Consider the following 144179-nt stretch of genomic DNA (forward strand, 5'->3'; position numbering starts at 1 on the left):
CCATATTTTTTTCCACATGTTCTAGTTTCCTTGTTATTATAATATAATTTCAATTTTTATATAGAAAATTATATTATAATAATTTAAGTTTCCTTTTATTAGGGCACTCACATTGGTGCATTAATGAATGATTATTAACACCCATTAATATTCATGCACCAATGTGGGTGCATGAATTATTAATCTTGGCTGCCATGTCAGCCAAGAAATTCATCAGAATGAACGGCATTATTTCGCAAATAGCGACGGTTTTTCGTAAACCGTCGCAAATTGAAAAACGTCGCTACTTGCGACTGTTTCTCAAATCCCGTCGCTATGTGCGACGCTTTCTCACAAACCGTTGCTAATTACGGCATGTTCTGAAGAAATTCTCCTCAACGGCTCTTTTCATAAATGAGAACATTGAATCTGACGGCTATTTACATTAGTGTTTACATAAATGAAACTCGTAAAATAATCAATAAAACTATTAAAATTTTGTTTTTTTTATTTTTTAAATAATATTTTAAATAAAAGAGTCCAACATTTTTTCATTTTTTAATAATATTTTAATGAATATTGAAATTAAGTTATTTTTAAAATAATAATACTATTTATTTTTAATAATATTTGTTGTAAAATTTTAACAAAATTAGAAAGATATTGAATTAATTAAAATTAAAAAAAATGAGTAAGTGGACAGTGAGACCCATAAATAATGAAAGTTAATATTAATGAATGTGAGTGTGTGTTAATAATGGAAAAATGTTAATGTAATGAATATGTGGCTCGTGGACCACATAATTTTTGAGGAGATTGAAAGTTAATAACATAGATTAATGTGGATGGATGCGGATACCCTTAGAATTATATGTATGCACTCACACTCTAAAGTACATATTTGGAATTCCCTATCGAACATGTCGTGCCATGATATTGGTTATTACTTGGAGCAATTTGTTAAAATTTATAGCTAAACTATTAAAGTATAAAAGGGATAATACCCATTTTCGTCCTTATTGTTTGCCGCTTTCTCATTTCAGTCCCTCTTCATTTTTGAATACTTAAATAATCCTTCAAGTTTTCAAAATCTTCCCGAATTGATCCATGTCGTTATCTTGACGTAAATATTAACGTTGACCCACATCATGTGCCTCTCACATGTTCATTTCTTTGTGAAGGCAGTCGATTAACCCTTTTCTTTTTTTCTCCTCACTTTTACAACAACCCTAATCCCCAAATCAAACGATGGAAGGAAAGGGAAGGGCGAATGGTTGGAGAAACAATTGATTGCTTGAAGAAGTATATTGTTTTCAAAGAAGTAAGCAAGCTGTCCTTGATTAATTTGTTGCAGTTGTTAAAGCAAATTTTTGTTTCAAATATTTTTTTTTTTGAAATTATAGATTGGTAGAATTGCTAAAGTGAAAGTCGGTAATGACTAAAAGAAGTAAATATTCTCTTGAATTCACCCCGAATTATGATAATGTTTCCCTTTTTAATGTGATGACTTTGTGGAAAAATTTATTGAGATTTATCACATTTACTTATGTTAATATTCTGTTTGTTAAGCTGGATGCGAGAATCCACTCTTGTTACAATTAAATTGTACTACAATGGTTCAATGGAAACCAATCGCAAGAGGAAAATGTACAAAGGTGGGAGTACTAAATACTTTGACTTTGTGGATATGGATAAGATAAGCTTGATTGAACTCTGGGGTTATGCTGATGAAGTAGGATGCCTGGAGTAAGATAGGTTCAGATTTTGGCACAAAATCAGTAAATCTTTGAACAATGGTAGATATTTGGAAAGTGATGCTGCTGTGGCTGAAATTAGGAACCATGTCCCCAAAAACTTTGAAGTGGAAATTTATATTGAACATGATGAATTTGTTTCAATAAATCAAATAGATGCATCTGGTGTTTTAGAGAAACCAAAAGAAGTCGAACCGAAAACAAGATGATGAAGATGATGCAGAATTTTGCGATAGTAATTTTGATTTTGATGAAGATGCAAATTTTAAGGGAAAGGGGGAAAATATAGTCATTGATGGTGATATTTCCAATGATTTGTTTGAGAGAATGCAAGGTGATGAAGGAGATGATGATTGTGCAGAAAGTGATGAGTTACAGAGTGCATTTGATTCTGAAGAGGAAGATCCACAAAAATTCCAAATGTATGACTATTCATAAATCCTTATTTGAAGGTTGGTATGATATTTAATTCAAAAAAAGAGGCAAAGTTTGCTATAGAAAGTCATTATATCAGATGAGGGATGATAGTGAACTTTGTCAAGAATGCCAAAAGTAGGCTTCGAGGTGTGTGCAAAAATCAAGGATGTAAATGGGTTATTCATGTGTCACCAATGAATAAGGATAGTTGTTGGCAGATAAAGACATTTGACTCTCAGCACAAAAACTGCTATTGGAATGTTAAGAACAAAAACATCAAGTCAAGCTGGTTAGGTGAAACTTTTGTGAATAAATTGAAATCAATTCCTAAGTTAGGTACAAGAGAGTTCAGAGAAGAGGTTAAATCTACTTTGAATGTAGCCCTCACATATAAACAAGCTTATTTGGGTCGGAAGAAAAGCATTGAAGCTAGTTGATGGTAGCATAGCGGAACAATTTAGCCAAATAAGAAATTATTGTGCTGAACTGAGAAGGTCCAATGAAGGTGCTTTTTTGTGATTCTGAAACTGACTGATGAAGATGATGGGCCAAGATTTCAGAGGCTGTATGCGTGCTTTTCGGACCGTAAACAAGGTTTTAAAAAGTCTTGTAGACCTGTGGTTGGAGTTGATGGATGTTTTTTTGAAAACCAATAGTGGTGGGCAGTTGTTTACAGCAGTTGACCTAGATCCAAATAACAACATTTTTCTTATTGCTTACGCATTGGTGGAAGGAGAGACGAATGATAGTTAGATGTGGTTTCTGCGGTTGTTGGATAATGATATTGGCTTTGAGAATCAAGATGGTTGGACCTTCATGTCTTATAAGCAAAAAAGCTTGATTCCTGCATTTGAGAATTTGTTTCCAAATGCCGAAAATAGATTTTGTGTTAGGCATCTATACACCAACATGAAATATGATGGTTTCAGAGATGTGGCGATAAAAAATGCTCTTTGGGCTGCGGCTAGGGCAACAAGAGTTGAAGAGTTCAAAAAGCGGATGGAAGACTTGAAGAAAATTAACCATGATGCCTATATCAGGTTGACAAAAAAACCTGAACAACACTGGTCCAAGGCATACTTTAGCACAATTCCAAAATGTGATATACTTCTTAACAACATGTGTGAGTGTTTCAACAGCATGATTTTAGATACAAGTGAAAAACCAATCATTTCAATGTTCGAAACATTAAGAAATTTGTTGATGTCCAGGTTTCAAACGAACAGGGAAAAGGCCGAGAAATGAGATGGTGTGATGTGTCCAAAAATTAAAGTTGTGTTGGCAAAGAATAGCAGGGAAGCCGTTGTTTTTAGTCTTTTGATGGCTGATGAGACACATTTTCAGATCACATGATTACACCAGCATCACTCTGTTGCCTTTACCATAGCAAATGTTATAGTAGATTGAATCTGGATTTGCGAAATTAATCTTCCAGTTCGCCGTGGATTTCAAATTAGGGTAGTAAAAAGGTAGGGAGTAAGGGTTGAAAAGGAGAGTAAACAATAAGGACGTGTTAATCGACTGCCTTCACAAAGAAATGAACATGTGAAAGGTACATGATGTGGGTCAATGTTAATATCAACGTCAAAATAACGACAGGGACCAATTCGAGAAGATTTTGAAAACTTGAAGGATTATTTAAGTAGTCAAAAATGAAGATGGACTAAAATGAGAAAATCGGCAAACAATAAGGACGAAAATGGATATTATCCAAGTATAAAATTATAAAGTATCTAATTTTTTCATGAATTAGATCAAAAATAGGCAAAACTTCTGTGATATAAAAAACCCATATATCTCTTAAAATTGGTTTGGATGATTTGTTGAAGCTGATGCAGACTGATAATTTTTTTCCACGATATTTGATCAAATTATGCGAGTATATAAACATTTCGACTCCGGTTTATATATACCAAAATATAAAATTATTAATTATGGTATTATGTACTCGTATGATTGAATATTTATCATTTTATTAAAAAAATTGTTGATACTATCAGTATAACTTCATCTTTTAGCACTACAACGAATCAAACGTCATATACGGACTACTCTCATAACAAAGATAATTATTACTCTGGAGTCTCCGTCTATACTTGTGCTTATATTATTGAATATTTATTTCAAACGTCATGTACCAAATACACTTTTTTCTCTTTTAATACAAACCCTTGAATTAGTTAAAAAATAATAATAAATTTTTTTTAAAATGTATTTCCGAATTTCCAATATATGTTGCGGATCTAGACCAGTTAATTGTACAAGATCGATCAATCATTCATGGGTGGCAAAGTCTAAATTTATATTTGACCAATCAGTCCAGACGGTGCCGTACTAATCATATTTTTTCAAATTTTATAGTTATAATATTTAATTGTCCAATAAAAAAATAATAACTTAATTGATTGTTACAATTTTTTTAATGGCACGAACGGGAAGAAAAAGGTACTTTCGGAAACATGATTTAAAAATTGACAAATGGAAGTTTTATCATTTAGATAGAGCAATAATTTTATAGAAATGGTAAATTTGTTTTATTTTTTGGAAAGAAAAAACAACTAATTTGGGTCAATACAGGGCAATTATCTTTACATCCCATTTGTGACATGCCTGGCAAAGAAAGCTATAAAAACAATACAATTATTAATATCATGTGTAATTGTTGGAAAACCGTAATTATCTATGAAAGATTAATTGAAATGTGATGTTTATGTTACTTTGAATTTTGTAAAATTTGAAATATGTGTTGTTATCGGTTGCACACTAAAATTATTTATTTGAGTGGGTGTTTGTGTTTGCTCCTATGGCTTCCGGGATAGAATGCATGTATATGCTCTGAAAAGAGCAAACATTGAAAAAGTGGAAAACCTCCAAGTATTTTCCTTGGGCACTCTCTCGAGTGGACATTTCTTCGCTCTAGAGCCAAGCAACAACTTGTTATTATCAATCTAACTTTTTTTTCTTATTATAATATATGTCTTAAAATTTCAATAAATATTGACAAAATATAAAATAAAAGACTCCTATTTTTTTTAAATACATTATTGTTTGTCAGAAATACCAATCAATCCGTTATGCATAAGTAAGTAGGTTATGTGACGAGTTCTGTGTGTAAGAAAAAGTTGAAATTTATGGTCACGCTTTGCTTGCTTAATCATTTCGAATCAACCCCACTTGTTTTATCCCCTTCATCATTGTGTGTGTAATAATTTGTCATAAATAAATTATAAAAAGTGGGAGACAATAATTATATATACTAGTGTACCGATGCACGCGTTGCGTGCTTGTATAATATATTTTATAATTCATTTGATTTATATTTAAATGATGATCAAAATATAATTATAAGAAATAGTGAGAGACTACACTGTAATTTTGATATATATATTAAAAAATAAAAGAATAAAAAATAACCTCAATGAGAAATGAACATATAACCTAAACCCTAAGAAACAACGACTCTATCCGATGAACTACATATAACTTTTATTAAAATTTTAACATTTTATTAATATATATAATTATTAAAACAGTCCATGACATCAAAGTTAGTTACTTTAAGTGTTTCAAACTTAATAAAATAACTAGTGAACTGACGCACGCGTTACGTGTTTGTACGATATTTTTTATAATTCATTTGGTTTTTGAAATGAGGATCAAAATGTAATTATAAGAAATAGTGAGTAGCTACACTGTAATTTTGAGATATGAATTGAAAAAAAGAAAGAAAAAGAATTGAATAAAAAAACTCAAGTAGGAATTAAACCTAAAACTTCATGTCTAAGAAACAAAGACTTTATTCGCTAGACTACATGAGACTTGCATTAAATTTTTTAACACTTTATTAATATATATAATTAGTAAAACAGACCATGATACCAAAAGTTAGTTACTCTAAAGGTCTCAAACTTAATAGTTAATAATATAGTATAGATAATATAGATATACTCGTCGGTTGTGTGTGTATAACTTATTATGAATTTTATCTATGTTTAAATATTTATTATAATAAGATATGAATGACGTTTTTTTTTTAAAAAAAATGAACGATCTTTTTAATAAAAAAAGTATGATTTTTTTTTTTTTGTTTTATGGAGAAAGAAAAGAAGGAGAGCGGGGGAAGAGATGAGTGTAACCAAATTTTTTTTAATCAAGTGCAGATGAGAGTTGTGGAAGTTGTTTTGATATTTATAAAATTTTTTAAAAAAACTCCACCTACTTACCAAATAGTTACTTTATAAGGTCTAATGCAACATGTTTCTCGAGACTTAAAAAAATGTTTAAGATGATGATTAATATGACATTTCACAATATGTTCATGTGAACTGAACATCTTGGGACGGTGCCGACGAGAGGCACCCAAATTCTCAAAATTATATATATAAAGTTTTTAATTTAATATGCTTATTTCAACCTTAGCGTAAGCTGTAAATATCATCATGTTAGTAACGCTATCCGCTCTTTGTATACACTTATTATTTAGTTCCAATATCATGGAATGTATTACAGAAAACAATTGGCTATTAAAATTCCTCCTTCTATTTTTATTCTTTGACCAAAAGCAAATATGCAATAATATCCACTCCAAATCAATCCTCTTCCAAATGCGAAATATTCCACGCCGATCAAATGTCGCTTATACCGGCTCATTGATAAATAGTTTTTCTTCTGATGGAGAGTGTCGGCACATTGATATAAAAATATAATTATCTTTTTCATATTTTAATTTCATGCCCGTTTATGTTATATACTCAAAAAGTGCGAAAATGTTTAGAAAATTTAGGGTTCTGGGCACGACCACGAGCTTCTGAATATTTACTTAAATGAAAAATATGCATGATGTTGTTTATAATTTTGTCGAAAAAACTAGTATTTGTCCCATTGACCTCCGTTTGCTTTGTAGTGTTACGAGTATAGATTTTGTATTGTGACTTGAATGGTATTTTATTGACAGAGATTTTTAAATCCAAAATATATAGTATGTGTTTGTGTATATTCCTTGGAGGCAATACAAGTGAAAAGGTTTAAAACGTGTTCCCAAATTCACTTCTGGATACTTGTACAAGTTTCTAGAGAAAGTCATCAAATAAATTTAACCATATATCTTAGAAATTTCAAATTTCATTTTAAATATGTTTTAGAAATTCCAAAATTTCATATGTAAAATTTAGTTTGCATTTTATTATTATGTATATAAAGATTTAGTATATAAATGCTCATAAAGTAACAAGAGTAAATCTCATATATCTAAATTTGGAGTGAAAATCAAATTTTTGACATAAAAAATAAATTTTTTTATAGTCGGGTATGAAATATGTTTCACAAAATCGACGTGTTAGATGATTTCATAGAAGTTTTTGTGATGTGACGAATATTTGACCAGAGATCTCATATCAAATTTAGGACATTGATGTCAGATAAACTGTAAGTAATCGGCGTAACATATATTGGGTTGAGAAATACACGCGATCTTAATTTTGATGATAAAAAAATTTATTATTGTATTTCTAATATAAATCTCAAGTGTTTAGTTACTAACTCAAGATGAAAGCTAAAACCCAAATTTAGCCAAACTGAAAATCAGGCGAGTTTCATTATTTTGATGATATCTCATAGATTAAAAAATGCCAAATGACGAACCGTCAAAACAATTTAACATAAAATTCAATTTGGGACAAGTTGTATTTCACGTCAGTTGGACTAAACCGAAAGTTATTTAGGTAAACTGATCGTTGCAATACCAAACTGATTACACGAAAATAATAATCAGTTGGACATGAGCAGTTGCGATATTTTGGTCCGCCTGATTAACTCGATTATCCAAATGAAACGATTTAGTACGCGTTACGCAGCTAAGATGATGACCTACAAATCCTATTCACTCATAATCTTGATAGTCAAGTAATACATATACAAATCACATACAACAGTGAAAATACTTGTACTTAAAATATCATTTTCATGAAGATGCATAAACTTTAAACATAAACATTTTCATGATGCATAAACCTTAAATAAAAATATTTTCATAATGATGCATCAACTTTAAACATAAACATTTTCATAAAATTTTTCATATCACCCTCAACATATTCATATACATATTATCATCAACGTATACGTATTCCTTTTTCCTTGCGTTGAATTCAGATCGTTAATTGTGACTTTCATGTTCGTTTACGTCAACGTGTTGGACGATGGATCCATCTACATGTAACCACAGTACTGGACGGCGGTGACATCAGCAACACTCTCACCGGTCAAATGAGCATTGGCCTTACGTATTAACATTTCATCGTATACATATTCTTATCCAAGAAAACACGATCGTCGGGCTCCCACTGATACCATAACCCTCACGATATTTTCAACATATCATCGTATTAGTCACAATTACTTCACTTCCTTCAACGTTTCATATTCTCATAACTTTATAAAATTTAAACATGCATATAACGTTTTTCTTTTAAACCAAGCATGCGACATATCTTTTAAATGTTCATATTAAATCATAAAATCCATAAACATTTTAAAAATCACATTTTAACAAATAAATATCCATGAACATTTAAAATCATCATATTAACATATAAAACAGCAATCAGAGCACATCCATGACGTTTTTTAATTTTCGAGTGTAAAATTACTGTTTTACCCTTAGATGTAAAATTTCTCGTTTTTTGACTTTTCCTTACTTTTCTTGACTCTAATATGTCCCAAATAATTATTTAAGCTTACAAGAATTTTCTCATATTTTTATTTAGCTTAATCGAGGACTTTTAATTTATTCTTTAAATATAACATATTAATGCGTTTTAATCCCGAATTAAACCAAAACTTAATATAAAATTCCCAAATTAAAAACTTACACTTATAATAATTATTTGAGCTTAAATATAATTTTCTATAATTTTATTCCGCTTAAACTAGGCGTTTCAATTAATTCTTTAATAAACGTTTCGTGCGGCGATTAAATCTCGGATAAATGAAAAACTTATTATTTTGATCTCAAATTTTAAACATAATATTTTTTTATTATTTATTCTACCCTTGTGAGCCATGAACCACACCTGTGGACCCATGGTTCCAATTTTAGACTTTTAAATTTCGTTTTTGACACAAAGTGGAACATACCGAGCCAACTCCTAAATTACTCGAGCCAAACCCTAGCCAACCCATCTAGAAACCTTCTTGACCAGCCCAAGCCCCTGACCAGCCCCTTAGACCCTCGAAAAAACCCATTGCCCTTGACCCATTTTGTGTGTGTGTGAGGTTATTCATTTGTAGTTGTGAGCAATCTCATGGCACCGACGATCATTGTCTGTGTAATTTCATGGCACCGACGATCACCTCCCGCCCTCTTCGACCCTGGGCCTTACATGAAGTTTGAATCAGAGTGTAAAATACTGATAAATGACGATAAAGATACAAGTTTTGTTGAGTAAAACTGAATTACCAGTTGAGCAGGTTCAGTTGAGTAAGATGATCAAAACTGAACAAAAACGTCAAAATCAGTAAGGCTCGGGAAAAATAGTCCAGCAAGGCAGAAATAACTATTTCAATATCAGAAACAGTACAAAAACTTTCCAAACAATCATATTCTTGTATCAAATGTATATATAATTCTTGGAGCCTAATACAACATCTTGAAGATCAAATGCAAGCTTTGGTAGTGGATTCAAAGCATGGGCATCCAACATGAAGATATGGGCTAGAATGAGAGCAAACCCAATGTATGAGAATACATTTGAGAGATATATATACTGGTAAATTATTAAATCCTCACACACAATCACTCACACATATACATGAGAGTTGAGATTCAAAGTTTAGTTGAGTGAGTCTTCACATAAAGACATTAAAGATTATATTTGTAGTCATGTCATAAGAGACGTTAAACATTATACAGATTATGAGGTTGCGGCCTACAATCAAGAGTGTGTTAGAAGTTCTAATTAGGCAAGAAATAGATCATAAGTTGAAATGAGTATGTACAATGAATTGTGTAAATTAAAGTCTTCTAGTGATTTTTCTCAAGAGGAAGAAGGAGTAGCGTAGGAGTTGTTAATATCCGAACATCCATGAACAAATTTGTGTCTATTTATTTATTACATTTAATTATCGTTATTATTTTTGATATATATTGTTGAAGCATTTTATGTGTTATTCAAATATCTAAAATATTGCATACATTTGACAAAATGTTTCAACCAAAATATTTTTATTCATTCAACTTGCATATCTTTTAAATACTTTACAAAATATTTAATCGGTTTCTATGAAACATTATTTTGAGTGTCTTTTACCTGATTTAATTCATAGATTTTCAATATTTCAAGAATCGAGATATTGGGTCAACGATTATTCTTCAATCGATCCTATCAACATGTTTTTATTAAACATATAGGCACCCATATTTTATATTGCATCCATTTATATCAGACAAATATAATAATAACTATTATTTAAATTAATCTTTTTACCGTATAATATAAGAATATATAATAATTAATAGATTTTTTTGAGATGGAAGACCGTAGAAATATACAATAATACACGAAAACATGGAAATCTTAATTTCAAGATTACAATGTGACATTTTAGACAAACGATTACCCAAATTTGGCATATACTGGCGCATTCCAGTCCACAAGTTGTACATTTCAATTGCTCGTCCATTAGTTTGATGCCACGTGTATCGCATCATAATGATTTAAAAAAACTTCGGAATTAAATTTATCAAAATAACTACAACACAATGGTTTCTATTAAATCTCCCTCACCTGCATATAATAAGCTGATTGCTTAATTGGTGCATAAATTGAGACAAACGTCCGATGAAAAAAGATGCTGAGTCATCTATAGCCCAATCTTTATCCCTCGCATCAAGCCATCTACTTGTCCCAAACCCGCGCCCGTCGGCCGGATAGAGCCCTTTTATCCGTTTCGTCGAAAGATCACCTAATGCAAGCCGTGCGAAAATGAAATAATTAAAATATTTAAATGTTTGGTTACCATATATAAATAATATACATGTATTGGTGTGTCATAATTGGAATTAGACTATTCTTTTGGACCATTATGTGAAACCATTTTCATGCAACTAATATGGATTTGGGGCCCACAGTCTATTAGACATGCACATGAATTTATAGTGTTATTCTACATTCTTCCTGATTAAAGAAAAACAATAAGCCTTCAAACCGCCAAAGCATCTCAGACCCTTAGATCAAACCTCGCGTGACATAACACTGTCTGAGTGGTTCCGATGCAAGCCACGTGTCATATCTAGACCATTTATTTCTTATACCTAATGTTTTTTTTATATTTTATTAATATTACGAATTTTAAATATGGAAGATACTGTTATTTTCTGTCGCTGTTTGGAGAAAGACCGATACTTCTTTGTCTGTACAATAATCTATAATTTTTTATAAAACGATAAATGTTTATCTTATCTAGAACGATTGATTTGCGTCTCTTGATCTGTTATAATTTATATAAATAATGCCAAATACACGTATATTATTTTTAAACTCGTAAATTCAGTAACATTATTTAAGTTAACCTTTATTGTATGAATCCTAATAATATTTATTTTATATAACAATAAATCCAAATAATTATTATTTTATATGAAACAAAATAGTTGGGCGGAGGCTGATGGACCACTCTCCGTATCCGGTCGGTGAAAGCGAGAGCTATGGGCGGCCCAATTTCTTTTTCGAATTACATAACTAATCATATTTTAAATAACTAATCATATTTAGACAACGATCTCACGGATCGTATTTTATAAGATATATATCTTATTTGAGTTATCCATAAAAAAATATTACTTTTTATGCTGAGAGTATTACTTTTTATTGTGAATATCGGTAGAATTGACATGTTTCACAGATAAAGATTCGTGAGACCATCTCACAAGAGATCTACTCTAATATTTGCTTCAAATTTAAAAAAAAAAATTGATCTCAATTTTTTTTAAAAAAAATAATAAAAGATTAATATTTATAAAATTTAAACAAAAAATCAAAGATCTAAAAATTTTATCTACAAATCTCATCTTTCGATGCTTTCATGCAAAAGTGTCCATACGTTCAACATCGATCTATCGTCTTTTTTTCTAAATCATTCTTACTTATTTCACATAATAATTATTAAATGACACTTAATTTAATTATTTGGTAAAAAATACATTTTGGTTAAAAATAAAAAATAAAATTATTTTTTGAAAGATAGTTTTATGGGATTATTATTATACATAGAAATAAATGTATTCCTATTCGATAAATTTTGAACTTAAATGTTTATACGTAACTTGTTAAAAATGTCAAAAAAATTATATATTTTAAAAATCATTTTAACATAAGCTCGATTTCGAATTAGCCTAACCTTTTTATTATAATTGATTTGTTTAGTTTGGGGCAGATTTCTTTAAAAAAGTAATACCTTTTTTTAAAAAAAATAATAATTTCTTCTTTGTATTTCAATATAGGTGGAAATGAAAGCCAATGAGCTTATAGTGAAATGATATTATGAGCTAGAGTGGAAAAAATTGAATTTGATTAATTTAACTTATAATATTTTGGAACGATTAGAAAACTACAAAAATGAAACAATTTAGTTTGAACAGCAAAGAGCGATTATTCAAGTCCAACAACGGCTTTTTCCAGCTGTTCAATGCTCATTCATGCAGTTCTTCTGAATTTCAAATAGTATTTAGGATCTTCTCTTTTCGATTATCTAATAAATCACTTAATGAAAATAGATTATAATTCCGTTTAAATTTTCACGAAGTGAGAGGAAACTTATAATTTGTACGAATCTTTTCATTTTTTTGAGAAAACTATAACACATAAGAAGTTCATTGGCCATAATTTTATCTTATTTATATACACAGATGAAGAAAATATTTAATTTTTGAATAAATAAATAAATACTCGGCATGAAATATATATTCGAATGAGTTTTCCACATTATGCATATATTTATTTTTATATAAAATCTTGTGAAATCAATATATTTTTAATAATAAAATCCTAAAAATCCAAATTTATAATAATAAAATATTTCCACTCCCACCAAATTTCCACAATAAATACCCCATCCTACTTTCTCTTCTTCTATCACTACTGCTCACTTTCCACCTAAGAAATACACACACTTCCTTATCTACGTAAGGCCAAATGACCAAGGACGTGGCCGAGCAGGGCTCCTTTGCGGCGAAGGACTACAACGACCCGCCACCAGCGCCGCTGATCGACGCGGCGGAGCTGATGAAATGGTCTTTTTACCGGGCCTTGATAGCCGAATTCATAGCTACTCTACTCTTCCTTTACGTTACCGTGCTGACAGTGATCGGATACAAGCGTCAATCGGAAGCTGATTTCTGCGACGGTGTGGGGATTCTGGGGATCGCGTGGGCTTTCGGGGGGATGATTTTCGTGCTTGTCTACTGTACTGCTGGGATATCTGGTCAGTTGCGTTGCTTTATTTGTTTTCCCTTCATTCTTCTTTTATTAGACTTGTTATGTGTGGATTTTGTATGGACTTGAGCTGTTTTTCTTCTTTGATTTCCACGAGAGTTTAATCTGTACAAAGATTTTGCACACGTGATTTTTATCAGGGACAATATTCGAAAAATTCATAGTGTAAGTTGGCATGTTTTGAATTTCAAGAATTCATTCAAATTTTGGTATCAGTTCCATAAGTTGGTAGTTTCTTCTTTTTAGCCCTGGCCTGCAGAGTACGTATGGCACCTGATATTGGAATGTAGTAAAACAATTCATACAACTGTTTGAATTAAGTAAGTGGTCACTTACATATGTATGTATTATAGGGGGTCACATTAACCCGGCGGTAACATGGGGGCTACTCCTGGCTCGGAAAGTGTCGCTGGTGAGGGCGCTGATGTATATGGTAGCTCAATGTTTGGGTGCCATCTGCGGAGTTGGGCTGGTCAAGGGATTCCAGAAATCTTTCTACAAAAGGTACGGTGGCGGCGCCAACGAGCTGCAACCAGGCATCAGCATCGGAGTCGGCTTGGGGGCCGAGATCATCGGCACGTTTGTCCTCGTTTACACAGTCTTCTCGGCCACCGATCCCAAGAGAAGCGCAAGAGATTCTCATGTCCCTGTAAGAATTACTTTCACCTTGTGATTCTTTTTTGGATCACCTTGAAGTTCTATGTGATTCTTGAAAATATTCAAGTTTTTGGCCCACAAACTTTATTGAATCACCAATTCTCCTAGATTGCTAGCTAATCTGCCCTACTTTCCAAGATCATATATCTACTACTTAAAAGTCACATAGATTTGAGTAAATGAAAGCCTTCTCTTTCAAACATGGATTTAATATTGTGTTTTCAATGGTTTGACTTGATGCCACCCCAAATTTTGTGAATATAATTATTCTTATTTTTCGACGAGGTGGTGTGTGAGTAATAAAAAGTGGATTGCAAATAACATTAGTCCTATAATATCTAACATGGTCCCGAAATGTAATGTTTGAGTGATTTTGAATCGACTTGCGACCTTTGATTTAAGAACAATGAGATTTTAATCTCAACTAAAACATAATATAAAAGAGATGTCTTGATCAAAATTATGTGTCAAAATTAGGAAATTTGACAAGAAACTTGTGGCTATTAGAGCATTGAGCCACCAAACCTCAAAAAGTGGCTTTAGAGCCTTAGGGCCAAGGCATCAATCCCACAACCCTTGTACCAAAATGTCGAATTAGTAAAATGTAACATGACATTTTGTTCATTTTCTCACACTTCTATTATAGGATTCTTCCATTTTATGATTTTTCCGCGTCATATATTGATCATCGACTGAATTACGAAACTAGGTGTTGGCACCTCTTCCAATCGGATTCGCGGTGTTCATGGTCCACCTAGCTACCATTCCCGTCACCGGAACCGGCATCAACCCCGCAAGGAAGTTTTGGAGCTGCAGTAATCTACAACCAAGAGAAGGCTTGGGATGATCAGGTAAACTATATGGACACCTCCAAAAACGATTTTGAAAAAAAACCCAGAATTTTTTTTATAGTTTAATTTAATTTATTTTAATTTATTTTTCAGTGGATCTTTTGGGTGGGACCCTTCATTGGTGCAGCCATCGCAGCATTCTACCACCAGTTCATATTAAGGGCAGGAGCAATCAAGGCCCTTGGATCATTCAGGAGCATTTCCCGAGTTTGATCTAAGGGTGAAGAAGTGAGGATCTTCAATTTGTGTCAATTATTAATATATAAATAAATATGTATTTTAATTTTAGAAAAATGTTGTATGGTAAATTTGTGTGGATTTTCGTCAGCTTTCACCATCGAATTTATTCTCCAAGCTTTTGCTATTTTATGAGGCCTTATCGACAACCATTTAAATGTCGATTTTCAACCATTTGTCCTTGGTGTTTGGCTTTGCATTGCATTGTTTTATGAGTAAATCTATTGTGAGACGATCTCACAAATCTTTATCTGTGAGACATGTCAATCCTATCGATATTCACAATAATAAGTAATACTCTTAGCATAAAAAGTAATATTTTTTCATGAATGACTCAAATAAGAGATAAGTCTGACAAAATACGACCTGTGAGAGCGTTTCACACAGGTTTTTGTCATGTTTTAGCTGGAATTTTGATTAGACTTTGCATCGTCGTTATTTTATCTAGCATTTGATTAAAAATAAATATGTTATTATGAGATTCATCCTATTCATATTAAATCAAATCTTTTAAAATCAACCTCCAATTCAGTAGTAAAAGAGTTATTTTTTACTTTTAAATTAACAACTACTGAAAAAATAAAAAAAATAAATAGAGACCATTTCAGGGTGTTACATTCACCAATTCCCCTGATTGCACGTATAATCAGAAGATAGGGATCGGAATTCACAACTTCTACTGGTGAAATCATAAATAAGGTAGGAGTGAGGCTATATATGCAATCTGAATTTTCCATGTCTCTATGTCTATAATTGATTTTTATTCGAAAATATATTATATAATTATCATGAGAACGCCCGATCTTTAGGCTGATGACTTATATCTCATATGACATCATACTTCTGGATTTGATATGAGATACAATGTTCGACATTTAATTATAACAAATTTGTCCGAAACTAAGAAAAAGAAAAATTAGACGAAGGCAAAAAATGTTTGAATTTTGAGAGACTGGATAGGATTCTCACTAAAGATATGGAACATAAGGGAGCTCTATATACACATCACTCAGATAACCCTATTGAAGGGGCATCGGAATTATTAAGGTAAAATTCTACGAGTAAGTTTCTTGCGAGACGGTTTCACGAATATTTATCTGTGAGATGAGTCAACCCTACAGATATTCACAATAAAAAAGTAATACTATTAGCATAAAAAGTAATACTTTTCATGGATGACCCAAATAAGAGATCCGTCTTACAAAATACGACTCGTGAGACCGTCTCACACAAGTTTTTGTCAAATTCCACTTCATTTTTTTTCTCAAAATAATAGAATTTTAAACTGTAAGTCTATTACTTTTTAAGTAAATTTTTACCTTCAATTAATGTTTCATAACATTAAAATTTAATATTCACCCTAAACGACATATGTCTATTTCACAAATAAAATATTCACGTCATCACGTCCTTAATTTCATCTTAAATAAACACGATCATTGAGATTAGACGTAGATATAATCTTCTAATGATAGATAGATCCTCTCGGCCCAGAGTCGACTAATCCAGTTGCATCGCTATTCGGTTCAGTGTTTTTGAATTTTCAAGTTGCTATTGAAATACATTGAGGATATATAATAGTTAGGATTCGAGGACTGGATTGTCAAACCAAATTAGGTATAATTGAAGACTTTTAGTAGGAAATAGGCACTAGAAGAAATTTCAGAATCAACAACACACATACGACAACGGTTTTAACTAAAACCGTTGTTAAAAAACTTTTAACAACGGTTTTAGTTAAAACCGTTTTTTAACAACGGTTTTAGTTAAAACCGTTGTCGTATATCATTTTTTAAGTATAAAACCGTTGTCTTTTGAGGGTCAAAGACAACGGTTTTTTGGGTCAATGACAACGATTCTGTAAAATCGTTGTTTTTGAACGTTTATGACAACGGTTTCATGAACCGTTGTCTATTAGCGTGTTTAGCGACGGTTTAATTTTAACCGTCGCTAATGTTAGCAACAGAATCAAGTAAAACCGTCGCTAATTTAGCTATAACTGTCGCTAACATTAGCGACGGTTGTAAGAAAACTGTCGCTAATTTCAAAAATTCGATCCCGCCTAAAATTTCCTCCATTTTCTTCCACCACTCTCTATAAATACCTGCAAATTCGCTCCATTTTCTTCCACTTCACTTCACAACACTTAAAATTTTTCTCACTTACACGATTTTATAACTTCACAACACTTAAAATTTTTATCTCTTACACGATTTTACCACTTCACAACACTTAAAATTTTTATCTCTTACACGATTTTATCACTTCACGATTTTGCACGTGAATGTGGTCGCTACATTTATCGACAGTTATTAATTAACCGTCGCTAAACTAGTTAGCGACGGTATAACAAACAGTCGCTAATTAGCGACGGTTAACCGTCGCAAATTGTAGCTACGACAACAGTGAAAAACCGTTGTCTTTGAGCGAACCATTTAACAACAGTTGCTTTAACAACAGTTTTAAAAGGGCTGGCATTTTTCTTGTAGTGAGCGCTGAATTGTCCATGTCTACCTTCCACTTGCTACACTTCAAGTGTGCGATGATATTGCTTGTATTCATAGTCTTGATGAGTATAATGACGGGTGAATTAGTAGAATTTGAAGAAAGTACAATTGTTTGTGTGAAAATTGTTTTATGAAATTAATTGTTCTAAATTCTAAAAAAAAACAAGTTTACTATGTTCAAGTAAAATTGTATTTAAAGTAATTTATTTGATACTTCGAATGATTATTTGAGTGATCTTTTTTTTTTTTTTGGGGAAAATTCTGAATTATTTAAAGCAATATTGAAGAACAAATAGAATGGGTAATTTTGAGTTGAGAAATCTCATGTACTCTTGAAACCGCAAATATGGAATTTGGAAGAAGTCATATAAATAATTTTAAGTTTTGAGCACGTGTATTTTTTTATTAGAAAATTTTGTTTCGTGATGTCTCAAAAGAGAGATAATAGTTTTAAAAAAATGCAAGATAAAATAAACTTAAAAAAGGATAAAAATAGCCGTTTCTAATTATACCAAAATAAAGTTAGATATATGCTCCGAAAAAAAAAAAATTAGACATCTCCAAAAAAAAAAAAAAACAAAGATTGGATATTCTTTCAACAAAAATAAATAAAAAAGGTTAGTCATGACTATACGAGATGAGATTCAAAAAACAAAATAATAATGTTAATAATAAATTTAGATAAAAAAATATTAGCCACTCTATATAATGCTACATATTAAATAAATGTCATTCAAATTTATGATTTTTCTCTACATATTAAAAAATAAACTTCTTACACAAAAGTTAAAAAAAAAAAAAAAAAACCAGAAACACATTATGCAGCCCATAATACAATGTTATTTTAACAACAGTAAGTCATTTTAAAAAAAAATCAAATTTATCTAAGTTATTGACCCAATTATTCCGATTTTCAATTCACTCTCATTTAATTTTAAATATAATTTAACGTGTCTTGGTTCGTCACACATGGTTTTGTGCAAAGTTTGTCTTGTGAGTTTATAACTTCTGGGACAGCCTCTATACAATAGTTTTTAAGGTGAGTTCCAATGATTGTAACAGTAACATTAGAGCATTTATTCATTGGGGATGACCCTCGTTCTGGTGGGTAAGAGGACTGCTACCCGCATACGTTTGGGGTCTGCAAAGTCACCCGGGTAGGGCTGCTACCCGCATGTGTGTGAGGCCAGCGAAGTCACCATACTCGTGGACGTCGGTTCTGAACAGAGGATTCATTGTAACGTGTTATTATTCATCCCGCATCACTTGTAAAAAGTTTATTTTTTGGGTCTATAAGCTATAGGACACCTTCCTTAAAAAATAAACTTCTTACCCAAAAATCAAAAGAAAAAAAAAAAAAAACCAAAAACACATAATGCATGCCATGATACATTCTTATTTTAACAAGAAGTCAGTTTATTAAAAAAAATCAAATTTATGCAAGTTATTGACCCAATTCTTCCGATTTTAAATTCACTCTCATTTAATTTTAAGTGTAATTTATCCACAGTTGTGACATGTTTTGACATTAATCGAAAAATAAGTATCATCTTAAATCTATAATTAATTAGAATTTCTTCGTTCGAATCCATCAATCCAATAGCCTAAATTTTTTCTGGTATTTTTGGTGCGTCAACGAAGAAGCTTGATCTCGTTAAAATGTTTATCAATCAACACACCAAGATATTTTTGATAATTCAAATAAAAATAATACTTGAACTTAAATTATTTCTAATTTTTAATCATACTAAAACTATATACATTTATTCGTTAAAAAAAGAGTACATACATTTCAATATAAAAACTTCGACTTTAATCTATTCCATCGAATTAAAAACATAAAACTATGATGATTAAAATCAAGCAAGTAATTTACAGCCAAAGAAAATTTTGAATTTCCCCGTACAAAAAAATGCCTCGGCTTAATGTGAACCATTGAGCCAAAAATCACATTACAACTCCACAACTGCAGTACAATTTCTACCCCAGGGGAGGGGCTGGATAAAGTTATCAGAGGCTAATTCTGATCTTCAAAAGAAACAGAAATGAACCCAATGTGAAGGAGCAAACATATTTTATCCGATGAAAAGCTTTCTGAATGCCCCATCTTTTCTATCTTTGGTGGTTGATTCAGTTAAAGCTAAGAATCTGCGGATTCCTGTTGTGGCAGCACCTCGCCCAAGCGCAGCTGCTCTAGCCACGATTTCTTCCTTCAGTGGGATGATCCCAGGTGCGATTGGATTAGCTATCACGGGTGCTGCCACCATGGTGCTGGGTGCAGATGGGATGACAGTCTTTAAAGATGTTTGATATGTCCCTGCCCCACGTTTGTTGTAGTCGTCGAGTATGGTTTGTTGATCAGTCCTTTTGAGGCCCTAGAGAAGAAGGTAATAAAATGAGATGACGTGAGAAAGTTAATGAAAATGCCTGATTCGAAAGTCTGGAAAGAAATCCAAATTTTCAATGCATACAAGCAAACAAACAAATAGCAATAGATGATACTTAATGGCAAAATTGCGCATTCTTATGAAATTGAAGGGGATAATTTCAATGCTGTTAATTTAATTTTTAACAATGTAAGAACGCCTAGTCAACATATTCAATCCTTTTGACCAGTTTCTGAAGAAAGAAAATTTTGAATAATAAACAGAACAGCTGATTAATTTTTTTTTTAAAAAAAAAAACTAATGGACACTTTAGTACTTTCTAGCCGGAAGAATAAATGTGTTGACCTGACGAAACCAACATATTAACAAATAAAAGAAGGATAAGACACCCTCCATAAGTTGACAAACAACAATGCAAACTTATAAAATTCTTGATTCTGAGACAGAATAATAGATCCCAATTATTCGAAATCAATAGAGAACTACCTTCAGGTCCAGAATCCGTTGGAACTCTGAAGGTGTACCCTCAGGCAACAAAGCACAATATGTATCTGCCACAGAGTCAGTTGAGGACAATATAACCTGCATAGCATGTAAATGATCATGTTCTCCGACAAGGTCAAAGAAAAGAACATGTTAAGTCGCAAAGCCAATCATAAATCTAAATCACACCTTTAGCAGAGCTTCAGCTTTGCTCATTTCACGACTCACAAATTTTGAGTAACCAGCAGCTACAGATGTCTGTTTAGAGAAAATAAAGGTTAGTTGTTAAAGATTTATCTAATGGGAGGAGAGGAAGTCAAAAATATAATTTTCTAAAAGATTTTATTCTCTCTAGATCTACTGGGCTACTAAACTACTTTACTTAAAAGTACAGTCCTAATTTTTTTGTAGAAACCGAACCGTTCTAGGATGGCCAATGGAGACAATGAGAGGCAAACATAACTATCCTCTGGGTACATAGATAAATTTGAAATCCATTAATAAATTTGAAATCCATTGATTTCAATTATATTTTATTTTTTATAATGAAGCAATAAATCAAATCTTAAATCCACACTTTTACTATTTATACATTAGTAATACAAAATATAATGAATTTCAAATAACACCATTATTGGGTGAACTTGAAATCCATTCTAATTACCATGAAATACTATGTAAGAAGGGAATTTAAAGTTTATGGTTTTCCTTCTCTAAACAACAAAAAATACATTGAAAATCCATGAATTTGAAATTCATCAATCCAAACGTAGCCTTAATTTATTAAGATGCAAAAATAGTGTTGGACAATTAATAGATGTTTGGGTTCCTTTTCATGGGTTTAGAAGGGAAGAGTTACTGACAAAATAAAGGTGAAAGTAGAGTAAAAAGCGAGAAAGAAATGTTCGCATATCTATGCATTAAAATAAGTAGCAAATAACGGGTCTACTTAGAATCTCCATACCCGTCATGTATATTTTTGAGGTAATACGGACAAACTTTATCTCAACAAATTGATAAGTTGACTATTCAAAAACAAAATGTATACGGGGAACCTTAAGTTCATGGTCTATTGTCTAAGAGCCAGCTCAAGGTCCACAACAAGGCAAAGCAATTTTGTAGAAGGTTCACCAATAAGTCATTCAACTCATGCCAGTGTTTATCCAAGAAAAACTAAAGGCGGTTATCTTTGTGTAAACATAAAAAAAATATGCAACAGAACATTAAAAAATTGCCATAATAAACGTAGACAATTGGATTCACATGAGTTAAAAACTCAGGAAAACTCCAGGAATACTTGATCTCGAGGTGACAAGGATTCGCTTCCAATATTTGGAGGCCAGAGCCCATGAAGGTTTGTACCAGGGAGCGGGGAATTGGAAGAATTAGTTTCAACTGAGGGCCAGGGACAATCAGTCATAGTAGATTAGTGACACAATCTACTGGAATCAAAATATAAAAGAGATGTCAAATTAAATAACCTACTATTTCACCAGCTAATATGACTAACTAAAAGACTTTAAATGATGCATTATCCAATAATTTATGGGGCACAAAACGTATGTGGAGTTGCAAACATTATTAGATCACAAGTCGACAGGAACAAAAGCTGGATAATCCAATCAAAGCATAGAGGAACAAGCAGCTAAATTCCTAGTGGATATCGTCTATACGGGCACATAAAGCATGGGAATAAGATTAAAAGACACTGCCCAAAAAAAAACTTGAGGAATACAGACAGTAGCCATTCTTACAAGGGACATGTGTCAGATATATGTTGAACCTCACAATTCATACTGCAAAAAGGACAGGAAATAGATGGTACCCAAAATCACAGAGAAAAAACTGATTTCTACTTAGGAAAGCAAAAAAACTTCACCTTTGTTCAAGTTAACCCCGAAAAAATCGGAAGCTAAGTGTTAGTTAACCAATACATGGATGAACAAGCAGGAAACTTTAGGATGTTAAAGGAACAAATGCAAATCAAGCATAGATTTAGCTTTCATAAGCTTAAAAACAAAAAAACATATGAATTTTGATCCTCGGTATATTAAATATGCAATTATGAGTGGCTACCTGTAGCCAAGTTACAATCGTACCTTTTTCCCAAGGGAAGGAACATCTAAAAGAATTGTTTTTACAGCTTGTGTATCTAACAACATCTGCAGGTTGCACAATACAAGCACCTTAAATTAGAAAATGCTACATGAATGCAATATGCTTTTTCGGTTTATTACATGTCAGACAGAATATAACCCACTGGACCAATTCCTTTTTTTTTTGGGTGGGATGGTGGAGGGGAGAGGGAGAATTTACTTGTTGGGCTCCTGTTTCTGATATTTGTTTGCATTTGAATATGTTGAGGTAAAAGCGTGGACCAAGAGATGACGCAAGCTGCAAAATCCTAAATGTATGAGCACTTAATTAACGGAAAAACAGTAGTAATATAACCTGACACAAAATGAATTAACTCTGATAGATCAATCTTTGCAGATGATACGTTCACAATTGAAAGTATATGCATAAGCCTACAGAGTCTCTAGCCCCAGCAATCCACTTTCCTAATTGATTTATTAGCATCAACCAGGGAAAACAGTGGGAGGGATCATATACTTCTCCGCCACACCCTCACTTTAAGTGTCCCACTACAAGAATTTGTATATATGAGTCAATGAGATCTGACATACAAGTATTCAATTGACTTCACACGTTAGGAAGGCCACACACTAGTGAGACAGAATATTCCAAGATGATTAAAAACCAAGTTATACACGAATATCATGCTAGGCCATTTTTTATAAACCCATTGTGCTCGAAACAGAGCTATGTGTTGTCTGAAAGTAACCCAATTAACTTCTTGACCACTTTTGTTTTTTAATCAAAACCAATCCGGGTCAAGTTAACGGTTCATCATAAAACTCAAGGTCGCTGATGTTATTTTAAAATAAAGCCATGCATTTAGAAGAAATAAACAGTGAGAATCTTTCAAACGTCTTGATCAGATAATTTGCTTCTCGTACAGTCGAGTGGTAACAATTTTTTGGTGAAATTCCAGAAATCTATAAATTCAAATTGAAGAGCAAGATATAATGTGGATTAACATGAGATTATACCAGCACATTTACCTTATCAAGAAAGAATTGGAAATATATAGGAGAAAGAAGGTTTCCAAGTACAGGAATGCTAGCAGTCAGGATTGTATTTATATTATTTACATACCTGCAGGAATATCATCAAGGTTAACATTAAAAAAGAAAAAACATAAACAGATTAGGATTTTGAACAGCAAGCATATCCATAAAGCCATCTTACTCCGATTGGTCACCAACACTTTCAAGCGTGCCCCAAGGAACACGTGTCATTGCAGCCATTTCAACATCAAATTTAGTTTCTATACCATTCACGAGAGTTATCAATGCTTTTGTTATAACTGCTGAAAACTCGTCCTGCACAATGTAGTGATAGGTAGGTGAGAGAGGTCGGTATGAAGGGAGCAACTGTATAATGAGGAATATGGTATTTTTCCTACCTGCACTTCAGACATATCAATCCTGTCCACAAAGACAGGATCAACTATTTTGGACACATTTTCGGCCAATTCCCCAGACTGGAAAAAATTCAAATATTAGTAGCACAGACAACAAAAGGAAATTGATACAAAGTAGAAGAAATAATGCACTGATAATATAGTCAGAAAATTCAAAGGGGGGGCAGCCACAGATAAATAGATAAAATGGAAAAAAAGAAATAGAAAACGAAATAAAAGATGCATATGTATTAATGACAGAGTAGTTATCATTACATTCTCTCAAGTTTACACGAGCGCAGATACAGCAGAATAGGTTAAATCTCCAATCAACCACTATCATACTACAGGTCAATCTGAAAATGCTAGCTAAAACCTTAGATGCCTTCTCATATGAAATAACTATCACACAGTCAGGTGCCAGATCTAACAAGTAACAAGTTCACTTGATATTGGATACAGTCGTGTGATTGACTTCATGGAGAACACCAAACATTTCTACAAAGCCCACTTGATTTGGTTGTCTGAAATACAATATTTTGATGATAGTCTATATAGAAGGATTACAAATTAATATGATTATTGAAAACTAACCGTTTTGTGGCAATATTCAGCTGTATTAACTATATAACAGATCACACGTTCATCCCTGTCGGATGTCTGCAGAAAAAAAACCATCAGCGAAAAATACAGAAAAAAAGCCAACATTTGAACGAGAACGATAAAAAAACTAGAGAAGAAAAAAAACAGTTGCTTGATTTGACCAATAACTAACACAAAACACATAAAAAATTAAAAAATAAGTACCTTTATTTGACCATCCATTCCTGTAGCAGCAGCTACAATTCCTGTACCACCCTTGGGGAGTTTGGCAAAAAGTTTTGTTGCATATGCTTTAAGAATTCTTTCAAATACCTGTTTACAGATTTAAGGATTCTTGAAAACATATATAATGGAAGCAAAGACACACCTTTAATATGATAATGTGTAAGGCCCTAAGGTCCATTTTAAAGTATTTTAAACCCTTTTTGCGCTGCTGTTTTAAATAAAATAATTATTGTTTGATAATTAATTGTTTGATAATTGATTGTCATTAGAGTAAATGGACCTCACATAATGTGTACTCCTTAAATGAAAATCATAATAAACTCTACCTACTTCAGGCCAAAGCACAAGCCTGGAGACAAAGACGCACCTTTATCAGATTAAAGAGTGTCTGTTTTTTTGTCAAAGCACTGCATCGCTTTAAAGTCCTCCTTATAATCAAAAAAACCTTCACATAACAATCAAGGATTTAGAACAAGCATTACTCTAATCGAGAATAACGATGCAAGAAATAAAAACAGAGCTGGAAATCCTAAAAAATTAGGTACTAGGAAACTGTGCGATGTTTTGTGTGGCATTTTAGAAGGTATGAAAATCATACTCAAGGCGAGAGATTAAATTACGGAAGAACAGAACATGCCGACGATAAATTTCTACACTAAGTCCTTCGACAAAAAAATGCAGCACAATTTTGAAATCATGTTGTTGCATTTAACATGGACTACATCATTAGACATGTATTATACTTTTCTTCCACTTCAAGAATTTACTATTTGTAATTTATTCCGTGTTTCGTTTTGCAGGGAAGGACAGAGACCAAGCAAAAAGTAATTAATCCTGTGTATGTAAAAGGACAATTTTATTGAATGACGTTAAAAAACATGAACATAATTTGTAAATGATTTACTAACATATGACCTACGTCATAATAGTGTGGATTAATGATTCGCTTAATGTCATGTTAAATAACAGGATATCATAGTAGTAGATTGGGATAGTTTAGAAGTTGAAAACAAAAAGTCCCGAGTTTTTGAATAAACTGGAATAAGTGAAAGATACACAGGGAAAACTAAAGAATTTTCTGAAGAAAATCTCTTCACAACTGTAAGAACAAAGATTTATTTCATCTAATTGAAGTTGAGCAAAGGTGTGATAGTTGAGAGCATGAGCGAATCACAAACTTATTTTATTTTACTGCTAGGTAAGACTCAGAAATCAAAGTGGCATGAGTTCAATTCAGGACACATGAACCTTCTGATAAAAAATAGGTGGAGCAGGTACAAGTAGAAAAAACATAATGAAAGATGAAGGGAGACAAAAAGGAAATATTTCATTTCCGCGTGATAAGTGAAAATATTGAATGTCCGAAACCTAATATTTTGCAAAATGATCACTTGCACAATGCAGCCTACGGCAGATTAACTTTATCAATGTAAGGCTTGACACCACCAAGTGAATTCAGATTCCAACAACTTATTAAGAGAGAAGAAACAGACTTGGCATATTGAAAAAAGGAAATCAAGTCCAAGAATCAGCTTATGTTTTTCATCAACCTATTTGACTGTATTTACTTTCTTGGGAATAATAAGCAAATGCAACAACATAATTGAATGGTAAAAAAAAGGGTTATCATCTACTAGCTTTACAAAACAGATATTTCATTAGTATTCCCATTTGTTTACCTGCATGCTGCTAGATAAAATGTTAGTTTGGCTTCCCTCCTCAGTTTCCCAAGTTTCTTCCTGTAGCATATAAGATATAGAAATGCCCATTAGTGCAGAGAGATAAAACAGGCCCACCACTTGCACATTGTCAGGAAGTAGGAAACCTAACCTGGATAAGTTTCTCCAAATGTTCCAAAAGGGTCTTCTCTTCCAGTTCCACATATACTGTCAAGTAAGGTTCAAAGCATGATGAAATGATCCCTTGAAAATTGAACTGCAACATAAAACAGTGCAATCAATATCACAAAAAATTAAGCAGTATTTTTCAGGTTAAAATCTGAACGAGGATCGAGCTACAGACTATAAATTCAGTGCACTAGAACCAGAACCATATTCAACACCTTTTTTGCAATAGATTGTCGTCGCCCTGATGCAATACAAGTTTGGAGGCTGTACTCAAAGCTCAAAATTATTTTTTCAGAAAATATTTCACATAAATTTGCCTATGATTCAGCTGAAAAATCAACCCAGTTGAAAGAAAAAAAATTACATGATTTTTTAAGCTTACTCTATCAAATGCACAATAAACAAACTAAACAATACAATCATAGCAAACAAGTAAAAGACAAATTCTAGTTATGAGATAAAATTTGGTTTCTTGGTGCACCATGCACAAGTGCCGAGCAAGGGAACTTACCCCAGCACCAGGAATGGATAAATCTTTGTGGCCATCTTGATCCTGGCTTGAGAAGAATTAAGTGCGTCAACAAGTAGCATGAATGCATGATGTAGCCAATTATAACTTGACTAGTAGTATCTATCAACTTAATCAATCAATAATGAAGCCACCTCATTCTCACTTCCAAGATGTGCAGCAAGCTTTTTCTCATATTTCTTTCGAATGTCTGAAACAATCTGATTGTTACTTTCCACTTTATCTTCCACATTGTCACTTTCTGATTCTCTGCTCCGACTTCCACCTCCAAATTTTTCTGCTAATTCTTCCTCAAATTCAAGAGTACGTTGCAATGCCTGTTGGACGTCAAACTTTAGAAGCATAAAAGGTAAAACTACCACAAGTTAGCTATTATTAGGTTCATTGAGCATAAATGTTAGCATTTTGATATGTGTCGATTTTGCGTGTTATTTCACGTCGTTTTGAGTCCGTTATTGCATGATTGTCTATGTTGTGTCCATATCTTATTCATTTATTTTATATTTTGTGTATTTGAGTCAATCCTCGATTGAATTGTTTGTTTTGTAGGCAAAAGTGGCAAAAAGATGACATATAGGTGATGAAGTCCAAAACCTGGCAGAACACCTTGCGCTAGTTCGGTAAAAAATAACTGCTCCTGCGCACAACTGAAGAAAAACAAAAGCGAGAGCAGAATATGACCGCCCTACCGCAGCTTGAAGACAGAAAAAGTTACGCAGATCTCACGCAACAAGACTTTAGAAAAGAAACAAGGCAAGAAATCACAAGAAAGCATGGCAAATGTATACTAGCTTTGTGTGGGACCCCTCCATTGACAATTAGAAGCAAATCAAAGAATGTGGAAGCACTTGTCCTTATCTTGGTGTATCTCAATTTTTAGGAAACAACTGGACCAACTTAGTTTCTTGAGAAGAGGGCCACGTTTTCCTGGATGCGGTGGTACAAGAGAAGGGAGAAAAAGATGGTTGCATCAAGGAGCCGGAGGAGGCAGAAACTGAAGGAGAACACACAGCCGAGCAAGAGAGCAGCTGAGGAACAAGAACTCCAACCAGTGTTTTATTTCTTTTCTTTTAGTTACGATTGAAGACTTAATTTTATTCTTAAACATACTTGATTATGTTATTGTATTTTTATTGCATCTTTGGAGTATAATCAACTTCGGAGTGATTTTATATATTATAATTGAGACAGAAATGAGTTTTTATAACATGATAGAATAACAAAATACATGATCTACAACTTGCATGGACATATGAAGTTGGATACATGTTGATAGACATAGACTGAAAATAAAAAACTAGAGGATTCCATTGTTCGTTGAAGCGATTGCAAATGTTAAATAACATAGACATTTGGTTATTGCATTTTGTTAATTAGATTAATATAACTTAACATAGTATATTGATAGATTAGGGAATTCCATAAAAGACATATTTTAAGAATTGAAATTCAATCATTAGAGAAGATTAAGTTGTAGGTGAACCGAGATCCAAACAATTATTTGATTATTATTTTATTTTCAATTATTTTGTTTGTTTCATCTTTTTATTTTATTTTAATTTAGTTTATAAATTAATTTAATTTTCGTTGTAATTAGCTAACGAATTTTCTGCGGGAACGATTCTTGTACTTCGTACACTTTATTATGACTTGACTTGTGCACTTGCGATTTATTCGAACTTAAAAGATTAATTTTATTGAGGAATTTATTGTGTAAGAAATGTTCGATCACATGTGATGGGGTCCACAGACAGTGTGTCCCCCATGAAAAAGCCACATAGAGAGGCTGGCTCACAATCTCAGACTATAGATCCACCGCAACCTGACCTACAAGGTGGACTTTGCAGAAATAGGAATTCCACAAGGGAGTGGAGCATGTCAAATAATAATGATCAAACTTTATTAACCTTTGTCCCTGGGATGAGCAAGAGACAAAAGGCTCAACCAGGAGTGCCAGCAAACACCATACCCAGTAAACATATTTCAGATGGCCAATGTTTAATTGGTGAAAGAGACCACCAATATTTTGGTAAAAATGCCTAGGAAATGAGAAATCGATAGCTAATCAAAATTGGATAAGACTGGTGACCACCAATATTTTGGTAAAAAGCCTAGGAAATGAGAAATCGATAGCTAATCAAAATTGGATAAGACTGATGACATGAACACACACAAACAAAAAGAAAAAGAAAACCTGAAAGATTATTAAAGATAAACCAGTATAAATTAAATTTCAGATGTATAGCAAACAGGAAGCAAAGCTTAATAAAATTACAGACAATGATGCATGCACGTGATTCTCAATTGTTGAGAATTTAGATTATGCATCTCTGGTAATTCAAGGTACAAGGACATCGCTTCTGACAATTTGGTTACTGGCCACTTAAACACATTGATGGTAAACTTAAAACAATTTGAGAACTTTACAACAAGATATTAAAAGGATCTCACCACTAATATTGTTCCTACATCTGGCTTTTCTTTAAGATTATTGAGAATCTCCACCATTTGTGTCCTGGAGTCACAGAGAAACCAATGCAAGGTCAGAGTTTTGTGAAAATCTCATGAAAAGTTTTACAGCATTTCTAGGCAATGGAAATGTTATTAGATTTATTTTCAAAGTCTCTACAACAGCAAGCTTGGAAACATCACACAGACCATCTCATAACAAGCTTTCAAGTAAATATCCCACGTAAGCAGCTTATATAAATATGAAAAAATCATCTTTATAAACACCATACTAGAAACATATCTGGAAGTAATCATAAATCATCACCAAGCACAGAAAAAAGATTTTTCTAGGTTTTGATGTAAAAATTAAGTGTCCGAGATTGCTGCTACAGCCATTCAATAGCCAACAAATTGAACACACCAAAAGCTAAATACTTGCTCACTCGCAGTTCTTTGGCCAGATACCAACACATTAATCAGAAAATCATGTGAGCAAGGAGAAAATTTTAAACAGGAAGCTTCCTAGAGAATTATACCAGAAAACGCAAATGAAGGTAAATCACCAACCTTGTCAATTTGCAGAACTGGATGCAGAGCAGATAGGGAACATGCCATGAAGATGGAAAAAGTTTCCAAATCTCTTCATTAGTTCTCAGTCGACGCTTGATCCAGGCATACCGTCTTTCTGTTTTATCCAGCTTTGCTAATTCTGTCAAATATAAGACATATCAAATGAACGTAAAAAATCAAAAGAATGCCAGGACAAAAAATTTATTTTGCACACCAGCTCCCTCAAAAATTTGTTGATATGAAGTAAGTTCCCTGCTGCAAAAATTCTTTACTAACTCTTCCCTGACCGATGGTTCTAAAGCATCGACAACTAGACAAGCATCTGATAGCTGCTGCAGTAGATGAGTTTCTTCTGTCTCTTTTCCTGTACCTAAGCTGTGGAGAATTGATATCGTGAAATTTTAACAGAACAGAGAAAAAGGGGAAGAAAGCATAGGAGGAAAAATGGCAAAAAGAAATACGGTGGAAGATGCACGTTCTACAAAAAATGAAACTTAACCCAAAATAAGTTTGGTTAACAAAGCAAACAAACACCGCCATCAATTCATTTTACAAAGAAAAGTTTACACAGTACTCACCACAACTATCTAAAAAAAGTTACAAAAAACGTGTCATAACGAGATAGCAATTACGCCGGAAATAAGGAAAAAACAGAAAGCAATTTCAGAACCATGTTTTAAAATGGTAACTTTTTTTATAATTGTTTTAAAATGTATTGATATATAATATGCAGTATGTTTTCACATGCTTCTACGAGTATATCTAAAATCTCGCAGTAATAATTCCAATGAGAACTTTTGCATTATTACACATTACGCATAATTTTGCGGTGATAATTCTATCTAGAACTTTTGAGTTATTACACATTCAGTATTCTCTCTATTTTATTTCCTTTGCAGCAAAGCTTTCGGCTACTTTGCCTCAACATTAATGACTGGTTGTGATGCCAAAATAGATAAAGGAAAGGAAAATGATAGTATTTAAACACACTTATAATTCCTGAAATTAGCTTATCGCAAGACTTGAAGACAAGATATAGAAGCAGCATTCAGGATTGATCTACAGCTATCAAATACAACAAACCTGGAGAAATCTGAAAACACATGTGACTTTAGTATTTGTTTGATGCTCTTAAATTTCTCCCGAAGTTCTGTAATCTTTGGAACATTTCTGTAAGCATCAAAGTGACCGCATAACTGATTGACAGCCTGAAATGCATTGCAAACCCATGAATTATGCAAAATATACAATGGAGTAAATTTGCACAGATAATGTCAATCAATAATGTATAACAAGAAACTAACATAGATGCATAGTTACGTCAAAGGTAAAAAGAAACTGTAAATTAATTGCTTGGGGTGTTCCTAAACCATTCAACACGGTTGAAGCAATGATAAATTTTAAAATTATGTATAAAAATACAAACTCTTAGAGAGCACAAGATGACAGCCGCATATTAAAATTAAAATTCACAATTACCATGTACCCATTGCAATTAATAGTCCAATCTGATATACTTATAAACTTGAGATCAAAAAACATTTCAAATCCTTTTAGGTTAGTGGATTGTGAAAACAAAAATACAACTGCCCGGGACACCAAAAGACAAGCTTTAATTATATATCACGATGAAGCAAAACATGGATTAAGTATCTGTTCCTGGTCAAATAAAATCTTGACAGAAGAAACAACGAAAACAAAAGCAGCATTAAATATACTCAACAAAATAAACTCAGAACTGTCAAATAAACACACACTTAGGTATATTGAATCCCTCTGACTGTTTCACAAATTATTATAGTCATAAAAGTGCTATGACTGGTATACCCTCGTCATGTTTTCAGAACCCATGGAAAAAATATTCATGAAAATACAAACATCTCAAGGTAGCTAGTTTGGGTATAATTCAATGAAAAATGCCCCAAGATAAACTTCTAGAACATGCTAATAATGTGGCGATGAATGTAGGTCTGCGAGTGCTTAAAACAGCATGTCACAGTCCATGCAAGAATTGAAGCCAACTACATGTAGATAAATAAAATTTGGACTAGAAAACTTTTAATCATTATCAAGTTCAAACGTGATATCAGTTCCAAAAAATATCACACACATGCAACGTCTAAGTTTGAAGCTAGATTTTTTTATCTTTCTAGATTCATTCTAATGTTCTACCAATTATAATACCCAAATGGCGTAGCATCTATTAGTTTGCTTCATTCTTACAAAAAATGATAATTGTACCATAAATATACGATAGTTTGTATGGAATTTATGTCGAATTTAATTGCCTTAGGAAAGACTCTTGATTGTTTTACATCATGACCTCGACCGACTTTTAAATGTATCATAATTGCTTCCCAATGATAAAAGCCTCGTAATCACCCAAAAAAAATTTAGTTAGAAAAGAGTTACTGGATGACCTCCTTGCCTATAACCTTACACCATAAATTATATGAGGTATTTAATATTTATTATTGTCAGAAGTGATATTTTTTCTTAAGCCTTGAATGAAAATTCTGCCTTCACTAATCACTAACAGCCAATTGACCTAAAGGAGCTCCATATTTAAATAAGCTAATATTATGTATCAAGTTATCAACATATTCCAGCCCTGAAAGATGTTTCTAAAATAGCAAGTTAAACCTGAAATAGAACGAGAAGTCCACGTATATAAAACGCGAGGATTATTAGATAATCGAAGACAAGCTGGTACGCAGTTGTTTAGTACCTCAAGCTGCGCAGCTGCCTCCTTGTATTGCCTTTTGGAAGCCATGACTTGGAGTTGTTCTACGGCAGAGACTGCATGCAAAACAGAGATTGCATTAATTCTAACAGAATCACATAATTAATTAACTCGTATTTGATTTTCTTTCTTAGTATAAAGGAATGATTCCCAGTTAAACCCTGGTGCAGTTGCCGACATAGATTCCATAAAATGAAAATTGCCCAAACAAACTTTTAAAAGGAAGATGGTGCTGTTTGGTTGATATGTTCTACCGATTTCAAAGCACATCATGTGACATAACACACATCATCTTCAACCACGATAATCTCACAAGTGACTCGAACAATTCATATTCAAATCAATCATTGCATACAATATCAGTCAGCCTACAAAACATGTAATTCGAACTCCACCTTACGTTCCACCGATATTCTTTAAAACTTTCACATCTCGGTCGGACATCAAACATGTAATTCAAACTCCATTTTATATTCAACTGATATTCTTTAAAAATCATAAGATGTGAGAGGTGCGAGTGAATCAAACACAACCAAAAGATCCAAGCACACTTCAATTGCCAAAAAAAGAAAAAGTGGTGAAACTTAAACAAAATGAAAATCATAAGGATCTCGCTAAATAATATCAAACCCGAAAAGTAAAAACAAAAACAAAATTTTTTTAAAAATTTAACCTTGAATCAATCATATCTGCTAAAACATGATGAAAATTCAACAAGAAAGCTCTTATTTAAAAAACTGTACAGCAAACAAGCCTAAATACAGCGAGATCGTGGGGAGTCTGGGGACAAACTCTTTCCATAAAGAATCAGAAGTAAGACAACTAACCTAGCATTGTAAGACGATGAAGGGCAGTAATTGTGGTCGTTATATGCTTCTTTGCAAAGTCAAGTTTCTTAATGTCACGGCATATTTCCTGAACCATTGTTTCACTTTGCTCTGCTTTTGTTTTTATTTCTCTGATTTTACCAATGAGTTCCTGGATCATATGGTAGAAAACATATAAACAAAGAGAAATGATGTTGAATATAAAAATGATGACCAAATCATGAAAAGTGCAAAGAAACTTGTGCCAAGGAAATAAATGGTGTGATGGGAAATTAGGTATTAGCGGACCTGAACCGCGTGAGTGGCTGCAGCAAGTTCCTCCCGGGCCTTGCTTCCTGAGTTACTCTAAACATAATATCAAGTCCAAATAAGCCAAACAAACAGAAATATTCCCCAAAGCGGAAAAAACATGTTCTGATACAAGCAGGATTTCAGTGATTTCAATTATCCTCACGCAGCTATATATAATATAATAAAATATAATGTAATAATATCGAATAATATAATACAATATAATTGTTGAATTACATAGTGCATGAATCCAAGAGAAGAAACAGTAAATGAAACACCAACCTGCTGACGAACAGCCGCTAAAATCTCAGCATCCACTCTACGAATTTCAACGTGTATTTTCTGCATAAGTGGATCAACACCAGATAGAGATGCCTCTGCACATCACCAATCATTGGCAGAGTCAGAAGTACAATCTTTCCAGAAATCAAATAAACATATGCAGGTTTGTGCTACAGGTTTCACAATAAAAACTCTATAAAACACGCTTATTGAACCGAGGATCCATCAAGTTACTCGAAAGATTGAATTTTTTTACTTCCATATAGCTGTAACATCCTGGTCCAGCATGCCAGAAGCTTCATGTCCTGGATCTCTTCAAATAGAAAATGACAGAGATAAAAAAACATAGCTCGAATACTCAAATTTTCTAGACCACCAAGTTCTCCCACGTGAATACGTGAACCGATAGCCTCCTAGTGGATACTCAATTTTATAAGCCACCAAGTTCTTCCGATAAATTCCACGTTAAAATCTTATGAAAAAACTGCATTTCTCAATAAAATTCTAACAGCTAATAAGACCTCACTGGTTTACACAGACATATAAATACGTACACAGAAAAATTCCCATTCATAGGCATGAAGTTTTATCTGTGACCTGTGGGAAACATCTGGTTGATGTAATCTAAAGCTCTCTGCTTGTCTGTCTTCGCCATTTTTTCTCGATTTATAAGCTGGAAACAATCAACAGTACATTAATCAGCAACCACACAGAAGTCAGAACGGTGTGAACTCAACCAATAGATCCGAGTAATGCATTTGATCTACAAATTCACCAAATTTGATCGAAATTTCCAATAATTTTTTTCAAATTGAAGCCGATTACCTCGTGAATCTTCAGTCGTTGAGCAGTTTCGACAGGTTAGAATCGCAACTGTTTTGCGATCAAGAAGGGAACCTGTAAGTGCAAGCAAAATCAGACGTTTTCGTACTCGAGCGAATGAGCGGTTCGTATGAGCCGGGTGCATATGCCGATCAACGAAGCCGGGTCGACTTGATAGGGATATAAAAGTAATTCCTGAAAAACAAAATAGCTAATTCAAGAAAACTGAGAAAAAGTTATTAAAAATATTTTTCTCGTCAAAAAAAAAATACCAGCAACTCGAATTTATTTTTCAAAATCATTTTTATATTTTTTAATAGAAATTCTAAAAAAAACTTATATGTTTTTTTAAAAAATACCTTTGATCAATTTGATTTTAAAATAATACAATTTTAATGAAGATTATTGCATGGTATGTTTTTTTTTTTTTATAACACTTCAACGAAAATTATTAAAATAACGTTCTTGAAAGTGTATTGTTAAAACCCTAGGACTACCCCAGTTTTCGATAATTAATTAATTAACTCTCAAAGAAAATTCAATAGACCTAAGTTAAGAAAAGTAATTCATATTCTATTATAATTTCATGAAATATCATATCATATACTACAATATCAATTCACATCATATGTTACCAAGTTCAAACCAATCATATCGTATAATGTCATATGAGTTATAAAAGTCCACTAATACAATTAATTCTATTAAAAAAATTAAAATCAAATTATAACTTCATATTCTACCATATAACACTTGTTATAAACTGATAAAAAAAAGCCTAACATTTTTATTCGCAAATTTGAAATTATATTCATCGTTGATATATTGTTGTCATTTTTATTTCTACTATAATATTCACAACAGTGCTACCCGAATGAAAGCGGACATATAGTATGCATGACAAATACAAGAGAAAGAATCAAAATGCCAATGAAGTAAAATCGGTGTGCTTCTCTCCTTCGATTGCCACCACGATCAGGGAAATACACACTCACCATGACTTGGATCTGTATAGCTTATCATACCAACTAAAGATAATCATGCAACTTTGGAGACGTTCTTTACAAATGCGCTATCTAGCACATAGAAGACATGACTACAATAGTTGTCCGGAAGAAAACATTCTCCCTCGGGCTGGATTGGTGATCAATCCACGAGATCGGAGGAGCATTTAGCTTCAAGTGTAGCTTGAGCCACTGAATCCCGAGTCAAGCCCACAAGGACACACCACAATTTTTGTATTTACTATGGACTATCTCGATCTTTGGTTTTTTCTGAGCCCGTTTACGAAGAAGGCCCTAAAATGAGTCTATGATTGAGATAGTCCATGATCATTGTAGTTTTTCACTATTTTCTCCAGACACCTTAAGTGACACGATGAAGAAAAAAAACAAACATATGCAATGTTTTATTCTAATCAAAATGAAAAAAGGATAATTCCTGTTAGAAATCTAATTGACTGTTGAAAGATAGAACATCTATATATATAATTGGAGTGGTGAACAAACATTTTTTAAATTTAATTAATATCGGAGGCAAAATTTCTTTTTAAGTATAATGACTATTTTTAGCTATGTTCAAGCATTAATGACAAAGAATTATAATTCTCTGATTTTTGGTTGTTAAGATACATAGTTTTGTTCACAATTATTTCTTATCTTACTAATGTGAGATATAAAATGTTAATAGAAAATATGAAAATGGGTCGAGTTTAGTGGCCAAGTTTAACTCGACCTCGTTTTAAACTTATCCCAACATGGTAGGTTTAGACTCGGTCAAGTGGGTCCACAAAGCATGTCCAAGGCGATATGGATTTGATGGTTCCGTCCTGGATCCGTCCCGCAACTCTATATATATATATATATATTTATTTATATATACTTATATTATTAAGATTAAGAATCCATTCATATTTTTTTATTGAATAATGAATAATATACCATAACCCCTAATTTTAATTCATAATATTTTAATTTTATTTCATTACAATGTGTTTAAAATGAAAATATATATTTATAATTTCTATTTTGTTATGAATTGAATATATATTAATATATTTTAATTTGGGATAATAATTTTTTGTTTCTAAATATCGTTAATGAAAATTTGGAAAATAATTTTAATATTATATTAATTTTTAAGCATTTTTATTGTATAATGACCGAAATTCAAAATTATTTAATTTTAAGATAGTCCAACGTGTCTAACGCAATACACAGGATAAACCTCCAAGTTAACGCAATAACATGTAAATCACGCTAGTGAGACAAACTATACTGGGTAAACTCGGTACAACAGGCTCGCATCAGAAAATGTTGGTAAAAATATCGAACTAATAGATCACTGATCAAATACTCACATACTCAATTAACTCAAATACCCTCTCATAACATAAATATATTATTTTAGTTGAGATAATAATTCGTTACAATTGAATATTGAACCGATATCTCGTTCAAACTTTAGAACTTTGGTGCAAAATCATTTTGATTCATCAACAATACTAACTGTAGGAAAAATTACAATTTTAATCTTGTAAGTTGACATATTTTGAATTTTAGTATTAAAACTTGTCAAAATTTGGTTTTCATCTAGTAACTTGTATTTTGTTTTGGTTTAAGCATATTTTTGTCTGAACCGCTAAATCCACCAAATATTGTTTATTTGACATTGATATCCTTCTACGTGACTCAAGAGACAATAATAAAGTTTGTTTTACACAAATTCAAATATACATAAAAAATAAAGGTAAACAACAAACCTTTTTCTTATAATTTTAAAATATTGTTGTTTTGTTTTATTTTTATTTTTCTTTTTAAGTAGATGAATTTTAATATGAGCAATATAAGTTGTATTTACGTAAGATAAAATATGTCAAATAAATCATATTCAATGAATTTATAGATATAAAAAAGGAAAAATATTTCAAATTATTGTATAAAAAAACCAAAATTTTATAAGTTCGGAGACCGAAACTACTAAAATTGTAATTTTCACTAGGGGTGTTCAAATTTCGGATAAAACCAAAAAAACCGAACACTGAACCGAACCGAAAACCGAATTTTATAATTCAGATATAAATGTTAAAATCTAAATTTATTTGATTCGGTTTCGGATTATATATGTCAAAATCGAACAGACCGAAAAAACCAAAATTTCATTAAATTAATAATTTTATTTTTATTATATATTTTTTGAGATGCTATCAGTAGTGAATTATTTTGAATAATATTTAGTTGATTGTTATTTATGTAATTCGTTTAGACTTTATATTTAAATGTTTTACTAAGAAATCACGTAAAAAGATAACATATTATATTTTACAATATATTTATCTTATTAATTTAAATAATTGTATCAAAACGAAATAACCGAACCATTTCGGTAGAAAACCGAACCGAAGAATAATGGTTCAGCTATCGAATTATATATTTGTAAAACCAAAAAAACCGAAATAAAAAATCGAAAATCAAATCGAACCGACCGATGAACATCCCTTAATTTTCACCAACGACTGTGCTGCATAAAATTATTCTTATAGCAAATATATACATACAAATTACATTTTTTATAAAAAAAATCGGCTGTCGTGGGAGTCTCGGAACTCGAATCATACTGTCTAGACTCAGCTTTTAATAGACGAAGATAGCATGCAAGAACAGAGTCTACGCAATAGAGCAAGAAACAATGGGTGGAGTGAGGGGAATTCTGCTGGATTCATCCGTGCTTTTGCCCTCCGATGATGGCGATTTTAGCGGAGAAGCCTCGCTCCTCCCCGGCGCCGATTATGTGCTTCGTAAACTACGCTACTCCAAGATCCCCACGGTATAATTTTTTAGCATTCTGTCAAAAATTATCACTACTCATTATGTAGTTTTTGCTAAGATTTTGCATTCATGCATCGACTTTTTTTGTTGTTCTTGCGAAATCAGTAGAGTTTTTGCTATGTTTAGTTGATGGGTTTTGTGTTTTGATGGTTAACATGTTTCATCGTGGGATGGTGCGCTTCGATATGTTTGTTTTTTTCTTTTCCGGAGATCGTGTTATATGGTATTTTGTATTGCTGAGATGTGCTAAGTGGTAGTAGGATGGTAGTGGTCATTGGGGGTAGGGGCGGGCTTGAATTTCATTTTAGGGGGAGGCAAAGAGTTGCATATTTAGAAAATCACAAAAAAATTTAATCTTTTGATGGAGTTGGGCACTGTCCTGTTCCGTTCCTTCCTGGCAGCGGTAGACAATATACTTGGAGGGTCAAGGAGTTTGATTGACGACTTTCTCATATTAGTATCTGTAAATCAATTACTCCGCTCACGAGGTTGTTGATTTGTTCAAGTTTTGAAAACTCTAACTTGATGTCGATTCCTGCTCTGTTGCGAAAGCACTGTGAAATTTCAATTTTACAAATGACATTTAATTTCTCAACCTTTGGCTGTTCGTCATAGTGAGGTGAGATCGCAGTAAACATCCAAATTAGTGAGCATTTGTGGCTTTTTGTGTTTTAGTTTGTTTTCCTTTTCAGGAAGTTGATGCCTTTTTTTTCAGGGTATAGTTCATGGTCTGGATCTTGCAAGCCCAAAGGTGAGGTTACTTTATTATACCACATCGAAGATATGATTTCTTAGTATGATACTACCCCAAGAAGATTGGTTCTGCTAATATAATTTGCACAAACTGTACCATCTTCAGGAAAAATAATAGTTGTAGCTAAGATATTTTGGCACTGCAGTAAATAAATCGCAAAAATGTTAGCCAGTGGAAAACATTATCTCCTGCTTTTGGGTTTGCTGAACAATTTTAGGTATCTGAAGCTTTAATTTGTTTTTTACGTTTACAACATTGTCAATATGCTTATGCTTGCGCGTCTTCTAAATTTTTAGTAATTCTGTTTTTTTTTCTTTCTGTTTTTTTAATAAATTTATATAAATCATGTAACAGCTTGTAAGTTAATGAACAAAGGCAAAATCTTTAGCTTAGCTTGATTAAGAGTCGAGCCAATTTGAGCAAGTTTGATATGTTCGGATCAGACTCGAACAATATTCAAGATGGCTTAAAATTTTCTAGAAACTGCTTGATTTTTTTTAAATACTAAATAAGAATATGGACAGTGTATTGATATTTTCAATAATTTTTTGTAAGCTGCAAGTTTCAAAACTTCAAACTTGAATAAACTTTTATAAGACATGCTTTAAAGGTTATAGCAGTTTCTCCCTGCATTTATTTCTGTCTTTTGCTTCTCATAGAGTAGGTATACTGAAAAATATCTTTGGGGCCATTATTTCTTTATATCACGAAGTCTATTGACTTTTTATGTTTCCGAAAGTGGGATTCCTTATATACTTTTTATTTGTTTTGCTGCAGATATATTTTCTTCAAGAGACAGCTCAAGTCTACTCCTTTGATTGTTTTGTCTTCAGCTTGACATCAGAGGATGATATATCTGGTGTGGTTGCTCACAAATGGGAGGACAATGGAGGGGCTTTTATTCACGTAGTTTCCAATTACAGAGAGGAATTCAGTCACAAAGGAAGCAGATCTGGCTGGATGAAGGTTATTGTCGGTAATTTTATTAATTTCTCTCCCCATTAAAGGATAAATTTAGAAGTTCTTGTTTGTTGCATGAAAAATGTACCTATCCTGATGGATTAATGAATTAATGAGGTATTGTTGATTGGTATAACAGGGGTTAACTAATTCACTAATGATTGTTTTGAGCTCTTCTTTCTTGTTGGTGCTTCTGTAGGTTTTTTTTCTTGCATTGATGAGTGATATGTTTGTCATTGATAGATGCAACAATCCATAAGCATAACATGATATAATCACCGGAATTTAAATTTGTAAAATCAAAAGAGCATTCCCAACCCCTACTATATGACACAAATAACTTAAAATGATCCCCTTTAAAATCATTCGTGTTATTAAGGAGTTATATTTTACAATCTTACGTCGTTTATTCTTTTTTTTTTTTGAAGGATCTGCTGGAAGAAAATCGTCCAATGGTAAGCTTGATCACATTTTACACCTCTGATAATTCTTGTTATTTCATCATTGTCTCAAGATTATCCGACTTTCATGTGGATGCATTTGTTCCGGATGTTTGGGTCTTCATCTAGCGGTCGAAAATTAATTTTTTTCCCTAAAAATGAGCTATACTTTCATTACAGATGCTGATTCTATTGCAGCAGCTGGGATGTTAAATATATTTCTTATTCACAAGCTTGAAGAGCTGCTTTTGTTGATCTGCAATTTGAATAAAAAGGTAGTTGGATCTTGTTCTTTTTATATGATTTCAACCTGTTTTTAAAAGTTTTGTATGTAGTTTCTGCAGATTTACATGTATTGAAGTACTTTGGGATTATTTCATCTCATTGCTGTGAACTTAATCTTACATGTAATTCGTTGTTGCATGGTACATCCTTTGCCCTAGAGCTCTCTCAAATTCAAATTTAGCTTTTGAAGACTTGTGGGATGCATATGAACACCTCTGTATTACAACTCCACAGTCAGTTATAGACCAGTGTGATTTGATACTTCATATGTAAAGTCGTCGCTTTATTCTGCACTCATTGATGTGTGCCATGCTAAAGCACCATGCACCTCAGTCCTATAATTATTATAGTAGAAAATTTGTCAAATAGAAGCCACAACTGTCAGCTGTAAGATGCAAATTGGTGAGGCTTTGTTACGAGTTGTTGTTGGAAGGCCGCATGGTCTTGTAATTGCCGTCTGATAATATATGGCTTTTGCAGGTGTTCGAAAGAGACGAGGGAACATTTTAAGAAGTGAGCAACATTTTATAGCTCATGCGAAACTATATGGTCAAACTAAGTTTCATGATTATGTAATGTAGCGTGTACACTTGTATAAAGATTTAAAAATTCATGTTTGATATCTTCACTAGACTTGACGGACATTCAATCAATTGTGGCTTAATATTATTCTTTGTACTTGCACTCATCTTTAATAGATAGGTTTCTCTTTTCTTGGTTTTAATTGCATTGACAAAATTTATAATATAGTGGTTGTAATGTAACTTTTAAATGATAAGATCAAACAAAATGTTATGAATCCAAAAAATTATGGGGTTTTCATAGACAAATGGTATTTGGATGTTAGGTAGTGTTAACTTACTAGCATATGGTTTTTATGTGGTAAATGATCGAAATGTGATGGTATATTGCAAAAAATTCGAGTCCTACTGCTATTAACAACAATTACTTTTGGTACAACTGTATATGGTTGCTACTTATATCAGTGTGAGGGATAAAATCAGATGTTCAATTCTCATTCCTGGACCGATGGTGGTCTATGTGGCTATCGTGTGACACATAAATCAAAACATGATGATAATGTTGCTTTACTGTTTAAAAGATATTAATTATTACACCTCTACTAATAGCTATAAATTCTGATACAATAGCATGCGATTGGTTCCTACATTGGGAATTTAATGAACTTTTCATTTTTTATGCAATGCATACACATGCCTCAGTTGACTTGAATCCATACCTTAATTCTGGGAATCATCTAAATCTTTGAGCTTTGTCAATTGACCACTCATAAACTCAACAATTCTTGTTTCCTTTCCTTCTTCCCCTTTTATTGTCTTTCCTCTTTCAGGGCAGAAATTCTCTTTCTTGTCTAATGCGCATTTAATATGGAGGCGGTCAGCTATTCTCTACTTAATAAGTTGTGAAACTAGTAACTCAAGAGAAATAATGTTAAGCAGACATATTTGTCCAATGGTACACAAAAGTAGTTAAGGCTCAGTGATTGGTGGCCCGCATATGTTTATGATTAAGTTTAGTTGTTTCTTTTCCTTCAATCTTCTTCCATAGTTTTAGTTCATCTGTTCATGTTTTATTCGTTCTTTAGTTTATATCCTTCCAGTGCTGGTGCATTTGTATTTGAGAGGGGATCTCTAATTTTTTGCATCATAAATAAGCAACACTCAATATTGCTGATTCTCTAAGCTTGTGGAATCCCTGTGACATATTTGGCTTCATCTTAACTTCTATTGACCTGCATGGCTACACAGATAAACCATTTTTAAAGTTTCATTTACTAACTTTCTTTCTTTAAAAGGACTGACTGTTTAGATTACTTTTCTTGTGTTTCTAGTACATGCTTGTTTGTTAAATGCTTGAGTTTGTTATCTTTCAAAACAACTTTCTTAAAAATTTATCCAATTCAATATCTTTTGTCATGCAGGCCATGAATGCAGAGGCCTTAATTTTGGGCTATGCAATGAAACCTTCTCGCGAAGAAGACTTTGCAAAGGTAATTTTATTTGGCATAACAACTGCTGCAGATATCTTGGGAACTTGATCAAGGGTAGTAAAATGAATTCTATGACTCTCTGAGCATAAACTTTTTAAAAAATAACACAAATTGATTATGTCAAATCAGAAGTCAAAGTCAACACATAAAATGTTTTATTTGATTGCCTTTAACATGCTCCTTATTTTCTTTAAAGTAGACATCAACCCAGAATATTGATTGAACTTGTCATTTGACCATAAAATGTTAGAATTGTTTCAATTTTTGAAGTGAGAGTGAAGTTTGAACCGAAGATCACCCTTAGTCCCAGATAATAAGTTATTGCTTGGAACTGCTTATGGATTTACTCTAAATATATTTATTTGGACTGAATGAAACGCATTATTTTAAAGCTCTTTTTCCATGTTGTCGGTAAATCCATAGGCTCCTGGAGGAGTATTTTCAGTTGTCTTCAGTTTTACCTTTTTCCAAATTTTGGTCCTATTAGGTAATATAATTAGGTCATGTGTTCTGCTGATAACGACGGTTTAACCAGAGATTCTCACTCCAACCAGAGATTCTTACGCCACCTCTTTAATATGCAGAGAGGCGCCTTTCCGTTGTGTCCAACGCCAAATGGACTGATTTTTTTGCCTTTTAGTTACGAAATTCCCATATTACCTCAGTTGCAAGAAGTTGACGCAGTTCTTCATAAGGCAACTGATGAGATATTGGCTGTGGACATGAGCAGTTCGTCAGAAATCTGTAACAATGTTACTTTCACTAAAAACTTGCAGGAGTTGCGAAGGTAACTTTTTGTTATGTTTTTTTTTATTGTTGAATAGCCATTAGCTTACATGGTAGCGACCTCTGTGCATGGAACTCATTGCTAGAGGCAAGTGATTTGCTGGCATCTTGCAGCCATTTTCAGGATATTTCTAGTTAAAACATCTGGTTCCTTGACTTCTTCCCCTATCTACTTGCTGTAGCACAATTGCAGTTTCCAGTCTACAGTGGTCAGAATATTCTGTATTCAAATTCCAGGGTTGTATGCTATTCTAGAGTAAATTTAACTAGGCTTTATATGTTTTACTTATGGACTCAATTTCTTTACGATTCGAGGAGAAATAATCCTGTATGTGATTTTTATCTTGGGTGGCGTATGTTAAATTTCCCAAGTTAAGAATGGACTCATGAGTTGTTTGTTGTACTCTCTCGAAGATGTAGTGGATTCCTGATAGAGTTCAGTATCAGCTCGTAGATACACAAATTTTCACCGGCAGTTAACGCATACAAATATGTTTCCTGGCTGTGACGAGATCGTAGTGATATTTAACGCTAGGTTGGATTTAGTTTACACATCTTAATCTTACGGGATTCAATTTAGAGGCGCTACTGTACTTCGTCCGGGCTTTTCCTTCCATTTCTTTTCGTACTTTCTGCTCCTTCCACCTTTTTTTGTACTTTCTGCAATTTACCACAATAAGTAGATATACTTAGTTAGAAAATTTCCATGAAGATGAAAGTAAAAGGAAACATTGACTCATTGTTTTGTGTCCGATCCCATATAGTTTGTTATTAAATGAAATTTTTGTAACACATAGTAAGGATTCTTCAATAAGGCTTTGCAGGTGTATTGAATGCCAGCTGAATTGTTGTCTAATCGACCCATTTATCAACATTTTCCCTGTATTGGATCGGCTGAGAATTCAACAGATTTTAATTGGCTTGGAAGCTCTCAACATTCAAGGCCGCTGTAAAATCAGAGCCCCTAATTTTCTCAAGGTCATTTATAATTTCCATACATCTTTCTTTAATGTCATTTACTTACTGAGATGAGGGTATTGAAATTTTGGTACTGAGATTGTACTCTAATAAACTTCAAAGGCAACTAGCATTGTTCATTCTAATTACACTTTGTTTTTTTCCCCTTAAAGATAAAACACCCCTCAGTAACTGATAGGGTTGCTTATTTGAAATAAAGCAGCAACACGAGAGTAGGACTAGATCAAGATCTATTGAAGAAAGCTATTACAAAATTTGTTAGATGCATATATGGGCAATACATTCTATCCATTGTACATAACCTGCGAAGATGGTCATTAAGCATGTCTTTCATAGGAGTTTGTACCACATTGTTAGAAGCATCATTGGATTAGGCATTCTTTATGGCATTTCCTTCATGGGAGTGCAATGAACAGTTTAATCCGTAATGATGGCAACAATCTGACTTAAAATGTATCATAGTTTCATAGATCCAAATGAGCTTGTCCTACCTTGATGGATAGCAAGGGAGACCAACAAATCCAACTCAAATGATCGACCCAAAAAAATGATACTTCTGACACAATCCTTATTCTTGTAAAATGCCAATAGTTCTGATGGTAGATCAGGCACAAGCAAAGTCGCAACGAGCGAAATTAACCAGGTCTTGATGATCTCTATCGATGGCACCACTAGAAGACTCCATTCGGTCCCCGAGCACCCATCAATGTTAAGGTCATAAAAACCAAAAGGTGGTTTTTTCAACTCAATATCTAAGATTTGATATCAGTGGTAGGAAAACACATGCTCCAATCCCTAGCAACCCCTTAGTAGCCTCCGCATTAATTAATTGTGGATAATTTCACAATAGCAAATAGAGAAATGTAGAAGCAAACTACTAAATGACTCAACTACCCAAGATTCTAAATTTTCGATGTTTTGAATAATTATCAGCAGTCCAGAAAATCAAAGAATCAACAACGGAATTAACTTCATTGATATTATCTAGCGCGCACCCACTCGACCCCAACCTGCCATACATCTGGGACTCAAAAGCCACGCACAGTCGCACATGAAAAGTCGAGCAAAATTAACCTAAATGTTGAGCCACATCTTCAAAAAGCAAGAGGTGATCAAAAGGTTTTTCACTAAAGTAGCACTAAACAACAATATGCCAAAGAAATTCCTCGAACCTTAAGAATTTCATCCACCAGGAACTTACGAGCCAAAAGTCTCAAACAGAAGGAGAGTGAGAAATTAGAGTTTTCGTCCAACAGAGAATATTGAAATCATCCCATACATCTGTCCTCATTCCCATGTGTTCTACCAATATCCTCTCAATCCTTCTAAAATAAATTCAGCAAGCATCACGAGGACCCACGACTAGAAAAAAGGCGAAAAAGAGAGCCATATCTAATCCTTAATCAAATCAGAAGCTAATACTATCCTCTTCCAACCATCCAATATCACCTCTTGCAATGGCTCGAATCTGTAACATACATTGCCAAATCATGAAATACTCATTTTGTTATTGATGGACAAAAAAGAGGTAGAACAAGAATAGTTCTTTTTCATCAATTCTGTCTAAAGCAAATTTACGAGTCGATTTTGAATCTACAACTTAATAATGAATGCTTTGAAGATACCCTTCATCCAGCGAATAACTATACCTCCTCCCGGTAACATACACTAGATCTCTTCCCAAGAAATACAATGAAGAAATTTTTGAGAATTTGAGGAAATCCACAATAACCGAGCATAAGTCATTCACGTTATTGAAGAACAACTCCAGCTCCTGATAGCTCAAAAACTCGAAAGGGATAGTTGGGAGGGAAAAGAACACACTTTTGGATCAAATAATCTTGCTTCCTCGGGGAAGGATCAAAAGCTCACATCTCATAAGTTCAGATGACAGAGAATATGCAGATTTTCTTGGAGTCAAGGCACCCCTAGGTATTTGATAAGCAAAGAGCTTTCAAAAAACCTAATAATAGCATGCCTTGGAAGATAATTTTTAGTAGAATCATTAAAATCACCTTTTGCCTCACTGATGCACCGTTGCTAGCAAGATAACAATTAGTGAGGATAAAAGTTAGAGGACGTGACAAGGCTAGGTTTTGAGAAGACAGATGGTGGGGGGATTCTTCCTTTAAAGATCTTTACCCGCCTTTATTTCAGCTTTCCGCGGTTCATATTATGCCTATTTCATATTTTGTTCACTTTGACAATTCATCGTCTTCCCATTCACGGGATCTGCATTTTCGAAGGGTTGTAAGAGATGATGAGTTATTAGAGTTGGCTGAGTTATTTGGTGAGTTAGATAGGATAAGGTTTATTGAAGAGATCGATGATATCCGAGTGTGAAGTGGGGATCTTTCTGGTCTTTTCTCAGTCAAATCTTTCTTTGCGTCATTTTTTTCCCGAAAGTAGCTTTCCTGTTTTTCTATATTTCTATGTTATTTGGAAGGTTCCCGTTCCAACAAAGATCCAGGTATTCTCGTGGACAATGATCCTAGGTAAGTTGCCGACCTCGGAGATGATACAAAAGAAGTGGCCTCAATTGCCATGTGACCAAATTGGTGTGTGTTGTGTCAGAATGATATGGAAACACATGATCATATGCTCATTCATTGTGCATTCACAAACGGCTTGTGGGCTAGAGCTTTGAAAGAATTGGATTTGGTTTGGGTGGTGTTGAAGTCAACGAAAGATTTATCACTATGGATCTGGGACGGCTAATTGGCGAGAGATGAAGAATTTTTTGGCACGTGGTGATTCACGACATATGTTGGTCAATGTGGCTAGACATAAATCGAAGAATTTATGAAAATACGGAAGACATCAGTGGCGAGTGCTGGGATAAAATCAATATCAAAGTTGTTACGTGGATTGGTACTCATGAAGAATTTAAGAATGTGTCAATCTTAGATGCATTGAGAGACTGATCTTATGTGTATAATTGCTAGAACATGATCTTATGCAGCTTATGTTGATAGTGAATCACTAGTCCACCGATTGTAATTAACATCTTTTAAATTATTAATAAAATATTTTTTCTTATAAAAAAATTAAAAATAAAAAACTAATCAATACTCCTTCACCTTCTTGACACTCGGACTGAAATCATTTAGGAAAATGATGACATCATCTGCACAAGCTATACGGGTAAGAAAAGTAAGATACTCTTTGATTAGCACAAAATAAAGGTTCAAAGCACCAAGAGAGGTGCTCGGCTCCAACAATAAAGGGGAAAGGTGTCTTAACAGTTAACCCCCTTTGGCTGAAAGAACTCCGCACCATTGATGTTAACTGAAAACCGCATTTAGAGATGCATTGGTTAATGAGATCAATAAACGCATTAGAAAAACCAAAGACAGCCTGCATTTGTAAAAGAAAATCCTACCTCACATGGTCATACGCCTTCGCAATGACAAGTTCAAAAGAAGATTGCCACTGCGAGTGAGATAATTAATCTTAAGAATCAGCTCTTTGGCATGCAAAATAATATATTCTATGAGTCTACCTGCCTTAAACCCGCTCTAAGGCGAGAATATAAAATTTCCTAGAAGGCTCTACAACTGCCAAGAAATAAGCTTTGTAATTATTTTGTTGGATTGTTGGCCTAAGCTTAAGTTTCAGTTTGACTACACTATCTGCATGCATTGAGAAAACCACCTCCGTAACCTCATCCAGAGACAAAGTAGAAGATGAAATATCATTATCTCATTCATTATCTTTAACTTCAATAAATAATTAAATAGAATTTGGACACAATTATATGTAATATAAGGGTTTTCCATTTTACCATGTATGTAACGAAGGATGACCAAAAGGCATTTAGAATTTCTTTTACTTATGAAGGAATATTATTCCAAACCTATAGATTGGATCTTCTTTTTTACATTTTCATCCTGGTGGGAGGTGATTATGTGTATCATGTTTTCCTAGAGTTGAGAACTGTACTTACGACAGAATTCTGCACCTGTCAAAAATTAGTTTACTAGTTTACTTATCAGCCATAATAGTTCATGTTGTTCTGTCGAGGTCAAAATAGTTGTAAATCCCATGATTGGTGTATCCAACTTGTACTTTGATATTTGTGCTGTTTCACCTTAGATTTAATTTTAAATAAATTTATTATACAGAATGAGGTTACCGAAGTCAGAAATGCTCTAAATGAGGTTACTTAATTCAGAAATCCCCTAGTCCAGATACTGATATGATGCCAATTTGTGAACTATAAATGCTATATTAATGGGTATATTGTCCAATGAAAGAGAGTTACAAAAACAAATGGAAGAAATATGTCTTTTAGGGTCTAAAGACAAGTAATTTGTATCAGCTATAGTGCCTAAAATTACTGCACGTTTTTTCTGAAACTTTATGAAGCTTTACCAGCATTCTTGTTCATTGAAGCAACCAATCTTCAGGTTGATAGCTTGGATGTGCCAAATTTGGAACAAAGGCTAGCAGAAGCAAAGTTGTCTCTTCCAAATATAGTTAAACCTCAAGTTGCTTGTGGTGTAGCTGATGCTCACAGTATGGTATGTTCATATTTTGCACCAAGTGTTTCAAGTTATCAGAAACTAAAGAATTGAAGTTCACCATGTGATTTCAATTGGTTCTTTAATTTGATTTGTTGCATTCGGCACCAATGACTTGTGCCATTTTTTCTTCTTTGTTTTTGTAAAAAGTTATCTTATGGCACAACTCATAATTTATGGGATCTGAATCTTATTCATAAAAGGTCAACATATTCTGTGCCAACAAGGCATGTGCTTTGGCTCAAGTGTGCAGCCCTTGCAACTAAATGCTAGCCAAAGTACAGCCCCATGGCAAGAAAGTGTGCCTTTTTCCAGGAAATCGGAACCTTAAAGATTCAAGGCATGCCTTAACTATTGGGATTGTGGATTCTTAATGAAATATATTGTAATATTAATATACATTTACTTGTTGGATGATGAATATCTATCTTATTTTTATATTTTTTATAAATGTTGCACGATATAATTTTTTCATACAAGTGATTAAGGGTATGGTGATCAGGAAACTATCATGCCCTCGTCATACCTATCAGGCATACCCAATAGGTTTTCTATCCTAGGTCATTATCTCAAAGTGGAACAGTGGAACATTCTCACACAACACCTCTAAAGTGTACATATGAATTTATTCAGATTTAAGAGAGTGGTGAAGGAGCATCATGACCGAGTAGAGCATGATTCAGTAACTTTTGGTTGCTGGACATTTTCTTTATACTTCTCATATTTTGTTGATTCTTCTGCAGTTTACACTTTCCCCGGTGATTTTTTATCTTTTTGGTTGTAGGCTATTGTTTTTAAGGTAAATCATTACAAGGATCTCACTGTTCCTCTTCCATCAGTGGTGCAGGTCAGTGGCTGCGGAGTTTTGGTTAAATAGAATTTTTTTTGCACTTATAATTATAAATACCAGTAAAAAATGCTATCCTCATTTGGGATAAAGATGAGAGTATATTGGCGCCCCATTCCAATACCAACTATATGGGTTTTGGTTTTTGATTTTAAATTAAACGTCGAAGTTTGCTGAGGTACATCCTATGAATTTTTCTTCTGGTTATACTGGCTCCCCTCTAAAGTATGTTGTGAAATCAACAGGAATACGTGGATCATTCCTCTTTGCTCTACAAATTTTATGCTTTGGGTGGGAAGGTTTTTTATACAGTCAAGAAGTCGATTCCCAACACAGTTACATTGATGAAATTATTTGCTGAAAATGGACTGAAGCCGTTACACTTTGACAGGCACTGCCAATTTCTGTTCTCCTTGGTTTTGCTGTTACAATCCCAATTCTTATTTTCTCCTACATAGAGCTCTCAGGAAAAAGTTGAAAAATCTTTTCTTTGCAGCTTGAAGTCTCTGCCCACTGCTAAAGAACAAATTAATTCTGATAATCATCACATTGATTTTGAGCTGGTCACTGCTGCAGCAGATTGGCTCAGAAGAACCCTCGATCTTACAATATTTGGCTTTGATGTTGTTGTGAGCAACCTTTCTTATTCTTTCGTTCTGTCCTACAGCCATTAAAATGGACACCATATGTTTTCCTCTTTCTTTTATGTATATCTATGTGTATGTATGTGTGTGCCTATATATTAATGTATATACGTACGTATGTATGTATGTATAAACACTAAAAGAAATGTAGGAAATGACCTAAAATTCTGTGGAAATTAGAAAATTTTTAGAAATCAATCTATTTTCATTCCGGGCTGTTTCCAATTATTTATCATAGTTTCTACCTGGCCTAGCTATATTTTTGTTGTGATGAAGTATACCCAACTCAAGAGGAAGAGGTTTCCACTTGATCTTATTTTGCTTACGTGACTTTAAGGTTACGATCTTATAAATTCATGTTTAAGAAAATACATGATGGACAACTTGGTACCATTTACACTTCTTCGGGTTCATAAATCTCAATTATTTCTGAATATTGCTCAAAGATCTTCGGTTTCTTGATTATTTAATTACATTTTCTTTTATTTAATGGAATCCCAGGTTCAGGATGGCACAGGCGACCATGTCATCGTGGATGTGAATTATCTTCCATCGTTCAAGGAAATCCCTGATGATGTTGCAATCCCTGCTTTTTGGGATGCTTTGAAGGAAAAGATAAAAAAGAGTAAACTATCTACAGAAACCTCTTAACTTTCTTCATATTATCGTATGATCGATGCAGCAGATGTGAGATTTCATTTTGGGTTGATGTGAAATATCGTAAAAGTCTGTTTAAACTTGGGATTATTTTAAGCTATACTAGATGAAAATTTGCGGTGCAAGTTCATTAACACTGAATTATATAAATTTGACATGATCCAATGGGTACACTTTCATGGGTCTCAGTTTAAGTTACAGACGACACAGTGCAACTAGCCAATGCAGTGCATGTCACCGTGTGTTGTATGTCAATATATCAAACATTAGGGCCAAAGAGGACGGATTAGTTGCTTTAGGGGGCAAGATGCTTCATATCTCTGTTATTATGAATTCACCAGCATGTTTGGGAAACATTTCTTGAGCAGTTCTCAAATTTCGTTGTGTTATTATAGCAACTTTACTTCCTCAAATCCAAGTGTTTAAAATGAAGTCGAGAGAATCGTTCTATTTATCAATATACGGTGATCCATATGCATTTAATGTGAGATCCATATGACCTAATAATTATGTTTTGCAAGGTATATCACATCCGGCGCAAAAGGCGCAAAAGATACGTAGCGTAAAATGATACAGTTTTAGCAACAATTACAACCCTCTCTACCATGTGCTACCCAAAGGGCCAGATAAATATGGCCTAAAATGAAAAATTAACTCACTTGTCACACCAAGCCACACTTAAAAACTTCACTTGGGGTCACAAATTGACTGAAATCATTTTCGTAATTCTGAATATGCTCTCTTTTTATGTTGTGTATATGCATGAAGTTAAAATGCATACCATGAAAGCCCCATACTAACTATTTACAATCAGAGTGTGACTGCACAAGCATAAATCAACGCACTTAATTTTATTCCAACTATAAACAAAGGCAATAATACAAAGGGCTTCTGCTTGTCCAGGAACAAACATCAACATCTCTAGCTAGGCCTGTATTGCATAAAATAAGCTTCATAGCCTTTGAGCTCGAGCTCGAGCTCGATTTTATCTAATATAGTTGTGTCATAAATAATACGAAAATAACAAATAACAAGGCGATTTGACTATTGGTTGTCTGTCGATTGTTTTCCAAGATTTTGTCTATTTTCCTTGCTAACTTTAACCAGTAATCTCTGTGGAGAAACGTGAAAAAATGGAAAGCAAGTTAGACGTCCTTCATCTTTGCAGACACTTGCTGGTTTTGAAGATTAATTTTATATCATATGAACATATACCTTCAGATCATAGCTTTTCTGGTAGAGATGCATAACTTGAACAGTCTTTTGGATTGCTACCTTCAAAGTGTGGTTGAGGGTCACTCTTGATTGGCTGCATAATTTTTTACATTTTAAAATGTAAGTTAGAAAACAAACTAAGTTTGCTAAATTTAGATGTCCCCTAATTTGATTGAGAAGAATCATATATTTTTTTGTAGAATTTTCCAAGTATAGTCAGTTGTGAAGAATTAAAAGTTGTAAGTGGTCCAAGTAACTGACCTTATTAGCAGCAGCAAGGTCGTGATTCGGTGGAGCTGCACTTGTAGCTACCAGAAACTGAGTCATGTTTTCTTCAGCAAATTCTCTCAATCTATTAAGCTCTGGTAAAACAATCTTGCCAAGGTCCGGTCTATCTTTCCGCCTTAGTTCTGCACATTGGATTGCAAGTTTTGCCATTGTTGAGGCCTCTTCCACAGGCCAATCTGGAACTGAAGAATCCAACATCTCCGCCAATGTCCCCTTCTCAATCGCACGTGCAATGTGGTGAGTTAAGCCCATTGCTGGTTTTGCAGTTAGTATTTGTAGAAGCACGACCCCTAACGAGTATATGTCAGATTTCACTCCAAGCATGCCGGTTTGCTGATATTCAGGATCTATATAGCAGAAAGTTCCAGCTGTTGATGTCATTCGGTATTGTGTTACATCATCTGCTACATTAGGAGGAACGAGTCTTGCCAATCCAACATCACCAATTTTGCTCACATAGTTCTGGTCTAGAAGAATGTTTCCCGGTTTTAGGTCTCGATGGACCAAAGGCTCTGGCTTTGTCTGGTGGAGAAAGTGAATGCCTGTGGCTATCTCTGCAGCAATTCTAAACCGAAGTTGCCATGTGAGGGGGCGAGTGTTCTCTCTCCTGAAAAGACGATCATCCAAGCTACCGTTGGCCATATACTCGTATACTAAACAGCCGTATTCGGGACAGGCTCCAAGAAGCAGGACCATATGTGGATGTCTCATGCAACTTAGCACTTCAACCTGCATTATAAAAATATTTTTTTGTTAGAAATGAAAGAACTTGTTCTAGAATCACCACTATATCATTAAAATTATAATAGATACTTCATATGTTTATTGGAAAATGAAGCTCATTTGCCATAGTACTTTGTTAATCGTTACCTCTTGTTGAAACTGCGATCTTCCTTGAGCAGCATCGGGACGCAAGACCTTTATTGCCACCGGAGTATGATCAAGGTGACATTTAAAGACCGGGCCATAGCCGCCTTCACCAATTTTACGAGATTTAGCAAAATACTCAGTAGACTCTTCGATTTCTTCAATGGTGTATCTTCTGTATCGTAATGGTGATATACTTATTGCTCTCTCCTCATCTGAGTCTTGAATTGCGTTCATTTCTATGCTAACTCTTTTTTGGGACTCCATTTCTGCAACTCTCTGAGCTGCTTGAGCATTCTCCATGGCTACTTTATACTTAGCTTTCTCTTGTTCAGCAGTAATTCGTGCTGCTTCTTCTGCCAGTCGAGCGTCTTCTAGTCTTCGTTCTTCTTCTAATCTCCACCGATGAAGCTCCACTGCCTGTATATAAAAAAGTTTTAAAAACCTATACGTACTGAAGTAAAATAATCAAATCAAATGCCCTTTATAATACAACCTTTTGTTTAGCAGTTAAAGCTTCCTTACATGCAGTGCTGTACATATCCATAGTTTTCTGCAACTCTAGTTTAAGCCTCCTCATTTCGGCTTCGACGTCATCCTGGATCATTATTAGAAATTAAAGATTATATCTAACATCAGAGTCAATAATAATGAGATTATGAAGTATATATGACACGATTTTATGGTTGTAGAAGCTACTTCCTAAAATCAACTGCATGTGGAGTTTCAGTCTTGTAAATCTAGTTTGTGCATGTTGTATTCTACTTTATACTATTTGGCTATTTCTGTTGTTTATTATACAACAACGATGAAACAATACAAACAATGGTTTTTGATTGTGAACATCTACCAACATCAACGATCAAGAATCAAAATTACTTACATTTTCGAGCGATGATGATGAAAAATCAGTGAAAGAGTTTAATTCACTCCCCTTAGCCCCTGAGCGGATTGATCCCAAGCTACTATCAGAGCTGGTTGACACTCTCGAGGTCCGACATGAGTCAAAGTTATCGAAAAGCACACCTGAAACTCGATCTGTGCTTGGCCTTTCAGAGCTTATGAATGATATATCAGTATCAGCTTCTGAGAGATCCCCTACCCACTTTCCTGTGTACCCTCTTCCCCTTAGAAATGGAGACCTGTATAACATATGACCATGTGTGTGTATGTGTATATATATATATTAAGGAGTTAGTTCATCAAGATATTGTAGGATACTTGAATGGTATGGAATATTTTATATTCCTATATTAAAAAAGAGGGACAAAATATTACTTGACTATATCAGTGTCATCAACTCCTGACTTCCGCGGTGTCTTTTCTCCCCCTGTTCAACGTTTCATGAGCTTTATCTACCCAGTAATCGAGAAGACATAACATTGTCTATGAGTCAAACAAAGACGAACCTCTCGTACTAGGCAAACGCTTAGGGTGTTCGTCAGCAGTGGTACTATTACCATTAGCCTGCCCCTGCATTTGGTGTATTTGAGTTGCAAGAGGGGACGTGAATGGCGCAAGACGAGAAGCGTTTCTCACGGAGGAGATCTTCGATTTCGATATAACGTAAACTGTACAAAAATCCGGTGCTCTCTTGGAGACACTGGTAGGGATGTCTACCGTTTTCAATCGTCTGTGAAAACAAAAAAATGTTTTTAGTGAGTGATTACCACTTACCATAGTTCATACAATCCATCCCATAAAGCTCAGCAACGTTTAGTCCTTGTTCCTAAATGAATCATTGCACAGCCTTCGATTAAGCAAGCACCTCGGCTTTGAAGAATGAGTCTTGGTGTAATTAAAGAATCAAGAAGACCTTTACGCGTGCTTTCTAATAGTTGTTTCGAGTAATACCATTTACCACTTACCATGATTAAGCCGTGCCTTGGTCGTGGAGCACGAGTCGTGGTGTGTTCAAAGGATCAAAAGCCCTCTAAACGCTATTTAATACAGGGATGATGAAATCAAGGAGAAATGCTATGTAAGGGTCATTCCTTTAACTCATAGACGAATTAACTATTTGTTGTGTAGCTGTTCAATAGTTTGTAGAGTATATTTTGGATGATTTATGATTCATTTTCTTTAGATAATGTGATCATCGGGTATAATCCTAAAATAGGTTGCGGTATGACAGATATCGACACAAGACCTGGAACTTACTTGATAAAGCCATGTCGGGAAGCGCCAAGAACTAAGTTTTCGATTGCACCATGTGCAACGTATTCTGTTATAGCTTTTGCTACATCGGTGTCCTCCAGCACCACATCAAAGCATTGTATCTGTTGAAAAGAACACGAACAATTTAGATTACCGCATACCAAAACTATATCACTAGTGGAAAACCAAGAGCAGCATTGATTCCAGCTTACATCTTTCCTTGTGCAGAAGCAATGGAATGTGAGGAACAGCTCCTTGGTTTGCTTTTCCAGAACTTGCTTATAGGCATTTGTGGCTCCGTTAAGATCATGAATCGCATAATTGTTCCCAACTGCATTCAACATAATTAAAGAAAAGTCCCCTTCATATTGAATTAGAAGAATTGCTAGCAAATATTTACGGTCAAATCAAAGTATTTTCTCGACCACGCTAGAGAATTCGAAAATTCTACTTGGGGGTGAGGCAGGTGAAGGGAAAGCAGCGAAACTTAAACTTTTTTTTTCTTAAATTACGCTTAAAAATGTAATATATTTCGCTTTTTTTAGATCCGGGCCTGCTGCAGATGCTACATGCAATCCAAAGAAACAACAGAATCTGATATAAACCGCATCGAAAACATAGGATCAGTGAGGAAAAGTACGAGGATCGGAGTACGTGCATGAACATAGTTAACATACGTGAAACCGACGAGGATCGCTGGACGACATGAATGAGTATGATAGTTTGGCCTTTGGTGAGGAGATTCTCTATAGCCCATTTGAGTGCATATTGGCTGCCTTTATCTTTGTCTAATGCTACCGCAACAAGGCCATTGCGGCCACCCTTCTTCCCCATTGTGCTTCCCTTTGCACTTGGAAGCCACATTTTCACTCACACATATTATTTTTAACTTTTTATAGAAACTTTCACACACTGAGTAAATTAATGATTTTTATTTGGTCTTTTTTTCTTTTGGCCAGGAAACTTCTGTTGATTCTTTAATTGGATATTTTGTTGGTTGAGTTCTTGGACACCATTGAAGAAAGAAGCCAATAAACGGTGAGGCAAAAAATTCTCATTTCTTTGCATGAGTGCCACTAGTTAGACGAGTGACCATAAAATTAGTAGGACGACTGTCATATTTGGGATATGACAAATTTTAATTGAATTTGTATTAAAAATATTAATAGCATTTTAATTTTGTTTACTAGTCTCTGTGGTTACTGTTATGGAGGATTAATGTGTCTGAAGAATAAATTTGTATTAAAAGTTATTTACCGTGTAGAGGTAAAAACAAAACGGTCGATGGAAATTTATTGCGAGTTTATTTATATGTAAGGCATGGATCATATAATTAGCTAACCAAAACGAATAATAATAGAAAAAATTAATGTTCACTAAAAAAAAACGTTTGTTTAGCTCTGGTTTTTTTTTTTTTTGTCTCTAAATTGAATTTCTCCACGATTTTCGTAATACCATGGACAAAAATTAACATGATTTTTAAAACTGCGGTAAAAATAGTGACATATTGAGTATGTCATCGCCTTTTTTCTTTGTGCCAAATTTCATACATTTTAATTTCTATAATTTGTGTTTTTGTCTAATTTTGCATAACTGGTTATTGGCTTAAACTTTATAAATCAACGCTTCAAACACATTTTTAATATATACTAGGTAAAGATACGTGCGACGCACGTGAAAATATATTTCTATTATCAATAATTGTTGTTAAAGAAATGAGATCAGAAGAGATTAATTTACAAAAAATTATATATTAATGATTTCATGCTATATTAGTCGATAGAAAATGAGTAATGCTACATGTACAACCAAATTTGTATAATAATTCTTACTATTCAAAAAAATCAATACAGAAATTTCTTTTATCAAAATCTCATGATAAATTAAATATAAAATCTCATTAGATAATAATAAAATCTCACGATATAATTGTTGTAAATATCGCAGTACGATATATTGGTTGTACCTTTAGCATTATCCGTAGGAAATTCAATGTAATATAATTTGTACTACATGTATTATAAAATGAGTGCAAAATATATTTGTTTAAAAATTTTATGTGTTATAAATCTAAAGTTATTCTTGAATGGAAGGATTTTAATACATTCAAATGTATTTTTGTTATTTAGAGAAGTAACATCATAAACTTCAAATCCACTCATTTCATGTTTATATAGTAGTATTTCATGTTAATTATGATATTATTTAAGTCCACCCAATAATAATGTTATTTGAAATTTATTCTACTTTATATAAACAATAATATGTAAATAAGTAATGTGTAGATTCAAGATTTGATATATTGTTTCATTGTTAACAATAAAATTATAATTCTAATCCATAAATTTGAAATCAATTTATCCAAGCGCAATCTAAATAAATTAATAATTGTTGAAAAACATAGTAGTAATAAATATTATAATTTTGTATAAATTAGACATAGGAGAAAATATAATATAAAATTGATATCACAATAGTTATTAAAATTAAATTTGAGAGAAGAAAATAGTATAATACATAATGTTGACCACTTATTTTACCACGTGTTATTGATTTATGAAAAATAAAAATATAATATAGATAATATATTCTAAACCTTAAATTAAATTATTGTGTCAAATATTTTCTTCTTTTATATTTTCAATTTATATTGCTTTCATGATTTTTTTTGTCATCGATTTTTTCTTCTCTGTGAAAAACAATATTCTCGCCATCTTCATTAGCAAATCTTATGAGAAGAAATATATATTCTTCTCTATTTGATGCCTCTACAAATCTCCACACAAATTAAGTGTTTTGTAGAAAAAAAAAGTTTGTTTCATCAAGCAAATAAAACCAAAGAATTTTGTTATTTCCGTATTTTACAAATTATATTTATTTTTTGTAAATATTTTAACTTAATCTACAAGCAAATAAAAACAATGAATTTTGGTTATTCTATATTCTAGACAACTGACAAAATATGATTTAATTAATATTTTATTATATTTATCAAAAAGTGTATAACTCTTAATGATATAACATATTTATGCAATATGTTATTTAAATACAAAAATTCAAAATTACGATTACATATTTTTTTTTATATTTCATACTATATTATTGGAAGTATTAAATTTGTATATATTAATTTTTTTCTGAGAAACTACTTGCATATATAACTCATTCAAAAGATTATAGATTTACAAAATAAAACAAATCATATTCAATTTAATATTTTGTGAAAAATATATGTTCACTAAGCAAATAAAAACAAATAAATTTGACCTTTCTTATTATCAATTATAACTCATAAGGAGAAATATTGAGCAATAATGAATAATTTTTGTAAAGATTTATTCATAATAATTTTAAAAATTTACCTTCAAAGATATGTCATTTCAGATTACATAAATCTATAATTGATTTACTTATATCCATCCTTTATAAAAATACATCTTCGTCAATTGCAAGATCATCAAATAAGTAATTGTTATAGTTTCTGATCTTTACAAAGACGAAAAATAGTTAAAATTAGTAAAACTGTATGTATTCAATCATATATTGTTAAATTTTAATAATAAAATAAGGCTTTGAAAAATATTAGTTGGATTTTTTTATAAAGAAAAATAGATAGAATAAATACTCACGAAATATTTATAAAGTCATCTTGTTGGTCCCACGTGCGGAATTTGAGATAATAAATCCTGAAAATAAAGAATAAACTGGACACCGAGATTTACGTGGAAAACCCCAAAAAATTATTAGGGTAAAAACCACGTGCAAGATGAAAAGAATTCCACTATAATATTTTACGGTGTACAACTCACTCACTGTGTTTCCAATGAGAACACACACTCTCTTAAGTTGATCATATGAATCTGGTAGACTTTAAAGAAGCTCCGCACGTTCATTTTCCCCTATTTTATGCCCCATGGAAGTGAGTTGGGCAAATAGAGTATTTAGTGTGTTGATATGGTCGGTCATCGATGAGGATTCGCCATCCGAAGAGTATAAAGCCTTCTCTTTAGGAAAATCATGTTGTGTAGTGACTTGACCTCGTACATCTTTGTCAGAGTATCCCATATAACTTTGGCTGTTTTTATCTCAGAGATACTTGACAAAACTTCGTCGGCTATAGCTAAGTGTAAATTAGCAACAGCATTATCATTCATCTCGTTCCACTTTTCATCGTCCGTAATTTCCACCAGTCTATCTCCAATAGCCGCCAAGCAATTCTCCTTTCTTAAAACTGCTTGTATATTTATTTTCCACAGCATAAAATTGCTTCCGTTGAATTTTGCTATCTCGTACCTGCCCGCCATTATGTCTACAACAATTTAGTAGAATGAACAAAATAATCCCGCCTTAATAAAAAAAATCTCAAAAAATCTTTTTCGATGTGGAAGATCAGTCTAGGCTGCAAACACAGAGCATACTCAGAATTTTAAGAAATTTTAAAACAAGGCTCTGATACCACTTGTTGGTCCCACGTGCGTAATTTGAGATAATAAATTCAGAAAATAAAGAATAAACTGGACACCGAGATTTACGTGGAAAACCTATAAAAATTATTAGGGTAAAAACCACGGGCAAGATGAAAAGAATTCCACTATAATATTTTACGATGTACAACTCACTCACTGTGCTTACAAAGAGAACACACACTCTCTTAATACAGAAGAACAAACACCTCACAAATATTATAGAACTAATAGGAGAAATAAGAAATCACAAGAAGAAGCTTGTGAATGGGATGGGATACATTGAAATGTCGAATGATGCATCTATTTATAGATGCATCATTCCAGTATGAACATCCGCAATTTCTGAAATTCAGTTGCCGAACGAAACGTGTTCAAATCGGATTCAAAGAAGGCTGCAACAAATTTCACATTAATGCAAAATAGAGGATATTTAATATCATGTCCTTACACAAATTATGTTTTTTGTGGAAAAAATTCACTATATTTACAACCAAATAAAACAAAAGAATTTTGGTATTTCAATATTGTACAAACTAATTTTTTTGGGAAAAAATTATTTTCGCTTCATCTATAAACAAATAAAACCCATGATTTTTTGTATTTCAATATTCTCAAATTAATATTTTGCGGGAAAAAAATATGTTCAATTCATTACAAGAAAATAAAAACCAAAGAATTTTGGAGTTTTCATCTTTTTGGCAACTTGATCCTTGCCTAGCATACGTAGATTGATAATCTTGACATCATCATAATAATTGATTTTACAAAAACTTCCTCACCAAATTAAAGATAAACTTCTTGCATATATAAAATCATTCAAAAGATTATAAATCTACAAAATAAAATAAATCACTTTCAAACAAATTTTTTTTGTGAAAAACATTGGTTCACTTCATTTACAAGTAAATAAAAACCAAATAACTATGACTTTGTCTATGGAGAAGTAGTGAGTATTGCTAATGAATAAATTTTATAAAAATTTATTTATCATAATTTTAAAAATTTACATTCAAAGATATATCTTTTAATGTTACAAAAACTATAACTGATTTGTCAATATATATCTCTCATAAAAATAATCATTCGTTAATTGCAAGAATCTCTCATAAAATAATTATTATAGTTTCTAGCCTTTAAAAAGAGAAAAATATAATTAAAATTAATACAAATATATTATTCAATCTTATATCGTTAAATTTTCAAAATAAACCAAGGCTTTGAACAATATTAGTTGACTTTCTTTTTGATAAAGAAATATAAATATCAATGAAATATTTATTAGGATTATCTATATTTATATCTGATCATTCTTGTATCATTTTGTAAATGTAATTAAATATCGAACCTTCTTCATGACACCAACCTTGTCAAAACAAAAACAAAATTAGTTTAATTATTTGGCTTCATTAGTTTAATTCTTCATTTTAAAATAATTAATCTTAATGAACGTAAAATAAAAGATATTTAACATCATATCGTTATACAAATTAAGTTTTTGTGGAAAAAATATTTTCACTTTATTTACAAGAAAATAAAACAAAAGAATTTTGTTATTTTAATCTTACAAATTAACTTTTTTGTGAAAAAATCTACAAATTAAGTTTTTTGTGAAAAAATTCTTTTTCACTTCATCTATAAGCAAATAAAACCAATATATTTTGGTATTTCAATATTTTCAATTTAATATTTTTTGTGAAAAAATTTTGTTCAATTCATCTACAAGAAAATAAAAATCAAAGAATTTTAAAGTTTCAGTTTTTTTGGGAACTTGATCATTATCTAACATAAATGTAGTTTGACAATTTTGTCCTTATCATAATAACTGATTTGACAAAAACATTCTCACTAAATTTTTCCTGTATGTACAAACTAAGGACAAAGTTGACAATACACAATAGAAAAACTTTGACCTTGATTCACACTTTTATAATATGTATAGATTTTCAGATATATATATATATATATGCATGTTATGGAAATATATATATAGATGCATGTGTTATATATATATTATATACTTGTGTTAGACTTATATATGTAGTATAAAACTTCCATGTCATATAATAGCTTTATTGTTAAGTATATATTTTATATGAAAATGCTTTATCATAGATTATTTAATTTATTGTGTTATTTAATTGTATGTTAGATCTAACTAGTATATATAGATAAATGCATGTGTTATAGTGTATTTTTTTTATGTATGTTAATTTGATAACAATTTTATAAATTGATCACATTTACTATTTAGTCAAATTTTAAGTTAATCCATTATATATTTTTAATTTGATAATTTTAATCTTTTCCGCACACTTAGGTTTACATGATGTTGACTTGTTCATTGTCTCATTAGCACTCCAAAAAAAACTAAAATTCGTCAAATTAATTACCAAATTTTCTAAAAACAAAAATGAAATATGCAAAACTAAGACTCGATTTTGATAGAATAACATATATTGCGAAGAGGTAAGAACGGAAAAGCATTTTTTCCATGAAATATTTATCACATTTATTATATCAAATGCACTTCTATAAATATAGGACACATTACTGTTTTAAATATATGAAAGCAAATCAAATAACATATCAAACTAATGCTACGAAACTTACAATAATTGTTAGAGATTAAATAACAAAATAAATTAATGACATGGTTCTAAATTAAATATAAAAAAAATCCTTTTTTCATGCTCGATCGAAATTGTTGAAAAGCATTATTTAGTAATCTTCTCCTTTGTAATTGAATCAATTAAAAACCTTTGGAAAAATTCAATTCAAGATGCCAAAGAACACAAACAAAAGAGAAATCATCCAACAATATCCAAGAAGATGAGAACATAATGAACCCTTGATAATAATAATAATAATAATAATAATAATAATAAGAAATGCAACTAAACTTTGATATGTTAAATAAATCTCCGCGCATTGTAAATTGTAATACAAAAATGCAAGGATTAACATGATGTTCAATTTATTTAGTTGAATATAAACAACTTAATTCAACGTGCAACACACGTACTTTTTCGTTCGTAGTATATATTACATTCTTAGATAAACCCAAAACCTTCTCAAAACATTCAAAGATTACATTACACATTACCTTAATATCAGTTTTCTAGATTTGGAGAATGGGTACTTCTGGGAGTGCACAAACAAAGAGGCGCAGGCCCGTATTTTTCGACGGTGACGCAAAATCCCCCGGGGCATCTGTAAGAGCCACAGTAGGCATTGTTGCAGAATCGAGTGCAACGTTCAGTAGAACAACGGATCAGTCCACGCCCTGGCCATATATATATTCCATCTTCTTGCGTCGAGAGGGCGTGTGCTGCGGTCGCGACTCCAAAGATGATGCAAACCAAGAGAGATAGGACTTGGAACGTGATCATGTTGATTCTTTCCTTTTCTTTTTTTTTTTATGCTTTTCTTTTCAGTTTTAGGACAATTTTGAGTGATTTTTAGGATAGGGTATGTGGGTATTTATAATCTTGAAATGTGATTGGTTTGGGTGATTTTTATTTTTATTTTTATTTGAGTAAGTAGAGTTGACTAATTACAATTAATTCTCGAACTCGAAATTTCATCACATACTCGAGAACTTGAGCATTACTATATATTGATCGTGTGTGAGTGGGGAATGACGTTTTATATTTGATTCCCAGCCTTTTAAGTGGATAATAGGATACATGCAACGTTTTGTTTCCAAGAAATAAAATTATGGTCAATTTGGTGCTTAACTTCGTTAAATTGACTTAATTTTGTTAACATGCCAATTAGTTTCAATAATAAAGTTGTATGGATCGGATGCTCACACTTCAAATTTGTTGTTATTGATAAATTGAATCTTACATTATTTTTTTCCGAAATTTATAGCTCATTTGACACCAAGTCGATCCTAAGTTTGGCATGTGATCTTGTGTTTGGTACCAGCTATAACAATTATTCAACGTTTTTTGTTTTCAAGAAATAAGATTATGGTCATCCCTTAACCGAGGACCGAATTATATGATTTATGATCAATTTGCTATTAAATTTCATTGAATTAGCTTTATTAGTGGAACTGGCGAATTAATTCAGCATGCCAATTTATGGCAATAATAAATTCCCTAAGAAGTTGGTGTTGGTGTTGGTGTTGGTAATCCACAATCTTACACTATTTATTTTTATATGTATTTGGGATATGCAAATTAAGTAGTACACACATTTCTTGAAAAATCATGTCGTGTCATATCCCACAGGGCATCTGTAAGAGCCACAACTTAAATGGAGGCAGACTTGAGTGCAGTATTCAGCAGAACAATTGCCTGCAGGCGGCCATATACAGATTGCATCTTCATGACGAGGCGGCATGTCGAGGCATGTTGCGCTTGTGGCTCCTAAAATCATGTAAACCAAGAGACCCGGGCTTTCAATTTTATGTTATTTCTTTCCATTTTTCTTGATTTGTTCTTAGGTTTTTCTTATATTATAACAAGAAATTTGGATGAATATTTTGTGTGGGCATTCATAATCTTCAAAATGGGATTGCTTTGGATGAATATGTATGAATTGGATTTTATTGTATTTGATGAATATATGTATGCATGGATTGTGAGGATATGGAGTGAATCACATTTTAGATTTATTTTATAATTATTTTCAACTTATTATATATATATATATATATATATATATATATATATATATATATATATTAGCTATATAGACGTATATATTTATTTATATGATATATTGTGTGCATACATATATTTATTAAAATTTAAAAATATCTTTGTTATCAAATTCAAATTGAATAATTAGTAGTGATGTAATTATCGTAAAATAAGTGAATTAAAGTGATGTCGAATTAAATTTCAATAAATTTTCGATAATATGCAATGGAGATATAAAAGATAAACATGTTTCGACGTTTTTTTGAGGGCATGTTTTTACGTATTTACTCACAAGTAGAACACAATTTTTTTTGCCAAAAAGCAATATCGATTTTTTAAAAATCATATTTCATGATAATTAAATATAATATATACTCAACTTCTATCAATAATCTTGCTAATTTTTATGAATTGCATATTTCATGTACTAGTTCACTATGAAATTCAAATTTTAAATTGGATCATCCAAACCAGACTAAATCGAACCAACAAAAATTAATAGTTTGATTATAAACCCAAATTTCTCCATTTTCTGAGCAAATTTTAACAAGCCTTTTGTAATGGCTTCATCACTCGAGCTCCGAAAAGTCGCCGGCGGTGTCCCTGTTCACTTGGCCAGATTACTGCGAGCATCGTCGGTTGCTCCCACCGCCGTGCACGGCAAATGCTATTTGAGCACTGAAACTGACATGAGTCCTCATGCCAACGAGAATAGGCGAGTTGACGTTGATAGGCGCTCCGGTTCTTCCATTGGTCGTCGCGGCGAATCTTTCTCAGGTATGTTTCTGTTCACCCCATGTGCAATGAATTTATAATTTAGGTTTCGTGGTTGAAGTTTCTTAAATTTCCTCCACATTCTATGTGTTGTAAAGATCAAAGAGAATGATTATATTTGTTTTAACACAACATCCATGATCTTGATTCATGATTTTTACCGAGCTTGAATCGTCAAAGCGGTAGCAGTACTTAAGTTTATTATGCAATATTAGTCAATTAAAATTTCTCACTTGCTCTTCTCATTGATTTTAAACTAAATTTTATTTTTAACCGATTCTTTTATAATATATTATTGTTCTTTAACTTGTAATGCAAGTCTTGTGGTTGATGTTTTTGATTGATGTCTTTTTTACATCGTAAACATTAGTAACATGCTATCTATGGTTGTGATGCTCATGCTGTTGCCTATTTTTGTTTCTGTTTTGACTTTTAATTGAGAAAAGTAGTTCAATTATTAGATTATTAAAAATCATGAGGTCAAATACATGGATACAGTTGAATCGTGTACTGAAACTATTAGGATAGAAGTAGACACATTTAAGGCTGTAAAAATATCATAGTTAGGATTTGGTGCAACTCTGTGTCTAGCTTGCAACATAAAGGCGACAGCTTGATATTTGCTACTCGTTCGTCACATATCATAATACCTTATTCTAACTTGCCTTGTTTGGCAGTGAGCACACTCACGGTCTTACACCTCGCGTAGTTAAAAAAAACTGACCCATATACCCTATGTTTCTCCCAGGTATGTGTTCTTCACAGGTTTCGCTTTGACCACTGCCATAACTGATTGGAGCAGTATGTTATATTCGATAATATACACAGCTTTGCCCACAATAGTTGTGGGAATTCTTGACAAGGATTTAAGTAGAACGACTCTGTCGAAGTATCCTCAACTTTACGGGGCTGGGCAAAAACGAGAAAGCTACAATGGAAAATTATTCTGGCAATGTTGGACACTTTGTGGCAAAGCATAGCTGCCTTCTTCGTGCCTCTGCTCGCTTATTGGAAAAGCGACGTGGACATTTCAAGCATAGAAGATCTTTTGGACTCTTGCCATTGTTATTATGGTTAACATGCATTTAGCCATGGACGACATTCGGTGGTGTTGGATAACTCATGCCACCATTTGGGGATCCGTAGCCGCTACTTTTATTTGTGTCCTTATTATCGACGCCCTGCCGTTCCTTCCTGGCTACTGGTAAGATTTCTCCACTTGATGTCATTAGCATTATGCATTCCATCTTTTGATCTTTTTTCCATCATAAATATTAGATATCCTCGTGAACCAATGTTCTCGTTATGTTTCGCATTTGTGGTTTGATTAAATCCGTTTTTAAGTAGACTCATACATGTCAATTGCATTTGAGGTTGGTCTTACGACTATTTATAGCTTGTTTTAATAAATAAGGCGGTATTTTATTTTATTTTAGAAAAAGTTCATCAAAATTGGTCAAACAGATTAAAATTGATGACTGATTTTTTCCTATATGTTTTAAAATGTCATCTGTGTGATTGAGAATTCTGTGCTAGCACATCTACTCTGACTTATTCTGGCAAATGTGTGCCTTATATAAATATATGAGTCAAATGTGGTAATTTATGTTCGCATGCTTTTGAACGTATTGAGATTTGCTGATGATCTCCTGTGATTCTTGTGAAATATAATTAGTGCATATGCTCTCAGTTCATGCAATGAGTGAAATCTCATAGTTGAATAGGCTCACAATCAGGTCTGGCTATTTTTTTCCTAGGTTCAACCAACTGGTATTGTACAATCCTTTTTTAGTTTTTTACCTTTTAATAACCAAGTTTATAAGGTGTGCTTGGATAGGGTTATATGATGAAATGCCTTATATCCCTGATTTCAACGATTCAGTTTTTCCACATGTTTCCCTTAGATTTATCTTTCTGACTTTACTGGATATACGGTGGTTTTAGGTAGTGGCAACCCACAGCTTCTAGAAATCATGTTGCCTTTGGATGGAATGATTATAATTTAAGATAAGAACTTTACTATTATTTTTAAATGATTTTTGACAAATCTTATAGGGGCTGATTTAAACATAACTACTTCTGTTTTTGACTGGTTTCTGTGCTTTCTGTTCTCCTTGTAAGTTACAAGGAAGTGGTTAGTATTGACAAATATTAAATTTAGATTAACATTGGTATATACATGAGAGTTCTTCCAAAGGATTAACATGATATTCTCCTAAAATATCAATAAAGAAAATAGAGTCAGTGTAACTTTAAGAACATCAAAATCAAAAAATACAATATTAAATTGCTTCAGAAATATCAACGTCAAAACTGCAAAATTTGTACAATTTCAGGAGTATTGATTGATATATTACAAATTTAAGATGATTAAGATCCTTGTCAAAATAGATTTATGATCAAGACTATTATAATAGTCTTAGTCATGAATAATATAGCTACGAGTATTTCGCAGAACTCTTTTATCTCCATTTATTTCATACTAAATTTGTAATATATTACCAGCGCAAATGTTTTACTTTTGGTTGTTCTCAAGAAAAAAACAACTTTTAAATCTGTATGGATGCTCGTGAAATAGCATGGCATGATTTTCGGACAACTATATTGATATTGCATAGTTTCTTTTTTATCTTTTTACCCTGGAAAGTTCTTGCCCATTACCCTTAGTGTTGGCAAATCATAGGGTAAATCAGGTTTTTTTTTTTTTTTTTGGTGTTATAGTCAGCTTAATTTCACAGTATCGTATATCAACGAACAACACAATCTTAAAATTAGATATTTTTTATTTGTTTGATATTATAACTTAGTGCCGATATTGAAGTGGTGGCTTTATAAGAAATACCATAATCTCTATTAATATCTAAAATACCATAATTAATTTCTTCAAAGAAAGTAAAAAAAAAAAAAAAAAAACCCATATTTTATGACAAGTGGTGGCAGTTGGCACTATAAGAAATAATGTTTTCAGCCATGTTTTGTTCATGGGTCGAAATAATATATTATTCATAGTATGATAATAACTGAAATATATGGATTAAATGATGCCATAACACTTGTCAATAATTAGAAATGACTAATCTACTTGTACTGAGGTGGCCAAAACCAATCGCAACATGTGTCATAAGACTCACCCTACTTCATATAACATATATAAATTCATCTACTTTCTTCTATTTGATAAGTAGGTATTTGAAAATCTCAATATCTTTCCTTCAATATCTACACGAACTTCTTCTAAACCAAGTCCAATGGAAAACAACCGTTATTGTGAATGTATCGACTTCAGTCAATTTACTACAACAGTCTATTTCAAAAAGAAGTCGAAGACCTAATAAAAAGATTTTACTCGAACCCAGTTTGGGCCATTATCTTGCGCAGAACACTTAATATGGAATTAATAACTTCTTCTTCTGCTAGATTACGCAGCCGATATCGAAACAGATCAGCTAGATATCAACATTATCCGCCAAATCCTGTATGTACATTAAACAAATACTAAACATTTATCTTACCGTCTAGAAAATGTTCAATTACAAAACATCTCTATCGACCTACTAGAAACTCTGGATTAAGTTCTACAAAACCAACGTTCATGAAACTTGTTTTTATTTATTCTTTACTGCGTTTTATTTTCGTTACGTTAAATAGCCTTTATTATTGTTATTGATGGACCAAATTTTTTTGTTGCCATAGCAACTGTTAACTATTTGAAGATGTGTATCACTTGACATGTTATTGATAAACTTGCCAATGTCTGATGTATCTACCTGGTTTCCGATTTTGATCAGTAGATGCTATACATGACATTTGACTTGTGGATATGCTCAATAATAGCCAGTAGACATTCTTTCCACTATTGTTTATCTCGCTTACTCAAGTACTTACAATTTAATTTCATCTAAGCTTAAGGATGGATTTCTTTCGTAGTGTATATTTTTTTAACGCAATTTATACCTGATTTCTTATAAACACCATTATTTATACAATATAATGCATTAAAATTTTTCCGAAATATTAAGTATACAAACATAAACATATATTTATCTTCTTTACATTAAAAACCGATCGTTTGTTGCACAACAAATCTGGGTAAACACCTCAAAAATTGAGGTGGCGATACCTAGTATATATTAAAACATAATAAAATAATCATTTATAATCAAGAAACACTTACAAAACATTTAATTCTAACTACAAATATCACATTGTAACATGAACAAGATATAAATTAATGATGATGTGCCATAGAGCTTTTCATATAATTAATAGAACTCATCAATTATTGAATCAGTGTCGATCTTTGCAGGAAATTATATTTCAACGTAGACAATCATAAAATCTGTCAAGAACTCTTCTTCCATTTTATTCTATGGCAAAATTTGATAAATTTTCGTAGCTGAGAATTATTGTTCTATTATTGCAGCAGAAACATGAAACGTTAAAACAAGACAAATAAGTCAGTCAATTAAGCGATAAACATGATGAATCACTCCGTCAATGGGCTAAAGAACAAAAAAATAAATTTCCATGTCCGAGCCCAATGAAAATTCATTTCATATATACTAATAAAAAAAATTCATCCAGTGTTGGAAATTTGAGGGAAATCTCCAATATTTGCACTAGGGGCACTATAATTCATACTTTATATTAATTCTGAATTCATTCTATTGTCTTTATCTTTTTTTTTTTACCTTTAATAAACTGCAAAGTTACAGTTTCAAATGCTAATGATGAATAAATGCCTGATAAATATATACATATTGGAAACAATAAAAAAGACACATGTTTACCTAAAAGTTGTTTTGGGTATGTATTATAAATTTTACATTTCGTTCCAGAAAATCAATCACTTTTTGTTCCTTTTGTATAAACTCTATTTTGTTTCGAAAATCATATAGAGAATTTGTTATTAAATTCGGCGGGAATATAGTAAGGCCAAAATTTCCTTATAACAATAAAGTTGAACACAAGTTGTACTTTCGATCAATATCAACACATATATTTATCAATTCTCCTGCAATGGAGGATCTTTTCTGGGATCGCATAAGCAAATAGGTGTAGGCTCGATTTTCTTGTTGATGACACAATAGCCTGAAGGGCATCTGTAATTCCCGCAAAAGAATCTGCTGCAAACTTTTGTGCAGAATTCAGTAGAACAGACGAATGGATATGGCCTGATCCATATTGCATCTTCGCTTACCGGTTGCGGCGTGGCCAGGCATGTCGCAGTTGTGGCTCCTAATATCATGTGAACCAAGAGACATGTGGCTTTCAATATCATGTTGTTTTTTCCGATTTTTTTAATTTTATTTTTGGGGGATGGTTTTGTGTGTTTTTTGAGGATGGGGGACGTGGGTATTTATAGTATTTGAATGAGATTTTTTTTGGGTGAATTTGATTATGTTTGTATAAGTGGAAAAGTTTTTTTTTTAATAAATATTACAACTTTTTTTATTTTAAAGAAGAATAATGTTTGGGATCAGATTACGTATTCGTGTGGTTTATGATTGATTCCGTGCTTCATTATGTTTATATTATTTCTATGAAACATGTTGACATGTGAAGGGAAATATTTATTACTAATTTTAATTGATATATTTTATTGATTTATTTCTCTAATATTATCTTTTCCTTGTTGATTTGATTGAGTATAATATTTAATTATGGTTTTGACTTTCTAGATAATTATGTTAAGATTTTATTGTGATATAATATCTTCCTTAAGTCTAATTTTATTCTTGATAAGATTATGTGGAATATTGGGTTTGCCTTTTCTAGATATTATATTTATAATAAAGATCTTGAAGATATGATATTATTGATTTAACTCTTGATTTCTTTATTTTGTAGATTTTCTTGTGAGATGAAGTGAATTATAAATAAGAGATGGAGATTCAAAAGCTTAAGAGAGAGAGAGAGAGACGAAGAAAAATTCAGAGAGTTTTAGTGCAAGAGATTTTTCGTGGAATAGATTTTCGTGGAGATAGTTTTTCGTGGATGTAATTTTCGTGGGAGTTCTTCGTGGGAGATTTTCGTGGTGGTCTTTTCTCCCTGTCAATATTCACTTCTGTGTGCACGTTCAGAAATTCAGAGGAAACCCTTATTCGAGAAACGTGCTGTGAAGAGGATGATAGAGTGTTGCTGTGAATGTTGAGAACATCTGCGGACAACATCTGGGAAGAAGTTGACCGAAGATTGCTTCTCGTGGATCTACTGTTTGGCAACACGTTTTTGCTTTCTTGTTTTAGTTTTATTCTGGTTGTTTGTTTTAGAAAGCATTTGTTTTCTCAACTTGTTGAGGAAATTGATTTTTGTCATAATCACTAGTGTTAGGTTTTGTAAACGATTGAGTTTTCTAGTGATTAATTTTTGCCATAAGGCACCGCACAAGTATTTATAATTGTGCATATTTAATCTCGTCCATCTGTTTATTTAAAGTGAATTTGTGTTACAAAATATAATATTCCGCTGCATGTTGTCCGAAATGTCGTAACATCTGGCACAACATTTAATTCTGATAAAACACGAATTTACTATTTTAAATCATATTCTGATATTCTTATTATTTCGATCATATGTCGGACAAAATAATCCTAACAAGTAGTATCAGAGCCTACTCTTGATATACTAAGTGCTGATTCTGATTTTTATTTTGTTTTGACAGAAATATTTAATGGACACGTCACTTGCAAACGGAGCACTTCGACCACCAGCTCCTAAACCTCCTGTCCAACAACAGTTTCGACCAAGGAATGAGGAAAAACGCTGGTTGCAAGTGAATCCTTTAGGTGTTGCCCTAGGTGTTGCCACACCTGGCCGCAACATCTGCAAAAATTCAGTGTGCTTGAAATCCACAACTTCTGGAAATTTGAGTGGAGATGACGAATCAAGAGCTGATGATGAAGAAATCACTCTTGAGAGTGTGCAAAAGCTTTATGAAGAGCTGTTTGAAGATTGAACCAAAAGAAACAAGTTGAACTCAAGTCTCATGAAGGAGAACGTTGAACTAAAAGCCGTAGTTGCCAAACTTGAGGTAATTTTGAGCAAAAAGGATTTGGAACTTGGTAAGACCAAAGAAGAACTTCAAAAGGCAACTGAAACCTTGTCCAAGTTTAATTCAAGCACATCCAAGCTTGAATCCATACTTTTGATGGGAAGAGATGACAAGAAAGGCTTAGATTTCAAAGACGGTGTGTTTGAAATTTGTGAATGTTCCAAATCAACAGTCTTTGTGAAAGGAAAAACTGATATATCTACACATTCACAACCCGAGCCATCAATCAAAAGTTCTCCACCAAGAAAACAACATGCTGCACTCGTTCCTAGGAAAAGAAAACGCAGGTATGTATTTCATTACTGTTTTAAGCCTGGACATATCAGGCCATACTGTTTTAAACTCAGGAATGACTGCATGAATCGAAAGTCGAGCAGGATGTTGCCCCGAATGTTGTCCAACACTTTCCGCAACACCTCCCACCATCGACCTACAATAAGACAAATTTGGGTCCCAAAGGTAAAAACTCACTGTAAAGTTGTCTATACTTCGTTGAAAACTAATACTGCAGGTCATTGGTACTTTGATAGTGGAAGCTCACGTCACATGACTGGATCACGAGAATGCCTCACCGATTATGTTGAGCAAAAATGTGGTAGAGTGACATATGGAGGGGGAGCTAAAGGAAAAATTGTTGGAAATGGTACTTTGAGCATTGAAGGACTGCCAAAGCTCCACAATGTGCTTCATGTTGAAGGATTAAATTCAAATCTTATAAGTATTAGCCAATTGTGTGATGATAATTTGATTGTTAAGTTTGATAAACATAATTGTGAAGTTTTTGATGAAGCTAACATGTGCATTATGACAGGTACAAGGTCCTCAGACAATTGCTACCAAATAGGTGAAGAACTTTCATGCAAACATGCAGAAGTTAGTGAACTCGACATATGACATCAAAAACTTGGACATGCTAGTTTCAAATCCCTGAAGAATTTGAGTAAGTACGATGTTGTACGAGGTATGCCTAACCTATCATCTAGTACACCATATGTTTGTGGAGACTGTCAAAAGGGTAAGCAAACTCGCGTGTCACATCACATGTTGCCCCACTTTGGGACAACAAGTTGCCTCGAAATGCTACACATGGATCTTATAGGTCCTGTGGAAGTGGAAAGTTTTGGAGGTAAGAAGTATTCATTTGTTTGTGTTGATGATTTCTCACAGTTTTCATGGATAAGTTTCATTAGGGAGAAATCAGACACTTTCAATGTGTTTAAAAAATTGGTCACAAGGATTACAAACTTTCATAATTTGAAGGTGACAAAGATAAGGACTGACTATAGTAAGGAATTTGAAAACTCCTCATTCTCATCTTTTTGTGACAAGAAAAGTATTTCACATGAATTTTCTGCTCCAAAGAAACCACAACAAAATGGGATAGCCGAACGTAATAATAGAACACTTCAAGAAATGGCAAGGGTGATGTTAACTTCAAAGTGCATTTCAAAGCGTTTTTGGGCAGAAGCCCTTAACACCGCATGTCATATTTCAAATAGGTTGTATTTGAGAAGTGGTTCGACTATGACATCGTATGAGATAATTATGGGAAAGAAGCCTAACCTTAAATATTTTCATGTTTTTGGTTGTGTGTGCTATGTTTTGAATGACAGGGATCAACTTGCAAAATTTGATTCAAAGAGTGATAAGTGTTTGTTTTTGGGATATGCCACTAATAGTCGAGCTTATCGCATGTTTAATTTAAGAACTAGGACTATTATGGAATCCATTAATGTTGTTTTTGATGACCTTTCAGATCTCAAAAAGAAAACGGCTGAAGATGATGTTGATGAGTTTCTGGAAATTCCAATATCACTGGAAAATGCAGATGTTGCCCCAGATGTTGCAACATCTGACACAACACCTGACACTGAAGTCACTGAAGTTGCGGACGAAACGAATAACGATGATGACGCAGTAGATGATGGACAGAATATTCCAAGTAAAATTCAGAATAACCATCCATCATCTCAAATAATTGGAAGTATGCATGAAGGTGTCCAAACTCGAAAGAAAGAAAAAGTGGATTACCGAAAGATGGCTGGACTTATTTGCATGAGCTCCTTATACTCACAGATTAAGTGAATATCTATTGGAAATTGGCTTCAAACGAGGTGAGGTAGACAAAACTCTTTTTATTAAGAAATCTAAAGGTGAGAGTCTTATCTGTCAAGTTTATGTTTATGATTTCTCACAATTTTCATGGGTTAGTTTCATTAGAGAGAAATCGGATACTGTGATAATTCTAGTACAATTGATATTTCAAAAAATCCAGTAAAACACTCTCGAACAAAACACATTGACATTAGACATCACTTTATTCGAGATTTAGTAGAAAAAGGATTGATTCGAATTGAATTTGTTGGTACAAATAACCAAATGGCTGACATATTCACAAAATCATTAGACTTTGAGATGTTATCCAACCTTAGGAAATCTCTCAGCATGTGTTCTGTCTGATCATACATGGATGTTGTCTCAGATTATACAACATCTCGGACAACATCTAACATGCATGTGCATTTCTAGGATTTAGACATACTGCATTTTCATGCATTATGTGATATGATGTGTTGGAATGATGTTGGTTAATCTTCTGTTACACTTACAATTCCTTATTCTATCTTAATTGACACACTTGGATATGGTTAACAATCTGATTAAATCACAAAGTAGTTGAAAGATGATCATGTACTCCATGACATTGTCCCATACGAAAAGTGACTTGAAAAGATTGAGTAAAAAGTAAAATCAATCATGAATATGCTCTGTATCAGAAAAAAAGATGGGAAAAAGCTACATAAAAGAGTCCAATGAAGACTGTGCTTTTAGTGTGAGAGCTACCTCTTCTGAATTCAATACAGAAAGGAAAATAGAAGAAAATGGAAAAAGCTACCTAGAGGAGTCCAAAAGAAGACCGTTCTTCTAGTGTGGGAGCTACCACTTCTATGGTCAGAAAAATAATAAATCTCTAAGTGTGCAGAAAAATCAAAATTATTTTCTGGAATTGTGCGTGTTGTCAGAAGATGTTGCCAACATTTGTGACAACATTTCATTTGTGAACATATCTCATATTTGTTTTCATGTTTCTATTTCTGTTACATTCTGTTATTAGGCATAAATAGGTCATACATAAACATAACATTGTGAATATTGTTGTGTCAAAAGGGTATGCGTATTTTAACAGAGAAAACTCAATGAAAATCCGGATTTTGCTAGAAATCCAATGTTTGTGATTTTTGATGGTTCAGTGGTGTTAAAATCGATGTGGGTTTCAATTCTGGAAATTATTTTGAAATGATTTTGGACGCAATTATCTCAGTAATTTTGGTAAGTGATTACGGGCCAAAGCTGATCTGGTCTCCTACGAGAACTTAGTTTCTGACTATCGTCTGGCTATGGAGGTAGATGTCCATTCTGGAAAAAAAGGGGGAGAAGACGTGACTCAAACTCAAGGGAGTGTGAATTGAAAGGATCAAATGATACTATCTATCTGATACATTTGCTTGATTTCGTTTTTAATGTTATGCTTTGTTAAGGTTCTGCTTCCCTGATGTGTTTCTATTTTAATGATCCAGGTGTTGTCTCAGGTGTTGCCAACACAACGACCAACACCCGTACTAACTTGATTTTATTCAGGGGGAGAAAAATTCTCATATTAAGGGGGAGTCAATTGGAGTTCAACTGAGAAATTGAGTTTGATTTGATTTTGTCCAGAAAGGCAAAAAGGGGGAGATTGAAGGGAAATATTTATTCCTAATTTTAATTGATATATTTTATTGATTTATTTCCCTAATATTATCTTTTCCTTGTTGATTTGATTGAGTATAATATTTAATTATGATTTTGCCTTTCTAGATAATTATGTTAAGATTTTATTGTGATATAATATCTTCCTTAAGTCTAATTTTATTCTTGATAAGATTATGTGGAATATTGGGTTTGCCTTTTCTAGATATTATATTTATAATAAAGATCTTGAAGATATGATATTATTGATTTAACTCTTGATTTCTTTATTTTGTAGATTTTCTTGTGAGATGAAGTGAATTATAAATAAGAGATGGAGATTCAAAAGCTTAGGAGAGAGAGAGAGACGAAGAAAAATTCAGAGAGTTTTAGTGCAAGAGATTTTTCGTGGAATAGATTTTCGTGGAGGTAGTTTTTCGTGGAGGTGATTTTCGTGGGAGTTCTTCGTGGGAGATTTTCGTGGTGGTCTTTTCTCCCTGTCAATATTCACTTCTGTGTGCACGTTCACAAATTCAGAGGAAACCCTTATTCGAGAAACGTGCTGTGAAGAGGGTGATAGAGTGTTGCTGTGAATGTTGAGAACATCTGCGGACAACATCTGGGAAGAAGTTGACCGAAGATTGCTTCTCGTGGATCTACTGTTTGGCAACACGTTTTTGCTTTCTTGTTTTAGTTTTATTCTGGTTGTTTGTTTTAGAAAGCATTTGTTTTCTCAACTTGTTGAGGAAATTGATTTTTGTCATAATCACTAGTGTTAGGTTTTGTAAACGATTTGAGTTTTCTAGTGATTAATTTTTGCCATAAGGCACCGCACAAGTATTTATAATTGTGCATATTTAATCTCGTCCATCTGTTTATTTAAAGTGAATTTGTGTTACAAAATATAATATTCCGCTGCATGTTGTCCGAAATGTCGTAACATCTGGCACAACATTTAATTCTGATAAAACACGAATTTACTATTTTAAATCATATTCTGATATTCTTATTATTTCGATCATCTGTCGGACAAAATAATCCTAACAAGTAGTATCAGAGCCTACTCTTGATATACTAAGTGCTGATTCTGATTTTTATTTTGTTTTGACAGAAATATTTAATGGACACGTCACTTGCAAACGGAGCACTTCGACCACCAGCTCCTAAACCTCCTGTCCAACAACAGTTTCGACCAAGGAATGAGGAAAAACGCTGGTTGCAAGTGAATCCTTTAGGTGTTGCCCTAGGTGTTGCCACACCTGGCCGCAACATCTGCAAAAATTCAGTGTGCTTGAAATCCACAACTTCTGGAAATTTGAGTGGAGATGACGAATCAAGAGCTGATGATGAAGAAATCACTCTTGAGAGTGTGCAAAAGTTTTATGAAGAGCTGTTTGAAGATTGAACCAAAAGAAACAAGTTGAACTCAAGTCTCATGAAGGAGAACGTTGAACTAAAAGCCGTAGTTGCCAAACTTGAGGTAATTTTGAGCAAAAAGGATTTGGAACTTGGTAAGACCAAAGAAGAACTTCAAAAGGCAACTGAAACCTTGTCCAAGTTTAATTCAAGCACATCCAAGCTTGAATCCATACTTTTGATGGGAAGAGATGACAAGAAAGGCTTAGATTTCAAAGACGGTGTGTTTGAAATTGGTGAATGTTCCAAATCAACAGTCTTTGTGAAAGGAAAAACTGATATATCTAGACATTCACAACCCGAGCCATCAATCAAAAGTTCTCCACCAAGAAAACAACATGCTGCACTCGTTCCTAGGAAAAGAAAACGCAGGTATGTATGTCATTACTGTTTTAAGCCTGGACATATCAGGCCATACTGTTTTAAACTCAGGAATGACTGCATGAATCGAAAGTCGAGCAGGATGTTGCCCCGAATGTTGTCCAACACTTTCCGCAACACCTCCCACCATCGACCTACAATAAGACAAATTTGGGTCCCAAAGGTAAAAACTCACTGTAAAGTTGTCTATACTTCGTTGAAAACTAATACTGCAGGTCATTGGTACTTTGATAGTGGAAGCTCACGTCACATGACTGGATCACGAGAATGCCTCACCGATTATGTTGAGCAAAAATGTGGTAGAGTGACATATGGAGGGGGAGCTAAAGGAAAAATTGTTGGAAATGGTACTTTGAGCATTGAAGGACTGCCAAAGCTCCACAATGTGCTTCATGTTGAAGGATTAAATTCAAATCTTATAAGTATTAGCCAATTGTGTGATGATAATTTGATTGTTAAGTTTGATAAACATAATTGTGAAGTTTTTGATGAAGCTAACATGTGCATTATGACAGGTACAAGGTCCTCAGACAATTGCTACCAAATAGGTGAAGAACTTTCATGCAAACATGCAGAAGTTAGTGAACTCGACATATGACATCAAAAACTTGGACATGCTAGTTTCAAATCCCTGAAGAATTTGAGTAAGTACGATGTTGTACGAGGTATGCCTAACCTATCATCTAGTACACCATATGTTTGTGGAGACTGTCAAAAGGGTAAGCAAACTCGCGTGTCACATCACATGTTGCCCCACTTTGGGACAACAAGTTGCCTCGAAATGCTACACATGGATCTTATAGGTCCTGTGGAAGTGGAAAGTTTTGGAGGTAAGAAGTATTCATTTGTTTGTGTTGATGATTTCTCACAGTTTTCATGGATAAGTTTCATTAGGGAGAAATCAGACACTTTCAATGTGTTTAAAAAATTGGTCACAAGGATTACAAACTTTCATAATTTGAAGGTGACAAAGATAAGGACTGACTATAGTAAGGAATTTGAAAACTCCTCATTCTCATCTTTTTGTGACAAGAAAAGTATTTCACATGAATTTTCTGCTCCAAAGAAACCACAACAAAATGGGATAGCCGAACGTAATAATAGAACACTTCAAGAAATGGCAAGGGTGATGTTAACTTCAAAGTGCATTTCAAAGCGTTTTTGGGCAGAAGCCCTTAACACCGCATGTCATATTTCAAATAGGTTGTATTTGAGAAGTGGTTCGACTATGACATCGTATGAGATAATTATGGGAAAGAAGCCTAACCTTAAATATTTTCATGTTTTTGGTTGTGTGTGCTATGTTTTGAATGACAGGGATCAACTTGCAAAATTTGATTCAAAGAGTGATAAGTGTTTGTTTTTGGGATATGCCACTAATAGTCGAGCTTATCGCATGTTTAATTTAAGAACTAGGACTATTATGGAATCCATTAATGTTGTTTTTGATGACCTTTCAGATCTCAAAAAGAAAACGGCTGAAGATGATGTTGATGAGTTTCTGGAAATTCCAATATCACTGGAAAATGCAGATGTTGCCCCAGATGTTGCAACATCTGACACAACACCTGACACTGAAGTCACTGAAGTTGCGGACGAAACGAATAACGATGATGACGCAGTAGATGATGGACAGAATATTCCAAGTAAAATTCAGAATAACCATCCATCATCTCAAATAATTGGAAGTATGCATGAAGGTGTCCAAACTCGAAAGAAAGAAAAAGTGGATTACCGAAAGATGGCTGGACTTATTTGCATGAGCTCCTTATACTCACAGATTAAGTGAATATCTATTGGAAATTGGCTTCAAACGAGGTGAGGTAGACAAAACTCTTTTTATTAAGAAATCTAAAGGTGAGAGTCTTATCTGTCAAGTTTATGTTTATGATTTCTCACAATTTTCATGGGTTAGTTTCATTAGAGAGAAATCGGATACTGTGATAATTCTAGTACAATTGATATTTCAAAAAATCCAGTAAAACACTCTCGAACAAAACACATTGACATTAGACATCACTTTATTCGAGATTTAGTAGAAAAAGGATTGATTCGAATTGAATTTGTTGGTACAAATAACCAAATGGCTGACATATTCACAAAATCATTAGACTTTGAGATGTTATCCAACCTTAGGAAATCTCTCAGCATGTGTTCTGTCTGATCATACATGGATGTTGTCTCAGATTATACAACATCTCGGACAACATCTAACATGCATGTGCATTTCTAGGATTTAGACATACTGCATTTTCATGCATTATGTGATATGATGTGTTGGAATGATGTTGGTTAATCTTCTGTTACACTTACAATTCCTTATTCTATCTTAATTGACACACTTGGATATGGTTAACAATCTGATTAAATCACAAAGTAGTTGAAAGATGATCATGTACTCCATGACATTGTCCCATACGAAAAGTGACTTGAAAAGATTGAGTAAAAAGTAAAATCAATCATGAATATGCTCTGTATCAGAAAAAAAGATGGGAAAAAGCTACATAAAAGAGTCCAATGAAGACTGTGCTTTTAGTGTGAGAGCTACCTCTTCTGAATTCAATACAGAAAGGAAAATAGAAGAAAATGGAAAAAGCTACCTAGAGGAGTCCAAAAGAAGACCGTTCTTCTAGTGTGGGAGCTACCACTTCTATGGTCAGAAAAATAATAAATCTCTAAGTGTGCGGAAAAATCAAAATTATTTTCTGGAATTGTGCGTGTTGTCAGAAGATGTTGCCAACATTTGTGACAACATTTCATTTGTGAACATATCTCATATTTGTTTTCATGTTTCTATTTCTGTTACATTCTGTTATTAGGCATAAATAGGTCATACATAAACATAACATTGTGAATATTGTTGTGTCAAAAGGGTATGCGTATTTTAACAGAGAAAACTCAATGAAAATCCGGATTTTGCTAGAAATCCAATGTTTGTGATTTTTGATGGTTCAGTGGTGTTAAAATCGATGTGGGTTTCAATTCTGGAAATTATTTTGAAATGATTTTGGACGCAATTATCTCAGTAATTTTGGTAAGTGATTACGGGCCAAAGCTGATCTGGTCTCCTACGAGAACTTAGTTTCTGACTATCGTCTGGCTATGGAGGTAGATGTCCATTCTGGAAAAAAAGAGGGAGAAGACGTGACTCAAACTCAAGGGAGTGTGAATTGAAAGGATCAAATGATACTATCTATCTGATACCTTTGCTTGATTTCGTTTTTAATGTTATGCTTTGTTAAGGCTGCTTCCCTGATGTGTTTCTATTTTAATGATCCAGGTGTTGTCTCAGGTGTTGCCAACACAACGACCAACACCCGTACTAACTTGATTTTATTCAGGGGGAGAAAAATTCTCATATTAAGGGGGAGTCAATTGGAGTTCAACTGAGAAATTGAGTTTGATTTGATTTTGTCCAGAAAGGCAAAAAGGGGGAGATTGAAGGGAAATATTTATTCCTAATTTTAATTGATATATTTTATTGATTTATTTCCCTAATATTATCTTTTCCTTGTTGATTTGATTGAGTATAATATTTAATTATGATTTTGCCTTTCTAGATAATTATGTTAAGATTTTATTGTGATATAATATCTTCCTTAGGTCTAATTTTATTCTTGATAAGATTATGTGGAATATTGGGTTTGCCTTTTCTAGATATTATATTTATAATAAAGATCTTGAAGATATGATATTATGGATTTAACTCTTGATTTCTTTATTTTGTAGATTTTCTTGTGAGATGAAGTGAATTATAAATAAGAGATGGAGATTCAAAAGCTTAGGAGAGAGAGAGAGACGAAGAAAAATTCAGAGAGTTTTAGTGCAAGAGATTTTTCGTGGAATAGATTTTCGTGGAGGTAGTTTTTCGTGGAGGTGATTTTCGTGGGAGTTCTTCGTGGGAGATTTTCGTGGTGGTCTTTTCTCCCTGTCAATATTCACTTCTGTGTGCACGTTCACAAATTCAGAGGAAACCCTTATTCGAGAAACGTGCTGTGAAGAGGGTGATAGAGTGTTGCTGTGAATGTTGAGAACATCTGCGGACAACATCTGGGAAGAAGTTGACCGAAGATTGCTTCTCGTGGATCTACTGTTTGGCAACACGTTTTTGCTTTCTTGTTTTAGTTTTATTCTGGTTGTTTGTTTTAGAAAGCATTTGTTTTCTCAACTTGTTGAGGAAATTGATTTTTGTCATAATCACTAGTGTTAGGTTTTTGTAAACGATTGAGTTTTCTAATGATTAATTTTTGCCATAAGGCACCGCATTTAATCTCGTCCATCTGTTTATTTAAAGTGAATTTGTGTTACAAAATATAATATTCCGCTGCATGTTGTCCGAAATGTCGTAACATCTGGCACAACATTTAATTATGATAAAACACGAATTTACTATTTTAAATCATATTCTGATATTCTTATTATTTCGATCATCTGTCGGACAAAATAATCCTAACAACATGATCCATATTAACTATGAAAAATAATGCTTTTAATATAAAAATAATATATTTCAATGGGTCGAGTTGGATAAAAAATCTGCTTCACAAAATTGATTTGAGAGATAGTCTTATAAAATTTTTTGTGTTATTATATGTGTGAGTTGAGATATGGGGTGAAGCCATAGAATATGTTCCAGATGACGGCGATCGTCAAACCCTTGACGAAGGAATTTTTAGTCGATGGTTTAAATACTAATCCGGTCATGTTGGGACGTAATTATGGGATCCTCCAATGGAACGTTTATTGGCTGCCTTTATCTTTGTCTAATGCTACCGCAACAAGGCCATTGCGGCCACCCTTCTTCCCCATTGTGCTTCCCTTTGCACTTGGAAGCCACATTTTCACTCACACATATTATTTTTAACTTTTTATAGAAACTTTCACACACTGAGTAAATTAATGATTTTTATTTGGTCTTTTTTTCTTTTGGCCAGGAAACTTCTGTTGATTCTTTAATTGGATATTTTGTTGGTTGAGTTCTTGGACACCATTGAAGAAAGAAGCCAATAAACGGTGAGGCAAAAAATTCTCATTTCTTTGCATGAGTGCCACTAGTTAGACGAGTGACCATAAAATTAGTAGGACGACTGTCATATTTGGGATATGACAAATTTTAATTGAATTTGTATTAAAAATATTAATAGCATTTTAATTTTGTTTACTAGTCTCTGTGGTTACTGTTATGGAGGATTAATGTGTCTGAAGAATAAATTTGTATTAAAAGTTATTTACCGTGTAGAGGTAAAAACAAAACGGTCGATGGAAATTTATTGCGAGTTTATTTATATGTAAGGCATGGATCATATAATTAGCTAACCAAAACGAATAATAATAGAAAAAATTAATGTTCACTAAAAAAAAACGTTTGTTTAGCTCTGGTTTTTTTTTTTTTTTTTAAAAAAAAACCGTCTCTAAATTGAATTTCTCCACGATTTTCGTAATACCATGGACAAATTAACATGATTTTTAAAACTGCGGTAAAAATAGTGACATATTGAGTATGTCATCGCTAAAATAGCGACATAATATATAAATCATCTATTGATTGCATAGACGATTGTCGTATAAATTTCGTCGCCATTTTGAATTTTGAAATTTAGATTCAAATGTATGACGTTTATTTAGCAAGATAAAAATCATTGCAAATAGCGATAGTTTTTTTCGAAAACCATCAATATTCGGTTATATATACCTCCATCTCTTTCATTTTTCAACGATTTTTGCATTTTCTCTCTGATGGGCGAGTTCTCGCCTTTTTTTCCCCAAATTTCATGCATTTTAATTTATATAATTCATGTTTTTGTCTAATTTTGCAGAACTGGTTATTGGCTTCAATTTTATAAATCAACGCATCAAACACGTTTTTAATATATATTTCCAGATATATATGTTATGGAAATATATATATATATAAAACTTCAATGTCATATAATAGCTTTATTGTTAAGTATATATTTTTATATTAAAATGCTTTATCATAGATTATTTAATTTATTGTGCTATTTAATTGCATGTTAAATCTAACTAGTATATATAGATAAATGCATGTGTTATAGTGTATTTATTTATGTATGTTAATTTGATAACAATTATATAAATTTACATTAATATATAGTCAAATTTTAAGTTAATCCATACTATATTTGTTAGAGATTAAATAACAAAATAAATTAATGACATGGTTCTATATTAAATATAAAAATAAATCCTTTTTTCATGCTCGATCGAAATTGTTGAAAAGCATTATTTAGTAATCTTCTCCTTTGTAATTGAATCAATTAAAAACCTTTGGAAAAATTCAATTCAAGATGCCAAAGAACACAAACAAAAGAGAAATCATCCAACAATATCCAAGAAGATGAGAACATAATGAACCCTGATGATAATAATAATAATAATAATAATAATAAATGCAACTAAACTTTGATATATTAAATAAATCTCCGCGCATTGCAATACAAAAATGCAAGGATTAACATGATGTTCAATTCATTTATGTGGGGCCTTTTAACTTATAATCGTTATTACAATGCAATTTGATTAGGGTTAATTAGTTACAGGGGAAAACGAGTTTAAAATTTTCTTTACAATGAGCCCTAAAACATATTATTTGAATACTAAAAATAGTATTTCATCTCACATCATAAAACATGTCCACACGTAATAAAAAATAACTACATACAAACAAATACATATCCTCGGGACATGCCCCGGTATATAGATACATATACATATATACTGAGAAACAACCACTAAACCTCAACTCAGAATGTGACTCCCTCCAGAAGCACCCTCTCCGGTCTCCTGATATCCTGGAGTACTTGTCATTGTCCACATACAAAGACAACAACAGTCCCCTCTGGGGTGAGCAAAGCTCAGTCTGAAGCAACCACAATATATACCATAGATATCTAAACAATGATATATGATATGCAATTCATGTATGTCGTTGAGGTATCAGGTCAAATGCCCATCCACTGAGCACATGTCAGAATCAAACGAATCACTATCAAATCAATGCTCGAGCTGGCACACCGGCCTCAATCAGGGATACTCGTATGATAGCGTCGACAAAGCGCCATCAAATCTCAAATCTCAATCAATCATCGGGGCCACAAATGACTATGCTTTAAGGGTCATATAATACCAAACATAGCATTGTGTTCACAAACACCAGAATCAAATCAAATCATATCGGGGTATCCAAGGATCATAGCTCAACGTGCATGTCATGTATGCCACATCAACTCAATAAATAAGACATATAAACATGTAATCTCAATCCAATCAATCAAACATATATCATATAATACAGATACATATCGTATGTTACTCGGTCGCAACATACATCAATTCTTCGTTCCAGTCGATGTAGCTTGTACTTCCAATTACAGTGACTAAAATCGAGCCTAAACCGAAGCTAACTGGCAACTGACGGCAAACTCGCCGGAGAAGGTAACCGGAATTACGCAGAAAAACAGGGGTTCTCGAAAATTTGCAAAAGTTGTACCAAAAGAAAGCTTATGACATAAGGAATAAAACCCTTCAATCAATTTTTACTTTTGAGCCGCGGAAGACGGCGATTTCAGCGGTAAAGCCGGCGGCGTTTTCGGGTGGTTTTCGGGAATCACCATTTTACCTAGCAAGAGTGGTATCAATGGATAGCTCTCGTCATGGGCTTTCCAAATATTCATTTACTTTAATTTTTCGACCAACGATACGGCCACAATCGGCGATCAAAGGTGGCGAAATTGGGTTGAAAGTTTCGAAAATGGAGTCTACGTGGAGAGAGAGGATTCTGGAGGATGATGGTGATTATTATTATTATTATTATTATTATTATTATAATATATAATATTTAACATTTTTATGTCCATATATCTAGGGATGGGTGCGGTACGGTATACCGTACCGAACTACGGTACCATATATCGTATCGAAAATATCGGTATGGAATTTTTTTATACCGATACCGATACCGAAAATACCGAATTTTCGGTATAAAAAAAGTTCATACCGGTACCGTACCGACACCGAAAAGTTTTCGGTATACCGACATTTTTTTCGGTATACCGAACTTAAATTTAAAAAAAATAATAATAAAAAATTATTTTCGGTATATATCGAAATACCGAAAAAAAAATATTCTGTACCGATACCGATACCGAAAATTTCGGTACGGTAAATTTTCGGTATACCGATTTTTTCGGTAAGTACGGTATTTTTTCGGTACGGTTTTCCGCTATTTCGATATTTCGGTATTTTTTCCCACCCCTACATATATCCCTTTGGATCGGTCAAACGATCAAATTTTTCAAAACTCAAAATATAAAAGTTTTAGCATTATGTATTAGCTTTCCAATGAAATTGGTCTCATTTCATTTCATTTGGGCTAATACTCAGACAATTATGCTAAAAACCATAACATAATTATCATTTTACTCTTAAAATTAATTCAATATTTTTCAAATTATTTACAAAAATGTCATCAAAACTATTTTATTACGATGGTCTCACAATATAGTTGAACATAAACAACATACTTCAACGTGCAACGCTCGTACTTTTTCGTTCGTAGTATATATTACATTCTTAGATAAACCCAAAACCCTCTCAAAACATGCAAAGATTTCATTACACATTACCTTAATATCAGTTTTCTAGATTTGGAGAATGGGTGCTTCTGGGAGTGCACAAACAAAGAGGCGCAGGCCCGTATTTTTCGACGGTGACACAAAATCCCCCGGGGCATCTGTAAGAGCCACAGTAGGCATTGTTGCAGATTCGAGTGCAACGTTCAGTAGAACAAAGGAGTCCACGCCCTGGCCATATATATATTCCATCTTCTTGCGTCGAGAGGGCGTGTGCTGCGGTCGCGACTCCAAAGAAGATGCAAACCAAGAGAGATAGGACTTTGAACGTGATCATGTTGATTCTTTCCAATTTTTTTTTTGTTTTTTATGCTTTTCTTTTCAGTTTTAGGACAATTTTGAGTGATTTTTAGGATAGGGTATGTGGGTATTTATAATCTTGAAATGGGATTGGTTTGGGTGATTTTTATTTTTATTTTTCTTTGAGTAAGTAGAGTGAACTAATTACAATTAAGTCTCGAACTCGAAATCTCATCACATACTCGAGAACTTGTGCATTACTATATATTGATCGTGTGTGTAAGTGGAGAATGACGTTTTATATTTGATTCCTAGCCTTTTAAGTGGATAATAGGATACATGCAACGTTTTGTTTCCAAGAAATAAAATTATGGTCAATTTGGTGCTTAATTTCGTTACATTATTTTTTTCCAAAACTTATAGCTCATTTGACACCAAATCGATCCTAAGTTTGGCATGTGTTCTTGTGTTTGAGACCAGCTATAACAATTATTCAACGTTTTTGTTTTCCAGAAATAAGATTATGGTCACGCCCTTAACCGAGGACCGAATTGTATGATTTATGATCAATTTGGTATTAAATTTCATTGAATTAGATTTATTAGTGGAACTGGCGAATTAAGTCAGCATGCCAATTTATTGCAATAATAAATTCCCTAAGAAGTTGGTGTTGGTGTTGGTAATCCACAATCTTACACTATTTATTTTTATATGTATTTGGGATATGCAAATTAAGTAGAACACAATTTCTTGAAAAAAAATAAAACTCTCAAGTACTTTTTAAAACAAAATTTGGGAAAATTATAAACTTTGATCCTATATTACTGAGTCTTTGCGATTTTGGTTCTTTATATTATCAAATTTCAGTTTAGTCTGAGTGTTAAAGATTAAACGCTTATCACTGAGCCAAAAGTTATATTTTTAATAAAGACACAACTTTATTTTCTTATATTGTAGTATTTCAAGATTTCATACTGAGTGACGGGTGGACATGAAGGTCTCTTCCACGTGCATGTATGCCATCCGCCAATATTAGTTTAAGCAAATTAATCTATATCAATCCCAGTAGCATTCAAACATATATCAGTCATTCGCCGTCGGAGGATCGATTCTAGGACTGCATAAACAAACAGGAGTAGGCCCGAACTTCTTGAGCACTACACAATATCCCATAGGGCATCTGTAAGAGCCACAACTTAAATGGAGGCAGACTTGAGTGCAGTATTCAGCAGGACAATTGCCTGCAGGCGGCCATATCCAGATTGCATCTTCATGACGAGGCGGCATGTCGAGGCATGTTGCGCTTGTGGCTCCTAAAATCATGTAAACCAAGAGACCCGGGCTTTCAATTTTATGTTATTTCTTTCCATTTTTCTTGATTTGTTCTTAGGTTTTTTCTTATATTATAACAAGAAATTTGGATGAATATTTTGTGTGGGCATTCATAATCTTCAAAATGGGATTGCTTTGGATGAATATGTATGAATTGGATTTTATTGTATTTGATGAATATATGTATGCATGGATTGTGAGGATATGGAGTGAATCACATTTTAGATTTATTTTATAATTATTTTCAAGTTATTATATATATTAGCTATATACACGTATATATTTATAAATATTGTGTGCACACATGTATTTATTAAAATTTAAAAATATTTTTGTTATCAAATTCAAATTGAATAATTAGTAGTGATGTAATTATCGTAAAATAAGTGAATTAAAGTGATGTTGAATTAAATTTCAATAATTTTTCGATAATATTCAATGGAGATATAAGAGATAAACATGTTTCGACGTTTTTTTAGGCATGTTTTTACGTATTTACTCACAAGTAGAACACAATATTTTTGCCAAAAAAAAAAAAAGCAATATCTAATTTTTAAAAATTAAAACCAAATATATTTCACTTAAATATATGTTTTATTTTCAAATTTTTTTATATTAGGTTATTATTCAATATCAATAATTATTTCTTTTAATTAAAAGCGTCATCCTACTTGTAACTTCCTTAATTTTTTTCGAATTAAGAGCATAGATTCTAAAATGAAATTAAATTAAAGTATTACGGTTTATTAATTAGCATAATGACAAGATTTTATATAAGAATACGCAGCCCATATATCATCCACTAATCCTGAGAAAAATTTGTGGTTTTGTTCCTATAATTGGGTCATTTCTATTTTTAGTCATGTAAGTGGTTAAAATTCAGTTTTAGTTAGTTAAGTTGGTCTTTATTTTTACTTTTAATAATATTTGTCGTGTTGTCAAATGTATTAGAAATTTTTAGTGGTTTACCATTATTTTACGGTACCACGTTAACAATATTGCAATGAAGGATTAAAATGAAAACAATGATTTATAACTTATTGGATTAAGACTAACTTTGATTATTTATAAGGATAAAAGTGGAAAATAACCAAGTTATAAGATTAAAATTATAATTTCCACTTTTTTTGTAATACATGTATATACTTCCGCTTAAGGTACTAAAAGTATTGAGTACCTTTATATATATATATATATATATATATCATGAGGGTGCATAACAAGAAATTTTTTTACTCTAGGTTGACTGGTCCGATAAAAAAATTATATATGTATATATTAAAACATAATAAAATAATAATTTATAATCAAGAAACACTTACAAAAAATTTAATTCTAACTACAAATATCACATTGTAACATGAACAAGATATAAATTAATGATGATGTGCCATAGAGCTTTTCATATAATTAATAGAACTCATCAATTATTGAATCGGTGTCGATCTTTGCAGTAAACTATATTTCAAAATAGACAATCATAAAATCTGTCAAGAACTCTTCTTCCATTTTATTACATGGAGAAATTTGATAATTCGTAGCTGAGAATTATTGCAGTAGAAACATGAAACGTTAAAACAAGACGAATAAGCCAATCAATTAAGTGATAAACATGATGAATCATTCCGTCAATGGGCTAAAGAACAAAAAAAAATCTTCCATGGCCGAGGAGCCCCATGAAAATTCATTTCATATATACTAATAAAAAAATTCATCCAGTATTTGCACTAGGGGCACTATAATTCATACTTTATATTAATTCTGAATTCAATCTATTGTCTTTATTAATTTTTTTTTTTTGCCTTTAATAAACTGCAAAGTTACAGTTTCAAACGTTAATGATGAATAAATGCCTGATAAAGTTTCCTTATGACAATGAAGTTGAACACAAGTTGTACTTTCGATCATCAACACATATATTTATCAATTCTCCTGCAATGGAGGATCTTTTCTGGGATCGCATAAGCAAATAGGCGTAGGCAAGAACTTTTTGTTGATGACACAATAGCCTGAAGGGCATCTGTAATTCCCGCAAAAGAATCTGCTGCAAACTTGTGTGCAAAAGTCAGTAGAACAGATGAACGGCTCTGGCCTGATCCATATTGCATCTTCGCTTACCGGTTGCGGCGTGGCCAGGAATGTCGCAGTTGTGGCTCCTAATATCATGTGAACCAAGAGACACATGGCTTTCAATATCATGTTGTTTTTTCTCATTTTTTTTTTAATTTTTGGGGGATGGTTTTGTGTGTTTTTTGAGGATGGGGAATGTGGGTATTTATAGTGTATTTAAATGAGATTTTTTTTGGGTGAATTTGATTATGTGTGTATAAGTGAGAAAGTTTTTTTTAATAAATATATGCAACTTTTTTTATTTTCTAGAAGAATAATGTTTGGGATCAGATTACGTATTCGTATGATTTATGATTGATTCGGTGCTTCATTGTGTGAATATTATTTTTATGAGACAGGTTGACCCGATTCATATTGACTATGAAAAATAATATATTTCAATGAGTCGAGTCGGATAAAAAATCTGTTTCACAGAATTGATTTGTGAGATGATCTTATAAAATTTTTTGTGTTATTATATGTGCTAGTTGGGATATGGGGTGAATCACATTTTAAATTTATTTTATAACCATTTTCAAGTTATATATATTAGCTTATATATATACATGTATATTGTGTGCATATGATTATCATATTCTAAAAATATTTTTATTATAAAATTTATTTATATAATATTTGATTTTTAGTTCATATCATATCAATAATGTTGTGAAAAAATTGATGATACATGTTTATGATAAATATTGGGCTTTCTTGAGAGACTCGGGACCAAAGAGATCAGTGGGGGATGATTGTCGGTGCCATTAAGTTGCACGGACAATAAGCGACCCTTGATAGGCTTCTAGGTGAAGGGAACATGAATCAACCTATATCACATCGGAATGAGAGAGATTCCAAAAACTGTTTAAGTATGTAACTGTGCAGTGGAGGAGTGCTTAAAAGATCTGATATATACTCTCATATCAAGAATATGCATCTTTTTTCGGTAGCTCATCAAATAAGAATTCCAAGATTAAACGTGATTGACTGGAGACAATTTTGGGATAAGTGATCCCATGTGAAGTTTCCTAGGGTGCGTGGAAAAACTCGTCTTGATACAGTGTGGATAGTCATAGAATATGAGGCATTACATTTCTAATTACTGAAGTTGAATGAACATATAAAATAAATATCTCATTTTTTCAAGTGCGATAGTGGGTGAAAGTAATATTTTTATACTATTTTAATACATATAGTAATAAATAATAATAACAATATTTTATAATGAGAATATAATTATTATTGATATATAATAATAAAATAACAACTATTACTATTATTATTTCAAAAATTATGATTATTTTATTCGCAAATTTAAGTTATTATTGTTCTATAATATTTATAATTACAATTATATGTCAGAAATTTTTCTCAAAATCATGTTTTACGTATACATGAAAACTATATGCGGAAATAGATCGATTATTACCTCTGGCCATTGAAAACTTTGAAATTCTCTGATTTTCTTTCGGTTGAAGCCTTCTAAACACTTCAACACTCCTTTAGATGATGTATTTTCTATATGAGATTGTGTGTTTAGGGACCTCAATGCCTTCGGTATTTATAGGCACACTCATACCATCACCGAGTGTTTTTGGGAGCTCGAGATTCAAATCAAATTTGTAGACGCATCTCAATTTTCAAAATTTGAGGCTGCCGTGTACAAATTTTTTCAACAATTGTTGGTAATGGTCGTCGTCATTTTCAACACGTTTATTTTACGGGTCACAATTTTCTTACATTCACCCACTTGACCCGTATATCTCATTTATCATAGGAGAAATTAAAATACATGAATCATGGCGATATGTCATATAAAACGATTATTATCTTCAATGTATCACAATGTATTATATCTCTCAAATAACTTAATGAATAAAGTCTATGTTTATTCGAGGTCCAACTTTATTGATATTTTTCATGATAACTGAATATGTACATAACTGAATATGAAAAATATCATAACTTAATGAGTTTCATTAATTTTGTTTTTACAACAAAATTATATAAAAGAACCAAGTCTCATTCTTTCTGTATGATCCTTGAATTTCAATGGTGGCATGCCTTTAGTCAAAGGATCTGCAATCATCAATTCAGTGCTAATGTGCTCGATAACCATGGTTTTATCTTTAACACGTTCTCGTATGGCTAAATACTTAATGTCGATGTGCTTGCTTCGACTACCACTTTTGGTATTTTTAGCCATAAAAACAGCAGCTGAATTGTCACAATATATTCTTAATGGCTTAGATATAGAATCCATAATTCTAATCCCTGAAATAAAACTCTTCAACCATACACCATGTGAGGTTGCCTCAAAACAAGATACGAACACAGCTTCCATAGTGGAAGTAGCAGTCAATGTCTGCTTTGCACTTCTCCAAGATACAGCTCCACCAGCTAGCATAAAAATATATCATGAATTGGATTTTCTTGAATCAATGCAGCCAGCATAGTCTGAATCAGAGTAGCCAATTACTTCCAAATTTTCAGTTCGTCTGAACATAAGCATATAATTTTTGGTCCCTTGAAGGTACCTCATGACTTTCTTTGCAGCTTTCCAGTGATCTAAACCTGGATTACTCTGATATCATCCCAACATCCCAACAACAAATGCAATGTCAGGTCTAGTGCAAACCTGAGCATACATCAAGCTTCCGACAGCAGGAGCATAAGGAATGTTTTTCATTTGTTCCCGCTCTAGATCATTCTTTGGGCATTGGCTCAAATTGAATTTATCGCATTTCACAACGGGAGCTATACTTGGTGAACAATCTTTCATCCGATATCTCTCTAACACTTTGTTTATATAGGTTTCTTGAGACAGACCTAGAATACCTCGAATTCTGTCTCTATGTATCTTAATGCCAATGATATAAGATGCATCACCCATATCCTTCATATCAAAGTTCTTAGAGAAGAATTGTTTCACCTCATATAACAAATCTTTATCATTGGTTGCAAGTAATATATCATCCACATATAGAATAAGGAAACAAATCTTACTCCCATTGACCTTCTGGTATATACATTGATCCATGAGGTTCTCAACGAATCCAAATGAAGAGATAACATCATGAAACTTTAAATACCATTGACGGGAAAGCTTGTTTCAATCCGTGTATAGATTTCTTAAGCTTACATACCAATTGCTCACCATTACTATAGAAGAATCCTTCAGGTTGTTTCATATAAACCTCTTCCTCTAGTTCTCCATTAAGAAAAGCTGTTTTCACATCCATTTGTTGCAAATCTAAATCAAAATGTGCAACCAATGCTAAAATAATACGAAGAGAATCTTTCTTAGATACAGGAGAAAAAGTCTCCTTATAATCGATTCCTTCCTGCTGAGTGAATCCTTTAGCAATGAGTCTTGCTTTATATCTTTCAATGTTGCCTAATGAGTCTTTCTTTGTTTTGAAGACCCATTTACATCCAATGACTTTTACACCATCAGGCAACTGAACAAGATCCCAGACTCCATTAACTGCCATAGAATTCATCTCTTCTTTCATAGCATTAAACCATAGTTTAGACTCATTACAACTCATGGCTTGTGAAAACGTTTCAGGATCATTTTCGGCTCCGATGTTAAAATCCGATTCTTGTAAATACACAACATAATCACTAGATATTGCTGATCTCCTTATTCTAGTAGATCTCCTTAGGTTGTTTGGTTGATCAACAATTTCTTGTTGTTCTTCATTAACAACTTGATATACTGGATTTTCATCAGCAATTTGTGGAACTTCAGTAACTGGTTGTCTAACACCCATTTGGTTTTGAGGGGTGTGGATAACGACCAATCTGTCATTTGAATAAGAGAGTTGTGCATTAATGTGATCATTCTCAAAAACTATGTCATGATCACTCCCACTAATCAAGTCATTTTCAAGAAATTTTGCATTTCGTGATTCCACAATTCTAGTGCTGTGAGATGGACAATAGAATCTGTACCCTTTGGATTTTTCAGCATACCTAATGAAATATCCACTTATAGTTCTTGGGTCCAGTTTCTTTTCATGTGGGTTGTAAACTCTTATTTCTGAAGGACAACCTCAAACGCGTATATGTTGCAAACTCGGTTTCCAACCTTTAAATAACTCAAATGGCGTCTTTGGGACAGCCTTAGTTGGAACTCGGTTTAATATATACACAGCTGTCTTAAGAGCTTCAGTCTACAAAGATTTAGGAAGTTTAGAGCTACTCAACATACTCCTCACCATGTCCAATAATGTTCGATTTCTCCTCTCAGCTACGCCATTTTGGTCAGGAGAACCAGGCATAGTATATTGGGCAACAATCCCATGTTCCTGGAGAAACTTCGCAAACGGACCAGGTGCTTGTCCATTCTCAGTGTATCTACCATAATATTCCCCACCTCTATCAGTTCTCACGATCTTAATATGTTTTCCACATTGTTTCTCCACTTCAGCCTTAAAAACCTTAAAGGCTTCTAGTGCTTCGTTTTTATTATGAAGCATGTAGATATACATGTATCGTGAATAATCATCAATGAAGGAGATGAAGTATTTCGGACGTTGCATGTCCATATCTGGACAACAAATATCTGAATGTATGATTTCTAATATTTCTGTACTCCTCTTGGCACTCTTTTTAGACTTATTGGTCTGCTTTCCCTTAATGCAGTCCACACAAGTCTCAAAATCAGTAAAATCTAAAGTACTGAGTACTCCATCATTTACTAATCTTTTAATTCTTTCTATGGAGATGTGTCCCAATCTCATGTGCCACAATATAGAGGAATCTTCATTTTTAACACATCTTTTAATACCTCCTTGAACATGCATAGTGGTGTTATTATTTTGTAAAGAAATAGAGAAAAGACCATCAACCATTGTACCATTTCCAATAAGATTTGATTTATAAAACAAATTTATTGATTTATCCAAAAACTGAAAGAAATAACCAAAAGGTACAAGTTTTGATACCGAAATTAAATTCCTAGAAAAACTAGGAACATAAAATGTCTTTTCTAATTTTAAAATATAATCACTATTCAACACTAGGCAGCAAGTCCCAATAGCCTCCACATGCGAAGATAACTTGTTTCCTGAATAGATGCTTCGCTCATTTTCTATTGGCTTCCTTAGTTTTGCATACCCTGCAAGGTATTTGTAACATGGATTGTAGAACCAGAATCAATCCACCATGTGTTATAAATTATATCAACCATATTAGATTCATAACAGACAAATGAAGTAGGATTACCTTTCTTTTCAAGCCAGTCCTTAAATTTATTGCAATCCTTCTTAATGTGTCCCGTCTTTTTACAGAAGAAACACTTGGATTCTTTCTTGATGTCAGGTTGGGGTGGAATTATTCCTTTCCCTTTTCCCTTAACTTTGGCTTGCTTCTTAAACTTTCCTTGTGTCGTCATAAACACATTATCACTTGTTTCCATCAACAGCCTTCCTTCCTCTTGAACACACATGGTCATTAGTTCATTAATTGACCATTTATCTTTATGTGTGTTATATGAAATTTTGAAGGGTCCATACTGCTGTGGAAGAGTGCATAGAATGTAGTGCACAAGAAAAGTCTCAGACATTTCCACTTCAAGTGTCTTGAGCCGAGCCGCTATGTCCCGCATTTTCATGATGTGTTCTCGCACACCTCTCACACTGGTGAGCCTTAATGAAGAGAATTCCATAATTAGGGTGCTTGCAAGTGCTTTATCTGAAGATTGAAACTGTTTATCAATAGCCTTCAATAATTCTTTGACATTATTATGTTGGTCGACAGAACCACGCATACCAGCAGAGATTTTGGTCTTTATGAACATTACGCAGAGTCGATTAAATCGCTCCCATTTTTCATAAAGATCAACATCATCCGGAATGCTGTTTTCAGTAATAGCAGATGGTTCGTCTTTCCGTATAGCATAATCAATATCCATCCACCCCAATTGAAGAAGAATATAAAACTATCAAAATATATTTTCTAACTCCTGTGGGTAAATTAAGAAGAATATAATTTGATATTTTAACCTAATTAGTTATATAAATATAATAAAAATCCCCGTGGGGAAAAATTTATTATGTCTATGTAATTAATTACAATTGATGTCCATTATGTGATCTAAATCCACTTAATGCATAATTTTTCATAATTAAGGATGATGTAGCTATTCCTCAATTATTTAAAATTATACGGTTCACGGGACAAAATTTTGGCTTTACTTAATGCTTTATATAATAATTATTTCGCAATCAACACTTTCCAAGAGTGCTCTCAGGAAAGATAGGTAGAGCTAAGGTCCTTTAAATACCTAACTCCTAGTCAGAGCAACGTTCATCAGGGAGACCAGTGGCTAGTCAAGGCAGTTTAAACCGATCTATGAAGAATTCCCTCAGATCATGTTTTCTCACGTCACCTTATAATTATTATTCATCTTAATTATCCACATTTATGTGAATCTTTATAAGCCAAAATTTTTCATTAAATAACTTTATATTCACATTTTTACTTAATATGAACAAATACGTTCCTCATCAGTTTTTCTCTTCAATCAGAGTAGTGATAAAGTGAGGATCACAAAAAATGTGGATTCCTCATCAGTTTTTCTCTTTTATCAGAGTAATGATAAAGTGAGGATTATTTGTTCATTTGTGAATATCTGAAATATTTTAATTTAAATATTATATTCACATCTTACTTGATATGTTCATTTCAAATTATAAATAACTTAATATAATTTAAATATGAACACAATGTGAATATTGATATACCAATTATTTTTCAATATTATTTGCATTTTAAATTTTAAAAATAAATGCAAACATAATATTAAATTTGCATGTACACATCAAACATTTATCTATAATATTTGACATTATATATAACATGCAAAAATAATTTCTAAACATATATTAGAAATTACGTCGAACTTGGATTATTTTAATGTGTACAAATTATTTAACCAAATGCTATATGTCTACCGAATTAAACATATAACTTAATAACACATTAATCATTATTTATTTATTTATTATTATTATTATTTTTATTTTAAAAAAATAATAATTAAATTGTTACCCATAATTGACACCAATTTCCAACGACAAGTTTTTGATACCAAGTCAAATAGTGGGTCCCACATTATTATTATTATTATTATTATTATTAAAAATAATAATAAAAATAAAACTTTGCAGAGACTTTAATGAGAAGGCATATTCACGTGATATGTTTAAATTTGTTTTCATGCATTAAACAATTGCTTTAATTGTAATGTAAAATTCTGAAAACTTTCAACGACATTTCCTTTTAAATGGGCCATGCAAATTATATTTCATATTAAATTCACTTGTTGGAAGGAATTCAGAATGAATATAATACTTCGTCTTCTTCAAGATTTCTGAAAAAAAAAAAAAAAAACCAGTAGCATGCACCTTCTCCGAAAATTTTTTCCTCCCAAAAAATTCTGATTTTATTTTTTCAAGATTCAAGGAAGAAATTCAAACTCCGATCGAGAACACAATTATAAGGTAAGTTTCTTAATATTATGATCTCCAAACTTTAAATTTCAAGTTTCTTACGTAAAACTTAAAAATTCTTTTTCCAAAATTTCATAATATGAAAACAAATTTTCAAGACAGAGGTATAACTGCTCTGATACCAAATGTCAGAATTTTTTCTCAAAATCATGTTTTACGTATACATGAAAACTATATGCGGAAATAGATCGATTATTACCTCCGGCCATTGAAAACTTTGAAATTCTCTGATTTCCTTTCGGTTGAAGCCTTCTAAACACTTAAACACTCCTTTAGATGGTGTATTTTCTGTATGAGATTGTGTGTTTAGGGACCTCAATACCTTCGGTATTTATAGGCACACTCATACCATCACCGAGTGTTTTTGGGAGCTCGAGATTCAAACCAAATTTGTATACGCATCTCAATTTTCAAAATTTGAGGCTGCCGTGTACAAATTTTTTCAACAATTGTTGGTAATGGCCGTCGTCATTTTCAACACGTTTATTTTACGTGTCACAATTTTCTTACATTATAAATATAGAATAATTATTTTATTAATATTATATGAGGGTAGATTGAGGCATGATAAAATAAACAATAATATTTCTCTTTGATTCGATCAAATAAGGTATTTTCAAAAAAGTTAGGGTACTCCAACTTTTTTAAAAACAATTTTTTTTTACTAATAGATGAATATATTATTAAAACGAGTCCCAAGCAATTACATTTGAAATAATAGTAGGGGAGGGATGAGCTCATCCTACGTGGTCGAACATTGAAGTAGTGACCTTTGCTAGCTAGAACGTGGACTGTCCGATTCATCGATCTTATAATAAAATCGAAACTACAATTCGTTAAAACCAAATCTAAAATTTTTCAATCGTCAATAATTAATCCAAAACTTTATGAATATGATATTGAGTAGGTTAAAACAAATTATAAGTTGTCAAACAACTTGGTTTTATCGCTTATAAGATTTTTTAAAAAAAGTTAACAAATAGATTTTAAGAGCAGCCAAACACCCTCTACCTTATGAATATATGTTTCTTGGGGTAACCACATCCCTCCATAAAAGTTGTTTTATGTATTATAAATTTCACATTTGGTTCCAGAAAATCGATTATTCGTTCCTTTCTTCTCTACAATCAAATTTATTCTCCGACTTGGTCTTGGAAAATATATAGATTTCTGCATATAAATTTTGTTTTATTTTGAAAATCTTATAGAAAATTTTCCTGTTAATCCAGCAACAACATTGTGGGTGTAAAATTTTCTTAAGAACATTAAAAAGTTATCTGTATCGAAAACAATTTCAACACATATATGTATCAATTCTCCATTTTTGGGGGTCTGGGACTGCATAAGCAAACAGGCGTAGGCTGAAACTTTTTGTTGATAACACAATAACCTCCAGGGCATCTGTAATACCCGCAAAAGAATCTGTTGCAAGCTTGTGTGCAGAAGTCAGTAGAACAGATGAATGGCTCCGGCCTGATCCATATTGCATCTTCGCTTAACCGCGGCGGCGTCGGCGTGGGCGTGGCCAGGCATGTCGCAGTTGTGGCTCCTAATATCATGTGAACCAAGAGACACATGGCTTTCAGTATCATGTTGTTTTTTCCCATTTTTATGAATTTTGGGGATGATTTTGTGTGTTCTTTGAGGATAGGGGATGTGGGTATTTATAGTCTAAAATTGGATTGTCTTTTTTGGGTGAATTTGATGGTATTGTGCTGTGTGTATAAGTGGGCAAGTTTTTTTAGTAAATATATGTAACTTTTTCTTTTCAAGAAGTAAAAATATGGTCGACTGGTCATTCTTGTAACCGAGGATCAGAATCAGATTACGTCTGATTTTAAGGTCAATGTGGTGCTTTATTTCGTTTCATTAACTCATAAAACATGCCAATTAATTACAATAATAAAGTCGCATGGCTATGTTTAAGGTTCAATTCAACTACGCTGAAGATATTAGCTTTAGCGTAGATCCAACATATAGCTATCGTTAGACCATATTATGTTCCAAATTTGTTGTTAAATCGGATAATTGTTAACCTACCTTACCTATTCTATACAATGGATTGTACCGAACGATGCGTATGTGTGCATCGTTGCAAAGAGCAATGACTATCTTTTTTTTGTATGACTGGGAAATTGGTTTGATGACGTGCCACATGGTTCAAGTCAGCGTATGACGGGATGTCACCACGACGTGTGATGTGGTAGTGGTTGAAAGCCGTTGGATCCTGACGAAGGGTTGTGATGTCGGATGGCTAGATTGATTTAGATCAAGGAGATTAAATATGGATCATTGGATCGAGACAGGCGGTCCAGATATAATAGATCGAGGTTGTAGCCAAAGGATGTGATCATGTTGAAAAGATGAATTCTGAACCATTCAATTCGAAATGAACCATATTATATATGCTTGAGGGATGTGAGTACAATAGTTGTGGCTCACCAAATGGGTTGTGATCTACATCATTAGATCAAGTTGTGACGGATCAGATTTAATCTCAAGTCTAGAGACACAATTAATAGTGAAATATTGTTATTTTCATTCAGTTCACATCACTATATTACATTTGGGTAGGTTTCTTGTGAGACGGTCTCACGAATCTTTATCTGTGAGACGGGTCAACCCTAACGATATTTACAATAAAAAGTAATACTCCCAGCTTAAAAATTAATATTTTTTCATGGATGACCCAAATAAGAGATCCGTCTCACAAAATACGACCCGTGAGAGTCTCTCACACAAGTTTTTGCCATTACATTTATCATACAAGAAAATTCAATTTTACCCAATGATTCAATACCGTGTGAGCCAAAAATTGTCTTAATGACATAGAGTAAAACTCTAACCTCAATTTTACCCATTTTTCAGTTTTGTCTTAGAGATTGTTGCAACATTAACTTTGACAACCTCCCGTCGAGTTCATTTTACACCTCATAACACAGTACCAACATATTTTCCATACAATAATTAAAATGATTATTTTCTTGCAATTTTGCACGGCCATAATATTACGAATGTTGCAGAAGTCATGGAAGTTGTACATGAGAAATTACTCGCTTACAGAAATTCAAAATCTATTTGAGTTGTTTGGGAGGTACCGTTTAATATTTTTTACACTATTTTATTTATTTTATCATTTTATGTGATACATGCTTCCTCATTCAAATAGGTTTCTTATGATACAAAATATAAAAAATAATATTTTTCATGAGTCAGATCGAATCTGAAATTCGTCTCATAAAATTAACCCTTGAGATGATCTCAAATGAATTTTTATGTCTTCATTTATCGATAAGTATGACGATTTTTCAACTATAAAAATAAAAATTCAAGATTTTAGAAAACTGTTTAAACAATGAATGAAAGGCTTTTTAAAATTTTGAATGATTCATATTAATGATTGATACCTGACAGACTCGTATTAATTAACACGTTGAACTTGTTAGACTCGTAAAACCATGCATCGAATAATTATATTTATAATATTTTTATGAAAATCAGTTGACATCATTTTCAAGCGAAAGATTTTTTATTTATTACTTTTATTTAATAGACCACCTTTACAAAAGGTGGAAGGATCCTCTTGCAATTTGCAAATCTTCCATCTCACGAAGATTGTCCCTATTACGATTCTTCGGGTAATTGTTCTTACTTTCTCTCTCTGTATTGTTGGGTCTCGCTGTTCTTCTTCGAGGTTGACTATGAGTTTACTTGCTTGATTTTCCCGGTTAATTTGTATAAAGTGTGATTTTATTGTGGATAAGTTTTTTATTTGATTTTCTCGTGACGTAGATTCGATGTTTTGGTTGTGGAATATGATGGGATTTGAATTTTTTTGGGCAAGATCACGGCTTGATCGAGTTTGATGATTCTTTGGGTCTTGTTTTCTGATGGGTTTTCATTTTTTTGCCCCCTTTTTTTCTTCCGGTTGGATTTCAGTTGAAATGTCACCAGATCTGGGCTGAGTGAGGACTAGAGGGCTTTTAGGCATGGTTTTGTGACTGCTTATTGAAATGGGTTTTCCTATTTGAGTGTCCGGAGAGTTGATTTTGACACCGCAGATTATCTGCGTGAATGGCATTGGCATTCTAAGAAATAAATGTGTTTATCGATTCGAATTGGAAATGAATTTTAAGTTTGTGTTTGGAGTTGTTTATTTCAAATATCATGATAAAACTGGATTGTTCTCCCGGACGAAGATCTGATTAAGGAGTGGTTTCCTTCTAGTAGAGTAGTCAGGATTTGGATATTGCACCCATTGTTTTAATTCGAGTTAGTATAGTTTCCTTCGCAAATTAAGAGTCTAAGACCATCGGTTTGTCAATTCGAAGTGTATTTGATGTCTTATTGTGAGAAATCGGCGTTGGGTCATAATTAGATGATGGGTGTAGAAGAGTGAAGCACAGCTAGTGCTTTTTCTTTTACTCAAATCTCTGTGTCGATGATGTTATATGTTGGGTCTTTTCTGACCTGATTTTCCCATTGTAGTTTCCAAGATAACCGAGGTTCCTATAAATGGTTTTAAAAATATTTGCAACCGACTCATGCTCACCCTTCTGTTTCGTTAGTGAATATTTATATAAACCTTGGATCTGGCAATGTCTAGGGGCACTCGACTTTCACCGGTAATTATCATGCAACAATTATTGTTTTAACTCTATAACGAAAACGTGATTTAAAACATACGACGACGCGAGCCCAAATTTTCATTTTATTTCAAAAGGTACTCGATTGGAGTCTGCCTCCATCACCAACAGTAAACCAAGACAATCAGAGAATATCTCATCCACTAGGGTCAGTACTCCATCTCGGACCACCTCTCACCTTGTAGGAATACGGACGTCATGCTAACCTGATTACCTTCCACACACACAACAATAAAAGTCCCGATGGTTGAATAATAACCCAGTATATTATAACCGAAATAAAAATGTGCACCGCAACGAATGACATGTGGATGCAATGTATGATTAGGGTAAATTTACATGTCAAGGTAAATAGAATAATGATAACTGCACAATCGATAAATGCAGCGTAATAATATCTCGAGCAACAGACAAGGCTCGGCTACACTGTTGTAATGACCACTCCTTCGCCAGTCTACTACCGTGTTCCTGTCAGCTCGCCAAGAATTACGGACATATTGCGTCTTATCGGTCTGCAACATCCTTAGAGATAGGCACAGTTCTGTATCAACACAATAATCACCTCGATCATATATACAATATCAAATATGATCGAGAGATGTTGCAAGTCGGTAAGGCGCAATATGTCTGTTATCCTTGGTGAGCTGACTGACACTAAGTAGTAGACTCGCGGAGGAATGGTCACTACGGCAGTGTAGCCAAGACTTTTCTTTTGCTCGAGCTATTATAATGTTGCATTTGCCGATTGTGTAATTACCATTATTCTATTTACCCTTGCATGTAGATTTATCTTGATCATGTCTCGCATTCACATGTCATTCATTACAGTGCACTTTGTTTTTTTTGTTTTTTTAATATACGGGGTTAATACTCACCCCATCAGGGACAGTTACTGTTCTTTGTGGATGGTAGCATGACGTCCATAGTCCTACTAGGTGACGAGTGGTCCGAGGAGAGCACTTATTGTGATGTCATAAATGGAGTACTCACCCTAGTAGAGTAGATATTATATGATTGTCCTGGATCACTGTTGGTGATGGGGGCAGATTCTAATCTATCGTACTTCTCAGTGAGGGTTACATGGTCAGTGTATGTGCCGCTCCAAACTCTCTGAGTGATGAATTCAAATAGACATGCATAAATATATGATACTATACCGTCGAAAATTTTTATTAACGGATTTGACAATTATACCATAATTAGGCTCGATATTTTTGTTATGTATTTGAGCACTGATATGTAGTTGAACTTATAAACGATGATGAATATTTTGTTATCGCAAAAGTTGAAACAAATATATATTATGTGATTATGGTTATTAGCCGTAAATTTGTTAATTTTGGTGTCTCGTCTGTTATAAATAATATGGTATTCTATTTTGTTATTACATAAAATAATAACATCGAGAATCTTTCGCCGTCATAAATTTTAAATCACATTTTTCGTTGTAGAGTTAAAACGATAATTAAATTATTGCATGACAATTAACGGTGAGAGTCGAGGACCCCACACATAATGATATCAGAGCCGACCTCTCTTAGTACAGTGTGGTTCGGGGACGAATCAAGCGGAAGCTGGTGGACATGTTAAAGCCCGAGGGCGAGGAGTGATCGCTGGTGCAAGAGGTTGCACGGACAAAGAGCGGCTGCTGACAGACTTCTAGGTGAAAGGGAACATGAATGAGCTGAACATACACTAAAACGAGAGGGATAACAAGACTATTCAGATGTGAGACTATACAGTTGAGAAGAATTTAAAATTTTGATAGGTACTTTTCATGTCAACGAGGTGCATCTTCTTTTCGGGAGTTCATCACATAAGAACTTCAAAGTTAAGCGTGCTTGATTTTGAAAAATTATGGGATGAGTTATCCTCTAGCAAGTTTCTCAAGGTGCGTGAGAGTGATAACATAAAAGATTCGTGTAGGTTCAGTGAATTGTCTAATCCGGTGCATTACACAATGCCTTCGGGTTTTCAAATATGAGAACTAATTTTTGGTTTCCATTTTTTAGTCTAACTAAACAGAATGATATGTTTGTTTGTATCTCAGGTTAGTTATATTTCTCTTTTGTTAATAATAATAAAAGGATTTCATGGTTCAGCTATCTCTAATACCGTAATAGGTAGTCAAATGCCTGGAGGATGTATGCTTTTATTGTTATTTCTTAACTTTTAGTACAATTAGTATCTGTATATATAAACGAAAAATAATTCTTTGCGACAAGGATATTAGAGGTGACCATTCCAACCGCAGAGCAATACTCAAAATAAAAAATTTCACATCATCTTAATAATTTCAAACACGATTGTATCAAATTAGCTTAAATTTTTTAACATCACGGGATGCAGAATCTTTTGGTACTCCATGTAGTTTTTGGCAATGGCCACCTTCTAAACAGTTTACCTGGTGGAATCAGTGAAAATGACTCTTTCCCCTATCATCACCTTAATAAACGCAATTACCTGCATTTAATTAGTGCTGCAAATATTCATATATTTTCATGTGGAACAAATAATTTCAAACAAAATTTGACAAAAGAGAGCACACAGAACTGCTGCTTTTTTCTCACCTCGTTTAGATCTCAAAGTTAACCTTTATCGCTGATAAGTAGGAGTGTTACATTGTTACTAGTGCTATAATATGTAGTAGAATCTTGTTGAAGTTTTTATTTCCTGTGACAAGCAGCATTTTGTATTATATTGAAGGTGGATTACATCTTTCTCAGTTCTCAATTCTTGTGCATCTTATGATCTTATTTGCTGCTGTGTCTTTCAAATAATTTTCCATTTATTGGCATGTCCTATAAATGGCTTCAATATTACAGTATGGCAGCCAGTGGTAGCCAGAATGGAATTCAACTGTTACTAGCAGCAGAACAAGAAGCTCAGCACATTGTCAATACCGCTAGAACTGGTGATTACTCTTTGCTACTAGTGATTCATATATATAGTATTTTTCTGTTGGCTTTGTCTCACTTTTGTAACTTAAAGAACCCAACCCTTTTATGTATGAATTTACTTTCGAGCTAGGTGGGGTTGGCAGCTTAGATTACAAGTCAATATATTTCTTTCTGACCTAAAAATTGAAGGGGGATATTTTTCATCTTTACTATTATAATGGCCTATGTTGATTTATTTCCCCCCTTAACTTAGTGACTAGGTGTGTGTTATATTTGTACTTTATGGTGTAGGAAGAAAAGAAGGAGTTTCATCGGCTTGATGTTGGGTCTATTTATCATCATGTTTACATACTTCACTCGTTTTAAAGTTTTGCATTCATTCAGCTCTAGCTTATTTGAATGTTGCGTGACAAGGATCCATATGACAGGCTATTTATATTTCCTATTTCTTTACCATGCAGCAAAGCAAAACAGGTTGAAGCAGGCAAAAGAAGAAGCCGAGAAGGATATTGCTGATTTCCGTGCTCAAATGGAAGCCGAATTTCAGAAAAAGGTTTCAGAGGTAAGATGTGACAGAAAATTAGGAAGAATGTGGGAGGCAGACTGTTCGTATAAAAATTTTCTGCCAAGTTATTTCCTTATTGTATTACAGTGCCACAAGTTTCTTAATGGTAAGATTTGCCAAATTCTTGCAAGAATTTCTGATTCCCGCCCCTTTCCTCTCTGAACAGAGCAGTGGAGACTCTGGCGCCAACATGAAGCGTCTTGAACAAGAGACAGAGGAAAAGATCTCTCACCTCAAGGAAGAGGCTTCAAGAGTTTCCTCTGATGTTGTCTCGATGCTGTTGAGGCACGTGACTACCGTGAAGAACTGAGATTCTTGATTTAGGTTATGGATTGCGTGTGTCAACTTGTGTTGTAATATTATCTTTATTTTCCGTATCGAATCTATTTTCGCTTCCAGGTTTGGTTGCGGAATGGTGCTCCTTCGAAGGGGATGGGTATGTTTATAACATCAGACATTATGTATCACGTGTGGCTTCGGCAAGAAATAAAGCGAATTTATACTATTTTTGTGGCTTATTGTCTCCAAGTGAAATTCTAAGCTATCTCATTCATGGTATTTGAAGATCATACATATGTCAAAAAGAGATGAAGCTGGTTGAGTTCATGCTAACATAAAGATAACTTTCTAAGGGATATATTTTAATTTGGTCATATTGTTTCACAGGAAAAGAAGACTGATATTGTGTGTGAAAATCGAATCCTTAGATCTAACACGAAAATAATATCTTCATGAAAAAATATTGTTTTTTATGTTAAGAGTATTATTTTTTATTGCGAATATTGATAGTATCACAGATAAAGATTCGTGAGATCGTTTTAAAAAAAAACTCACTATTTATACTATATATTATTTATCATCTCATTCTAAAAGCTAAACATTAAACATGAAATAAAAATAACAAATTTGACTTGTTGGCATGCGAGTACGTACAATCCTTTAGGTCCAACTAGCATTGGTACAATATAAGGAAATAAAGAACTGTAATTTTTTGAAGAGCCATAGGTTTTTGTCTAATGATTTTTTTTAATGTTTGAAAGATTTTTTTCTCTCTTTCCAATTATTAATTATATAACAATATTTATTTTCAAAAGTATCATTTGACAATCAAAACTTTAATTTTATTGAAGAATAATTTCTTTTCACTATTTAATGTGTATTATTAAGTAACATAAATAAGAGTTAATATGAGATTGAAAAACTTAGCAACACTTGGTCATTGCCGTCGCTTGTTTGGTCACCAATCTACGTAGATATGGATGGAGCGACTCGAGTATTTGAACCTTTAAGTTTTACATTTATTTTTTTTAAATTTGATTAACTTTTATATGCTTTTACCAATATATTTTTTATTTAAATCGAATTTTTTTAAATAAAAACTTTAAATAATAAATAATCTTGATTCGAATATATAACACAAAAACTCTTGTGAGACGGTTTTATGTGTCAATTTTGTGAGACATATATTCTATTTGAATCACCCGTAAAAAAATATTACTTTTTATTGTAAATATAGGTATGATTGACATGTCTCACCATCTTATAAGAGACCTACTCGATTCATAAATCTTTGAATTTTTTTGTGGAGATGTAAATTGTTAAAACCAAGTAATTAAAATTATGATGGAGATATGGTGAAAATTAAATTAACAAGATACATATTTCCCTTAAAATCGAGGTATCAATGTATCATATGTTGAATAATGTTCTCCTATATTTTAAATATAATATACTCAACACACAAATGGGGAATGTATCCATTGAAATTTTCAAATTAATTTTCTAAAAATAAAAAAACTTTCAAATTTTTATTCAAAAAGAAAAAAAATTCAGTTCTTGAAAAATCTAAAATTTACAAGGATGGAAAGAAATGTAATTGCAGATAACTCATTGTCTGTGTGACACCAAATATTAAATTGAACAGGTATCTTGTAAGATGGTCTCACGAATCTTTTTCTGTGAGACGGGTCAACCTTATCGATATTCACAATAAAAAGTAATACTATTAGCATAAAAAGTAGTACTTTTTCATGAATGACCCAAATAAGAGACCCAAATAAGAGATCCGTCTCAAAAAATACGACCCATGAGACTGTCTCACACAAATTTTTATCTATTAAATTTGAGACAAATTATCGAGTTCTAAATCCAATTTATATTTAATTTTACACTAATAGACTTCCAAACTAAAAATTATATAGCCATACTCAACAAAAGAAAAAAAGGAATTTAATTAGAAATCCAAAAATCCTTCGTATAGTTAAAATCTTTTAATGAAAGGAAAAAAAATAAAATAAAAACATGCTCTGCAGAAACTGGCTTTGCTTCGTCCCGCACATCTTTTCTGCTCTGCTCTATTACATCACGTCCTTTGTCTTTCCCACTTCTTTTCGTTAATAATTCATACAAGCCAGCCTTTGCCCTGTGTTGAACTTGCCGCTATTCCTGAGAAGGAATGATTCATGTGAAGAAAGATTTTTCGGAAATGGATTTCATGGATATGGATGAGAGTAGCATGATGAACCCACTTGTGGAAATGGAAGAATCCAGCATTGATACTGATAAACTATGCTACGAGATTTTTTCCATACTGGAGAGCAAGTTTTTGTTCGGCTATGATGATCAGAAGCTTTGGGTTGAAGAAAACGACATTGTTACAGAGAGTGATGGAGTTCTGAAGATGAAGAATCAGCGAGGAAAAGTCTGCATTCTGAGCATTGATGGCAGCGGGATGCGGAGCATGATATCGGGCAAGGCGTTATGGTGTTTGGAAACAGCGTTGAAGAATAAGTCGGGGAATCCCGATGCCAGAATTGCGGACTATTTTGACGTCGCCGCCGGCGCAGGCGTCGGGGGGATCTTCACGGCGATGCTCTTCGCCTCATCGGACCAGGACCGCCCTATGTTCCACGCCGACGACACGTGGAAGTTCCTCTCTGCAGTGGGTGAAAAACTTTACCCCCCCACCAAATCCCGAGGCTCCGGCGGCAGTTTTTTGAAGCGGATTTTCAAGAAAAGCGTCGGTTCGAAACTATACACTGCTGGTTTAGATAAGCCGATGAAGGAGTCGTTCATGGATGCGAAAACAGGGCGGGTTTTGACGCTGAAAGACACGTTGAAACCGGTTCTAATCCCGTGCTACGACCTCTCCAGCGCGGCGCCATTCCTGTTCTCCAGAGCAGACGCCTTGGAGACGGACAGCTACGACTTCAACCTCTGGGAGGTGTGTTTGGCCACATCGGCCGAACCGGGTTTCTCGGACCCGGTCAGTATGAGGTCTGTGGACGGCTTAACCTGGTGCGTGGGGGTGGACGGCGGGTTGGCCATGACTAACCCGACGGCGGCGGCTATTACGCACGTCCTGCATAACAAGCAGGAGTTTCCCTTCGTGAGGGGGGTGGAGGACATTCTGGTGCTTTCACTAGGAGCCGGCGGGCAGCTGATTGAGGGAAGTTTCGATTATGACAAGGTTAGGAAATGGAAGGCGGAGGATTGGGTCCGACCCTTGGCTCGGATTTCCGGCGACGCCGCGGCGGAACTCGTTGACCAGGCCGTGGCCGCGGCTTTCGGCCCGTGCCGCACTAGTAATTACGTCCGCATTCAGGTAATAACTGTAGAAGAAGATTGATATTATATTTTATTCTTCTTGCCATTATCCATTTAAGTTGATTAATTTCTTGTGTCTGTTGATAAATATTAGTATAGATAACATGCTATTGAGAATTCATCTGTCTGTGGAGATCTTTGGTACTAAAATGACTTGCAAGGGAAATTTAAAAGGATTGAGTTGCATTTTGACGTTTAGTTGAGATTGGAAAAATGGATTATTTTGAATTAATGCAAGATAGTTCATCTATTTGTTACATGGAGCGTTTTCGATGCGACATCATGGAAATTTCAACTGAAAATGTTGAAGGAGATAAATTCTTGGGGTGTTTCATTTTATTACGTCGATATAACAAATAAAAGCTGAAATTTCTTGGGAATATTTTGATGGAGAACAGGCTGTGGGATGGGATGAGGATAGGAGTTTAATGAATATTTGGAGGGATATACATAAATCTTTTTTGTGTTTATATGAGTGGGAATGTGCAGTCAAGTAGCGAAAGAGAAGAGGCCAACAGGCAAAAGGGAGAATTATCAAATGCTATTATAATGAAAACATTCTAAAATACAAGGTCCGGTGATCTTGTTGTGTGCAATTGTGTGTACTGTGTGCGCGGAATATGAATAACCAAATCTTTTATACAATGGCCACAACTCCCGTGGTGTAGTGGCATAAGTATTTCCTCTATTATGTGTATTCGATCCCAGGTTAGACCAAAAAATCCCCCACCCGACTGTAACTAAAAAAAATACTTTATGCAGTGCAACTGAAATTGATGGTTTCTTCAAAATAAAAAAATTGATGGTTTCAAATTTAGCATCATTTAGAAAAGGCATTTGCAGAATTATATTTTGATGTTGTTGTCCCTTTTTCCTGAGAGAAAGTCGGCTTTTTATCATAATATTGCAGATAGGATTATTGTTCTTTTTTTATCTTGATATGATTAATTGTAAATGCCATTTGAAGTAAGAGGTGGACAGTAAGTTCTTAAATTTTGAAAGTCGCATGTTTGACTGACTGCTTTTAAACATCACTATCATATTATCTATTTTAATCTTTTATGGTTCATGCCAAATATGTTCAAGGGTGCTCAAGTTTTCAGGTCCCTTTCACATTTTTACAGTATCATCTGTGAAAATCACCTTGAATTCATGGTTAATTATATGGAGAAAAGAAAAGTGGGAAATGCTAATGAAATTGTCCTTTTCTCTTTAGCCTGACCTTGGATTTTATTTAATGCACTAAAAATGGGATATGATTTGTATTATTGAGAATGTGACTCGGCAACAAAAATGCAATTTCCTCGATGATAAAGATTCACATTATGAGTGCATTTTCTGATTCCCTTTTTGCCATGTCAATTTTTAGTAGTAGACGAGCTCTCTGTGTTTTGCCCTTCTCGACAAAAAATATATGCATAGTTTAGGATAAATTTGTTAGATGCATAAGTTGCTGCCTCTGCACCATTTCAAACTAATTCTTTTGTATTATCTCTAGAGTTTTACTTAACTTTTTCTCTCAAGAGTCCTGGTTAGACTTTGTGTTAATTTGAACAATAATCTACTCATTCCCGTTTCTTGATCCATTTGTACATTAATCGGGCTTAGACTAAAAGTTACAATGGTACTTTTGATCTTTTTGACATTAATGGAGGCCAGATCAATTAAATTCTACTTATTTTCCTGCAACTAGGGTGAACTGAAAAACAACAATTATGTTTGACAATACTATATTTGTTACCACTAATAAATTTGACTGGGTGGTTGTATTTCTTCTAGCTGGCTAATGGATCCGTCTTCAGTCACTGTGGTGCAAATATCGACTCCGACCCCAGTACAAGCAATGTCAACACTCTACTAGGTATAGGAGACGAAATGCTGAAAGAGAAAAACGTAGAATCTGTCCTCTTCGGTGGCGAGAGGATTGGAGAGCAAAGCAATTTCGAGAAACTCGACTGGTTTGCTGAGCAACTTGTGCTAGAGCATCGGAGGAGGAGTTGCAGAATAGCTCCTACCGTTGCATTCAAGCAACCAACTTCTAAACATCCGTAAATATCTCTCGGACTCGCTACTCAAAATGGTCATGCATGTAGAAAAGGGGGAAAATGGTAAGTAATCTCCATCTTTACTGCATTAATTTATGCTACCAAGTTGCTGGTTTACATTATCATTATTTGTCTAACATATAATGTTTACCAGCGGTAGAACATAGGAAATTAGTCTCCTGAGCTGACTTAACATATTTGAATACTTTTACTAGAGGGGAGACAACCATCCCTACTTGGCCCACCAAGTCCAATTGGCACACAATTCTTGAGCGTTTCATGTTCACGCTTCCTTTGGATACTTCGAGATTTTTTGCCTCGTATTCCAGAAAAGATACTGATGTTGATTTTCAAGTTCCCCCGTGATCTTTGTCCTTGTCATTTTCTACTGATGTTGAAGAAACAAAGTAACAAACGTTGCAACTACCGCTGGTGGTGGCAATGATTTTGATATGAATTGTGAAACAAAATTTAAGCCGAACGGAGTAATGCGCGGGATGGAAAACATAACCCTTTTTTTGTCTGTGCTCCTACCTTATTACATCGATAGAAAATTGTCTATGGATTATCTCTTTTCAAGATTCGATCTAATTAAGACATTTCTCATGTATCACCGATATTTAGAATACTTGCCTTTACCTTCTTTTTCATCCAACGAGATTCTGAAAGTGATAGTTAGATTAACGGATTTGGTAGGAGTTAGGCAGCCTGTCAAGCTTTCCCAACCTTTCTTGCTCTGAAATAGATTTGTTGACATCATCTTGCTTTCTCAAATAATAGGTTGATATAACCATTTTTGTTGAACAAGTCAACCTTTTCTTGTCAAGATGTTGCTAGCCAGCATTTTTCTCATCGGAGTTTTACCTTGTCGTTGATCGTCGCTAAATTTGCGATGGTAAGAAATGTCAGTATTATGCAGCTCGATTTTGCCGGGCCCGAGTTGGTACGTCCCCGGGAGACCGAAACCAAAGGATATGAAAATGAAAATAATCTCACGACTCCGGAAATGATGAGTCTTTGATATCAGTTTAATTGTGTCCTAACTCCTTATAAGAACCTCTTATTATCCATAACATACTTTTTTTCTTGTTGGAAACTCTTGGATTATTCGTAGAGCGGACCAAACTGCGGTGAAAATTATATCGGTTAAACCGAAAATTTGGTTCGGTTGATTCAGAGATTCAGTTTTAATTTTGTAAAATATCGATTAAATCGGTTCGATTTTTCGTTTTCCTAAAAAAATGAATTTAAGTATTTTTATACAAAAAAAAAAAAAAAAATTGGTAATCATTCAAACAAGTGCTTGATGACTTTGTAATGGTCCATGAAACTATATTGTTCTATATAACTTAAGGATTTAATTTAGTTTTTGACTATTTATGATTTTTTGCACTTTAAATATGTTCATTGGAATGTTCGGAGCAGATAAAGATGTACGAACTGAGAAGAGAAACAGACTGTCAACTGTATAATAAGGGGCTGGGATTGCCGGCCGGCGGCCAGTCATGGCGGCGCCACCACTACAAGGAAAATAATTAGTAGAAAATGTAACTATTCATTTCAAAACAGGAATCTTCAAGTTTTATGAATTTTTTATTTTGTCATTTTTCTTGGTTATTTCTATTTGTTTACTTATTTCGGTGTCAAGATAACGTTTGATTGTATGTATCTAGACAAAATGTCAGTTTTAATCATATATATAGTGATGTACGATATTTTTAGTCACGTATGTTTATTTGAATAAATTATAATATTGTTATAACTTTTTTTTAAATCAATTTTAGTCATTTCCTTCTAAAATAATATAATTAAATTACCAATAATAATGCTTTTTCATTGTATCGGTAAAAATCTTGAGACGGACAAAATTGGTTGGTTTTAGATCATTTTTATGGAAACTTTATACTTTATGAAAATATAAGAATGATTGGTTAAGAGATTCACACACACCTACGTAGAGGGTTGCAAATCAAGAGTTTGATTTGCACTGGAAAATGTTTAACTTGTGTGCAAACTTACGAGTGCGATCTAGGTACGTCGAATATCGGACCGATCAAGGCAAAAATAGCATACCTAGGCTATGACAATTTTTCCTATTTATTTATTTTTTTTCAGAAAAGAGACATTTCACATGCCATGTGAGACCTTCCACCTGCCTGACTTTTGGTGTTCCATAGAGCTGGCTGTTGGTGCTTTATATGGTTGTCTATTGATGGCAACCTTTTACCTTTCGTACGGATTGCGATCAAACTATATGAAGCACCAACAACAAGCCATTGGATCGACAACAGTCTTTCTCCTGCTCTCGCTTTGCGCAAGCTTCTTGTGGTTATGTGTAATATGCTGATAAAATTCAGATACTAATTCAATTCGTCAGCGTGGTGATTTATGCTACTGTTGGTACAAGTCTGCCTGTTGTATTATAGGAAACAATCGTCCATTATGATCCTCGAAATACATAACGTATGAGGCATATATATTTTAATGAAGTTGTAGTTGTTACAAGTTTCGGTTTGATTTACTTTTTATTGTTGTTTTTATTTACATGATATTTATACTTCATATAGCATACTTTTTTGTTTCATGCTTTGTCTTATATACACATGACTGTTTTCGTTCACTGTTCTTTACATATAGCGTTCATATATTCGCTTTTAGCAAATTTGCTAAAAATCATATCCTTATCAAGATAAGAGATCAAATCAATTATCAAACATAATCCATATATAAATAATGAGAATTTTTTATGGTACTTTTTATTTATTTATTTATACAATCTCACTAAATATTTCGGTGTGAAGTGTAATTAAATTAAGGAATTATGTGTAAAATAAGGAATGGCAATTTTAAAACTCAATTAATAGGTGATTTAAGTGTGGTTGCTGGAAGTCCACGCTTAAATAATTGTGAAGAGGATGTTGGACCAAAACTAGGCAACAATTAAAGTAGGCGATTTGGATGGTCTACTACTATTAATCAATGCTAATTAATGACACCCAACTAATTAAGTTTTCTAATCCAAACTTTATTTCAAATAATTATCGTTAGAATCAAGGGAGGAATAGAATGTGACGAGTTGCCAACTCTATGTTAATTTTAATGCTTGCACTAAAATGATTTTTTTTTAACCATTTCAACTATAATCCCTCAAGGAAAATATCTTTTTGAAAATATAATATTAAAATCACACATTATAACAATTAAAAAAAGGAAAATTGGGGGAAACAAATGAAATTATCCACAATATTTAAAATTATATTCTAATTTAAGAAAACGACATCGTCCTGATGATTCATTATTGGTCCCTACTTCCATAATTGAGCACTCATTTAAAAAAACCCATTTAATTTCGTTTTAACTTATAATAGTTGATGATTATGACTTCTTTGGGTTTAAAGAACCTTGAAATCCACTCTATTTGTCCAACATTAAAATTAACTTTACATTTTGTACAAAATGCAATTCTGTAATTATATAATTTCATTTTCGGAGAGAATTTAATAATTTAGTCAAGATAGGATGTCAATAGTTACTTAATAATTACGGGTTGTAATTACTATGGTATTTTACCAACAAAAAATAAATGTGACCATTGCCCTTTGGCAAAAACTTATGTGGGACGGCTCACGGGTCGTATTTTGTTAGATGGATATTTTATTTGGGTCATTCATGAAAAAGTATTACTTTTTATGCTAATAGTATTACTTGTATGAGACGGTCTCATGAATCTTTATCTGTGAGATGAGTCAACCCTACCGATATTCACAATAAAAATTAATACTCTTAGCATAAAAAGTAATATTTTTTCATGGATGATCCAAATAAGATATTTGTATCACAAAATATGATTGTGAGACCGTCTCATACAAGTTTTTGCTTTGTAAAATATCTGTAGATTATAAAGTTGGTTCATCAACTATAATCCCTCAAGGAAAATGGGCCTCTTGCCAAAAACTTGAGATTAATCTACAAAAGTGAATACCGGCCCAAATGAATTTTGCTCATTTTACACTAATAAAATCCATTGCAGCCCAGCCCAACAGAGCCAATTAATAAACTCAGCTAGACAATAATCATTTTGCTGAGCAGGACCCCAAGTGCAATTAAATGTTTTTTAAGGGGTGAAACTTATATTAAATATTTTAATCGCATTATATTAAATGACTACCTATAGTTAAAAAAAATTATATTATTATAATATACGTGCAATATGGTCACTGCGATATTTGATTATCATAAAATATAATTTTTTTACGGTGCTAAATTTGTTATGGTATCTGGTAGTTGAATTTCAATTTGCAAACATGCACCATTAATCCGTACGACCCAATTTATTACTGTAGTTTGACTTCATCGATCACAAGGTGGCAAATTGATGAATATTCCTTGTTCATTAAATAGAAACTTACATATTGTAGCCATGTGAGGAATGTCATATGTATAGTTTTATTCCTGATATGAATAGGGAAACCTCAAATGAAATGTGAATAACCCGGCTATTAGCTCAGTGGCAGAGCACGCCCCTCATTATCTCTATCCCACTTCGAAGTCGATGTGTACAGAAAAAACAATAATCATTTTTTTTTCAAGTGTGTGCAAACACTATCTTAGATATTATTTTGTGAATCAAATTCAGTTTTTAGTATTTGCAGACATTATCTTAGATATGTTCCACACCTACAATGCTCACTTATCTGAGCACCTATTAGATGACACTGATCACCTATTAAATGTATAATTTTTTTTATATTTTATCACATGTAATAGGTGAATGTTACCTCATCGATGTTTATATAAATGTGTACGATGAGTGTATAACGTATCAAATTTTGGTCATAATATATTAAATTTTTTTTTATTGGTGAAATTTTTTTATTGAAAAGAATGAAAGTCAGAGAAAGAGAGCGTGGAAGCTCACATGACACAGCTGCTATTGTTTGTCATCATTATCATGCATGCTTGTGTGTGTGTGTGTGTGTGTGTGTGTGTGTGAGCAGTTGAGGCGTACATATATATGTGTATGTAATTAATTTCAAGAAACAAAGCATGCAAGTAATTTATGTTTGGTAGCACTTTGGATTTCATTTGCAAATTTGTACTTTTCTTTCTTCTTCTTTTTTTTTAAAGAAAAAAATTGTACTTTTCTTGCACCAATCACACAATGATCGTTTTTATTATTTAATTACCATTATCTAATTTTTAAAAATAAGATGTACCATTGATTAATATTATTTTTTCTATTAAATGTATTCAATTATATTGTAACAAATTTTAAATCACCTAATTCACTTATTCTTCATAAACTGCAATTTTTCCCTTGGCTAAATTCATAAACTAACTTCATTTTAGCCTATCGAAAATCACCAAAATTATGATCTAATTAAAGAACAAAGTTCCTGAACAAGCGGGAACCATATTTAAAAATATAACAAGTGTGATGTTAATCAAAGTTATAAATAATATCACAAAATATTAGAGAATTTTTTACCTGAAATCGAATGCCGCAAAAAAGCGAAGAATATTTCGATAATTTATTAAACTTCAACTTTCAATCAGAATATGCATATTTCATGCCCAAACTAAAATATATCTGATTGTTATTGACATTTTATGCATCAAACATGGTTGATAAGGCTTCTAAGTGCCAAATACAACAAATAAATGGGCGGTGAAAGCAAAAATCCCTCAGATTAACCATATTTTCTGTACTCAATATCTAAAATATCAAAATCAAGACTTGACTTATTATCTTGTAATCCATATTATATCTGTGTGTGTTTCTGCTTGGAGGGGGGTGGGGGTGGGGTAGGGGTAGGGGGTAGGTAGGGTGGTGAGGGAGCAGTAGGGATACAAGATTCAGAGAGTAGCTCACATATGTATGTATGGGAGAGTGGGAAATTGAAGTAGCATTAGCATATCTGCACCTGACACCAGGATTCCCACTCTTCTTCCTTCCAACACTCTACACGATAAAATTATTTTCTTAAATAATCATTATTAATATTTATTATTATTATTATTAAATAAAATAAAAATATGTTGCCATTATTATTAATAAATCCTCCCCATTCCCATTCCCATTCCCATTCTCCTCTTTCGCTCACCATTATATTTTCCTTCCTGAGTTTGCAGCCTTTGCTAGATTGTAGTATTAAAAAAAGATTTAAATTTCAATTTTAAATCTAAATAAATGAAGGAATTATCAAGAAGATATTATATAAGATTTTGTGTGAAAATGGTTGTAAATAGAAGTGAAAACCCTAATATTTTTGCAATAATTATATAGACTATAGTACTAATTAATCTTGACATTTACTACGCATACAAGTACATTATATTTTAAGACAGAATGTAATTTATACATTTATAAAGTGTAATGAAATTGGAGTAATTTTTTCGCAGCGAAGTTTATGATCGAGTTTTTTTATATACATTAACTAAAATATAGATATTACAATGATATTTAGGAAAATAAGATTAATGGTGCTTTTCAATGCTAATAATATATATATATATATATAAATGCAAACAATAATTGAACTGATCATTTATTGCAGTACACATATAACAATATTCATAATAAATTTTTCCTTTTTTAGAAATGACATTTTGGCGGAAAATTACTATTTTTGGCAAAAACTCTGCTTTTATATATATATATATATATATATATATATATATATATATATGATCAGTTCAATTATTGTTTGCATTGATTATATCAATTCATTTAATTCAATTTTGAATTTAATTAATTTTTATATTAATTCAAATGTAATTTATGTATCATATGTTTTTTTATTTTTCTACTCAAATTAAAACTAAATTCTATTGAAAACATAAATTATATTAAACTTTTTGCATTGATGATATCAACCAGTTTAATTAAAAACAGTATAAATAAATTTAAAAACAAATGATTGCAATGTTCAGTAACACTCATTAGGTAAATCATTCAAAAATAAATTGTTCTATTTTAAGTAATTTCTGTTCAAATTACTTACTAAAAAAATACAATATTTAATTAGTTTATTTAATTTTTCTAAAAATAAAATTGGTTGAGCGTTAGAAGTTATCATTACAACAAGGTTTTCCAATGAACATTAATTTACCATTTAATGATCATAAATTTTTTTATCTCGAATACATATTATTTCAAAATTACCTTAATTTGAAAGAATTAATGCGTTGTAATTTTTTTCCAAAACCATATGTATATTGTATATCTTGAATTGTCTTCTTAAAAATTTAAATAAGAGAGCACAAAAAAATTAAAAAGATAGATTCAAAAGAGTCTCAAATGGACATTAAATTAATCCCAATAAACATGTATATTACCCTTATAATCAGAAATTTTTGACACTCAATGCATGCAATTCGAGATTTCCATAATTTGAAATAGTTAATGTATGATATATTATGTCAAAAGCATCAAATATATAATTATCGTCCCTTGGAATGTCTTATTTGAATTTAAAATTATAAATAATGCAATATTGCATATTATATTAGAAACCAATTTTATTCTATTTATCTTACTAAATTTATCTATTCCGAAATAGAATTTTGAAATGACTCCTCTTTTCAGCACCATATATGAGTTGAATCATTTCAAAATGTAATGTTTGTTTAAATTTAGATTTGTTCGTTGTTATGAACTACCTACATATGAAAACAACGAGAACAACAAGACACTTTAAAATATGTCTTTCATAATCGAGAAGTAAAAAATACTATTCATCTATTTGTACAAAATTTTAATTATTACGTATTACTAATGTGATAATTTTCTTCTATATTACAAAGTTCACGGATACATGATATTATAAAATTTTCCGTAATGAAAATGATTAAACCAATTCTAAAGAAAGTAAGCATCTTATTAGAAGACACCTTATAAAATTTATTGACATTGTTTTGGAATAAACATAATAAATGTTAATTAAATAACTTTTCTGATTTATACATAATTTACTTATGATCATGTGTTTCATTTTTCTTTCGGAATAATAGACTGTTGTGTATATTATGAAAAGATTTTGTAAATAAAATAACAACTCATTTGGATAAAGATATTGATGAAACAATTATTGTTATCATTCAAATGTGTCAAACACGTGTCATGTCACAAAATTCTTTTTGAATGTAGCTTTAGACAAAATTACTGAATTTTTTAAAAAGTATTTCTCATTAATTTTATTGAATATGATTTAAAAATATTTTTTTATCACATGTTAAAAAATAATAATATATAGCTTCTCAAAAATTAAAGAATTAAATATGTATTAAGGTTAGTGGTCGACATCAATATAATAAACACGATAAGCATCATGTCATTGCCTTAGGCTAACACAATCTAAAATTTTGAGATATGATAGTGATTATTAGCCAAAAAAATTAATCGACATGCGTAGTATTTAATAAAGTTTTTTAAAATTACCGAAAAATAGTTTTATTTTTATTTTTTATAATTATATTATTTTTTCAATTTAAATATTTATTCATTTTCACTAATTTTTAATAATATTATCCGTGCATCACACGGGTGAAATACTAGTATTAGTTAATGCAGGAGTTTCATACCTTCTAATATAGTATTAGATATTAAAAAATTAATGAATATTTTGGGAATCACACGGTTACATAAAAGATCGGACAAAAACAACAAGGCAAACAAATTTATCCTAGAAATTCAAATTCTACCATTTTTTTATGATACTTAGGAATAAAAATTGCTAACTCGTATACCTTTTTTTTTAACGTACATGTAAACCATATATATTTATTCGTCGATGGAGATTGGACGCAAAAAAATAATAATTTTTCCGCTACTTTGAACCAATATATAATTTGACTGAAATAAAAATTCACTTGTCACATGTAAAAACCCTAAAATAGTTTGATTTGTAAGAGATGGTTCCATGTGATTAAAATAGTTTTTTTTAGACCATTACACACTGCGCCACTGGAGGACATACGAAGTGTTTCTCGACTTTATTTGTGGAGCACATATTGTTTGAAGGGTGTCTTTTCTTTGTCTTAGTTTTTTGTATGTCATGTAGTGTGAATATATATATATATATATATATATATATATATATATAGACACACACACACATGTGTGTGTGTGTAAACAAAGGCATTCTGGCTCAATCCATGGAGATTCTCAACCCTACTTGACATGTCTGATTTTTTTTTTTTTGTAAAGAAACAATAGGGGAGACAAAGAGGGCCTGCCACTAGGAATTAGTTGAGTGCAAAATAGTTAGGGTTGGTTGTACTTGTTTTTTCTTTTCTTTCCTTTTTTTTCCTTCATTGTTTTTTTTTTTCTGGGATAATTATAAATTTGGTCACGCGTATTTGTTTTTTTGCGATTTTGACATTTTATTTGTTTTATTTTTAGTCTTGTAATTTTTAACTATTTTACTTTTTCATTCTCTCCAAGAATGATGATGTGACACAATATCTATGTGTTATATAAGCATTACGTCGCAAAAACGACTAAAATTGAAAGCCAAAAAATGAAATTGAACTACACATATAACCAAAATCACAAAAAAAAAAAAAAACATAAATTAAAAAAATGTGCAAATTTCACGGATTTTTTTAAGCCAGACAATCTAGAACAAAATCAATGATTCCATGGGTCGGACTAGAATGCAAGTGTATTTTACGAATTGAAACTTCACAAATTTTATAAACAATATTTAGAAAGATTATTACATAGTTTCGCTGTTATTTTTGGTTTAATCTCGAAATGTTCATAAGATATTCACTTGATAATAAATTAACCTAGCTAGACTATAATGTTTAACAGGAAAATGATCAAACTCGTAATGTAATTGTCATATTTTCTATTTTCTTCATCTAACCTTGAGTACAATTAAGTTCGGACTTAGTAATGTAACTATGTTTTCCGTGGATTTTAGTCATATGTCACCGAGGTACTGATTTGACCTTGTATTTTGAACTGTAAATGAACGTAAAGAGTAATTTTGGATTATACGAAAATAATATTGGTGGGTAAGTGTTTCTGGAAAAAATTCACTTAATTCAAAAATACCGAAATCACTTTTAAAGAATCAAGATCAACATGAGACCAACGGTTAAAAAGAGCTAAAATAGAAGCAAAAGAAAAATTTAATGTTAAAAAAAAAAAACTGAATTTTTGAAGTCAACGTCAATTCATCGAATATTTCATGATCTTGGAAATTCATCATCAAGAAAAAGTTTAAAATTTTATGATAATATGCTATTCATAAGATGTTAAGATGGAAGGTCAAGTTTTTGGTTCACTGGGTTAACGATATTCATATTTGAATGAAGTTACATACGTCATTTTTTTAATGACGTGTCATTATTTTCCAGTGTCACGTTAACATTACAATATAGAAAATCTCAAAAAAAAAAAACATGTAATTTATAGGAACAAATATATTCTCATCTAATTAGTTTTAATAAGGACTTTAATTCGATTATTGTTAGTTGTCCTACATCAGTTGGATAAAATCAATAGGAGTTGTATATATGATCTTGGACAATCCTCCCGCTTGAGTTAGCTTTTGATGTTGAGTTAGGTCCAAGTTCCAATCTTAACATTATATCAGAGCTCAGGTTTCACCGTTATATGTTGGATTGCCCATAGTTGGGTCACTCGTTCTGCCCATAATTAGGTCATTTGTAAACTTCACGCTCCAGATGTTGATTCCTGGGCGTGAGGGGGTGTGTTAGTTGTCTCACATCGGTTGGATAAAATACCTGAGAGTTGTATATATGGTCTTGGGCAATCCTCCCCCCTTGAGCTAGCTTTTGGGATTGAGTTAGGTTCAAGTTCTAATTTTAACAATTATGATGTAAACATGTTTTCTTGTGATAAAAGTTTAAACTGCTTACCTTTATTCCACAGCTAATTTCAAGGCTTTCGGCTCGTAAGTTTATATTTTAAACTAAAAAGTAATGTTATACATCAGGCGTGAGAGATCCACTAGTAACTAACTGAAAACATTAATATTTAATTAAAAAGATAGTTTTTCAGTACATTCGAATCGATATTTATTCTAATAATGTAACACAAATATTTTAAACAATAAATCAGTTTATCGCATTTAAACACTCTCGTAATTGAGAACAATTATGTTTATTACCGACAATCTCTATCATTAATTACACTAACTTACAATATTACGATAAATTAAACATATAATATAAGTTTTGAAACCGATCATAAGATAAAGCCGTAGTCAATTTACAAAGAAATATAACTTCTCATGACATTATATAATAATTTTTTAAAATTACACAACACCTTTGACATATTTCGATTTGAATTAGATCCATGATTTATACACTTTATTTTTATTCTGAAACGATGATTCTACTTTTTTCCAAATATGATGTCATTTCACCTCAAGCTTTTGCTTTGACCCGACCTATTTTTTCTAGGTAGCATTGGAATGCATGCCCTCATTTATTATATATTAAAATAATTAACTTTATTATATAAAAAAATATTATTTAAATTTATATAATGATATACTAGTAGTTAATAATAATGATTAGGCAAATTTCCTATATATGTTTGACTGAGTTGAAATATTGGACTGCGATCAGATGGTTGTCTCCTTTCTTTGTCACACCAACTTCTTTGACTTGTAATGAGTGCTTCCCATGCTATTACGCTTACCAATATAACAGAATTATTTTACCCCATATATGTAAATTTTATTATTTTTATTTCATATTATATATATAACACACAAATGAAATGATTATTATGTTGTTTTCGTTGTTTTGTGGAGAAAAATCTTTTATTTTATTTCTCGTTTTATAAAAAAATTGTGAAATAGTCTCATGAGTTAATTTTGTGAGACATATCTCTCATTTGAGTCACTTACTAAATATATATTTTTATGTCAAAAATATTACTTATTATTGTACATATGGGTAGGATTGGCTCGTAAAATGTCACGTCCCGAGCTCGTGCCTGCACATGTATGACTGGACAATGGACCCGTATAGCAACTATTTCATATTCGTTATCTCTTTACGAAAATGATTAACCCAAGTTGCTCTACAAGTTCTTTGTAATTCATTATAAACTGATTTTAAATCTTTAATTTTTAAGATGTGAGACGAAATATCATAGTAAAGATTCGTGAAATCGTCTTACAATATACTTGTTATTTTAGTATTGGTCGATAAATATGATGGATGGAAGGAACATGCTATGCTACCACCCACGCAGCATGAAATTAGCTTAGTTTGTGTCCAGCTGATAATATACATTTTAGTGCATATTGTTGCATGTTCTTATAAATTTTTTTAAAATAGTTGTTTTCAGAATTTCATTAATTTATTTATATTATAAAATAATACAATGTTGTGATTATCAAAACTGACCAAGGATGAACGGTTATTATATTACCTGACCAATACTATCGGACCAATTTGTCGGTCTAATGGTAGGCACTTAATAATAATAATAAAATTAATAATAAATTTATTTTCCTCTTTCTATTTTTTTAGTGACATTGAAAACTGCATACACTGATTAAATCATTAGACTAATACAACAGTCGGTAGATAAACTCGTCCAAAAATGTGTTGATAGAGAAAATTAAAATCTAACTATTAGTTAAACGTAGGTTTCCTATATTTGTCTTTTTTTGGTGAATTTGATCATTTATATTGATAAATTTTTGTTTTAGTCATATCTTTTAATTTTAGGAATTTTTCCACAGAACTATAAATGCGCAAATGCATACGTCAGCATCATATCGGTGTTATGTCATATTAACATTGGTGCCGAATGGAAAAATGATTGAAATTACAAGAAAATTCAAAGATAGTTGACTAAAACTGTAATTTGATAACACACGATATCAAAATCACAAATATGAAAAATACACGACGAAAATTATAGTTTTTTTTTTCACGTCCAAAATTTATATTTGTCACATTTGAAACCAGCCCTCATTTTCAACAAGTTTATTCTCCTTTAACAAAATATATAGTTTTTTCCCATCGCTTCTTTAAATTATTGATTTTTACTTTTGAACCATATTTAATATCCAATTGAATTATTGTAAATCATGTCAAATAAACATCAAGCAATGACTTCAATTACACTAGCTTTTTTGAAATTTCAACTACCGGCAGCTACGATATATCAAAGAATGTTTAGATTTCGTTCAGTTTAAGGAAATATCACCAAATTCGCATTTAGGTTCCCATATGAAATTAATTTATACCATATGTACTATATTCGATAACTGCTAAGATAAATATGGCTGTATATGCTATGTTATTTTTTCTGTTTCATGTTCTGAATAATTATAAAAGTCATTTTTGTTGTTTAGTACTATTTAACGGACCACCGGTTTTTAAGTCATTCATCGTTATACATATGAGTAAGTTTCTTGTGAGATATTTCAATGATTTACATTGATGAGATTGGTCAAACCGATTCATATATACAATACATATACATATATATATATATATATATATATATATATATATATGTCTGTGTGTGTTAAGACATCAATCGTAACGTAACTTTTGGAATTTAGTATGATTAAAAATATTTAATTTATTGTTATCGATTATAATTTTTTGCAAAAACAGCGAACGTTCGATCTTACGGTATTATTATCTACGGAAAAATGTTCAACCGGGCTTGATATTCAATTCACTTTGTTTATTAATGCAATATGTGAGTCATATTTATTTATAAAATTAAATTACATTTATGTTAGTTTAAACATATATTATTTAATACATATGTTGATAGTGGTTAGTAATCCATATCCATTCGATTAGAGAACATAAGTACCAACGCACACGACAGCATAAAAGTACAACTTCTAAATCAAAGATTCCTTGATATTTCTTTGTAACATATTTAAGTATTTCAGTTCTTCTGTTAATATATAAATTATGTCAGCACTCTTGTGAAATTTTTTTAGAGCTAATACCCTTTGTAACGGATTTGAGTATTTTAGTTTCTCTATTATATTTTTTGAGCATGCAGACCTCCGTCTCTATGAAAAAATAATATTATATATGAATTTTTTTATTTAGTATGTATTTAGATGTAATAATAATAAATTGTCTAAGAAAATAAATGGTTGTGCAGCTCATTGGATACTTACATTCTTTACCTATACCAAGTGGCCCTTGATTCGGTTCATGTAGCCCTTAATTCAAGTATTTTTTTTTAAAAAAAATAAAAAATTTGTCTTGGACTTGTGGTCGATATTTTTTAATTGAACTAATTTCAATCTCTATTATTGAGTTGAATATATTTGTCTTTTTTATGTATTGGCGTTAAGTGAAGATATTTCTTGTGAAATCAAAACCTAACTTTTTAAAATTTATTTTAATTTGTATTGAAAAAAATCTAAAAAAGTAGTAAAAAAATTCTTATCGATTTTAAATTAAAATTTAAAAATAAAGTTTAAAATGACGAAAAAAAAAAACAACTTAGAATTTTTATTAAAATTTGATTTCATTAGTAGTGGAAGATCTTCGTGGCTCTCGAAATTTAAAAAAAAATTCCTCTGTGGTCTGCTTTTTCACTTAAACTCGATGTTTGTGTCATTTAGTTCTCAATTTTTTTCATTTTTATATTTCTCACACTTAAACATAAAATTTAAAGAAAATAACTTATATACCACAAATCAAAAGAGCGAAATTAGCAACCCCATATGAAATTTGTAGTTTCAACACCGTCGCATACATCACTTAATATGCGCTCCCAAATCTAAAATCCTGGATCCGCTTATGATTGCTTTCTCAGTGTACTTTATCCGACTAACTTGGTTCATAAGTTATTGCGTTAGCCCGAAGCTTTATCCAGCGCGCACTGTATATATATGAGTTTGATTTAATTACTAGCTTTTTTTGTAAGATAAAATATATTAGAGGTTTATTCAATACACACCGAAATGTAACAATTGCAAACTCTCATTCATAAAAAAAATATACCATATTAATTTTTAATATTTAAAACTAATAAGATATCATAATTATATATACCTGTATCATATTGTTAAATAATAAAACCCTTGAGCAACAAACTTTGGTCCTTACACATATCAAATTTTATTTTCCCTGTTCGATCTTTATCTTACTTTATTTTCATGAGAAAATCATACAAAAAAAACTCGAAAACCTCATTATTATTATTATACAAAAACTCCTACGAGACTATCTCACGTGTCAATTTTACGAGAGAAAATATCTTATCTAATTGGTGAGGACAGAAGAAAGATTCTCAAAAGAAATAGACAATTCAAAGGAACAACAAATAAGGTTAGACGTGTTACAAGCTAAAGTCTTCATCGCTTGCCATGCACATATGAGGCAATCTGACCCCTGGCCTCCTCCAATCCATTTCTTACCACCAAATTTACACTCAAATTTTAAACTTTCTTGCCACACAATTTCAATCACCATGATATTGGTCTTGCCTTTTCTTGGAAATCTTCCCGCGTCTTCCGTTTTCCGTTCATATATAATAATCTTGTTTCTTCACACACGATTCGAAATTTTGATTCATTTTATGATTTAATATCATGTAAACCTTATGAAATTATCTTTGTTTAGATTACATTTGTAGTTGAAACACATCGTTCTTTCGAATAAACATTATGTGAGGCACATGGCTGAAAAGGGTGGGGGTGATCGCCTGTGTCACGAGGTTGTACGGACAATGAGCGGCTCATGACATACTTTAAGCGAATGGAACATGAATGAATCGTTCTTACACCGGAATGAGAGAAATTCCAAAAAACTATTCAGGTATGGAACTGTGCAGTTGAGGAGAATTTAAAAAATTTGATATTTATTACTCATATCAAGAAGATTTATTTTTTTCGGTAGCTCATCGCATAAGAACTCCAAGGTTAAACGTGCTTGACTTACGACAATTTTGGAATTGGTAACTTCCTGGGAAGTTTCACATGGTGCATGTGAGTGAGGACATACGCGCGCTGGAAAAACTTGACTTAGTACACTGAGAACAGTCGTCGAATACAAGACGTTATATATTAAGTTCGTTTATAAAATCGAATGGAATTCATGTTACGTGACTCTGTTCAAACAGAACTAAATATTAATCGTAGCCATTTTATAATAAGGTAGAGAAAAAGCAATTAATGATGTATAAATAAATAGTATTTTCATAAATTAATTAGTTTTTTTAATAAAGATATATACAATATAGCCAATTTAATGAAGAGGAAATTATGGTATTTAATCTTTGATAGAGCCTGCTTTTATTTTCATTAATAATATCAATTTAATTATTTATTTATTATTTGTTCCTTTTTTTTTTGAACGAAAAAAAAATAATGATAATGATACAATTTACTTTTATTAATGGACTCTGCGTATCAATGATTTTCGAAATCATCGATTTGTACGTACAGCCTCGACTTTTATTAAGCCATCCACAATAACAAGGGTATTTTCATCAAATATTTGTGAGTCCCGTACTCCATATCATCAATCAAATATTTCATTACTCAAATATCTCATATTTCACAATCAAATATCACACCAACCAAATATTTATGGGTCTCACTGTTACTTTAATTAATATTTTATTTCATTTAAATAAAATCATTCCATCACTTTAATTAATTTCATCTACTATTTGGTATTATATTTTTATTCAAATATAAAATTAAGAAGTTTATAATGCTTATTTTTAAATGACAAATTTGTAAAAAAATAAAAATTATTAAAATTAAAAAGTTTATAACGAATATATAAAACTAATTTAACACAAAACAATATTTATAACATTAATAATAAAAAATTACAAGCCATAAAACAACATCTATAATAATAATAATTGAAAATTAGTAATTCACGAAGATACTAAAAAATAAGACATGAAAACAGAAATTACAAACCACACATATAGTCAAATACACCATTCGTTCACTCATCACGACGACATGTCTCCCAAATGTGTTTAACCAAATCGTGACGAAGCTGATGATGCATATGACTATCACATAACTCTGTATTTCATCGAAGGTATTCGCCAAATTCTATGGTTGAACCCTGATTGGCTATGAAATTATCCCGTTCTTCAAAATCCCACATTGATATTGCATGATCTTCGTCCTCAACAATCTGCTACTGTCCACGTTGTTCGCTTGCCACGATCTCCATCTGAATCTTGACCTGTCTCGCTTGCCTGATTGATAGTAATATTTTCAAGTCCTATTTGGAACGAGAAAGGAGGAAATTGTGAATTTCGGAATTCATAAGGTGCTTCTAGCCCTTTATCACTGTCATTGCATCAAAACTAGCCATTCTCGATTCAGTTGATTGAAGCCCCGGTGGTTGAAGAGGATTAATTCCATGGGATGGAGCTTGCACCAAATACTGGCTACTCTGCCAATATTCTGGGGGACATGAATGCCACGGAGCTAGAGGAGGGTTCAAAAAATATGGTGGTGGATATGGAAAATGTTGCAAATTCTGTAGGTGTTGAGTAAGAAATGGAAATGGAGGATGTTGGACACTGGGACGAACTCGAGAATTTTCTCTCCTTGAACTTTCATCGACATTTGGAGAGTTCAAAAAATCACTAAAAAAATTATTGGAATTATTATCCATTCCAAAAAATTTTTGTATGTAATTTTTTTTTGTGAGAGAAATATTTTTATAAGATGTTAAAACTATGGATTTTAATTTCTTACAAATTTATGTATTTATATAATAAAATTTGAACGTTGGGTAATGTTCAAAACCCAACGTTCAAAATATTCAAAGGTTTGGAAAATAGTGAAAGTTGTGCACAATTCATATCATATATATATTTAATTATTTATATCATAATTAAATATAATTAAAAACTATTAAAAAACAAAAAAAAAAGTAAAGGAAAAACATGCAGCGTGATTCACGCTGCAGGTTTCTTACACACGCGCGTGTCTCAAGCCAGCGTGAGTTTCACGCTGGCTTGATTAAATTAAAAAAAAAATTGTAATACCCGGTTACAAATTTGTAACCGGGTATTTGAATAGCACAAATATACAGCATCCACAATGGTGAATATTTGGATAGCCAAAATATTTTGATGACATGGCTACCCAAATATACACCATTGTGGGTGCCCTGAAGGAGAACGCGCCATGTCCGCATAAATGATTATTGAAACAATAGGCGTGTATCGGCTGGGGATGTCAACTTTCCCCACGGGTTTGGGGCCTCGCGGAGAAAACCCAAAACGGGGATGGGGATCCCCGATATTTACGGGTTTGAGTTCGGGTTCGGGGATTCTTTTAAATCCCTGATGTAATTCGGGGCGGGTATGGGATTACTATCCTCATCCCCAAAATCCCCGAATCCGACCCGAAAATAAAATCAATAATAAATAATAGTATTATTAATATTAATAATATAATAATATTATTATTTTTTAAAATATTATTAATCTTATTATTATTAATATTGATATTAATATTAATATTATCTCTAATAATAATAAGTTTTTGTTTGAGAAAATATCCGAATTCGTCATGGTCTTGCCATATTAATATTTTTGAAACGGGGATGGGGGCGGGGATGAGAAGTTGATCCCCGAAATTTCGGGTTTGGGGATTCCCCGAACCCGAAAAAGCGGGGATTGGGGCGAGTATGGGGTGAGGATGGAATTCGGGGATTGGGATGGCAAACCTGCCTCCGCCCCGGACCATTGCCAACTATCGGCGGCACGTGGAAAAATGATTGAATTAATTGGGGAAAAAAAGAATATTAAAGATAGAAGAAAAAAATAAATTTGATAATATAGAAGATCGAAATTATAATTTCCGTAAAATTAAACGAGAAAGATTGCAAATTTAGAAACCCAAACGCTAAAAAATAGAGAAATTATGCTAATATATCCGAAGTTCACATGTTTAAGAATATTCTCGTGATTTATACTTTTGATAGCCTCTTATGAAATTAAATTATATAAATCACAATGATTTCATGTATTTTCGCCATTTTTATAAAATTTATTTCCAAAAATCTTGACTAATTAATTAGTCACCCACATTTCATCATATTTATTTATATTCAATAAATGAAACAAATTAATTTCAATAAGTTATCAAATGATTATATGAAAAAGAAATTTGAAAAGTCTATTAAAAAAATTAAATATTACCTTCGTAATGCATTACCTCATTAAAACATTTTCCATTAAATTTCCGAAGCAATGAGTACAAGTGGTATCATGGTTTAAAAAAAAGAAAATAAAAAGATAAGAAAAAGGGATTAATAATGCATAATTCTTTTAAAAAAATCTTTTTTTCTCTTTCACTTTTTAAAATTATAATATAATATTTATATAATTTGAAAAAATAAGTGAGAAATATTAATTAGTGTGTGAAGGGGATGAGGAATCCATGTAGTCCAAACACTCGAAGACAAAGCAGGTTCAGAAGAGGGAAAGCAACCTTCGCTTTACGACTCAGAAAAAGGAGATTTCAAACCCGAGCTTAGGAAATTTGAGTGGACACTAAAACATAACCCTATTCCCCCCCCCCCCCCCCCCCCCCACTTCCCAGGTCCTTGCACTACGTGTGTCTATATTTAGTGGCAAAATTTGCGATTGAATTCCCAATAACCCCACAAATCTCTCCTTTCATTCACACCAAAACCCCACAAGAAAATAGGAGCCCCCTTTTTCTTGTGTTTGAGCCAGCCACTGGTTTTTACCAGGCCATGCTTGTTTTTCGCCTCTTCAAATGGCCTCCAACTCTCTCTCTCTTTGTTGTGTGTGGTTTTCTATATTTATCTCTTGCTTTATGGAAAATCTTCTTCTTCTTCTTTTGTTTTTTCTTTTCTAAAGATTAAAGGGTTTAGTGGGGTTGATTTTGTTTTTGCGAAATCTTTGTTTAATTCTGGACCCATTTTGATCCTCGAAATCTACTCATCTTTCGACACCAAGATTTGCATAAGTTATCAATATGTGAAATAATATAACCCTATTCGCTCTATCTATTTCCCATCTCCCCTCTGTTCCATCATCCTCTTGTTCTGCAGAATCAAATGTGCAACGAGTTCTAGGGTTGCAGATCTCCCCGTTTTGTGTTGCATGTAAATGAACAGCTACATACATATACGTGTATATGTATATATGCCTGGCTCCCTGTATGCCATTCGCAGAGCCCAACGGAGAGCCGCTGGCCCTTCGTGGATGGCGTATGAGGAGCCAAGCATATTCCCACTTAGTATGATATTATATATAAAATTTTCTTGAAAAGGAATTATATTAGCAGAGCTTAAAGCTTCTTTCGAGCCTTCCTGAATACAAGGTAAATTAATCTATATTCCATTGCTTTTTTCACCATTACGGGATACTGATGCAATTCTGTCAAATGGGTATTTTCTGTATGCTGATTTTCTTGAATCCTTGTATCTTTTTATCCAATTCTTGATGTTAGGTAGGTGCCTGCGTATACATAATATTGTAAGCTGGAAAAATGAATGATTTCTGAGGAATTTCTGAGATTCAAATATGGGTATGGTGAAGAGAATTAAGGAGGATGATTTTGGTGAAAGTATGGTGTCAGATGACACAACTTGATCACGTGGAACGAAAACATTTTACAATGATGCGATTTCTGTTCATATTCCGATAAGGCATACACAACTCTCTATAAACAGACAACATGAAAGTTACCACCTATAAATATTTGCCTCCCATCAACTTCATCCATCTTTATTTATTTTTTATTTTATATTTTAAATGTGCATTTTTTTTGGGTTTTTTGAGTATTATAACTTGGTTGTTTTTAATTTTTAATACAACTTTTATTGAAACTTCGGGAATTCTTGGAGGGTTTTCAGCAGACAATTATTATGCATATAGATTCAAGAACCAAACACACCACGAACACGTAAACTAAAAATTAAGTATCATTTAATATCTTAGTAAATGAAAGCATATTTCAAGATGGCTGGGGCCTCTTTCACTATATTTTTCTTCCCCATTTAATTCTTTATTAATGTAATACACCATATCCAGATTAGCCAAGAATGCCACAGAAGGGCGTATATGTACTTTCACAATGTATACACGCACATATATATGCATGAAACTGAAGCAGAAACATGGGGGCGTAGAGTGTTTGGTGGGGATCATAGCCCAATATAGGGGGTTCATCTGCACACAGTGTAGTGTGGGGTTCATCATATAATTGATAAAGAACACGCCCACACCAACGTTGGTGTCTGTGTGTGCACGATACTGGTGATTGGGAGCATGTGAGCTTTTTCCCCTGGGGAAATTAAGCAGCAGAAGAGTGTGGAGGAAACAGGATGATTGCTAGCTATGATGAGGGCTGCTTTTTGCTGGCCTTTAGGGAATCTTGTTCATTGCAAATATGAGAATATATATTGGACCACCTCACCTTTGGTCATTCACAAATCTAAACCTTCTGGTCAATTCAAAGTATTTTGGATCATGACCATAAGTTATAGTTCATAAATATTAAGAGACGAGATTTCGAGTTTGAGATCGAAACATAACAAATTCTTCTCTTGAGTTAACAAAAATGAATTTATTATTAAATTAAAATATATAAATGTGTGTGTAAAGAATTGTATAAGAATTAATGTAGGTCTAGCACTCCTTGGAATATATTAGGTAGGTTTAGAGCTAGCTATCTGTAAAGTGTTTTCTTGGAATACGGTGGGTTATTAGGGATAGGGATCACATTTATAGGGTCAATGTAGGTCAAAAAGGGAATGTTGGGGAGATTTCCTTGGACCAATTGGAATTTTGGGCTCTCTTAATTAAGATAGGCAAATACATCGCGTTTCGTAATATACAAAATACATTTTTTTGTATGATTTTTTTTGGTGTTGAAGTAATTTTTATGTAAAAGTTATAGAGATTTTTTAAAAAAAAATTATGAAATTTAAAAGTTATTTTTTAAAAATTTATTAAAAAAATTTATTTAAATTTTGGGCTTTTATGTAAAAATTTATTTTTTAAAAATTTATTAAAAAAAGTTACTCTATATTTCTTATCCGTAATAATAACTAATAAGACATAGATTACACGGATCTACAGATTAGCTAAAACTTAGTTGTCCGAAGTTTATAGTAAAACAATATACATTTAAATAAATTTAGGTTTAATATGTAAAAACCAAGTTTAAATCCTATCTCCATTTAAATTAATAAATAATATTTATCTTTGTGTATTCAAATAATAAACATAGAAAATGACCAAAATTTGCCAACGCTAAAAAGAGAATGAAAATTTTAGAAATGTTAATTTCTCATTTTTTTCATATATTTATAAACTTAGAAAATAATTTATTTTTAAATAGTAGTTGAAGTAATTAAATAATTCACAGGAAAATAAAATTTCAATGATGTCAATAATTGTGAAAACTATATATTAGTTTCGTTTTACCGAACATTAGAAATATGCCTTTAGTGAAATAATATAGAAAACATATATTTTTTATCATGTAATTTTCAATTTTATATCAAGTCAACACTTCTTTGAAAAATGATTCAAATTTTAAAAAGAAATTAGTGGATTAAGATTGTGAATTAACTGAAAATATATTCAAAAATAAAAAATATTATAGTAATATAACTAAAAATATAATTTTTCTACTCTCACACATATACATGTCAAAACGGGCTGACGGGGCGGGCCAGCCCGCAACCCACCGCAACCCGCCATTAGGCGGGGCGGGGCGGGCCAGCCCGCCATTTTGGCGGGCCTCTAAATGGCTAACCCAGCCCAACCCACCTTGGGCCGCGGGCTAGGCGGGCCAACCCGCTTATTATTTTTTTAAAAAAAATACTAAACAGTATTAAAATAAACATAGAAGAAAAATATATTTCAGTTAAATATTTTCATAAAAAACTTAAAAACATTGAAATAAGACATTGAAAGCATACAACAATCAACATAATACATAAAAAAAATAAAGTGTTTATTCTAATTCACACAAGATTTCATCGTACACATGTACTAAAAAATAACTCATGTAATATTATGTTTTCAATAATACATATAATTACTTTATTTACTATATTATTTTGATAATTCTGGATTAGTTCGAGTTAAACATTAAAAAAGGGAGGGGACTGAAGAGTATAACATCTTCAAAAAAAAATAGAAGCATATAGATTTTACCAGAGTGATTGAAGTTAGGCACATGAGAAAAAATAAGGAAGAAATAGGAATTTTTATATAAAACTTAAAAATATAAAATTCTACCCTAATTTGGCGGGCCAGCCCGCAACCCAAACGGGCTCAACCCATTTGGCCCGCAACCCAAACGGGCTCAACCCGTTTGGCCCACCTCCAAACGGGCTGCTATTTTATGAACCCAACCCGCTCAATTTTATGGCGGAGCGGGCCGACCCGACGGGCCTGACCCAATTTGACAATCCTACTCACACATGCACAAATGGCAAAATTTCAATTTTAGTCCTCAGAGATACGTCATTTTTTGTCTTGTATCTTTCGTTGATCGATTATGATCATGTAACTATGTTTTGACGATGAATTAAAGTCATTCCCATCATAATATTGTACTTGAGTGAAAAACATCATTTTTAAATTTTTACATGTGTGGTTAAAAAAAAATTACTCATGACATACGCGCTTGTTTAACCACATACTTATGAAAAAAAATTAAGTATGATATTAGTCTTTTAAATTGATCGTTGAAATTAACATGGTTACATGACAATAATGGACTCGAAGATCATAAAACATGAGTAAAACTGTCACAACTCAATATATAATAAGACGCCTATATTATATTATATCAACATAAAATATAGTTATATATTATAGTTCAACGATATTGTAGTGCTATGCATGTATGTATGTACAAATATATACATGTATTGATGCAACCCAAAGTTTAAACTAGGTTTTGATATAAAAGTACATGAAGCACCAAAGACCTAGCTGAGTGGAGAAATTCCCCGCTGCAGTTCTGCTTTTATCTTAAAAGGTGGGAAAGAAGAAAATAAAGTGTATAATGGGAATCACATTTCTTTTTTGCATTTGTGCTCAGATTACAATTAAAGTATTCTATTCCATTCGATTCGATTCGATTCTCAATATATATATATATATATATATATATATATATATATATAAACTCATCTTTGGCTACTATTTTATGAAAATTTATTTTATTTTATTTTCGTACATGGAGATTTAATTACTTCCATGTTTCTTTAGGGCCAAATCATAATGATTTAATTATTGTCTGTGTTTTTTTATTTGTTTATGATTTCTTGTTCATAAGAAGAAATGTTTTTCTTTAAAATTAGTATACATCTCTTGAAGGTGAAATATCATGTGTGCTTCTGATTTTGAAAGCCTATTGGTTTTGTACAGAGGCTTTCATGCTCTTTTAACTTCTCATATATAAAGTTTGCGAACGACATTCGCCCACGAACGTAACGAAAGAGAAATTTTTATTATCAAAATTAAGTAAAGGTTAGTTAATATTTATGAACTATCTACATGTATATTGTGAGACCCCATGACCTGATACCTACACGACATGCTTGCATTGTATATCATATGTCATTGTATAGATATGTGTTGCATTTATTATTGTTGTTCTATATGGAGCGTTTGATCACTCCAAGCGAGGTTGTTGTTGTCTTTGTACGAGGACAATATAATGACACGTATCAAGAGATAAGAGAGGATATTTCTGGAGGAAGAGATAGTGTATATATATATCTAATATCAGGGCAGTCCCAGAGATATGAGTTGTTTGTATGTATTTAATTTCAGTCATGTGTGACCATGTTTTATACTTTGATTTGTTTAGACGAGATTTTATTATATATTTTTTTTAGTATTATAATCATAGTTGACACATTTTGGACTCATTGTTAAAAAAATTACTCGTTTTTCCAACGTAATTAATTAATTCTAAGCAAATGACATGTTAACAACGATTAGAAGTTTAAGGGCCAATACGTATGGTAGTTATGTATGCATTTAGTGAAAGTTTTAGGTCTATGCAAAATACTTATATATATATAGTAATATAATAAGAAAATAAATACTGTGAAAATCAATGCAGAAAACAGAAATCGGGTTAAATACACTAATAAAATAAAATAAACATGATTATTCAAATGGAAATAATAGTCAATTTGATCAAAATCATATATATATTATAGATATAAACAAATAAATTTTACTAATCAGTTATTTATTACGTACTAATTTATTCCCGAATTGTTTATAATTTTCTTTCAGTTTTGAATTTCAGCAAAAAAGAAAAGAAACGAATGCCATTTTGTGAAAAACGAAACAATTATTTCCATTTCTTGAAATCGATTAGAATAATTAATACTTAAAAGAGCATCGTTGACCATTTTCTAATTATGTAATTGTAACACATGTGATTTGCTAGTAATACATGTCACGAAACATGTAAAAGAAGATCGAGTAGATAGATATTAAACACAAAATGTCCAATTCATTACATATGAGAAGAGTCTTTACATGTCTGATTGATGAATCTATTTAAAAGGAATAATGACGTTTCCGATGTTGTTGTGCCACGGATCGGCCAAGTGATACGCCAAGTTCTCCAATGGTCCTGTCCCGGGGTAGGCCGATTGCTGCACGCAGAACCCCACGAATGCCAACATCGCGAGACGCCCTAAACCAATCATTTTTTAGAAGAAAATCATAAAAACTTTAGTCGATAAATATGGTCTGTATAATTCGGAAATAAGACATGACATGATTAGTACCATTCTTGATCTCCTTGATCTTGTATTCATGGAAGGTTTTCGGGTCTTTCGAGAAGCCCAACGGGTCGAAAGCCCCGCCCGGATACTTCTTCTTCTCGGTGTCCTTCTCAATGCTCCTCTGGTGCTCCACAAAGGCAATGGCCAAGAACTCTATCACCAAAATTGTGGGCAGAGTGCCCCATGGAACCGGGTTGCCAAGATAAGTGGCTTGCCCACCAGGGGTTGCCGCCCATTTTTGGGCCTCGACCCAATTACCCAGGCCCAATGCTTCCGGAACGAGGATCCCGGGCTGGATTTTATCACCAATTTAAGCACATTAATCAATCGGCAAAAAAAATATTTAATAAAAATTAAGGTGTTTTATTAGTATATTAGTACCTCAAATCCAAATTAATTGTAATTAATTTGGAATTTATTTTGGATTTAAAAGTTCCCAAAAGAACATAAAATGTGTTGCATACACATGACATATAGATGTCATACATGATGAGATTTTTTTATATATTTAAAATGTTTTTATTTATTTTTTTATTTTCTCAAACTAAGGTTCAAATATCTAATGGGTTAAAGATATAATATATTATTAATTCAAAATCTTGATAAATAAAATAATAAATACTAAACTTCAAATTTTTTGTTTATGATGATAACAATTTAGTTGTAATAAAAAAAGACATACAACAGCAAGCATAGCCCATCTGCAGTGGTACACTTCAGATTCCTTGAATCTCTCGAGATTCTCCGGGACTGCCCCTAGACCAAGAGGGTCGAATCCAAAGTCTCTGAATTTTTCAAACATTAACAAAAAAAAAGGATCAACTAGACCATTTCAACACTAGATCAAACATAAATTTGTATGATGATTGGATAAAGCTTAGTACGCGGGGGCGGATCCGTCGAGGTACGGAGGGCGGGGTTCGCCGGGCATCCAGTCTGCGCCGGACATGGAGAATCTAGAGGTGGTCAAATTGACGCCGAAGCTGACCGACGATCCGAATTTCGATTTGGAAGCCGAGAGGAGAGAGGGGCGAGCCTGCACGGCGACGCCGCAGCTCATGGAGGCGCTGGCTGCCATGGTGTGATGTTAGTTTGGTTTTGGTCGGGGGGAGAATGGTTTGGAATGCTCACAATGACGGGTGTAGTATATGGGAAAGGAGGGATATGGGCAAAATCCAAATATGGGATTTTATTGGATGAAGATATTGGAACCTGTGACGTGATTGGGCCACGTGTAATTTGGGAATCCAATGAGACGATGTGGAGAATCCAAGCGGGATATTGTCGCAGGTTTCTGTGGTGGAGATTCAGTAATCGGATTAAGGTCGTGGGTTTGTTGTCTACGTGGAAAATACAAGGCCATATATAATATATATGTATTCTCATGTAAAATAATTGATATCTGACTTGGAAATAAGTCGTTTGGCTGCAAAATGGACATTAAAACAAAAGTACAAAATGGATGACTGAATCGCTCTCTACAAGATTAACATCATAACTTGCTGAAATTCAAGGATATAAAAGGATAACGTGGAATGGGCATCTTAGTTGTTGAAATCGGTTTGGTTCTAATCCAAATCCGATTAAAAATTTGTGATTATGAATATCGTATGACATCCAAGAATCATTTATTAATAAATAATATAAAAGATAGAATGACAAAACTATTGATCGTGAAACGATTTATCAAAAGATTAGATCTCTTCGGAATGACATATACATCACACAACAAGATTTTACTACTACAATATAACAAATATTTCAGATATGTGAAAGTTAGTTCAAAAAATAGTCTTGTCTAGCCCTACGTTGTCAAACATAAGCACGAAACCTATAATGGGAAAGACAAACAAGTTTTGGCTTAACACAAAAATCAAACGAACTCCAAGAAAATACCTTTCATATTTTGTTTCGATTCTCACAACAAAGTTTCCATTCTAACAAAAAAGAGCGAAAATCAAACGAAAACCTGAAGTGTAATAACATCAGGTGCCACAATCCAGTGCTGTTGTATGAAAGAATACACAAGATTTAGTTGCCTTCATCACTCATGCAACACACCTCTCCTTATGTTCTTACTAGCAAATGATTGGCATAATGCATACACAGCTGCTTCTTCTGCAACTAAAAATTGTATGGTTCCTAGGAAAATTTCTTCAGCAACTTCCAGGCTCTACAATTTCATTCGTTTCAATTTGTGTTGATTCCTCCGAATTAATTTGACCTTTTTGGCGAACGGCATAGCCTTGCATCATTCGTCTTGTACATTCAAGAATGCTATAATAAAACAAATGGATAACGAACCAAACCAACATTATCCTCCATCATTTTGAACTTTAACCAACTAAAAACTCTCAGTTGCATTCCATTGGTGTAGTGGCGACATTGAAGGAATGTGTTCAGCATGTTTTGGCTAGCATTTTAAAAGCAAGATCAAGCTCCATATGGGGATCAAAGCCCAGCAAAGACGGCTGTTACTTTTAATCAGATTGGAACTAAAACAGTACTTCCAAGCGACAGATAATTTCAGAAACAAAGTAACACATGCAAAATACTATCGTGCACTGTATACAGGCTCTGCATCTGCAGTAGGTTGAGTTCTGCGAGTATATTTGAGGAGTAAACCTTCCGAGGTAAGTCCCGGCACACTCAGATCCCTATAAAACAACGATACAATGCTTTTAAGAAATGGTTTATACTGACATGCAGCCGTACTACATTTAAAAAGGGCAATTCTAACATACCTGACAAATGGTTCTAGAACCTTCCATTCCCACCTTGGCCTCTCACGAAATAGAATGGAAAATCGCTCTCCAGGAGTAGAGGGAAGAGAAGATACACTAAAGGAGTAAATCCAACTCTCCATTCCTAACTTCTCTGTTAGAACCTCACCTTCTAACATGTCAAAACTTGCATTCATTTCATCAGGAACCTTGCTGATCCATTCATTCATAAAGACTTCAAGCTTCATCTTTCCTCCTCTTAAGATTTCTCTTGCAAAATGCACACAAATGCGCCTTGCATTCAAATTCCAGATACAACTCCCACCAACATCCTCGTGCACCTTATCACAGAAGACTCGCAAGCAATGGTATGCAATATTCCGAGGATATCCATCTGTTTCTAACGCACACACAACTGCATCTTCATTAAGTGCATTAATGGACCAGACTTTTAGTATAGTGTCATAAAGAAGCATGTTCAGGATTCCATTCATATATTTATCATCCAAAGTTCGCCAGTAGCCATCAATTTCTACCGCTAAAACAGATTCTAACCCAAGCCTTAGTTCCACATCACTAGCCTGTAACATGTCAGCAAGATCATCCCATCTGTATAAGCCTATCTTAGTTTTCTCTCCCTCATCTAAGATGTCCATTTTTGAAGCCTCGTCAAAGCTGTAAGGATTTTGAGAGAGAAGTGCCTTAAGTCTATCTAGTTTGGGTGCAGTCTCAACAAGTTCCATACTTCCTGATGAAACTTTGATAACAGATGCAACCACATTGCCATCACCTTTATCATTACATACTTGCACAGATTTATCACAGGGAGGTATGAGAAATACAGAATTGGATGTACCCACAAATTTAATGGCATATGTCTTAGTATCTGTACAAAGAACTGCATCTTCATCAGGCTGTCCTCTTAAGATCACTCTAAGAAGAAATTAAGAATAAGAAATGAATAGATCAGAAAATTACTTGAAATGGACAAAATAACTCACACTAATATTGAAGGCTATTTACCTTTGCTGGAGGACTTCAGGTACTAACTTATCATCAAGTTCAAGAAGCATCAAGTCATCATGAGGGCCAAACAGAGAATGATAAGCTACAGAGATTGACGAGTTTGGTTTAAGCCCGAGCACAGCATCTGCTCCTCCATATAATTCAGGTTGTGGATGTTCCATGTCCATGACCCTCTCTTTTTTTGTCTGTCTTAATTTTAAAACAATATCATTTTCCATCAAAATCAAAAACCATTCATAAGTATATAGGAACTTTAGATTTCTCACTCAATAAACTGTTGGATCTTGGAAATGAACATGTTCATGTACAGCAAATAATTCATCATACAAGGACTTGCATTCCCTTACAAACGATGAATTTTCAAAGATTGATTGATTAATGCCAATATATCCCTTTAAACTACAACAATTATTTATAATGCGCTGACAAATCCGAAAAAGTACAGTTATTCATAAAATCTTCGTTTCCGTCAAACAATCATCTGACAGTAGAAAATAAATCTTAATATATTCCATAAAACTTCGGGGCCCATAGTTCCTGTGAGCTTGTTTTCTTCTACATACGGTGCAAATTGCATAAGATTGGGATGAAACTCATCAAATATAATTTGCGAAAAGGGCTTCAGCAATTAAAATCGAAACAGTGAAATTTTTCGATAAACCTTAAATCTACAATGAGACCAATTAAAGTTTCGATCTTTTCAAACAAATAAGCCTAAAATTTTTGATAAAGTAAAGGGTAGATTACCTTGATTAAGGAACGGCGTTGGTTTGCGATTCCAGTTGCTTGTTTGAGCTTAGGGTTGGAGATGGCGGGAAAATGTGGCAATTCGCACTAAATATTGGCCTATAGAGTTACATTTTAAAAAAATTAAATTAAATTAAATTTTAAATAAAAATATATATTTTAGTTCAATACATTCTTTTCTTTTTGCGATATTTATGTTTTTAAATTTCAATCTCAATCTGTTATTATTTTTTACAATTTTATTAGTTTTTTCAATGTGACATTAATGTCTGGACGATACGATGTTGATATATGTAGTATCGCATCAGCATTTCGAATAAAAAAAGATTAATTATCAAAAATGAAAAAAAAAATAGAGACAAAGATTGGAATTTCATAACATTGAAGAACAAATTTACAATTTTTCGCACTTTAAAAAAAATTGGGGTAATTTGTAAAATAACCTCGGTCAACTATCTAATTAAGAAAATGACATCCTCATGTGTATTTGATATCGAGATTATTTTACAAATTTTCCTCTTTAAAATTATTACAATTAGGATATTAAGGTTTGAGTTTTAAATTTTTTATTTTTACTTATTAATAGAATATATTAAATTTTAATTTTGGTAATAATCAAGCTGACTTTTGTAATTTTTGGAAAAATATTTTGAAATGGTATCTATATCATATATTGATTAACATTAAGAGATCGTCTCGCGGATCAATATAATAATACATATATCTTATCCGAGCCAATACATGAAAAATATATTATTTTTTATGAAAAAAATATTACTTTTCACTTTAAATATAGATCAGATCAATTCGTCTCATGATAAATATATTTGAGATTATTTCACAAGAGACATATTCAATTTTTACAATTAAAAACAATATTTCTTATAATTTGAGTTGATTGAAATATATGTTTCATTAAATTGACGGTACGATATCTAATAAGAGTTTTTGTGTAATAAATAAAATTAGTAAAGCCCATAATTTAAAAAATAATTAGATAATTAATCTAATTAATTATCAAAAAACCACTTTAAAGTTTTCAATTTTAGTACATTCTTCAAATTTTTTTACGAAAATTACTTAACACAAAGTACTATAT

The 144179-nt window shown here is 32.6% G+C and overlaps 8 protein-coding genes and 1 pseudogene across 15 annotated transcripts; 5 read left to right on the forward strand and 4 right to left on the reverse strand.

Moving 5' to 3' along the window:
• Nucleotides 1–13261: 13261 nt before the first annotated feature.
• On the forward strand, nt 13262–15555 carry LOC142537260 (aquaporin PIP2-7-like; annotated as a pseudogene).
• A 4134-nt stretch (nt 15556–19689) lies between these two features.
• On the reverse strand, nt 19690–35620 carry LOC142537269 (vacuolar protein sorting-associated protein 53 A). Its single transcript, XM_075642821.1, has 25 exons — nt 35481–35620; nt 35253–35328; nt 34656–34750; nt 34371–34427; nt 34083–34233; nt 33241–33311; nt 31596–31720; nt 30727–30887; nt 30510–30651; nt 29943–30006; nt 27626–27808; nt 27474–27515; nt 26946–27050; nt 26795–26854; nt 25483–25560; nt 25095–25202; nt 24882–24947; nt 24291–24368; nt 24074–24207; nt 23887–23980; nt 23078–23155; nt 22861–22923; nt 20951–21019; nt 20765–20860; nt 19690–20266 (listed from the first exon to the last, which is right to left on the reverse strand). The coding sequence occupies exons 2-25, from the start codon at nt 35308–35310 to the stop codon at nt 19967–19969; spliced, it is 2478 nt and encodes an 825-aa protein (XP_075498936.1). The 5' UTR covers nt 35311–35328; nt 35481–35620; the 3' UTR covers nt 19690–19966.
• A 3428-nt stretch (nt 35621–39048) lies between these two features.
• Nucleotides 39049–53210, forward strand: LOC142537299 (inositol 1,3,4-trisphosphate 5/6-kinase 4). 3 transcript variants are annotated; one of them, XM_075642846.1, is made up of 13 exons: nt 39050–39302; nt 40020–40055; nt 40836–41034; nt 41447–41473; nt 41639–41733; nt 43686–43754; nt 44339–44541; nt 45356–45518; nt 49928–50041; nt 50826–50888; nt 51134–51279; nt 51385–51517; nt 52034–53210. In XM_075642846.1, exons 1-13 carry the CDS (start codon nt 39165–39167, stop codon nt 52181–52183), a joined length of 1536 nt encoding a protein of 511 aa, XP_075498961.1. In that variant the 5' UTR covers nt 39050–39164; the 3' UTR covers nt 52184–53210. The 3 variants fall into 3 exon arrangements, with proteins under 3 accessions (XP_075498973.1, XP_075498961.1, XP_075498967.1); XM_075642852.1 differs by having other exon boundaries at nt 39051–39302; nt 45365–45518; XM_075642858.1 differs by lacking the exon at nt 41447–41473 and having other exon boundaries at nt 39049–39302.
• Nucleotides 53022–57671, reverse strand: LOC142537281 (U-box domain-containing protein 35-like). 2 transcript variants are annotated; one of them, XM_075642837.1, is made up of 12 exons: nt 57394–57671; nt 56929–57047; nt 56720–56838; nt 55969–56192; nt 55838–55889; nt 55586–55701; nt 55443–55501; nt 55056–55157; nt 54563–54979; nt 53666–54421; nt 53405–53498; nt 53022–53302 (listed from the first exon to the last, which is right to left on the reverse strand). In XM_075642837.1, exons 1-11 carry the CDS (start codon nt 57578–57580, stop codon nt 53412–53414), a joined length of 2238 nt encoding a protein of 745 aa, XP_075498952.1. In that variant the 5' UTR covers nt 57581–57671; the 3' UTR covers nt 53022–53302; nt 53405–53411. The 2 variants fall into 2 exon arrangements, with proteins under 2 accessions (XP_075498952.1, XP_075498944.1); XM_075642829.1 differs by having other exon boundaries at nt 55443–55701; nt 57394–57669.
• Nucleotides 57672–66354: 8683 nt separating this feature from the next.
• Nucleotides 66355–69101, forward strand: LOC142517055 (putative phospholipid-transporting ATPase 12). Of its 2 annotated transcripts, none has more exons than XR_012812831.1 (2): nt 66355–66611; nt 67357–69101. XR_012812831.1 is itself a non-coding variant. In XM_075619900.1 (2 exons), the coding sequence occupies exons 1-2, from the start codon at nt 66395–66397 to the stop codon at nt 67586–67588; spliced, it is 432 nt and encodes a 143-aa protein (XP_075476015.1). In that variant the 5' UTR covers nt 66355–66394; the 3' UTR covers nt 67589–69101. The 2 variants fall into 2 exon arrangements, 1 of the variants encoding a protein (XP_075476015.1); XM_075619900.1 differs by having other exon boundaries at nt 67374–69101.
• A 33436-nt stretch (nt 69102–102537) lies between these two features.
• On the forward strand, nt 102538–107656 carry LOC142537326 (V-type proton ATPase subunit G 1-like). 3 transcript variants are annotated; one of them, XM_075642867.1, is made up of 4 exons: nt 102538–102678; nt 106512–106600; nt 107048–107148; nt 107318–107656. In XM_075642867.1, exons 2-4 carry the CDS (start codon nt 106513–106515, stop codon nt 107459–107461), a joined length of 333 nt encoding a protein of 110 aa, XP_075498982.1. In that variant the 5' UTR covers nt 102538–102678; nt 106512; the 3' UTR covers nt 107462–107656. The 3 variants fall into 3 exon arrangements, with proteins under 3 accessions (XP_075498982.1, XP_075498989.1, XP_075498996.1); XM_075642874.1 differs by having other exon boundaries at nt 102673–102734; XM_075642881.1 differs by lacking the exon at nt 102538–102678 and adding an exon at nt 102717–102741.
• Nucleotides 107657–109431: 1775 nt separating this feature from the next.
• On the forward strand, nt 109432–114348 carry LOC142537348 (patatin-like protein 6). 2 transcript variants are annotated; one of them, XM_075642895.1, is made up of 3 exons: nt 109432–110755; nt 112537–112869; nt 114225–114348. In XM_075642895.1, exons 1-2 carry the CDS (start codon nt 109607–109609, stop codon nt 112807–112809), a joined length of 1422 nt encoding a protein of 473 aa, XP_075499010.1. In that variant the 5' UTR covers nt 109432–109606; the 3' UTR covers nt 112810–112869; nt 114225–114348. The 2 variants fall into 2 exon arrangements, with proteins under 2 accessions (XP_075499010.1, XP_075499005.1); XM_075642890.1 differs by having other exon boundaries at nt 112537–112865; nt 114228–114348.
• Nucleotides 114349–138262: 23914 nt separating this feature from the next.
• Nucleotides 138263–139727, reverse strand: LOC142537363 (chlorophyll a-b binding protein 6, chloroplastic-like). The gene is made up of 4 exons (XM_075642903.1): nt 139469–139727; nt 139267–139369; nt 138588–138876; nt 138263–138493 (listed from the first exon to the last, which is right to left on the reverse strand). The coding sequence occupies exons 1-4, from the start codon at nt 139660–139662 to the stop codon at nt 138351–138353; spliced, it is 729 nt and encodes a 242-aa protein (XP_075499018.1). The 5' UTR covers nt 139663–139727; the 3' UTR covers nt 138263–138350.
• Nucleotides 139728–140477: 750 nt separating this feature from the next.
• Nucleotides 140478–142500, reverse strand: LOC142537374 (uncharacterized). Its single transcript, XM_075642913.1, has 3 exons — nt 142331–142500; nt 141329–142240; nt 140478–141241 (listed from the first exon to the last, which is right to left on the reverse strand). Exons 1-3 carry the CDS (start codon nt 142498–142500, stop codon nt 141139–141141), a joined length of 1185 nt encoding a protein of 394 aa, XP_075499028.1. The 3' UTR covers nt 140478–141138.
• Nucleotides 142501–144179: the final 1679 nt, after the last annotated feature.

Source organism: Primulina tabacum, chromosome 1 (genome assembly GCF_025594145.1).
Source record: "Primulina tabacum isolate GXHZ01 chromosome 1, ASM2559414v2, whole genome shotgun sequence".
In the NCBI taxonomy this organism is placed as follows: domain Eukaryota; kingdom Viridiplantae; phylum Streptophyta; class Magnoliopsida; order Lamiales; family Gesneriaceae; genus Primulina; species Primulina tabacum.

Coding starts and splice junctions, on each gene's coding strand:
- LOC142537374 (XM_075642913.1), bottom strand. CDS start 142,500: ATGGACATGGAACATCCACAACCTGAATTATATGGAGGAGCAGATGCT. Junction 142,241..142,330: donor CCTGAAGTCCTCCAGCAAAG/GTAAATAGCCTT, acceptor ATTTCTTCTTAG/AGTGATCTTAAGAGGACAGC. Junction 141,242..141,328: donor GTTCTAGAACCATTTGTCAG/GTATGTTAGAAT, acceptor GTTGTTTTATAG/GGATCTGAGTGTGCCGGGAC.
- LOC142537326 (XM_075642867.1), top strand. CDS start 106,513: ATGGCAGCCAGTGGTAGCCAGAATGGAATTCAACTGTTACTAGCAGCA. Junction 106,601..107,047: donor TGTCAATACCGCTAGAACTG/GTGATTACTCTT, acceptor TTTACCATGCAG/CAAAGCAAAACAGGTTGAAG. Junction 107,149..107,317: donor TTCAGAAAAAGGTTTCAGAG/GTAAGATGTGAC, acceptor CTCTCTGAACAG/AGCAGTGGAGACTCTGGCGC.
- LOC142537269 (XM_075642821.1), bottom strand. CDS start 35,310: ATGGCGAAGACAGACAAGCAGAGAGCTTTAGATTACATCAACCAGATG. Junction 30,888..31,595: donor GTGTTTTCAGATTTCTCCAG/GTTTGTTGTATT, acceptor AATTCTCCACAG/CTTAGGTACAGGAAAAGAGA. Junction 25,561..26,794: donor TTTTATCTAGCAGCATGCAG/GTAAACAAATGG, acceptor TGTTATGTGAAG/GTTTTTTTGATTATAAGGAG.
- LOC142537363 (XM_075642903.1), bottom strand. CDS start 139,662: ATGGCAGCCAGCGCCTCCATGAGCTGCGGCGTCGCCGTGCAGGCTCGC. Junction 139,370..139,468: donor CTCGACGGATCCGCCCCCGC/GTACTAAGCTTT, acceptor TGAAAAATTCAG/AGACTTTGGATTCGACCCTC. Junction 138,877..139,266: donor GATGGGCTATGCTTGCTGTT/GTATGTCTTTTT, acceptor GATAAAATCCAG/CCCGGGATCCTCGTTCCGGA.
- LOC142537348 (XM_075642895.1), top strand. CDS start 109,607: ATGATTCATGTGAAGAAAGATTTTTCGGAAATGGATTTCATGGATATG. Junction 110,756..112,536: donor GTAATTACGTCCGCATTCAG/GTAATAACTGTA, acceptor TATTTCTTCTAG/CTGGCTAATGGATCCGTCTT.
- LOC142517055 (XM_075619900.1), top strand. CDS start 66,395: ATGGCTTCATCACTCGAGCTCCGAAAAGTCGCCGGCGGTGTCCCTGTT. Junction 66,612..67,373: donor TCGCGGCGAATCTTTCTCAG/GTATGTTTCTGT, acceptor TGTTCTTCACAG/GTTTCGCTTTGACCACTGCC.
- LOC142537281 (XM_075642829.1), bottom strand. CDS start 57,580: ATGTGGCTTCCAAGTGCAAAGGGAAGCACAATGGGGAAGAAGGGTGGC. Junction 55,702..55,837: donor GATGACACTGATATAGTCAA/GTAATATTTTGT, acceptor TATGTTATACAG/GTCTCCATTTCTAAGGGGAA. Junction 54,422..54,562: donor GATCGCAGTTTCAACAAGAG/GTAACGATTAAC, acceptor TTTATAATGCAG/GTTGAAGTGCTAAGTTGCAT.
- LOC142537299 (XM_075642846.1), top strand. CDS start 39,165: ATGGGTGGAGTGAGGGGAATTCTGCTGGATTCATCCGTGCTTTTGCCC. Junction 43,755..44,338: donor GCGAAGAAGACTTTGCAAAG/GTAATTTTATTT, acceptor TTTAATATGCAG/AGAGGCGCCTTTCCGTTGTG. Junction 45,519..49,927: donor GAGCCCCTAATTTTCTCAAG/GTCATTTATAAT, acceptor ACCAATCTTCAG/GTTGATAGCTTGGATGTGCC.